The 144,179-nt window shown below is 40.6% G+C and overlaps 2 protein-coding genes and 1 long non-coding RNA gene across 6 annotated transcripts; 2 read left to right on the top strand and 1 right to left on the bottom strand.

The window, feature by feature from the left end:
* Window positions 1-8,057: 8,057 nt before the first annotated feature.
* Window positions 8,058-31,524, bottom strand: LOC120518014. The gene is made up of 2 exons (XR_005631161.1): window positions 31,483-31,524; window positions 8,058-8,563 (listed from the first exon to the last, which is right to left on the bottom strand). It is a non-coding gene; the product is annotated as an uncharacterized LOC120518014 (long non-coding RNA).
* An 11,707-nt stretch (window positions 31,525-43,231) lies between these two features.
* On the top strand, window positions 43,232-107,086 carry calcoco2 (calcium binding and coiled-coil domain 2). 4 transcript variants are annotated; one of them, XM_039740753.1, is made up of 14 exons: window positions 43,232-43,303; window positions 49,116-49,306; window positions 60,514-60,616; window positions 66,888-67,036; window positions 68,967-69,092; window positions 69,275-69,391; window positions 72,485-72,612; window positions 76,776-76,866; window positions 83,057-83,215; window positions 86,370-86,573; window positions 87,244-87,339; window positions 94,043-94,229; window positions 97,618-97,637; window positions 105,700-107,086. In XM_039740753.1, exons 1-14 carry the CDS (start codon window positions 43,267-43,269, stop codon window positions 105,847-105,849), a joined length of 1,758 nt encoding a protein of 585 aa, XP_039596687.1. In that variant the 5' UTR covers window positions 43,232-43,266; the 3' UTR covers window positions 105,850-107,086. The 4 variants fall into 4 exon arrangements, with proteins under 4 accessions (XP_039596687.1, XP_039596691.1, XP_039596689.1 ...); XM_039740757.1 differs by having other exon boundaries at window positions 43,234-43,303; window positions 94,043-94,115; XM_039740755.1 differs by lacking the exon at window positions 43,232-43,303 and adding an exon at window positions 48,457-48,799.
* A 20,482-nt stretch (window positions 107,087-127,568) lies between these two features.
* atp5mc1 (ATP synthase membrane subunit c locus 1) lies at window positions 127,569-133,899 on the top strand. The gene is made up of 5 exons (XM_039740219.1): window positions 127,569-127,681; window positions 129,862-129,910; window positions 130,015-130,092; window positions 132,391-132,578; window positions 133,555-133,899. Exons 2-5 carry the CDS (start codon window positions 129,872-129,874, stop codon window positions 133,667-133,669), a joined length of 420 nt encoding a protein of 139 aa, XP_039596153.1. The 5' UTR covers window positions 127,569-127,681; window positions 129,862-129,871; the 3' UTR covers window positions 133,670-133,899.
* Window positions 133,900-144,179: the final 10,280 nt, after the last annotated feature.

The raw sequence follows: 144,179 nt of genomic DNA, 5'->3' as shown, positions 1-144,179 counted from the left end.
AGTACCACCCAGCTCCAAATATGACTATTTAGATTAAAGATTAATTAGCTGCTTAAAGAAAATAGACCTCAAAAACTAGCTTCTCCAAAAGAGCATAAAGAACTTCTCGGTTATCAGAATATTAAGAACCTGGAGCTTGTCCTGGATGGGTAAAATCATAATTCTGGAACTATAGGCAGTATAATTAAAAGCAAGTTTCTATATTCTTCAATTATATGTTATTAACTCAGATGGACATGAAATTAATTATTAATTAATTCTTTAGAGCTATTTTGCATACAAATGAATGCAGTTTATATCTATACTTTCTTTCTTTCTTGTTATTCGACGTGTACAATCTTGGTACGGAATGCCAAGCACTTTACGACCTATAAAGAAAAGAAACTGCAGAAAACTCATGAAAACACCAATTTAAAACATTTTAAAACGGACCTCTGCAATGCAGATGGAAGATGAAAGCAGGTTTGTAAATTTACAAAGGACAGGGGTCTGAGTTATTCCTAAAAAGGAACTGCAATGGTCAAAGGGTATGAAATCTGGTCTCAGACCTACATCAAGATGCATGGTAATAATTGGAACTGGAGAGTCTCTCCATCATTCCATCATCCAGAGATCAGAAAAGAGAGATATCAGAGACCACACATTAGCTTAGGTGCTTGATTTAAACAAGCTTCCCTGGGCAACAACATATTTTGACACCGCTGCTACATTGCGTTATATATTTTTATATATCGCCACGCATGTGCGTCAGAGGGTCATCAATCAGGGGGGTTGTCTTATTTTGCCTCCACAGTACCGAAGAACCTGCCCAGTGATGGCACCTAACTCCGGTCTTTCCAGCACAGAACTATAAAAGCTCAGCCACCCGGAAGGAGACGTCACTTGTTGACGACCGAGCCTGAGGAACTGAATGTCTTTGAGCCGTAATCAGAAACCATACTAAAAAAGCCTTGTTTGGCAGCAGTTTTTTTTTAGAACGCCAGAGGGCAACCTTTCTGTTATACTGTATATGCAGCCTTTGCTACACATTTACATTTTCTATTATCCATCCCGCTATATCCTAACTGCAGGGTCACGGAGGTCGGCTGGAGCCAATCCCAGCCAACACAGGGTGCAAGGCAGGAAACAAACCCCAGGCAGGGCGCGCACACACACACTAGGGACAATATGGGATCACCAATGCACCTAACCTGCATGTTTTTGGCCTGTAAACCGGAGTACCCGGATCAAACCCACGCAGACACGGGGAGAACATGCAAACTCCAGGCAGGGAGGACCCGGGAAGCAAACCCAGGTCTCCTTACTGCGAGGCAGCAGTGCTACCCACATTTTCTATTATATTTTATTTTAATAAACACTACTTTGTTTTAAAAATGCTATACATTGTCTTTATAGATAGTGTGATTGAAGTCATAAAGTAAGTACAGGGCACCTGGTGTGGAGGAGATTGCCACTTTCTTTTCCTACAGGATTAGCAGGTCGAGGGGGATGCCTCATTAGGGTGCATTTCAGAGTGAAAGTAAAGTATTGTTGCTTGGTTAAACCAAGTGGTTTTAACCAAGGTATATTTGTCTCCATGTGTCTAGATTATTCTCCGTGTCAGTGGCAAGGGGTTCCTGTTTCAGGTGCTGTGTCGCGATTCGCCAAAACCGAGTGAGGTGCGTTGTCCGACTTAATCGTCGGTGTATTGCTGTGTTCCGCTATCCATCCATCCATTTTCTAACCCGCTGAATCCGAATACAGGGTCACGGGGTCTGCTGGAGCCAATCCCAGCCAACACAGGGCACAAGGCAGGGTGCCAACCCACCGCAGGACACACACAAACACACCAAGCACACACTAGGGCCAATTTAGAATCACCAATCCACCTAACCTGCATGTCTTTGGATTGTGGGAGGAAACCGGAGCGCCCGGAGGAAACCCACGCAGACACGGGAGAACATGTAAACTCCACGCAGGGAGGACCCGGGTCTCCTAACTGCGAGGCAGCAGCGCTACCACTGTGCCACCGTCTGTGTTCCGCTATTTTTAGGTAATTTATTAATGAGTACTCTTGTTCTAAGACTTAAAAAGAATCAAGCATTCAATTTTCACCTTCGAATGAGCCGTAGAAAAGCGCGTTTTCGCGGCTTCCTCGCTGCCGGTGGAGAGCTCGCAAAGGCAAATAACTTTTTGTAAGAGAATGGAATTTGGACTTTGCAATGATCTGTATAGAAGGGCAAGGTCTAGTGCTGATTTCTGTGCAAGCCCTGATCGTGAAAAGTCACTGATTGCGAGATTGGATTGACATTGTTTGCCGGGGGTGAGAGACAAAGGATCTGAAATGGAAGCAGCACGTGCTGCGTACATTCAGCCCCTCTCCCCTGCTGGAGGTCGTGGCCGTGTGCAGCAGTTTTCACAGTTGTGGCCCGTCTGTTTTTTTTTTGAACTGCAGTGCAAGTGTTTTGTGCAAAGCTCATCTATTGTGTTTCATTGCTTTGAGGCGTGCTGGCACCCATTACTTCACGGGAGTCTACAAACCCCCAGACCCCTTGATCGCTGATCATATGTTATTTTTTTAATGGTGCTTGATGCTTCATGGGATCCCCCAACACCCGGATCGTCAATCGATTGTCTAAGCTTCACACTTTTACAATATTACAGAGAATTATATTATATTAAGTTAAATTGGTCAATTTATATTTAAATATTATGCATTTTAAAGCATATTTTTGTAGTTCAATTTGTTCACCCACAGTATGTAGTTCAATCTATGATTCAAAAATTAGAAATTTGACTACGTCACCGTCAAATGTAATGTACTCCCTACTTAGGGTACAAACCTAAATCAAACATTTTCAAGGGGTGTGGTGTATAGAAAGCGTATTGGGGTTCCTGCTTATATCTAGTTGATATCCAGGAACATTTACAGTACGTGCCTAGATTATTATAGGGTGCGAAGGTATAGCCTTAGATCCAGGCTATGGTGGCACCCTTGTTTTGTAATGCCAGAGCTAATGAGTTCCTATACGTGGAGTACTGAGGAGTGATTGGGGTGCTGGCATCACTCATAATCAGAGCTTGTGTGGATAGGATGTGTGTGTGTGTGTCTTTCTGAATGTGTGAAGTTTAGGATACAAGAGTAGAGCAATTCAGTAATGAACTTCGCGAGTTCCTTCCACGATTTCAGAGCTGCATTGTAGATGTGCTGTACGTCATTTGTCCAAATCCAGTACACAGATTTTCGTGTAGGTACACATAGAACAGACGAAGTCGTTTTTAACTAGTATAAATAAGTTTGTAGTTGGGTCTGAAATGTGTACATCTGTCTGTAATCAGTAAATACTGGAAATAAATAGATAGGATTGAAAGGCTTATTGATCAGCAGATAGGCCGATTGATCATTAATGTTATCTCTATAATCATTATATCCACGTAGAGAACATGTAGAAAAGTCGATGCGCTATGTATATAAAAACGGCCATGATCGTCTGAGGACGCGCGATTTCTTTTGTGGTGTCTGCCTGCTTTACGGAAGTTCGAACTCCAGCCTGGCCTTATTTCCAGTCCCGGCTGGTATTTCAATATCTGTGGCATAAAAAGTCAGAGTCAGTCAATATACGAGGAAAAGCGCAAGCCTGCATGACGGAATCCATTGATTTACATGTATTTTTTTGGCCGACGCCTTTATCCAAAGCGACTTACAACATTTTGAGATAGTTCTGCTTACATTTCTTTTCCCGTTGGATCACATACAGGTGAAGTGACTTGCTCAGAGTCACATAGAGGCAGGATTTGAACCCACAACCTCAGGTTTTGAATCCCAAAGCGTTATGAAGGTGTCAGTTGATTGTTTTTAGTGAAATATGTCAAAATACCCAAACTGATGTGCGGAACGACTGAATCACCGGCGAGTTTCGGTTTACTTTGTCCATGCCTTTTTCTATAAGTGTTACAGGATTTTATTTTTACAGTTTATTTCAGAATAATATAATCTTATGCCTGCGGTGGGTTGGCACCCTGCCCAGGATTGGTTCCTGCCTTGTGCCCTGTGTTGGCTGGGATTGGCTCCAGCAGACCCCCGTGACCCTGTATTCGGATTCAGCGGGTTAGAAAATGGATGGATGGATGGATAATCTTATGCAGCTGCCTTTCTGAAAGACAGATTACACTGATGCATGGCGCCCCTTTCCACACTTGAGCCCAATGCTGCCGGGTTGAGCTTCACCCCATGCACCGCGACCCTGAACCTGAATCAAGTTTGTCTGAATTATTTGTTTGGTGGACGCAGATAGTGGCACATTATGACAGAAGCAAATCCGTACACAAATGCCGGGAATGTGTGCACTGATCCTTTGTTTAGCTGTATTTTTAACACCGGTTTTGATGCCCTTTCCCTGCCTCCCGTTAGCTCACTGACTACGATGCCCCGCTTATACATTACACGGCGCCATACCTGGATAACACGATTCTAATTTCGTCAATGTTTCTTCCCTCCAGAGGCGCACATTGAACATCGGGTTATGTCCTGTACAATTAGTTTTATGGATATTTTTTCATTAGTTTTCACGCCAGCCACAAAAATCAATGTCCCGTGGTTCAAAGTTGATCATGATAATCCATCACGCGTTCAGAACACGATCTCAAGGTGGCTGATAGCACAGGCTATAAATTTTAAAACAAATGTAGAATTCGTTCATACAAAAGAACAGAGAACGACATTGGATGTTTCTCCTAATTCTTATTAAGAAGAATTTTTTTTTCTCTCCCCAGTTTGGTGAGTGTAAAGGACTGTGGTGCGAGTTCAACTGCCAAGATATAAGAAACCTGGGAACTGCTTGATTAGAGAGGTGGTGGAGTCGGGGCTTGGGGGGTCTGGTAGGGTTTTTAATTTTCCAAGGGCGCATGTTTAATTAGTTTACTGCATCTCTTTAACAGACATTCAAAGGGGTTGTAGCTGCCGTCTGCTGTATCATTCTGCATTTCTTAACGGCATTCTCTTTGTTTTGCTCACCGTAGTACTCCAGCAAATTAGACCGGTGTCAAGTCCCCTGGCAGAGATTAAACGTTAGAGCTTCTTTGTTCCAGATTGATGAGGTGTTGGCAACAAGTACAGCACCAAGTGTGTTGCTTTTAAGCATGATCCATGGCAGCAGATAATTAAAATCCTGACAGACTAAACTGCTTCTACTACACAGAGAAAGAGAATCAAACGAGAGCTGACACATCTTCCTCATACAATTCCTCTCCTAGTGAATAAGCCCACACACTATTAGTGCCATTTTAGGTGCACACCAGGTAACTTGAATTACCACTGAAAAAAGTATAACCTCCATTCAACTTAAAATAATTAAGGTAATGATTCACACTTGATATTTTCAATCTGAATCAATATAATTCTTTTTAGCTTATTGATCCCACAATTTTTAAGTTGAGGCAAATCATTTTAGAGTGATTGTGTGCAATTCACTTGTTTTATACCGAAGTAAATCTATTTTTTAAGTTGTTACAATTTAAAATGGTTTATTGGTCGTAACCTGTTTTTATGCCATTAGAAATATTATGAACATAACAAGTTCCAATGCTGTACTTTTTACATTTATTTAAAAACTTTGTTCAAATACACAAGCATTTTGCAGTGTAAATCTTAAATATGCAACAAAAAATTCTTAAACGTTTCCATAGCTTTCTTGAAAGTATGTTTTATTACAACAGTTGGTTACTTATTAGAAATCCTCCGTTATAAAAGTCTGCTGCTGAAAATGACCAGACAGGAATATCCAAGTCCACTCCACTCAGGAAAGTGTTTTTCTTTTTTGGCAGTTGGAAAGCCATCACGCTGGAAAGTTCGACCAGAAGAAAATACAAATGGCCTCTCAAACACAGCACACGAACAACCGAAAATATTAAGTTAACTGAAATAGGATTTTTATGTTTATTCCCTCCACCATAACTTACTTTGGTACAAACAATTTTTTTTTTTACTTGGATTGAGATCTGAAACCAAATATTTCAAGCTACAGCACTAAATGACTAATCTTACGTTGCTTGAAAGAGAAAATTTACGTTGGATGAACAACATCCATGTTATACTTTCTTCAGTGCAGGTTTGTCATTTTTAGAAATAATCATGGAGATATTTTATTGTCACGTTTTCTTATTTTTTCTTAAATTAGCATTAAAAAAAACAATCCTAAAATAAACATTTCATATCAAATTCAGGTTTCATCTATGCTACTCACAATGTTCTCTCATAGTCCTAAAACTAATTGTGCAAATAAGCTGTCCCTGGTATCTGTCTGGGCGGCATGGTGGCACAGTGGGTAGCGCTGCTGCCAGGCAGTTAGGAGACCCGGATTCGCTTCCCGGGTCCTCCCTGCGTGGAGTTTGCATGTTCTCCCCGTGTCTACGTGGGCTTCCTCCCACAGTCCAAAGACACGCAGGTTAGGTGGATTGGCGGTTCTAAATTGTCTCTAGTGTGTGTGTGTTCACGCGCCCTGCCCAGGGTTTGTTTCCTGCCTTGCACCCTGTGTTGTCTGGGATTGGCTCCAGCAGACCTGTAGTTAGGATATAGCGGGTTGGATAATGGATGGATGGATGGATGGTATCTGTCTTGAATGTTGTTTTGAGATGAAGTCTCAGACATGGTCAGAAGGGGAGGTGAGGCCTCCAAAAGACCATAAAGCAGGCCAGAAAGGGTTTCATCCCAAAGTAGCAAGTCCCCAGTGTCATGATTTGGACATGGGAGGCCTCTAATATACAGTGGGAATGGAAAGTATTCAGACCCCCTTTAATTTTTCACTCTTTGTTATATTGCAGCCATTTGCTAAAATTATTTAAATAAATTTTTTTCCTCATTAATGTACACACAGCACCCCATATTGACAGACAAAAAAAGAATTTTTGAAATTATTGCAGATTTATTAAAAAAGAAAAACTGAAATATCACATGGTCCTAAGTTTTCAGACCCTTTGAACCCTCAGTATTTAGTAGAAGCCCCCTTTTGAGCTCATACAGCCAGGAGTCTTCTTGGCAAAAATGCAACAAGTTTTTCACACCTGGATTTGGGGATCCTCTGCCATTCCTCCTTGCAGATCCTCTCCAGTTCTGTCAGGTTGGATGGTAAACGTTGGTGGACAGCCATTTTTAGATCTCTCCAGAGATGCTCAATTGGGTTTAAGTCAGGGCTCTGGCTGGGCCATTCAAGAACAGTCACAGAGTTGTTGTGAAGCCACTCCTTCGTTATTTTAGCTGTGTGCTTAGGGTCATTGTCTTGTTGGAAGGTAAACCTTCGGCCCAGTCTGAGGTCCTTAGCACTCTGGAGAAGGTTTTTGTCCAGGATATCCCTGTACTTGGCCGCATTCATCTTTCCCTCGATTGCAACCAGTCGTCCTGTCCCTGCAGCTGAAAAACCACCCCCACAGCATGATGCTGCCACCGCCATGCTTCACTGTGGGGACTGTATTAGACAAGTGATGAGCAGTGCCTGGTTGTCTCCACACACTGAGGAGAGGCAAGACACATGACAGCCCGCATGGAGTTTGCTAAAAGACACCTGAAGGACTCTGAGATGGTGAGAAATAAGATTCTCTGGTCTGATGAGACCAAGATTGAACTTTTTGGCCTTAATTCTAATACTCAGCAAAGGGTCTGAATACTTAGGACCAGGTGATATTTCAGTTTTTCTTTTTTAATAAATCTGCAACAATTTCAACAATTCTTTTTTTTTTGTCTGTCAATATGGGGTGCTGTGTGTACATTAATGAGGGAAAAAAATAATTTAAATGATTTTAGCAAATGTCTGCAATATAACAAAGAGTGAAAAATTGAAGGGGGTCTGAATACTTTCCGTACCCACTGTAGACGTGTAAAGCTATAGCCAGGACCTTCACCTTTTCCATAGCCCCACTAACATACTTTAAAGTCCCAAACACTGTATCAAAAAAAAAAAAAAAATCCCACAAGAGGAAGGGTCCATGAACCTTCAGCTTGTATAACAAAAAAGGGACAAAAGAAGAATCTTTATAAAATAAAAGAGTGATTTCACAATATGCTTTGCAACAAAAGAAGCTCCAAGGACCACAAAAACAACAGCATTTATTCCTACAGCACATTTTTGTACACAGCATGTAGCTTAAAGTGTCAAATAAAAATTTACAAAAGAAGAAAAACAACTTAAATTAGGCAAGAATAATAATGGGTACATAATAAAAAAGATGAATCAATATGAAGTTACATAACATAGTTAATAGACAAGTAAGTCTAATACATAATATCGTATTCTAAATCTCTAAAGATGAGTGTGATGATAAGGTCAGATGGCAAAGAGGACAGAAAAAATAAACAAAAAAAAAATCTCCAGAGAAGATGGAGACAAAAACAAAACGTCAGGGGTTCTTAGGCCAAAAGACCACCCAGCCTCCCATGGACATTCTACCTAACATAGAGGTCCTTAAGTAATTCCTCATAATTTCCAGGCTATGTCCCAGAGTGGGTCACAGGGACAGCGGGAACACCCAAACCTCATTCGAGCATCACAGGTGGCTGCGCAGGGCTTTGATCAGCTGGTGGTGGACAGAGAAACTGGAAAAGAAAGCAGAGAAAAGCACAGATTAGTAAAGACTGCAAATCCCTGAAGAATATAACAATTCTATCCAAGTCTTATTCCTTTAGGAGTACAGTAGCTATGAAAAAAGTCAAATTAAAAAAATGTGGTATTTACAAGTTTTTTTAAAGTGATCCATGGTGCTAATCTGGTGTATCTCTACTGGTAAAGAATTCCAGGTTTGTGGTGCATAACTACAACAGGCTGCCTGACTACGTTTGTATGTTTAACTCTTGAAGACACAAAAGGAGTTGCCTTCAAAATTAGGCAATCCAGTGGCAAACAAGTTCCCACTACACGATTCCAAAGAGAGGTCCAAAAACAGAGCAAGTAGGTAAAACTCCATTAAACAGCAAAAAACACAGCAAAAACCCAAAGAGTACTCAGCAACACCCAGGGTATATGATGCGCCACAAAGAAGTGTGTGTCCCCTGACCCTTCCACTACCAAAGCTATAAAAACTTCGACCAGACAGGAAGATCTTCTCCATTGTGGACCCGACTTCTGAAGAAACTTTCTACAGCTTAAGGAAGTTTCAAGAAATTTTGGACCAGTTTCATCCTGATTTATTTTTCTCTTTCTTTCATATAACCATCTGGACATTAAACGGAGTATCCACTGGACACTAAAACTTTTCCTTGTTTGTTCTCTTCAATTTACAATACATATTTATATATTATCTCTAAATGTCTCAGACTCATATACAGTGTTTGTAGCAAGAATAAGAGAGAGCTTATTTTTTTCTTTAACTATCTCTAACCTGCTCATAGACAGACAGACAGACAAACAGACATCTCTGATATGTAAGGTAATATAATATTCTCCAAACCAAGTAAATCCAGTCCAAGGTCATGGGGAGCTAGAGCCTATCCCAGCAGCCTCAGATACCAGTCTATCACACAGCCCGTCCAAATAATTAGAGTTTTGTTCTAGATGTTATAAGCCTGTTCATAGACATTTCCTTTTAGATGTACAGTGTGTATATAATATATATATATATATATATATATATATATATATATATATATATATATATATATATATATATATATATATATATATATATATATATATGTATATAATGTGTGTGTTGTCGCAAGAACGAGACATGGACAAATAAAGAGTTGGGGCAGCCACCCGTATATTGTGGTATCCTGGCTGCAAAAGGTCGTTTTATCAAACAATCAGCACTGAAGTGCATTCAACTGAGTCCAGAACAAGACTGAGGAAACAAAGGAAAAGGGGCAGGTTTTAAAGGGGGAGGCAGGAAGTGAGGTCATATGGATCTGGCGCGTGGTCTTCCACCATTGGTTCATAGCCGGACGTGACATCAGAGGGACTGGAGCTGGTGTGGCCGACTTCCATTGGCTCAGTCCAGGAAGTGATGTCAGGAGGGCCAGGTGAAATCCCCCGGGGATGGTCTACAGGCAAGGGAGAAAAAGAGTCATTGCACTCTGCCACAGCCTGGCATGCCTCCGAACTGCCTTCACTCAAGCCCTTTAGCTGCCTCCCATGCGCACGTGTGTGACAATATGTATATATATATGTGTATATATATATGTATATAATGTATGTATACATATATATATATATATATATATATATATATATATATATATATATATATATATATATCCATCCATCTTCCAACCCGCTGAATCCAAACACAGGGTCACGGGGGTCTGCTGGAGCCAATCCCAGCCAACACAGGGCACAAGGCAGGAACCAATCCTGGGCAGGGTGCCAACCCACCACAGGACACACACAAACACACCCACAAACCAAGCACACACTAGGGCCAATTTAGAATCGCCAATCCACCTAACCGGCATGTCTTTGGACAGTGGGAGGAAACCGGAGTGCCCGGAGGAAACCCACGCAGACACGGGGAGAACATGCAAACTCCACGTAGGGAAGACCCGGGAAGCGAACCCAGGTCCCCTAACTGCGAGGCAGCAGCACTACCACTATATAGTGTATATATATATATATACACTAGCTGCGTAAGGCCGTGCTGTAAAAACCACAAGGTCTTAGAGACTATTGAAATCATCAGAAAAAAAAAAAAATGAAATGTGGAGATGTCAGTAAATTGAAAGGAGCTACTCTGGGTATCTCTCTCCTAGGAGGTTTCGTTTGCCGATCTGCTCGCCTCACTTCTCTATTAGTGGCTAAGCAACTTTGTCTTTCTTTGGCGGTTTCATTTTGCCGACACGCTCACCTTGCTTGTGTGTTAGCGGCAGGAGGAAAAGTAAAAAGGATACCGTTTTGCCGATGTGCTCCCTCGCTTCTGTTTTAGTGGCTAAGCAAGTGACACTTTGTTCAGAGGTTTCGTTTTAATGAAGTACTGGCCTCGCTTGTGCATCCTCTGAGGTGGAGCCCTTACCCCAACTGCACTTCTCACCTCCGCGCCAGACAGACAGACACACACACACTTCTACACTTAGATGTTTATATATGAGATATATATATAGATAGATAGCGAGAGAGAGATGGAGATAAATATTTCCTATAGTTGACCCCAACAAGTTCGATTGACAGATGTCTGCAATATTTTTACAGATATTCAAATAGTTTCTTTAGATGTTTTTAACTTGCTTACATATTAAAATAAAAACTTCCTTTACTTGTTTGTGATCTTCTTACAAATCAATAAATAAATATCAATTGTGATGGATGGCAGGGACACACTGGCATTCCGGCTGATTTGAACCCCATCCCCTTACCATGCAGGGATGCTGGAATAATGGATGGATCCCCCATAGATTGCAAACTCCAACAACATGCTGGGTGGTGACAGTCCCAGGGGGTTTCTGTGGGTGCCACCTTGGCGAGCTGCAAGGGAGTGTTACACCCTAATTTTGAGGCTCCCCTCTGCGACAGGAGTACTGCATGCTTGAAGTGCTCTGACTCTTGAAGTGCTGCATGATCTGGCATAAAAGACGCCACCGCCATTCATTCAGGGATTCTGAGTTGGGAGGAAGGAGACAAGACTTGCCTGGAGGAGTAAAAGAAGGAGTAGAAAAGGAAGGAAGGAAGGATTGTATTGCTGTGACTGGGGAAACAAAACCTGTGGAAAGGTACTTTGCTTAATACAAAATAAACCCAGACTGGCTGTTTGAACTTGTATCTGGGGTTTTGGGGCTCAGTGATGCCCTCTAGTGGCCACACTGTAATATGCAGAGACAATTCTAGGGATGTTGGGGGCCCTAGGCAAAAAACTCATTTGGGCCCACCAACTCACAATATAGTAAAATTATAACAAAAAGTCAAAACTCATAAGGTCAACAGGGCAAATTAAATAAAGGCAACTCCTTTATTTTATTTTTTTGAAAAACATATGAATTAAGCCGGACAATAAATACATTTTTACAGAAAAAATAAAAACAACAATAATAAAATGAAATAAAGTCAGACAGTCAGTCAGTCTAACCTGCTTAGTCCTGAACAGTGGTGCATGGTTGGCTGGGATGGGGGGTGCAGCCTATCTCAGCTAGCGTGGACAGGACGCCAGTCCATCAAACACACACACACACACACCAAACACACACTAGGGACATTTTAAAAGTAAAAATAAGTAAAAAAGCAAATAAAAGTGCTGAGTATCTCTTCTGGTCTCAACTGATGACCTGGATGCTTAGGGACTACATTTTTACTCCTTACAATACAATCTACGTAATTATTTTTGTGTAGCCCAAAATCACACAATGAGCTTTAACAGGCCTTATGTTGGGAGGAAGGAGACAACACTCGCCCCCTGAGACCCCCATCTCACTGTTGCCCACGTGCCTTGTAGATGAATTAGTGCCGCTGATACTGGCTGTGCACCGACTACAGTGGTGCCTGGTTAGATGGACCCCAAATCATAAATGGCCAGACTGTCTAAACAATCTGACTTAATACAATTTTTGGTTTGTCTAATTGCTCTCCGGTTCCTAATGTGGTCCTCCAAAGTGCGGATTTTCCAGACCAACTCTGTTAACTTGGGCATACTTAATTGAATCAACATTGTAGATTGTCCACTACTTACCACAGTCCTGCTTCTTTACTTCTTCCCGTTCGTCTTTTTCACTTTTTACTTCCTGGTATAGAAATCCTCTCATGAGTTATTGAAAAATGGCACTGATTACATTTAATGTTACTAAAAAAGTAACTGTTCATCACAAACGCTTTAGCAATGGAGATTGGGGGGTGTTTAGACTGTGCCATTGTAGTGTGTCCACAGAGGGGATATCCCTAGGGTTGTCGTTGCAATGAGCACCTATGCAAACAGACTGGGAGCCTCTTCCCAATTCATGGCCTGTCTTGCCTGTCCTGTCACTAAGCCTCTGGTAATATGTTTCTTGGTAGATACATCTCTCATGTCGAAGGGGCTACCCCTCTTATATTCTGTATTTATACTTTTTGCCTCTCTCTGAAGACATTGTTCCTTTGGATGCTGTGCTCTTCCATAGCACCATACATGCTGGACTGGAGAGACGCACTTAGGTGTCTGACCTCCCTTGTGTGAGACGGCAACAGAGAAAGAAGAGACAAACAACTCAGAGAGCAGCATTACGTCCGACAGCAAGTCTTCCCAAGCACTAACATCAGGTGTGTGGAGTTTCTTTTTATAACTAACTTCAATGTTGGATATTTCTCAGGACTACTCACTACAGTGCAACTCCCAACATATGCTAAAAGGTGACTAGCATGGGCAGATAGATAGATAGATAGATAGATAGATAGATAGATAGATAGATAGATAGATAGATAGATAGATAGATAGATAGATAGATAGATAGATAGATAGATAGATAGATAGATAGATATGAAAGGCACTATAAGATAGATAGATAGATAGATAAATACTTTATTAATCCCAAGGGGAAATTCACATAATCCAGCAGCAGTATACTGATACAAAGAAACAATATTAAATTAAATAGTAATAAAAATGAAAAAAATTAAAATAAAATTAATGTTAGCATTTACTCCCCCGGGTGGAATTGAATAGTGTGGGGTCTCCTCAGTCTGTCAGTGGAACTGGACGGTGACAAAAGTCTGTCACTGAAGCTACTCCTCTGCCTGGAGATGACACTGTTCAGTGGATGCAGTGGATTCTTCATGATTGACAGGAGTTTGCTTAATGCCCGTCGCTCTGCCACAGATGTTAAACTGTCCAACTTTAATCCTACAATAGAGCCTGCCTTCTTAACAAGTTTGTCCAGGCGTGAGGCGTCTCTCATCTTTATGCTGCCACCCCAGCACACCACCGCGTAGAAGAGGGCACTCGCCACAACCGTCTGGTAGAACATCTGCAGCATCTTACTGCAGATGTTGAAGGATGCCAACCTTCTCAGAAAGTATAGTCTGCTCTGACCTTTCTTACATAGAGCATCAGTATTGGCAGTCCAGTCCAATTTGTCATCCAGCTGCACTCCCAGATATTTAAAGGTCTGCACCCTCTGCACACAGTCACCTCTGATGATCACAGGGTCCATGAGGGGCCTGGGCCTCCTAAAATCCACCACCAGCTCCTTGGTCTTGCTGGTGTTAAGGTGTAAGTGGTTTGAGTCGCACCATTTAACAAAGTCTTTGATTAACTTTCTGTACTCCTCCTCCTGCCCACTCCTGATGCAGCCCACAATAGCAGTGTCATCAGCGAACCTTTGCACGTGGCAGGACTCCGAGTCATATTGGAAGTCTGATGTATATAGATTGAACAGGACCGGAGAAAGTACAGTCCCCTGGCGCCCTGTATTGCTGCACACAATGTCAGACCTGCAGTTCCCAAGACGCACATATTGAGGTCTGTCTGTAAGATAGTCCACAATCCATGCCACCAGGTGTGAGTCTACTCCCATCTCAGTCAGCTTGTCTCTAAGGAGCAGAGGTTGGATGGTGTTGTTGGGCAGGATGTCATTGGAGAAGAAGCTAGTTAAAAAGAAGTCTCAAGTCCAAAAATAATGATTTGCACTATTCCACTTTAACACGCTACCATGCTTATATTGCGAGGTGCCATTGGTCTCTACTCTATAGATCATGGGAAGAAACCCACAAGCAGTTCTGGGTAACGGTTCCTGTTGGTAGAAACAAAGGACTGCAGTATTGCCAGGGGCCCCTAGAGGGCACTGCTTCCTGATAACTCATTATCTGTCTGGCTCATGAGATGCAGTTGAGTTAAACCTCACAGGGGTTATAAATCGTCCTTTCCTCCTGTCTTTGTGCCGTGAGCTGTGAGCTGACTGGCAGAAGACAATGGGTTACTGTCAGGAAAAAAAAAAGGAAGGAAGGAAGGCTGGGAACTAAAAGGATGTGGAGACATCAGAAAACAATTGGGGATTTATTGCAGGCAGTTAGGTGAACTCAGAGGCATGGTGGCACAGTCGTTAGTTTGCCAGCTTCTGAATGAGGGTGTGGATTTTGTCTGTATGAATTCTGCACATTCTCCCCATGTCATTTTGGATTTCCATGACACACGATAGATACAAGTGGGTCTGAGAGTGTTATATTAACTTCTATTTTAAAACAGATTTTTTTTATTATTTATATTTTCTGAAAAAAATATATTATGCTGTATCAATAAAGAATATTGGTAAAACATTATAAATGATAATTATAATAACACCAAGACCATAAATGATGAATGTGCAGACTACTCGCTGACTGAGACTAGTTGTGGAATTCAAATCTATTCTCTGACTCACCCCATGGGCTTCACCTGCCATCATAACACGAAAAGTGTAGGAACTCACCTGACCTGCTTTGTTACACAACTTGGAGTTTCAAAACACATTCTTAAATCTTTCTTGTGGAACGGTGAATGAATCTGTCTGACTGGTTGATATGCAATTGGACTTGAATACCCATTAAGATTTGAAGCCTCTGCTCACCCCTACTTGGAAAAGGACTAAAAACATACAGTAGACAGCCTAATGTGCGTTTCTCCCCATACTGGTTTAAAATATCTAGCAAATTCACATCTTGGCTGAATTAAATAACAAAATCCTACACCACCTAGAAAACATCTACCCAACTCGAGACAAAGTCTGAGACTCTCAAACTGGCCTCATCAGACATCTTTGGACTCTCTGTAGAAGGAAGTCATTAATGTCTGTGAGGGCTAGCTAATGGTGAAGGTGGTGAAGAAGATGATGATTCATATTCATGGGGATGTAGTAGTTTGTTACAGCTCAAGACGGAACACTACAAAGAAATAGGTTTTCATTTTTAATTTGCTTCCCCCAAGCAAGCATTAAGAAAAATGATAATAAACTGTGACATTATTTCTTGAGTTCTGCCACTAACCTTAATTTGTCAGGGTGATCCTTGTCACCCACACATCTTCTACTGGGTGGACTCACTAAGCTTTTTAAGAAAAGGAGGTCCGGTGTCGCACACACTTAATACACTTTGCCAGCACATAAAGCTCCTAGAACTCTTTACATTTCCCTGACTCTTTCATATTTCAAACTATTTAATAGTCATTTTTCCTTCTATTGCTAAATGGATATATAAATCTGGCCTCCTCGCCTCCCATTAATCCTAATGATTCCTACAGAAAATTCAATAGACAAATCAATTTACCTGCAGCTTTCTTTGGGCCCCGATTCTACATTGAACTTTCCAATGGCCAAGCTGCCCCATCCGTCTTGTAAAAAAACGTTATTAATTGCCAAAATCACAAGCCATTCATCTTAATGGTTTCATGTGGTGCTCTATGTAGTACATTTTAGTTTAAACATCTGTCACCCCTAAATCCTTTTAAATAGTAAATTTGTCTCATCGGTGCCCAACATTACGTGCTTTAGTTAGCTGTCAGATTATTTACCATTAATAAAAGGAAAAGTGATGTTCTTGAAAGACTGAATCTAATTTGTAGACCCAAGTAGATCTAGACAGATAGCGAAATATATCAATGTGGAAACAGCTGCTGTGATATGTAGCAGAGCTTAAGCCGTAAATCCTGTCTTCACTTCATGCGCTCATTGCGCTCATTTAGCTAAGCCACTTCAAAAGAGTCCTTTCAGTGACTGCATTTAACTTCTTACTCCTTAATATTTTAAACAACCTTTTAATAACATGCTGCCGGAAATACCAATCGGCTTTTTGCTTTACTTTTCCACTTGTGATAACACTGACAGAGATAGATAGATAGATAGATAGATAGATAGATAGATAGATAGATAGATAGATAGATAGATAGATAGATAGATAGATAGATAGATAGATAGATAGATAGATAGATAGATAGCATCACAGAATATAATCCCAATATAGAAAATTGCAAAACCTTCTCTTCCCAAGTCAGACTTAATTAAAACATAAAGCCATGTTTGGAGAAAGCCGCTATTCCTGTGCATGGAGACGTTGTTAAATAAAACTTAACATACATAATATACTTAGACACTCCTACTTATGCTAATAAACAACACCTAAGGGCATTTCACCAGTACTGTCTGATCATCCTTTAGTCAAGCTCACTTTAACTTTCAATCATGTCTTCTTTTTATGTTGTCCATTTTCCTCTCATCTTTGGCATTGGCTTTCAGGATGTCAATTTTATATTGGTGGAGTAGTTACATATAAGACTCGTCATCTAAGTGCCTTTATGTGTTTTAACTATCTAAGGCTCAGTGCAATTCAGTGCTTAACAGTTCTTAAACAATATTGGTGGTTAGACTGCAATATACAGTACTTTAAAAAATAATAAACTCTAAAAAGGTGCGGAATCACATAGTAAATCAAGTGCTTGATTAAAATGAGTGCTTAATAATATTTTAAGTTCTCATTTCTGTACTTAATTATCTAGCAGGTGATTATATAAAAATATCCAGTAAATGATCTTATAGAGGTATTTCCATAATAGATAGATAGATAGATGATAGATATGAAAGGCACTATATGACAGATAGATAGATAGATAGATAGATAGATAGATAGATAGATAGATAGATAGATAGATAGATAGATAGATAGATAGATAGAAAGGCACTATCAATCTATCTATCTATCTATCTATCTATCATATAGTGCCTTTCATATCTATCTATCTATCACATAGTGCCTTTCAATTCTATCTATCTATCTATCTATGTGATAGATAGATAGAGAGAATTGAAAGGCATTATGTGATAGATAGATAGATAGATAGATAGATAGATAGATAGATAGATAGATAGATAGATAGATAGATAGATAGATAGATAGATAGATAGATAGATAGATAGATAGATATGAAAGGCACTCTATCTACTCTATCTATCATATAGTGCCTTTCATATCTATCTATCTATCACATAGCGCCTTTCAATTCTATCTATCTATCTATATGATAGATAGATAGATAGAATTGAAAGGCATTATGTCCCCATCCCACCTGAGCCCCCGATGAAGTGCTGTATGGACACTGACCACTGCGTGACCCCATCACACTGTTTCAACATATCAATAGCAGAAAAGTAAAAGGATACTTCGCTGATAATTTTGCTGTTACCAGAATGCATCCAACATACCGTATTCTTTTCTGTTTGGCTGTGTGATTGAGTTCTGCAAGTAGCAGCATACTTGTATACAGTATGTGCTTCTTGCCTTTCACCCAGTGCTACTGCGATATCACAGGTATTTACTACTTCATTAAAATGAACATTGTGTTAGGTTGCTTATTACTTTAAAAAGTAATGAAACCACGTAACACACATTACTTTTAAGTAACACATTACTGCTCCTAAGGCTGTGCTGCTGAACTTAGCACTGTACGATCAGTTCATCAACATAGATTTAGCAATTTCTGAATAATTAGATAGATAGATAGATAGATAGATAGATAGATAGATAGATAGATAGATAGATAGATAGATAGATAGATAGATAGATAGATAGATAGATAGAATTGAAAGGCATTATGTGATAGATAGATAGATAGATAGATAGATAGATAGATAGATAGATAGATAGATAGATAGATAGATAGATAGATAGATAGATAGATAGATAGATAGATAGATAGATAGATAGATAGATAGATAGATAGATAGATAGATAGATAGATAGAATTGAAAGGCACTATGTGATAGATAGGATGGTGGGTATGGAGGTTAACAGACAGGTACGGTGAGTTCAGCTGCAGTTTCAACCCCTTTTTCTTTTTTCCATAATGTCATGGTATGTAAAACATGAAATGTCAGATCGAAAGGCTTCTCCTTCATTTGTGAGGTCCAAAACACCAGTGTTCCTTATTACTCTTCACTGCATTCTTTGCATTGGTAGTCAATTGTCATTTACACTGATCCACCTCTATGACTAAAGAGGCAATCAAACATTTGTCGGGGTAAGTCATCGTCCCATTGGAGTGAGTCGCGGGGCATGCCACAGTTGGCGACTGAATTTACAGGAGTGCCTCCGACTTGCTAAGATGTGAATGAACAATACGAATGAAAAATCACAAGAAAAGCTGGCAAATGTGATATGGCCATAATACAACCCTGGAATTAGCCTTTAAGAAAAATCAGCATGGGCTTAAGATCCCAAGGATAAAGGGGACACTGCAAAGTTTTCCCCACTAGCTGTCGTACTCTTTCATTGCCACACACGACTTCAATTACATTTTTTGTAATTGGTCTTTTTCTGCCATGTTCAAATATAATATGAATTAAAAAAATACTGGTTTCTCTATGGCATCTCTCTGAAGAACCACTTTAGCACCATTATCTTTAAGAGTGCAGCTACAGTACACCACACACAAAGTCAATTAGCAATAGTAAAAATACCGGCACATGTACAGAGTATATTAAATTCATACCTCCATGACCAACCAACATGCAACACGTTTTTAATTCTCTGGCACCATTATATCATTATATCATTAAACTCCAGTAATTAATAGAAGATGCAAATCAGAAAGCTAACGTATGTGAATATGGGGGGAATACCTAAACTTCTCAGAGAAGGAACCTTAAGTGGGAAAAGACGAAGGCTCCAAGCATATATTGGGAAAAATGGAGAATTATTATGTGTAATTTACTTACATTGCATCTGGACTACGTTTAAACCTTTGTTGTGCGGGACAGTCAATAAACATAATTGACCACCATATATAATATGAACATAAGTATAAAATAACAACATAAGAAATTTGACAAATAAGAGGAGACAACTCAGTTTATCAAGCCTGTTTGTTTAGTTAATGGGATGAAATGGTATATAAATACATTTTCTGATAGAAAGCAAACACAAATCAAACAGTCCTCCCGTTAAATACTATACATTTTTTATTACAAAATGTATTTAAAAAGCTGTTAGCTTAATAAGTCAGTTTAATAAGAAAGACAGTAAATAGAAAGAGTTATCAGTTTATTACAGTGTAACATTAAGCCCCCCAAGGTAATCTTGGAGAAGATAATTTGAGAATGGAGTCATTCTGTTATTCCCTTAGATTAGCTAAATCGGCATCGAGGACGCTTTGCACAAGGCACTACAGTCCCCTTTAACTCTGCACCCACCCCCTCCTCAGTGTCCATATGTTTTCTCAAAGCAGCTGACAAGCCCGGCAGTAGCTTGCTGTGCAGTCAGCCCTCACACACTTCCCAAATGCTTTGAAATGCACCAGGGGGCTGTAAACAGCAAAAGGACGATGCATCAAAAGACACCAGCCCCGACCCGTGGCATTGTACTGTTTTTTTTTTTTTCTTATGGAAATCTGAATTGCCAACACATGTTACCGTCTACAGATTTTCCTCATGAGCAAATGGCTAGCTAACACAGGGGGCCATAATGCCGACTGTTAAAGCTATGTTTTATAATGGATTTGAGCTGTCATTTGCGTTTCTCAAACCAGGGTGGTGTGTCAGTGATTGCACATGTAGTGGCTGTAGTCCTTATATCCATGATATCACATTTTTCAGGCTGCTTAATCTACGTCAGGATCTGCAACATTGGCATCCTTTCCAGAGTTCATTCCTGAATGCTGTCTATGGCAAGACATCCTAAACCAGAAAAAGATGCATATAAACCAGCATCTGAAAAACAACATCCCCGAAACGTTAGAACATGAGAATAGGCCATCTGCCTCACAAAACTTGCCAGTCCTATAACTTAGTTCCTCCAAAATAACATCAAGTAGAGTTTTGAAAGTCCCTGTAGTCCTACCGTCTACCACACTACTTGGTCACTTATTCCACGTGTCTGTGGTCCTCTGTGTGAGGAAAAACTTCCTAATGTTTGTGTGAAGTGGACCCTTAAGTTTGCAACTGTGTCCTCATGTTCTTCATGAACTCTTTTTAAAGTCACTGTCTCAATCCACTGGACTAATTTCTTCAGCATTTTAAACACTTCAATCAGGTCTCCTCTTAATCTCGTTTTTACTTAAACTGTAAAGGCTCAGTTCATTTAATCTTTCTTCATAATTCATTCCCTGTAGTCCTGGAAACAGCCTAGTCGCTCTTCTCTGGACTTTTTCTAGCACCACTATGACCTTTTTGTAGACTAGAGACCTAAATTGCACACAGTACCCCAGATGAGGCCTCACCAGTGTGTTATAAAGCTTCCACATAACCTCCTTGGACTTGTGTTCTACACATCAGTGCTCTATATAACCGGAAACTGTTAGCCTTCTTAATGCCTTTTAAATCCTTTCTTTCAGCTGATAGTGTCTAGTCCACTGTGACTCCTAAATCCTTCCTTCCTAAAGCCTTCAATTTTCAGACCTCAAATAGTGCATTCAAGCCTAACATTTCTGCTTCTACATGTAATCCTTTATTACTTACAATAAATTGAATCTACCACAAATCTGTCCAAGTGTTAATACATGAATTTCTATTAACCATTTTGACCTGTAGGGGGGCACCACTGAAGCCCTAAGCCCCAAATGCACGGGCGCCACCACAAATCCCGGGTTCAATATCTTCACACAGGTTATTTTAAAGCACTTACACAAGCACAATTATTTTATCTTTCAAATCCTTCCTCTCCTTCTTCCTCTCCTTCTACTCTTCCAGGTGAGCTTTGTCCTCCACCTCCCAACTCTGACTCTTTGAATGGATGTGAGGTGACTCCTTTTATACAAGACCTGGAAGTATCTCCAGTACCAGGGCATATCCCATGGAAAGCACTTCTGGGTCAGGCAGAAGTTCTCCAAAGTAACAGCACCCTCTGGAGGCACAGACATCGACGAGGTTGCCCTTCAAGACTATTAGTCTCTGCTGGTGTCCAAATTAGGAGCAAACCAGAGAAGCACTGTCACCTCTTGTACTAGGCAATAAACTGTTCCAATTCATCCACTACACCTCAATTACATCAAATGAGATAGGAATCATTCTCCATCCTGATCGGGTTGCTTCTTCCATTACATTGTTCATCCAATATGGCCTCCTGTAAATGATCTTATATAGGTATTTCCATAATAGATAGATAGATAGATAGATAGATAGATAGATAGATAGATAGATAGATAGATAGATAGATAGATAGATAGATAGGCACTATATAATAGATAGATAGATAGATAGATAGATAGATAGATAGATAGATAGATAGATAGATAGATAGATAGATAGATAGATAGATAGATAGATAGATAGATAGATATGAAAGGCACTATATCACAGACAAAACCCTTTTCAAATACACAATCACTAAAAGTTGAGTAAAACTAAAATTGGAAAATTCTGACTTGCCTAAATATATAAAGAGTAGTGAGGTATAATGTGGGCTTATTCTTATTAGTATAAATGAGCCCCTGTAGCATTACTCGACACAGTTCTATTGAGTAATTCATTGGCTGAAATTCCTCATAGTTAGTATAGCAGAGAGAGGATGTGTAGCATTGTTCATAATAGCACTCAGTTTTGTCTTCATTCTGTCCTTAGCTACTACCTCCAGTGGGTCATAAGTGTGTCTCATAACCAAACCTGCCCTCTTGATCAGCTTATTGATTCGGTGGGCCTCTCTTGAAGTGACATTACTGGCCCAGCAGACCATAGCAAACAAAATCAAAGTGGCCAACACAGAATTGTAAAAAATTTAACAGATGTCACTACCCACATTAAATGAGTGCAGCCTTATAAAACAATGAGTTTGATCTGATCTTTCGTCTATAGACCCTCTGTGTTATTTGAACAGTTCTACCTTCCCTTGATGTGGACCCCCAAGTACCTGTAACAGTTCACCTCCTCCATTTTCCCTCCCTGAACAGTGACCTGGCATAGAGGATCATTGGTGTGGTGAAAGCCATTAACCAGGTCCTTGGTTTTGCTGATCTTAATGTTGTAGATGATTCTTTCTGCACCAAGAAACAAAGTTCTTCAACTGACTCTTTTTTATCATTAACTCCCATAAGTGCAGAATCATCTGAGAAATTCTGCAAGTGACATGACCTTGTTTTTTCAGTTATAGTCTGAGGTGTATGAGACAGGACTGTTCCTTGTGATGCTCCAATATGGCTCACATAATCCTTGAGCCTCCATATCCAGGGTAAATGACTTTTTTCCTTTTTATTCAACTATGAGAAGTCCAAATGTAAAATAAAAATCTTTAAGTAACCAACACATTTTAAACAAGATGCCTTCTTCTTCTTCTTAAGGCTACTCCTGTTAGGGGTTGCCACAGCGGATCATCTTCTTCCATATCTTTCTGTCCTCTGCATCTTGTTCTGTTACACCCGTCACCTGCATGTCCTCTCTCACCACATCCATAAACCTTTTCCTCTTGCCTGGCAGCTCCGTCCCTAGCATCCTTTTCCCAATATACCCCTCATCTCTCCTCTGCACATATCCAAACCAATGCAATCTCACCTCTCTGACTTTGTCTCCCAACCGTCCCACCTGAGCTGACCCTCTAATGTCCTCTTTCTTAATCCTGCCCATCTTCATCACACCCAATGCAAATCTTAGCATATTTAACTCTGCCACCTCCAGCTCTGTCTCCTGCTTTCTGGTCAGTGCCAATGTCTCCAGCCCATATAACACAGCTGGTCTCACTACCGTCTTGTGGACCTTCCCTTTCACTCTTGCTGATATCCGTCTGTCACAAATCACTCCTGACACTCTCCTCCACCCTGCCTGCACTCTCTTTTTCACTTCTCTTCCACACTCCCCATTACTCTGTACTGTTGATCCCAAGTATTGAAACTCACCCACCTTTGCCAACTCTACTCCCTGCATCCTCACCATTCCACTGACCTCCCTCTCATTTACACACATGTATTCTGTCTTCTTCCTACTGACCTTCATTGCTCTCCTCTCTAGAGCAGATCTAAAAATTAGATATTAAAATAGCAACATAAAAATAACAGTAGTTTAATAGTTAAATAACATTAAGAAGCATGCGTATATGTTAACATGTGCTAATAGCTTGCATTTCTTAATATGCCAATGTTTGTTGCCCTAAAGTGGGTTCTCCGCAGTTTTTTTGCTGACCCCATTTCCACAACTCACAGTCTAGCTACAGTGAGGCCATACGATCCAATAGAAGGAAACAGAGGAAAATGTCATATTTTAATTTCTGTATCACTGCATAACTTCACATCAGAACCTTATGTAATGTTTTCATACAACTTCTTCATAGCACATCTCTATTTAAGTAATTTTGTAATTTTGATTTAATCACATCCATTCAAAAGAAAACAACAGCCTGATGACGTTGGACTGAGTTTTAGATAGATAGATAGATAGATAGATAGATAGATAGATAGATAGATAGATAGATAGATAGATAGATAGATAGATAGAAATGAAAGGCACTATATGATAGATAGATAGATAGATAGATAGATAGATAGATAGATAGATAGATAGATAGATAGATAGATAGAAATGAAAGGCACTATATGATAGATAGATAGATAGATAGATAGATAGATAGATAGATAGATAGATAGATAGATAGATAGATAGATAGATATGAAAGGCACTATATGATAGATAGATAGATAGATAGATAGATAGATAGATAGATAGATAGATAGATAGATAGATAGATAGATAGATAGATAGATAGATAGATAGATAGATAGATAGATAGATAGATAGATAGATAGATAGATAGATAGATAGATAGATAGATAGATAGATAGATACTTTAAGCCACGTGGCTTCAGATGTTAAAAGTAGCCTTCTGGAAGGGTGGCGCAGTGGGTAGCACTGCTGCCTCGCACTTAGGAGACCTGGGTTCGCTTCCCGGGTCCTCCCTGCGTGAAGTTGGCATGTTCTCCACATGTCTGTGGTTGACATGCAGGTTAGGTGCATTGGCGATCCTAAATTGTCCTTGGTGTGTGTGCCCTGCGGTGGGCTGATACCCTGCCCGGGGTTTATTTCCTGCCTTGCGCCCAGTGTTGACTGGGATTGGCTCTAGCAGACCCCTGTAGTTAGGATATAGTGGGTTGGATAATGGATGGATGGATAGCCTTCTGGAGTTGTTAAAACATTCCAACATCCTAAAATTGCTCAGAAAACAGTTAAACATCATCATTGGCCACTGTGATTTGGAAAACCAGCATGTCATCATTTTTTTGTGCTTTATGAATGTGTTTTGTCCTTCATGTGCTGTAAAGTAAATAAAATCCATCCCACCTGAGCCCCCGATGAAGTGCTTTATGGACACTGACCACTGCGTGACCCCATCACACTGTTTCAACATATCAATAGCAGAAAAGTAAAAGGATACTTCGCTGATAATTTTGCTGTTACCAGAATGCATCCAACATACCGTATTCTTTTCTGTTTGGCTGTGTGATTGAGTTCTGCAAGTAGCGGCATACTTGTATACAGTATGTGCTTCTTGCCTTTCACCCAGTGCCACTGCGATATCACAGGTATTTTCTACTTCATTAAAATGAACATTGTGTTAGGTTGCTTATTACTTTAAAAAGTAATCAAACCACGTAACACACATTACTTTTAAGTAACACATTACTGCTCCTAAGGCTGTGCTGCTGAACTTAGCACTGTACGATCAGTTCATCAACATAGATTTAGCAATTTCTGAATAATTAGATAGATAGATAGATAGATAGATAGATAGATAGATAGATAGATAGATAGATAGATAGATAGATAGATAGATAGATAGATAGATAGATAGATAGATAGATAGATAGATAGATAGATAGATAGATAGAATGAAAGGCACTATATGATAGATAGATAGATAGATAGATAGATAGATAGATAGATAGATAGATAGATAGATAGATAGATAGATAGAATGAAAGGCACTATATGATAGATAGATAGATAGATAGATAGATAGATAGATATTTATTTTTTATTTTTAAAACCAAACTTTATTGAATAAACACAGGAATAAATACACAAAAAAACACAGTAAACTCAAAAACTTAAGTCTTACAAAAAACCACGTACACACATTCCTAATGATGATTATTCACTTTTAAACCATTACATATTCATATTGTTCTTGGAATATATATTTATTTAATCCCTCCCATTGTTTCCACCCTCCAATCCCACTTATTCTTAATTTATCAACCCAATTTATAAAGGAGTAAAACACCAAACTCAGAGCACAAATTGCAAATTATCTTCATCACATACACAAAGCACATTATTCACACACCACATTTCCTTAAACTTTGCTAAATTATTTGTGGACTTATAAAAATTAAAATCCACTAATATCCTACTTTCACATACTTTTCTAAAAAAGACAACAACATTTTCATTTCCTCTCCCAGTAATCTTGTTTTTACGGGTCTTCCATATTGACAGTTTTGCTTGCCCGATAATAAAATTAATTAAGTTCATATTTTCTCTGGTGTGTTTAGTAATTTTAACCCCAAACACAAACACCGTGCCATTATACGGGACCCCCAGCCCTTCTACTATTCTTTCAATTTTACTAAAAAAGGTCTGGAGCCTCTCACAATACATAAAAGCATGAAAGACACTTTCCCTCAGACCACAAAAAGGGCAGCAATCCGAGACCCCCGGACATATAATCGATAAGAAGGAGTTCACCGCTAGTATCCCATGTACCAACCTCCACTGCAGGTCTCCCACCCTACTGGCCAATGGCGGCTTGTACAACGACCTCCATGCAGGGTTCAGTCCCTGAGGGGCTCCAAGCTTGTCTCTCCAAGGTGTGTCGTGTCTTCGTGTCCTCAGCTGCTCCAGGTTGTTCACCTTCACACAAATCCTGTACAGCTGTTTCCCCGGCACTGTAGGTAGAGATAACGCCTCTAGAGAACTTAAGGCTAAAACATTAGTCTCACCATCCCTCAGTTCAACAGCCGGAGACACAGTAAGTGTTGGAAAAGGCGTTTCGTCAATTGGCTTCAGTTGTGATAAGAAAATTCCGTGCAGGAGTGTCATGGATTCCCTGTCCATTGATGATTGTACCTGCCACAGAAACTTCTCCATTAAGCGGACTGAGTGCACTCCTGTCTCCACTGCTACCACTTGTGCACTTTTCCAAGTGTAATTTTCCCAGTCAATTATGTCCTTTATCGTGGTTATTCCATGTATTATGAAATGATTAATAAAGTTTTCAGAAATTCCTGTAGCAGTGCCAACAGCAGGATTGTAGAACAGTGGTTCATGAAGGACCCAAAATGTGGAGAGGTCATCACAGTCCTTTTTTATCGCCAGTAGTTGCCATACTGCTAAAAGGCTTTTATAAAACTCTGGCACCTGTAAAGTCTTGATCTTATCCAAGTGGCACAGCAGTAAACTTTTCCCAAGTCCCATATGCCTGGCCTGTTTAAAGAAGAGTACGGCTAAGTTCATCCACTGGCTCTGCTCAACAGGATACAACAGTTTTGAATGGTCTGAAGGCGGAAAGCAGCAATCCTGCTGGTAATGTCAATAAGTCCTTGTCCGCCTTCATCCAATGGTAAAATAGAACGCCCTTCTGTATCCAATGGGTACCAGTCCAAAAGAAATCTATGCCGCCTTCTGTATCTGCTGAACAAGCAAAAGTGGAGGTTGCAAACAAATACATTTGTGCCACAGGCTGGAGGTCACCAGGTTATTAATGACCAGCATCCGTCCTCTATAGGATAACTGAGGGAGTATCCACTTCCATTTGGCAAGCCGAGCTGTAACCTTGTCCAACAGACCCTCCCAGTTCTTTTGGATGTAGTGGTCATCTCCAAGATGGACTCCCAGGTACAGGAAGCCTCCAGTTGTCCACTGCAGACCTCCTTCCAGTCGAGGAGGACTACATCCTGTCCAGTTCCCCACCAGCACTGCACTACTTTTGTTCCAATTCACTTTAGCCGAGGACGCTTTACTGTAATTCTGTAGACCTTCTGTTAATTTGCCCAAATCCTTCTGGCATGTGATGACTACAGCAAGATCATCTGCATAAGCAGTGACTTTCACAGGGTCCATGTTGCAGTTGGGGATGGAGAGACCAGTCAGCACCTTCCTCAGGTGCACCAGGAAAGGCTCCAGCGCCAGAGCATATAACATGCCGGACAAAGAGCAGCCCTGTCTGACTCCTCTTCTGACACTGAAAGGCGCGCACAAGCCACCATTGATCTTTATGATACCAGAAATGTCACTATAAAGTAAGCGAATATATTTAATAAAAGACCCCCCAAACCCAAACGCCTTCATGGCATTCCATAAAAATGAGTGACTGACCCTGTCAAAAGCTTTTTCCTGGTCAAGAAAAATAAGACCAGTCTGAAAACCAAACAGTTCTGCAGCAGCCAAAATGTCCCGAATTAAAAAAATGTTATTAAAGATGGACCTGCCAGCCACGCAGTAATTCTGATCAGGATGCACCACTCTCCCTAAAACTTGGACCATCCTGTTGGCTAAGGCTTTAGAGAGAACTTTATAATCAGCGCATAAGAGAGACACAGGCCGCCAGTTCTTAATGAGACACAAGTCTCCTTCTTCGCAGCAGCGTGATCACGGCTCTCGGCAGCTCTGTGGTAACAAGCCAGTCTTAAAACTCCACGGAACACCTCCAATAAGTCCAGGCCGATGACATCCCAGAACTCTTTATAAAACTCCACTGGTATTCCATCGATTCCAGGGACCTTCCCTGTTTTCAGCTGTCCCAGGGCTGTGGTGAGTTCTGCAAAGGTCACCTCTCTATTTAGCTCTGCCACATCTGCGTTGGGCAGCTGCGGTAAGTCCTGCAAAAAGGCCTGTTGGTGTTCACTGCCACCATCACCATCTGCAGCAAACAGAAGTTCATAAAATTCGCGGACCACCTGCCTTATTTCACTGGGCTCTTGTGTCTCTCTGCCATCGGGTGTTCTTATGCAATGTAAGATTTTACTCTGCGAGTTTTTTTTCTCTAAACCAAAAAAGTATTGAGTTGGTGCATCCATCTCAGTCAGTCGTTGAAAGCGGGCCCTCACTAAAGCCCCCTGAGCTCTGGTCTCAAGCAGGTGGGCCAACCCCAGTTTAGCAGAAGTCAGGCTCGCCTGAAGCTGCTCATTTGGACCCTTCTCTAGAAGCTGTTGAAATTCAGCTATTTTAATTTCTAAAGCTGCCATTTCTGACCGCAATACTGGGTGACATTTCTGGTATACTCCTGACACAAGGCCCGGATGTGACTCTTCCCAACCTCCCACCACTGTTGTAAGCTGGTGAACTCCTTCTTCATAGCCTTCCAGCCTCCCCAGAAATGAACAAATAACTCTTTAAAGTTCTGATCTTTAAGGAGGAGTGTGTTAAAATGCCAGTATGGACTACGGTTCTGTAAGTGTTACAAATAAGTGTACAACACACCAAACTGTGATCAGAGAATCCAGTAGGCACAATAGAGCACACCTTAAATAAGCCTAACAGGTGCTTAAAACTATAAAAATGATCGAGTCTCGCCATTGAGATCGTATTTCCACTCGTCCGCCCCCAGGTGTATTGCCGACAGGCCCCATTTTTTGCCCTCCACACATCTTCCAGCCCAAAGTCCTTAATTATTTTACCTAAAGCTCGTGCTGAGCAAGGGTGCGGTTCCAGTCCGTTATTTCTGTCCATTCTGGTATCAAGTGTACAATTAAAATCCCCTCCTAACACCACCACTTCTTCAGGGTCACACTTAGATAAAAGATCTCCTAACTTATTAAAGAAGTGGAGCCTCTCCTCACCCTCATTCGGTACACATTAATGAAAGTGACGACACTGCCATGAAATTTCACCGTTACTTTTAGGAGTCTCCCTTTCACCAGCTCCTCAGTACTACAGACTTCTACTTGAAGCCCCCCAAGAAATAAAACAGCCACTCCAGCACTAACATTTGTCCCATTACTAAAAAAAATGCCCCCCTTCCAATCCCTGCTCCACTCCCACTGATTGTGCTCATCAATGTGGGTTTCTTGTAGAAAGGTGACATTCAAGTCTTTTGTCTGATAAAATCAAACAATGCGACCCTCTTATCTGGACTTCTCCCACCGTTAATATTTAGGGTTCCTATGTGCACACTTGCCATGGTAACAGAATATATAGATAAACACACAATAAAACACAGGGACCACCACAAAGACTGTGGAGTGGATTTAACAGGGGACTTAGCCATTAGGTGGTGTTTAGATTGGACTGTTTTCTCAGTTTACTTGTTAAATTCTTTAGCCTCACTAGTTCTTTAACATCAAACATTGCGGAGGCTGCTTTGTCTCGTCGCAACCCGCGGACAGACGATAGAAAGAGGTCAATGTCAGGGAAAAATTCGGCCACGTCCACCCCCTTTTTTCCGGCGGTATTCACCAAAAACTCTTTAACACTTTGAGCGCTGTAACCCCCCCTGGCTTTTAACTCTGGGGGCTCCGAGGCAGCAGACCCATCGGAGATATTACCGTCGTCATGCTCTTCCCCGACACTTCCCGCATTTGAGACGTTATCGGCCGTCTCCGCGAAGACGGGAAAATCCTCCTGACAAGGACCATAGGCGGGATCCTCTCCAACGACCCCCGAGCCCTGACTTAAAACAATTTTCTTTCGTGCCCGATCTTCTCTTTCTCCTTGCCTTTTCTGAGCAGGACGTTTAAATTCACTTTTTTCCTCTGTCTCGTTGCTGCTTCCCTCGTCCATATCAATGTCTCCCCACACACTTTCTGCTGCAGCCGCTGTTTGATCTACCGTTTCACTACCGCCTTCATTCGGCTCATCTCTGGGAGGCACTTGATTCTCCTGCCCTTCAGCTCTAGTAGCATTTTTATTCTTATCACCTTGCGCCTCTGCGCCATCAGCCACAATTTCGTGATCTTCCACTTTCTGCCCCTCTATTTCTGTGTTTGTACGGCCAGTTTTCTTGCTCCCTTGCTGTCTCTCAGGACACTGTTTAATTAAATGAGCTTCACTCCCGCAGCCAAAACATTTCATTTCGTTAGAAGTGACGAAAATCACATAATCGAAACCGTCCACTCTAAACTTCATTGCCACATTTAATTCGTCATCCATTCTATTTAAAACCATAAAACTTGTCGTCTAAATGACAAGACATGTTTTAAATCTGGCGATTTACACCCTAAAGGAATGTGCCGAATTTTCGATACCAGACGCCCATGCCGCTCCAACTCTTTCGCTATAGTTTCATTTTTGAGAAAGGGCGGCGCATTGAAATTGTTACTCTACGGGACGGACGGCTAAAGGGGAAACCTGTACAAAGGAGCCATTAATAACCACCCCCTTCTCAACTACTGTGGGGACTAAATCCACAGAGCTCAAAAAAACCACGATATTCCCGCTCATTCGTGAAGCTGACTTAATATTGTCACATCCGACCACTTCGCCTACCGCCAAAACCCCCGCCTCTAAAGGAACAAACTCCTCTGAAATAAGTTTAATCCCATGGCGGCGGCTCAGACGTTCAAGATTTGCAGCCATTGCGGCTGCCGTGGCCTAAGCCACTCAGTATAAAACAAGTGTAGCTGTTTACACCAAAGAAAAGATAGAAATAAGAAACTAGAAAATTAGAAGAAAAAAAGAATCACCACACTCACCTCAGCGTCCACCACCAGTTCCACTCGCTCACACTCGAGACAACCACCCAGCATGCACAGCGACAGCAAGAACAGGAAGGAGATAGATAGATAGATAGATAGATAGATAGATAGATAGATAGAAATGAAAGGCACTATATGATAGATAGATAGATAGATAGATAGATAGATAGATAGATAGATAGATAGATAGATAGATAGATAGATAGATAGAAATGAAAGGCACTATATGATAGATAGATAGATAGATAGAAATGAAAGGCACTATATGATAGATAGATAGATAGATAGAAATGAAAGGGACTATATGATAGATAGATAGATAGATAGATAGATAGATACTTTAAGCCACGTGGCTTCAGATTCAGTCATCCCCTTTGATTCAATATGGTCCAGTAGTGAAACAAAATGCAAACAATTTTAGGGGTGATGTTCTGTTTTCAAAGATATTAGATAAGATTATTTACAGTAGTTACAGATTCACTAAGAGGCTTTATTGACTGAGCACAGACAACACCTGGCCAACGAAAGTAAGTTTAATGTTACCCAGCACTGTAATGTGGCAATTTTATTCAGAAATCTCTCTTTGTATAAGACGCAAACAGACCTCATGTGGTATTTGACACCTTTTATTTACTGTGACTTATTTATATGGCAAATGCATCCCGAGCTAGACGTATCTTTAACAGAGGTCAGAGTACCACCTTCCCACACCCACCCTTACTAACACTAGGGAAATAAATGTTTCATTAGTCCAACCAGATAAGCTCCTTGGCTTTCATCCAGGGTCCAGAGGCATTCTGAGTACTTTAGAGTTGGCTACATTTGAGACAGGAGTGGGAGCAATCTATACTTGTGGCTTTGAGTGATGGCTGTTTAAGGGTAAAGTGTGCAAACGTGGGCTTTATTCTGATACAACTAATGGTATATGAATCATTAAATAATCAAGTTCATTCATAGGTATTGGAGTTTCTGTCCCCCCCTACATTCCAAGTTGTAACCTTAGATCTTCTAATGGCGGTCTGCTTATCATTCTAAGAGCCAGGCATGAAAGAAGTGGTGAGGTGGCCTTTTGCTGTTATGCACCAAAAATCTGGAATACTTTGCCAACTGGGATATGACAGGCTAACGCTGTGGATCATTTAAAAACAAAAAAACTCCTAAAAACTCACTTTTTTCATTTAGCCACTTTTCAGTTCTACTCTTAAACTATAAATGCATAGAATTAGCATTTTCTTGAATTAATTTGCAGTCTGCGTCATTCTCTACTTTTCTCTGTTTTCTTTTCTGTTTTTTTTTTCTGTGGTGGTGAATTGCACCATCACCACCTGATCAAAGTCCTCAGAAAGCAGTGGTGATGTTTGAATGAAAGTGGATACCCCAACAACACAAAGCCAAAAAAAACAAAAATGAAAATGTCAATAAAAATGGACTTAAGATTATTTATGTTATATTGAATACCCAGTAGATGACTGGGGGGTCTTTTGACTTTGATTCTTTTTTTTTTTTTTCTCCAGCCTATCTGGAGTTTTGTTTGGTTTTTCTCTGTCCTCCCAACCATTTGACCTTATCATCAGTTTCATCTTCCAAGACTTGTAAAGACCTTATAAATATAATTGCTTTCTTTTTCTAATAATTATAAATCTATCTTATGTAAATGTTGTGGAGGACTGCCGGCTTCGTGCTCCGGCCCTCACCCCCAGGCCGCCAGGAGGAGCTCTCCCGACAGCAGGATCGTGCCCCGAGTTCCAGCAGGGCCTTATGGACTAAGTAGTGTTTTTACACAGCCCTGCTGGATACCTTGGGGACCACCGGGAGTCGCTGTAGGGGGGCTCATGGGCTCTTGTGTGCCCTATAACCCGGGAGTACGTCACGGTCATGTGACAGGAAGGAACGACATGCTCCCGGGTTGAAGAAAAGGACTGTTTACCCTGATCCAGAAGTAATAAAGAACTATGGGCTTAATTGGACAGGAACACCTCCGGGTCAGGGGCTATAAAGGGACGATGCCTCAGTCCAGACGTTGAGCTGTGCTGGGAGGGAGAGGAGCAAAGTGTCTGGGCGAGGAGGAGTGATTAGTGTGCTATATTGGTTTAATATTTATGAGTAGTGTGGAAGGTTGCTTGGTGCACTGTGAACCATAATAAAAAAGTCTTGGACTTGTACCTGAGGGTTCAAGGGAGCACTAGTGCCCCCTACTGCCACAATGTATATTATTTTCTTGTATTTTTCTTCTGCATTTTTGTTCTCATCTAATTTTAATTTGCATTTCTTGATTTATAACTGTTTCTTTGACATCTTGCAAAGCTCTTTGAGCTACAGCTGTATACTATAAATGTTTTATAGAAATAAATGTTGTTGTTGATGCAACACAATATGTATTATCAATCATTTATTCAAAAGGAATATTCAGATAACTCATCTGGGTGAATGACTTCTTCTTCTTCTTCCCATCCAACAACTTAGAGGTTAGGCAAACCAGAATGGGACTTCCATGCTAACATCTGTTTGGCCTGAAGAAGGGACCTGAGTTGCCTCGAAAGCTTGCATATTGTAATCTTTTTATTTAGCTAATAAAAGGTGTCATATTGCTTGACTTCTCACTACATCTGTAATGGCTAACATGGTACAACACCTTAGTACTGCAGGATGAAAGAAATTTTTGAGATTTGGTGGGCCCATTTTACCAATGTCCTGCTGTGCTAGTATGGATTGCAGTTCCATTATCCAACCTGCTATATCCCAACACAGGGTGCAAGGCATGAAACAAACCCTGGGCAGGGTGCCATCCCACCGCAGGGCACACACACACACACACACAAGGGACAATTTAGAATCACCAATGCACCTAACCTGCATGTCTTTGTCTATGGGAGGAAACCGGAGTATGGGGAGAACATGCAAACTCCACGCAGGGAGGACCCAGGAAGCGAACCTGGGTCTCCTAACTGTGAGGCAGCAGCGCTACCCACTGCACCACCGTGCCACCCCTCATCCATCCATTTCTCAAGCATATTCCTTCATATATAGCATTTCAGGATGTAATTCTTTCTGTTATGTGCTGCCACAGTTTGCCCCTATACTTTGTAATATCCAAGCTGGGAGAAGAGGCAAGGAATTCCAGATGCCTCCGAACTTTTTTTTTTTTTATCTCTTGTTTCAGAACATGACCACCAGGAATCGATTCATGGGAAATCAGAACAACCTGGAAACAAAGACCACCCAGTGAGGTCAAGATGGCTACATGAGTACAATTCCTTTGCAGTTACATGTCCTCAGGGACTCAGATATAAGCGGAATGAGGATGTATAGCCAGGAGTTCACGGCTGAAAGGAGGAACTTCACCTACTGCTATGGATTTCTTTGAAAAGAGGTTTCTATCATAAAATCGGAAGATTGCTATAATTGCAAACTGTAATGACTAGTTTTAAATGATGTATGTGATGGAAGCCGATTACAAAGAGCGCAAACAGGCTGTAAAGAGCCATGGAGTGCACCTCTAAGTGAGACAAGGACTTTGACAAACCTCAAGTCCAACAAGTATTTTTTCACACGTATTCAATGATTAATTCACCACAGTTTCTTTGCATTCCATTCACTATAACTAACTCGCCCCTTTTTTAACTATATAATGGCCCCTGGAGCTTTTGGTCATAGGCAGAGTTTAGGGGGGACCCTCTCAACGGATGAAGTGAGTTGTTAAAATAAATCGCCAGTAAAGGGTGATTTGCTTCCAGAAATGTTTACATTTTATTATGTATTTATTCTTGCCACTGGTAATGGAAATCTGTTGATAATCAACGAGCGCGATAATTAAATCCGTTTTTAGCAATGTTCGCTTGCACGTTGCCAAAACAATCAACATTCTGAACTACATAAATCAAGGATTACTTTAATATTTCAAATTTACATTGAGAGGGGTCACTTTAACCTGTATATTTTATATTCATTATTTTCCTCTATTGCACGTCACATAGCCGCTCCAGTCGGTAAAAAGGGTCCTCGAGCAGCGGTTTAAATCACCAAAAAGTCGAGCGCGCGTTTGTCTTTGTGTCCGCGTCTTATGACAAAACGTGCTGCCTGTGCAAACAGCGGTACGGCGATCAGAACAAACCACCGTGACAAAATATTTAATAAACTAAAATTTCTCTATGATGAAGTATACTGCAAACGTTCTTCAACTTTCCATCAATCTATCCATTTTCTAAAGGAAGGAAAACTCATCGGGTGCAAGACGCAGGGACAATCCCTGGACGGGACAAAAGCACACTCTTTAAATGTTGCTTTTTAATGTCATGTTATGGTGCTTTACTGGTTTGGGTGGTTCGAACTTTTGGTTAATGCGGATTTGATTCTGAGAAGGGTTCTTTGCAGATGAAGTTGGTTCTTCGTGCTTTGAAAAACTTCATAATGTGTAGAAAAAAGCTGAAATGTATGGCAGGCTAAGTAGCAGGACGCCAACAGATTAAGAAAACTTGGAATTAGCCTGTTATTATATGCAACAGGAGTCCTTTTAAAATCGGGAACCTTTTGGTATTTCACAAATCTGTTACAAACTATTCACGCATAAAAAGTAAAGTTTTTTTCTGAAACCTTCACGTACGGGTCTTATTGGTCTTTTGGTTCCTATATGGTATGCTTTATGGCACCTTAGGAGTGCAGGTAAAAACACACACGCAAACACACACATTCAAATCAAGGGCAAATTTAGCAACGCCATTCATTCATTTTCTAACTTGATTAAAAAACAAGAATGCTTTTTTTTGCCACAAATACAATAAGCAGACAAAAAAGGTTTTCTGTTATTTCAATATATATACTTTTCAGAATTTCAAACTTTACAACGTGTTATTTTAATTTTTATTGTAGCTTACGTTACGTTATATTATGTGATATTTTGCAAACATGCATCCGTGTGGACGTAACTCCAAACAAACGCATTTTTATGGTTTGCCTAGCCCACTCAAATCTAAATATCAAACTCTGTCCACGCGTGTAACTTGTTTATAGTAGCAAAGGAAGGGATTAAAACAAAACCGAGTGCCATTATGAACAATGCGGCACAGCCTCTCTCTGACACACCAACATTGAGGATTTTCAGTTAACGAATCATGCAGCAGAAGTGTGCATAATGCCTCACTGTGACTGTCAGCCAAGACAAACGTTTTCTTTCTTTTTAATATTCTTCTTTGCTCAGACCAAAGTGTGTGTGTGAATTAATTTCCTCTGGGCAAAAATAAAATTCTGTCTCTCTGATTTTCATGTCTTCTTTAGATTATCGACATACTCTGCCGGCCAATCTGGAGGTAGATTAGCGTTTCTCAACCTTTAAGTATTTGCGACCCGAGTTTTCATAACAGTTTTAATCGCGCACCCCTAACGTTTTTTGAAAGGCCCACTAATACCAATTTGTTCTTTTTAAATTAATAATATACCATAGATGCATATTTTATTATACTTTTATCGACATTTATCTAACTCTATTTTTCTAGTATCAGAATGTAGTTTAAGTTCATTTGCTTTGTTTCAATAGATGTATTTTTCATATTTTTGAGTTTTCTTTTTTTCACATCTTCGCGGCCCCCTTTTTGTTACTTAATGCCCCCTTAGGGGAGTCCGCCCCACAGTTTGAGAACCACTGAGGTAGATCCTGTAATACTCAACTTCTGGAAAAGTACCAAAAATCAAAGCTACATTTCAAAAGTCCTCGTAGCGCTCTGCTCTTCGGGCCGTTCGATTTAATAATCTAATGTTACATTACATTACATTTTCTCATTTAGCTCTTTCCACAAACATTAAATAATGTACAGCTAACCGCCTACCTTGGTGAACTGAATCCTTTTCCCTCGATTGTGTTCCCAAACGGAACTTTCAATTATGAAAGGAGCCCCCGTATCGCACAGTCATATATCTGCAGCCTCTGGACATTTTAATGTGTCGAGGCAAATCAGACCTGGGCGGGCAGCACAAGCACACTTCGCACGGACAATGGACGTCCCGGGAGTCGTACTCTGATATCGGGAACTGCCTGTGCAACAAACAACCTACCTCATCACGCCGTCATTAACGCCATTCAAGAGTTTAATCATTCAAACTAAAACCCATTTTCTTATTAATATATTAAAATATAGACACATATCTGCAGAATTCTACTAATAAAAAAAATATTTATTCCGAAGTTTTTTATTTGCATTCATGAATACAACAAAAAATTAGAATTTCCCTTCACGTCACACTTAGTAATTACAAAATTGAAAAGAAATGTAATTAAGATTGAACAAATTACACAGTCTATTCGCACAGTATTGTTTAAATATTGTTTTCTTTAACTTATTTAGGCAATCTAATATTTGTAAACACATGCAGTATATATGAGGGAAGTTCAAAACGTTTCCGCACTTTTTTCAACTCTGTTTATTAAGAATTTCAAATATAAAATTTATATTTTAATTATATCGTACATACCTTCGTTTACAATGCAATTTTCCCAGCGTCGTATCAACTTTTTAAAGTCCAATTACTACTTCTCCCACCTTTACTGTTTCCAACGAAAATATAAAAGTATAAGGAAACATTTTGAAAGAAAACAACATTCATTAAAATTTATTGACTCACATATCGATTTTGCCACTTCTTAATTTGTTTTCTTTTGCTGCCCCGTCATTTGTCTAGTTTTTGTGGTGCGTACCGAAGAATCATCCAGCACTATTTTGTCTGCCATAATACTGACATCCCAGTGTCCCAGGTACCTTTGTATCCATGTCCTGGATATATCCTGATGGAATCTTTCACGATGCTCTTCACTCACTGCTCCAAGTTTGTCAGGGGGAAATTCCCAAATGCAATTCCAAAAAGAGAACTTTGAAACCCGTGTTGCAAACCATGTACACTTTTAAAAATAATGGTGCCAGAATGGTTCATCAGAGAGATGCGATATATAGGGGAACCATATTTAGTTCCAACAGAACCATCCACATGAAAGTTCCTGAAAGAACCTTTATTTATTTAAATCCGTATCGGATCCATTCAGTAAATTGATAACAGACTTGTGGGTCATGATTTCAAAAGGGCTCCAGCGCAAGCCCTTGATTTATGTCTCTGTGTGTTTGTGAGTGTGTGTGTTCACCTTGCACTCTTAAAAATAAAGGTGCAGAGTGGCTCTTCAAAACGTGCCATAGAGGAATCATTTTTAATATTCAAGAGACTCAGTGAAGTTTCAGAAAGAATTTATTTAGATCAGTAACAGGTTATGTGTACAGATTATAACAGATTTGTGAAATACTAATGGGTTCCTATATTTAAAAGGACTCTTGTCGTGTATAATAACAGGCTAAGTGCAGGTTTTCTTAATCTGTAAATGTCCTTTTAAAATATCATAATTAAACATTTCCGTTTTTTGTTACTTCTTCTTCAAATTAGAAAGTTTTACAAAGCAGAAAGAACCAAAGAACCCTTCCCAGGATGAAACGACTCTTTGTCAAGCAATAGTTTTATGAGTAACCACACAATCCAGTAAAGAACCATAAAATGTCATTAAATAACTATTATTTTTAAGAGTGCAATTCCTGAATTCCTTAAATGCTTCACATTATAATTCGCATCTTTATTATTACTTAAAAACTTAGAAATGGCTTCTTTGAATGATCCAAGCCTCTCATTCCAGGTAGTTCATCGCACCATCAAATTCTTCATTTGAAATTAGATTGTTAATATCAAGTCCTTAGCGTTAGACAAATTCAAAAACATTCGGTACAAATACATTAAACCGGCTCCATCCCTTGCAGGCTTTGACGAACTGCGTCATTAAACCACCCTTAATATGAAGCAGAGCGCGCTATTTGGATCCCCCAAGTAGGTCTGATGATGGGTTTGGTACCAAGCTGTTTATTGTTCTATAGCTGACCATTCCTTCTGACTCCAATGCTAATACTTGGCTCTGCTGTCTGACACAGAGAAAATCTGGAAATTGTGTATTGGCCTGACTGCTATGACCCTTTATGATTGACAGAACTTTCAAGTCTCCATGTTAACGGTGCTTATTTACATTAAAATAAAATATTGATATTTGTCGTTACAGTGCCGAAAACAATAATTAATCTAAATCGGGATGTAAATTATGTGTTTTGTGAGAAAAAAAAAAAACGTAATGGAGAAATATGTTTTTTATTTTTTAATTCAGCGCCTAAAATATGTAAAACTCACATGAAATAATCAAGAATACGTTTTTTGTTTTTGTTTTTTTTGTTTTTTTTTTTCTCAATATAAATGCGCGACTGACAATATCCTCAAAAAGTCGGAAGATTTACGACATCCAGAATTACCTGACAGCATAAAACAATCCGCTTCGTCCCATCTAAGACGTGAAACGGCGACTCGTTTTACTGCGGTTGCATTTTTAATGCGGAGCGGGAGGTTACGCTGCCGGGAAAGAAACTCTTTGGCAACCCGCAGCCTGACAAGCGTCGAATAATAATAAAAAAAAAAGATAGCAGGATGGAATGCGGGGCTCGTCAGACATTCACATTCCTTCTTCAAGGGCTGTGTCTTTCGCAATTCTCTGAAGGAAACTTAAATTGCTGCAAATATTTACAAATTGCTGCCGTGGAAGACTTTTTCAGAAATGGGATGAAGAAATTATTTCGTTGCTTAATTCTTCGACTATAGAGGACAGCGAAGTAACGTTTTTTTATTTAATGTGTTGCACTTATGTTATCTGACAGTCTTACAGTTCACTAATTCTTATTTGTGTTTCGGTATTCTGCATGTGTCGAACGTTTTACAGAAATTAAAATTCGTCAATAAAAAAAAACTTAATGAACGATTTTGACATTTCTTTTCCCAGCTCAGAACTTGGTATATTTAGGCAAATTGTATCTACAAATTACAAACCATAACATGGCATTTTTCCATTTCTAATAATTAATTTCAGTGATACACGTGACAGAAGCCTATCCTGGCAGCATTGGAACGAACTGTAACGAACACAAGCGTGGATTTGGTCGTGACAAAGGAACGTAAATATTGTTAGACGAAAAATGGCTGGGTAATTATTTTAGTTATGCGTTTAACAGTCACAGTTAATTTGGGTACTTTCGTCTTGTTTTCAGAATGAATATTTTATAACTTATCCATCCATCCATTAACCAACCCGCTATATCCTAACTACAGGGTCACGGGGATGTTATCACTTATACAGAGCGCATAATTCAACAACTCACTTCACTTTTTTTATACATTTTGTTTAAGTCGGCAATGCAATAATGCAATAATTAAAACGCATTTCGTTATAATTTAACTCGTTTTGCCAAAGTTTAAAAACGTTTAAAGATTTACTGAGCCCGTTACAGAATCACTTAAGTTGCTTGCTTTCTGAGTAAAAGGGCAGAATATAAGGAAAACTTTGAACCAGCAAACAAACCGGAACATCATAAAGCGCGAATGAACACTAAGAGAGTGACAAGGGAACCAAAAAAAAGTTACTTAAGAACACATAAATACATAAATAAATAAATTAATAGAGTAAGGTAAAATGCCACTGGGGCTTTCTTAAACAATAACGTTTCAGGTCAACAAAACAAATTGCCTCATTGCATCAAGCTGTTCATGTTATGCCAACGTCTGTTTAAATTAAGCAGATGCAATACACTTCAGTGAGTAAGGAGATTTAGCTTTTCCTTTATATTTGAAACTGTTTTTAATTACCATGCATTATAAATCCAAGTTTTTTAATTGGCTACACACACACACAAAATATAATTGTTCTGAAGTATATTGTGAGCATCATCTACATTTTTAAAAACAAAGGTACCTGAGTGCTTCTTCAGAGAGATGCCATAAGGGAACTGTGTTTCTACGAGGAACTACAGAAACTACTAAAGAAACGTAAAATACCATTAAACAACAAGTATTTGTATATAAGAGTGTACCTCCGGGACACGAATCCTGGTCAACTAAGACACCTGCAGTGTCACCACCACGTCACTATGCCACCTCTTAGTGTGTCATGTACTGTACCTAATAAGCATAAATACTAATACTGTATACATTTCAAGACATTTCACACATTGTCTTACATATTTGTATCATTATACTGTATTTTTAGCATTTTCCGGTTAATTTTTGGCATTAACATTGGTTTAAGCATAAGAATGTGCTTGTAGGTAAAGTTTTTTTTATGCTGCAAACAAATTTCCCTTTGGGATTACAAAGTCTACTTAGCCTATCGATCTCAGCACTACAGACAGCTTTGGTTAGCGGGCAGGTCACGTGCCATGAACTTATCCAGTCGTGTTATGTGGGCGGAGACTTAGAAATCCCGTTTCAAATGAAGGTGGAGAGAAATCACGTCATCCAACCAACCAGAACACTTTTTTATTCTAGCGTATATCTCCGCAGCGCGTAACCTCCAACCTGGATATCCACATCAGTGGAGTTGGCTCCAAAAGGCACTCAAAGTAGGTGGAGGTTGACGCCTATATGGGCATCAGTAAAGTCTAGTTGCAGACCTCCAGCTCCGCATGCTTACACTGTGGTTAAGATTAGGGGAGGATAATGTCAAGTACTGTCGGGTAAGTCATCTTCACACTTGAAGCTCACGAGTAGACCCGTTTTTTTATTTTATTTTTTTCATCAGTGAATTATTTAAGTTGAGTTTAAATTACTTACAATGCTAAGTTGAAGTAATTGCTATTACCATTGTGTCAGCACAATGCATTAAGCAATGTTAATTCAAAAAGTTTAATAAAATCATTCAACTTGAATTTTCAATTTGCAGCCATGCATTCATTTAAATATTAGCTAAACGTCTCCTGAATTATTTTTTTTGTAATGTGTGGTCCCTTTGCCTGACAAACAACCATTTAATTCTGGGAAGGGTTCCTGGCATGTGAAGTTGGTTCTTGGGACTTTGAAAAGGACAGAACAGGAATCGTTAATGTCTACTGGGTAATACTGAAAGATCAAGAAAAGCTAAACTGAGCCTGGTATTATAGCGAGGGTCCGTTTAAAATTAGAAATCCATTATTATTTTATAAATCTGTTATCATCTGTTTGTAGTTATGGCACTTGGAACCTATCACTAAATATATCCATCCATCAATCATCCATGGGGGTCTGCTGGAGCCAATCCCAGGGCACAAGGCAGGAAACAAACCACAAGCAGGGTGCAATCCCACTGTAGGGTGCGCACACACACATACATCCACTACGGACAATTTAGAAGCACCAATGCACCTAACCTGCATGTCTTTGGACTGTGGGAGGAAACCGGAGTACCTGGAGGAGACCCACGCAGACACGGGGAGAACATGCAAACTCCATGCAGGGAGGACCCAGGAAGCAAACCCGGGTCTCCTTACTGAGAGACAGCAGCGCTACTCACTGCACCACCATCCACCCATCCATTTTCTAACCCGCTGAATCCGAATAGGGTCACGGGGGTCTGCTGGAGCCAATCCCAGCCAACACAGGGCACAAGGCAGGAACCAATCCCGGGCAGGGTGCCAACCCACCGCAGGACACACACAAACACACCCACACACCAAGCACACACTAGGGCCAATTTAGAATCGCCAATCCACCTAACCTGCATGTCTTTGGATTGTGGGAGGAAACCGGAGCTGCACCACCGTGCCACCACTAAATATATCAAGGATCTTTTTATATTCTTCATATGCATAGTTATTTTGGGAACCAAAAATGTTTCCCCTTTTACATCCTACTGAAGAACCACTTTGTCTCTTTTATTTAGATGTAAGTCCTGTCCAGTCTGGAAATCTTTGTCTGATGACTGTCATTACAAGCTACTGTATTATGTGTAACGGTGAGTCAGGAATCATACACTGTTTTTTGTATTATCTGTCTTCATTGTTCTTGGCGTTTCTCACTACCCAACTTACACTTTTGCATATTCTTCACCAACGTCTGCCTATTAGCAAGCACACAGTAATTCCAAAGTGTCAGATCGTCTGTTAATAAATCTTATAAGAGCACAGCTCAGGCAGTGATGTAGTGACCAATAGTAGTTGCCTTTGTAGATGCAGATGACAAAATGAAAAACTGAAAAATCATTTTTCAATAAATCACTATGTTTAATTTAAAAATGTGCCAAATTATTATGGGATGTTCCACCGCTGCCTCCATTAGATCACGGTGATGGGTGCTCCGAAGCGGTGGTACTGCCAGTGTTCTGTCAAAATGTGCTCCAATGCACACGTGCAGTATACATTTAGTCTTAAACAAGTCAATGAATAAGTTACTTAAATAAATAGATTAAATTAATTAAAACAGACCCTACTAACATTATTATTTGTCATTTAAGTCATTAGGAGCAAACGTATCCAATACCTTAAGACAATGCTTTTCCAATTTTTTTTTTTTTGTCCAGTAAAGTTGTGATTGTAAGCCTGATATGATTGGTTTGTGCAACCATAAAAAAAAAAAATTGCCGATGGTGAGTAAAAACATAAAAATCTTATGTTAATTTCGTTGTTTTGATTTTCACATGTATACATATTTGCAAGTATTGTATATTTTGACAAGGCAGCACAAATCGTCAGAAAAACGGCAACGCTGAACGGTATGAAGCGAACCTCACTCAACAACAGAACTGTGCAGGAGGAGACTGGACTTCAGAGAGGACACCCATGCAAATACAACAAGTGTTGCACCACAGCATATTACAGTTACATAAATGTTAAATACATCTTAAATAAATAAAATTATATAAATGTTAAATAAATAAATCAGGAACTTAAATACACTTAAATAATTCACGTATGACCCTTTGTTTCTTGTTTTAAAATATAATTTATATGTTCTCTTGATGTTCATATTATCAGTTCCTGTGACTTTGTGTCTGCGAAATTAAGGTTTCTAATAATATTTCACTCAGAGAAGAACGTAAAAAGGAAAACCGTAATGATCCTAACATTTCTGTTAGCTTTATTTATAAGTATGAGCGGAGTAACACAAGGACAGTGAGTGGGGTATTTCCAAGCCTTACTATCAAGCCTATTTAATGGAACTGATCTGCAGCCAAGAAAGAGACAGAGGTTGGAAGCATGCACTGATTAAATTAGCTACCCAGAACTTCTCAATAAATATGAAACCGCGTAGTATGCTTTCTCAAGGATAGTTAAAAAAGCTACAAATTAGTCTATAATTATTAATGATATTTGGGTGTACACTCTTAAAAATGAAGGTGCCAGAGTGGTTCCTCAGAGCAATGCCATATAGTTGGTTCCCAAGAGACCCAAAGGTCCCAGAAAGAAAGTTTTATTTATTTAGATCTTTGACAGGCTCCATACAGTAAGTAACTGGGAATAGATTGTAACAGATTTGTGAACTACCAATGGGGTCCAGATTTTAAATATAATAACAGACTAATAACAGGCTAATTCATTGTAATAATGTCAGGATATTAAAAGGACTCTTGCTGCCTACAATAACACAGGCCTATTTCAGGTTTTCTTAATCTTTAGATGTCCTCCGGTAGCTTATCATAAGTTAAATATTTATGAATTTTTATATTAGACAGTTTTTTAAAGCAGAAGGAGCCAGTTTCATATGCAAAGAACCCTTCTCAGAATGAAATGGTACTTTGTCAAGCAATAGTTCTGAGAAATGATACAGCCCAGTAAAGAACTATAAAGTGCCACTAAAGAACCGATATTTTTAAAAGTGTAGTTCTGATTTTTTTTCTTAATAGTGGCCTAACAATCAGCAATTTTAATATTGTATATTAGGAACTGTGCCAGTCAATAACATTCACACTGTTCAGAAGATTTGAAACTTTGCTGCTTTTTTCAGTTTTCTAATACACGAGCCCAACTGCTTTCATTAAGACGACTTTGTGCTCACTTTTTCAGATACCCATTAGGATTTTGTGTGGGTGAGAGTGAGAGGGAGAGAAAGTTGTGACAGATAGGGGGCGCAATCGCTCCCTTGAACCCTTGTCCAAAATGCCAGACACCAGATAAAAGTCCAAAGGATGACTTTATTCATATGCAACAGTGCACAAAGCACCCTCCTCTCCACTATACTCATCAAATAGCCAATCACAAATACAATAAACAGAATCCACCACTCCCAGATGCGTTGCCACCCTTCCACCCAGCTCAGCTCGCCGTCTGGGAGCTGTCACAGTCCTTTTATAGTCCCTGACCCGGAAGTGTTCCAATCCCCAGTTCATGTGATCCTTATCATTTCCGGGTCAGATAAAAAGTCCTTTTCTTCATCCCGGAAGTACGTCACTTCTGCTGTCGCTTTGCCTATGAAGCACTTCCGGGTTATAGGGCACAAATGACTCTCTATGCCTCCCTGCAGCTCCCTCTAGCGGCCCCTGTGGTATCCGGCAGGGCTGTGGATGAAAACTCCATTGTCCATGATTCCCTGCTGGTCTTCGGGGCACCTCCATGCTGCAGGGAGGGCTCCATCTGGCGATCTGGGGGTATCGGCTGGGATGACAAGCCGGCCATAGACCACAAAGGATATAACTTAAAATCCTGCAAATAAGAAAATGCTGTGAATTAGTGAGCTTCTGGAAATATTGAACTGCAATTCATGAACAAGAAGCCCTTTTTAGGACTCTCATTTATTTTAGGCAAGCTGGCAGTTACTTGTCTTTAGTACTTTCCAAGCATTTTGCGGGTAACTTTGCTTATCAAGGATGCCAGATTGGTCCTGTGACCCCGAGAAAATCACGATACCTGCACAGTATTTGTGAAAAAGAAGTGTGTGGATAATTCATCGTGATCTTACACCTCATATTAGGGGAAGCTGTATATACATTAATAATACTTGTAATATATTTTATATTGACACCGAGCTTTAAGCATATTCTTATTTGTAATTATTTGATTAATTCTGATTGATATATATATATATTTTTTGTAAAATGGCATTATAAAAAGAAACATCACATTTTAGATGCTGTCAGCAGCACATAATGCCAGAGGTTATATTTGATGTAAGCAACAGTGGCTCTTTTGGTCTGCATCTGTTAGTTACTAACAGTAATAAGAGCTTCACTTCTATTCTAGCCACATTATTTAGAGGACGTGAAAAGGAGTTTGAGTGGATTTTTTTTTTGTTTTGTTTATGAACAATCCATTCTAACAAGTATTATGACTGAAAGAGAGACCTAGGAAGCCCTTTGTGCAACACTAAACTTCTTTTTTCTTACTCTCAAGTACTCCTCAGGCCAAAGAAATCAAATTCCCATCTCAAAAATGCAGACCTACAGAGTTACAGCATTTGGCTGCATAATTGAACCCTGCAATTCAATTATGCCACAGTGCACATATATAACAGATCCTCAGGCTGCACATATTGTATTTTTCTATTGTCTTTTTATGTCTTTAAATACTTCACTATGTCATATCATTTACTAACCTGCTTAATATAGACCAGGGTCGTGTGGGGTGCTGGAGCCTACCCCAACTATAGGGTGCGAAGCAGGAGCAAACCCTGGACAGGTTGCCTATCCATCACAGGGCAAACACACACACATCCGGAGGAAACCCACACAGACATGGGGAGAACATGCAAACTCCATGCAGGGAAACCCAAAAAACGAACCTGACTGCAAGGCAGCAGCACTACCACTGCGCAACCATGCCTCCCTACCTCACCCTGTTTTCCATAAAATTGTCAATTAGAGATTAACCTTTCATTAACCCTTCATTTCAGTAGCTTTTATATAACAGATCTGATTTTGTTTAATAGTGGTTTATCCTATTTAACAAGCAAAATCTTACTCTAGATTTCAATAGTCACTCTGTGCACATTTTGTCGAAATGTTAGCTGAGGGAGAACCCAAACATATGCAATTTACTTTTTTTTTATTAAGTATAATTTTAGCAGTGTGAGTCACATAATTATAAGGTATGACAAAAATGTATTTTATGGAATTTAAAAAAATCAAGATATAAAAATGGGTGGCACGGTGGCGCAGTGGGTAGCACTGCTGCCTCGCAGTTAGGAGACCCGGGTTCGCTTCCCAGGTCCCCCCTGCGTGGAGTTTGCATGTTCTCCCTGTGTCTGCGTGGGTTTCCTCCGGGTGCTCCGGTTTCCTCCCACAGTCCAAAGACATGCAAGTTAGGTGGATTGGCGATTCTAAATTGGCCTTGGTGTGTTTGTGTGTGTCCTGCAGTGGGTTGGCACCCTGCCTGGGACTGGTTCCTGCCTTGTGCCCTGTGTTGGCTGGGATTGGCTCCAGCAGATCCCCGTGACCCTGTGTTCAGATTCGGATGGATAAAAAAACGTTTATAGCAGCTGCTTCAGGGGTCCACAGTCATGGATTTGAGTCCAATGTTGAGTGCTGGCTATGTGGAATGGGCACATTCTACCCTGCATTTTCTCACGCACCCTGTTGTACATGGACATCCCGGAAAAGTCCACAATATCTAAATCATCAACCAAAAATTTCTACACTGATATTCCCACATATATGGTTACACAAATAATGTTATTTGTTCATGGCTTTCCTTTAACAGTTGGTATTTTTTGCATATTTTATTACTCCAGATTTGTTTTTCATATTCTAATTCAGAACATTGTGTTTCATGTATTCATTTTTTATTTGACTTTTAATGTTTGATATTAGTTTGTATCCATTGTTATCTATCTGATCTTCTTCTTTGCTTTTATTATTTTTGTGTACCCTTCTGAATATTTGTGAAGCGCTTTGAGCATGGGAAAGGCGCTATTTAAATAACAAGCATTATTATTATAATTAGTAGTAGAAGTAGTAGTAGTAGTAGTAGTAGTAGAAGTATCCATGGCTATGTCATATACCATTAAATAATTAAGAGAATTTCGAGATGCAGTTTGCCCCGTTTACACAACTTTCTGAACACCTGCCAGCTTTAATGGACGCTTGTGATGGGATTTGTAGTTTTCTCACGGTTACGCGGCAAACCGAGGCCGAGCAAAACGACTACAATTCCCATTATGTATTGTGACAAGAACGAGTTGTTAGTTTAGCCAGTTTCATTTGAACATTTTTAAAAATGTTCCCACTGTTTAATTCCTTTTCACAACGGGTATTTTGATTAATTTATGTATGTATGTATGCATTTATTTTTTTGCCTGCGTTTTTCTTTAAGGTTCCGATAAACAAATCACGTCATAGGCTGTTTTGTAAGGATGCACTCTAGCTTTCACTTTCATTTTTTTTTCTTCACTTTTGTTTTCCTGGATCGGACGACAAGACACACGAACTGAGCAGCACTAGACGGTGCTTTCGTGGGACTTGGCAGAAGGTTAGTTGTTCTCCGTCCAAAATGCCCAGTTCTGATTTCTCGTATATCAGAAGGTATGGCTGACATTTCACTTTTCTGTCGAAGTTCGGTAGCTCCGACTTCCGCGAATCGCCCCGGCATTCGGATTCTCCAGTATTATACTGATTATCTTCATCTTTGATAGTTTATAGAAACATAGAAACAGCTCGGACCGTCTTCCCTTCTTGTAAACAACAAATTGTTTTAAAACATTTTAATGTAAAAATAAGAAACCTGCGCACAAAGGCGTAGTTTTAAAGGGGACCCTGCCCAGGAAACGATTTAGTTATGAGCTAGGAGTATAAATGGTGATGATTATTTGACAGTGCCTTTATTTATTTTTTCCTCCAGTCATACTCGTCAACATGTCAGTCGATACAGAGAGGCCCCCCACGTCCAACATTATGGAGATGTCCACTTATTCGCAGGTCATATTCGATCAAATGCAGAACAGCTATCCTCCCAGCTCCCCACTTTCTTGCAAGTACCGACTGACCAGTCAGGTGCAGCCACACCGAAAGGACTGGGTGGGCATCTTCAAGGTAAGCCTGTATTTAAATGTGAATGTATGGCTCTCTTTCTCTATTGTAGTGCCTTTCACATGTGGTGTATTTCCGCCAATGTTAGTAGTTATGGATGAGTTTAGAGAGCGCACTGTAAAATGAAAGTTGAGTAAATGTGGAACCAGATTGTTTTTGCCAGATGTGTGTACACCCCAAAGTAAAGGGCACCTTGAGATTTGCAATTCATTTTGAAAGTATTCAGACCCCTTAACTTTCTGCACACTTTATTGTGTTGTAAATAGAATTTTAAATGGATAGCCATTTCAGCCATCAATTTACATTCAGTAACCCATAATGACGAAGCAAAATCATGTTTTGCGAAAGGTTTGCACACTTATGAAAAATTTTAAAAGTGAAAACTCTCATTTATATAAGTATTCAGACCCTTAGTCCAGTACTTTGTAAAAGCTTCTTTGGCAGCAGTTCCTTCTTCCTGGTAAGACTCTACAAGTTTTACACACCTGGATTTGGGCAGTGTACAGTATACCTTTCTTCCTGGCGGGTCCTTTCAAGCTCCATTAGACTGGATGTAAACTACCATCTTCAGGTCTCTCCACATACTCTTAGCTCTATGGGATTGAAGTCTAGGCTTTGGTTGGGCCACTCAAGGGTGGCCATATAGACATGTCCCAAAGCTACTTGGCTGTATGCATTCCTGAAATCATGATAGAAAACAGGAGATGGAAACTGCTCCTGGCTGTAAATTGACACACAGTTCCAGAGAAGGGCTGCACTGCCGTGCTCCTCCTCACACGTGATGGAAAACCAGAAGCATTTCTTTACAAAAAAAAAAAATGTCCAGGGAATCTGGATCAAACTTCCAAATCGAATGGCTGAGATCCTGAAGATATTGCAACGGCTGCTCAAATTATCAAAGCAAGGAAGTTTGATGAACTGAGTGGTCTCACCACAGTGCTAACAGTTCAGATTGGGAGAGAGGCAAAGAAAGAAATAGCAGGATTTGGGGAATCAAAATCTGGAAGGGTGGACTGAGTGTACCCAGAACTCTAATAGAGCATCACTTGAGACTTGGGGTCTTGTTACGTTACACAACTTTTACAATGATGTTCAGTCACAGACTTAATTTACTGTACATGATCTCAACGTGCCAGGGGTAGTTACGGCATGAGGGCAATGACACAGTCCTAGTCTATGGGTGGGCAGCATCGGTCCTGGAGGGTCACAGTAGCTGCAGGTTTTTGTTCGAACCCAGTGTCTTAATTTGAAGTCAGTTATTGCTGAACTGTCATTCTGATGCTTCATCTGAGTGGTCTCACTTGTTAAAGTTCCCCGCCCTTAATTACTTATTTCAGTCTTAAACAGCTGCATTTCCTGTTTTTAATGACTCCTAATTAGCAATGAGATGCACAAGTCAAAGGAGCCAGCAGTTCCCCACCTAACTTGTTTCCACCTACACCTGTGTGGATTCTTCATGCACTTTTTTGGTTTAATAAAACACTTAAGAGACAAATGTGACAGAGTGAAAACAATTCGTTTTAGGCTTCAAATCATTTGGATCATATCATTGGAAAGGAAAAAAAAACCTACGACAGAAGAACCCAACATTGCAGGCTAGCAAGCCGTAAAAAATAAACAAGCTCTGAGATTGGCAAGGATTGAGTCCTAAACCAGCAACCGGGTTGGAAAGAAAACCTGCAGCCACTGCGGCCGTCCACCTCGATCTAATCTGTGACTCACCCCGACAAAATTGATTTGTGAGCATGTGAGAAGTGAAAACCTGGAAATACAAAACATGTAATGCAGCTGCAAGGAATAAGAATCACAAGTGTTTTGGACCTGACAAGCAGAAGAGAGATTTACGTGTCTTGGTGTCGAGTGTTTTACATACAAGGACACAATGGAAATAAAACAAAAGAAAAGGTGGAGTTTGCTGCTGAACTTTTCATATCTGTAAAGGCTTTCCTCAGACACCGGCTCTGTCAGGCATGACATGTCAAACACGCGACACTTAGTCCTTCATGGACCAGGTTTCTATGGTCTCTCAGTCTTTCAGACTCACAAGATCAGGTGGTGTCTGACAGAATATGCAGCACAACTCCTGGTCCAGGATTTGGTCTTGTCGCGTCTCGGCTACTGCAGGAGTACCAGCAAGTATCACCATGACGCTCTAGATCAGGGGTGTCGAACTCCGGTCCTGGAGGGCCGCAGTGGCTGCAGATTTTCATTCTAACCTTCTTCTTAATTAGTAACCAGTTTTGGTGCTAATTAACTTCTTCAGCCTTAGTTTTAATTAGCTTGACTCGGCCCCCCGTAGTTGTTTTTTTCCTTAATTAGCAGCCAAACAATAATGAGACACAAAACAAGACCAGCTCACCTGTGCCCATCACACAATATCTGAAAATAAAGAAAGGTGAAGGTCTCAGTAAGGCTGATCTCTCGGGTCACCAAGAAAATAATAGAACAGCAACAGTTTTGGAAATGTCTGCTGTGACAGAAGGAGAGCAGCAACAAGCCATGGAATTGAATAACGGGTTTAATTAACAGCAACCAGCAGCTTCTCATTAAGGAACTGGTTGGAGTGAAATTAGTTGGAGTTTGAAGCCCCAATTTAGCTGGTCATTTGTTGGCTTGTTTCATATCTCAGTTCTGTTTAGCTGTCATCTAATGAAGAAAAGAATCAATTCAGAAGACTTAATCATTTAAAAACAGGGCTATTAAAATAGAGGGAAAAGAAGTTAACTAGCAGTGAAAACCAGGCACTGAGTAGGGAAAGGGTTAGAAAGAAAACCTTCAGCCACTGCGGCCCTCCAGGCCTGGAGTTCGACACCCGTGCTCTAGATCAGTGGATCCCAAACTCGGTCCTGGGTACCCCTATGGCTGCAGGTTTTTGTTCCAACCAACTTGTGTCTTTCATTGGACACTTTGCCTTATTAAGTGAGTCATTATTTCCCAGTTTCTGTGTTTTGGAGTCAAAGTAGAAATTACAAACTAAGTTTGGTAGATTTTTGTTAAAATGTTATAAGCAGTTATATGGGGAATGTGTAGGTTTTTCTTTTTTAAGTCGTTAACAGTGTTTTCAAAGTAATTTTCATTCTCCTTGTCCAGTCAAGTTGGGGTGCATTCACGGGTACACCCACTACACAATGAAACAACTCGGGATCCCGGTTTGCAACCCCTCCAGGCAGACAATCAGTCCAGTCCCACCCTCCGGAAATGCCACAGCCAGGTGTTATGTGGGCGACCCCCTGGCCTGGTCCAGCCATTCGGGTCCCCAAAAATGAGGATCTTACGAGCCGGATCACCCTCGGAGAAACGCGCCACCCGGCCGTAGTACCGTAACTGACGCTGCCTCACAATGCAGGTCATGTGCCTTATTCGGGACTCCGTGAGCAACACAAAGTCAAACCAACGGTGCTTGTCCAGGAGTTCTCATTTTTTAATTGATTGTTTAATAATTAGTGGGTCTGGCACTGAAGTCATTGCTACTTTCATCATTCTGGGTGTCTGCTATGCTGGTTGTTAATTGTCACTATTAGGGTTAAATGAAGGGAGCAAATTACACAGGAAAAGAGGGAAAATAATAGGAAAACAACAAAAGAAAGTTAAAGCATTTATAGCTTTCGAAAAAAATAGAAATATTTCTAAATGCCTTACAAAAGTGTAAAAACCATATTGTTGTATTTTTCTGAAAGCAGAATAAGAGAAAAGTAAAAAACACCAGTTAATTAAAAGAGATCAGTTGTTATTGATATTATCACCGATTGTGAATCTGGTTGGAACCAAAACCGGCAGCCACAGGGGGTCCCCAGGACCGAGTTTGGGAACCACCGCTGTAGATGATTGACAATGCAGCAGCACATCTGGTGTTAAATCAGCCCAGGCGGGCTCTCCTCTCCTCAGATCGCTCCACGGGTTCCCTGTAGCAGCACATGTTAAGTTCAGATCATTGATTCTTGTGTAGGGAGTCGTAAATGAGTCGGCAACTATGTATGTGGAGACACTTTTGAGGTCCTATGTTCCTTCTTGACCACTCAGGTCTGCTGTTCCCAAGCATCTGGTGATCTTGCTACTGCATGTTAACAAACCTAAGTCGAGACTCTTTTTATGTGTAGGTAGGTCCTGTCTGGTGGAACGAGTTTCCCACCTCCACTTGAAATTCTTACTCCCTCAATGTGTTTAAGAAGCATTTGAAGACCCTCATGTTTGGTGAATTTCTGTCTGTCTGAGGTTGTTGTGATCTAGGAATCATAACTTGCTTATATTTTGTTCTGAGCTCTTCACTTGTGACAATCAAATTTGTCACCTTGCCCTGCAATACCTGCTCTCAAACAGTCCCCCAGACTGATGTTTACTCGATTATGTAGACCTCTTTTGTAAGTCGCATTCATTAAAAGCATCTGCTTAGCAAATTGTACATTTTAAAAACAGTGGAAGTATAAAACTGTGCTGGAAAGTCATTACGCAGTCTTCAAGTTGTGTAGTATGATGTCCTCAGGTGATGAGACCAGCAAATGGCCACGTGCAAAAGTTCGCTGACGACACTGCTACCATAGGCTGCATCAGGTGTGGGCAGGAGGAGGAGTATAGGAACCTATTTAAAAACTTTGTTAAATGGTGCGACTCAAACCACCTACAACTGAACACCAGCAAAACCAAGGAGCTGGTGGTGGATTTTTGGAGGCCCAGGCCCCTCATGGACCCCGTAATCGTCAGAGGTGACTGTGCAGAGGGTGCAGACCTATGAATACCTGGGAGTGCAGCTGGATGATAAACTGGACTGGACTGCCAACACTGATGCTCTGTGTAGGAGAGGACAGAGCCGACTATACTTCCTTAGAAGACTGTCGTCCTTCAACATCTGCAATAAGATGCAGCAGATGTTCTATCAGACGGTTGGGGCGAGCGCCCTCTTCTATGCGGTGGTGTGCTGGGGAGGCAGCATAAAGAAGAAGGACACCTCACGCCTGGACAAACTGGTGAGGAAGGCAGGCTCTATTGTAGGCACAGAGCTGGACAGTTTGACATCCGTGGCAGAGCGGCGGGCGCTGAGCAGACTCCTGCCAATCATGGAGAATCCACTGCATCCACTGAACAGGATCATCTCCAGACAGAGGAGTAGCTTCAGGGACAGACTGCTGTCACCGTCCTGCTCCACTGACAGACTGAGGAGACCCCACACTATGCGACTCCTCAATTCCACCCGGGGGGGTAAACGTTAACATTACACAAAGTTATTGTCTGTTATACCTGCATTGTTATCACTCTTTAATATTATCTATCTATCTGTCTATCCTTCAAGTCTGATGTACCCTCCAACTAGAAGTCAGAGTTTAGAGAGGAACAGAAGCTGCACAGAAATTCAGAGGCTAAGGACATGTCACACATCCTCAGGCTTTGAAATCGCAATGCTATAAAGCATGCAGGACGTTTAAAAATGAAAAGGTTGGAATGCAGCCTTCATCTTTGAGCAGCCTGCTTTCACAGAATCCCACATTCCTGCCTTAAAAGAAAACAGACCTTGTCTTGGATCACATTTCAAAAAAAAAAAAATCCTGACCTACTAGAAATACTCCAGGGTGGAGACAAATCCCAGGAGGAAATGATAAACATTAGATTGGCACCAATATGTCCAGATGTCATCCAGTATGAGCGAATATGCACGTTTGCACAGTACTGTGACGGAGAAAGTCATTTTATAATCAGGTGACAGAATGAAGACAATAGATGGACGTTAGACCATCACAACACACTTTACAAAGCAAAATAAACAGTACTGTAAATACAAAAACAATACTCTGCTTTTGTAGTAATTGTCTCTTTACATTTTTACCCTTATCTCTCCAATGTCATTTTGTCACCATTTTGTGCATTTGTTTACATGGGTAATGGCATTTTATATAACTGAGTGCTATAATGCTCAATGATAGGCTATTGCTGCATTCACATTCTCTCAATTGGAGTTTCCAAGTCAAAAATTCCACGTGAATCCCCTACCAAATCGGAAAGACTAATCAAAGAGTTTATAAAAAGCAAAGCTATTTTAATTATTAGAGGTGTGATGTAATGCTTACCTTTCACCTTAGTCAATTGTTTAAAATAAAACTTATAACCTGGTGTAATGGACACCCGGGCGGGCGTCAGCAAGCCCAAATCCCGACACGAACACAGAATCACAGTCCCGGGTTCAAATGAAGGGTGTTTATTAACCAAAAATACCTCCAATATGGTACAAAAAGCACAACCAACAAGTGTTCCTCTCCTCCCTAATAACTCTCTCACCACTGCACTGTGGGCAGCACGGTGGCGCAGTGGTAGTGCTGAAGCCTCGCAGTTAGGACGCCTGGGTTTGCTTCCCGGGTTCTCCCTGCGAGTTTGCATGCTCTTCCAGTGTCTTCGTGGGTTTCCTCCCATGGTCCAAAGACATGCAAGTTAGGTGTATTGGTGATCCTAAAATTGTTCCTAGTGTGTGTGTGTGTGTGTGTGTGACCTTGCAGTGGGCTGGCACCCTGCCCGGGGACTTCACTGAAAAACAAAAACGTGATGATTCACACTTAATATTTTCAATCTGAACCAATATAATTCTTTTTAGCTTGTTGATCCCACAATTTTTAAGTTGAGGCAAATCATTTAGAGTGATTGGGTGCAATTCACTTGTTTTTTTTTTACTGAAGTAAATCTATTTTTTTAATTGTTCTTCTTTTTTGGCAGTTGGAAAGCCATCAAACTGGAAAGAACATAAAAACGGCCCCTCAAACACAGCACATGAACAACCTAAAATATTAAGTTAAATGAAATAGGATTTTTACGTTTATTCCCTCCGCCATGACTTAATTTAGTACAAACAATTTTTTTTACTTTGATTGAGATCTGAAACCAAATATTTCAAGCTGCAACACTAAATGACTAATGTTAAGTTGCTTGAAAGAGAAAATTTACGTTGAATGAACAACATCAATGTTATACTATTTTTAAGTGCCTTTCCTGCCTTGCGCCCTGTGCCGGCTGGGATTGGCTCCAGCAGACCCCTATGATCCTGTGTTAGGATATAGCGGGTTGGACAATAAATGACTGACTGACTGACCGACCACCACACTGCCCTCCTCCAGTCAAGTGTTGCCTCTCTGCCACCCAGCTCCAACTCTCCTGAATAAGGGAGTGCGGTCCCTTTTATTACAGACCCGGGTCCCAGGGCGATTGCCTGATGAAAGCACTTCCGGGTCGTGTGGAAGTCCACAATAGGGAGCTTGTCTCCCTACAGCGCCCTCTAGTGGTACCCAGAGACCCCAGCAGGGCTACTCTGCCTGACTACATATCCCGGCATGCCCTGCTGGTTCCTTACAGTGCACTGAACTCTGTTTCTAGCATGTTGGGGGAATAAAAAACCTCCATCCACATTTGCTCTTTTTAATGGGCTGTCTGTCCACCTTTTCCACCTCTTCCTTCTAGGTCTATTCCCTTTCCTGGCCGAGATGTCTGTCCAGCCCGTGTGGCATCTACACCTGGTCAGCTCGAAAAATACCATCTTTGATTAAATTGTATTTGGTGCAAAGTGAACATATTTAATACGTTTATTTCCACATAAAATGCTTTTTATCTAATTGCCTTTTTTTTTTTTTGAAGACCAAGTAACAAATCAACAGCAACCTTGCCTTTTTTCGAAAAATTCACACAGACACACTAAAGTAAGAAGGTGAAATGTCACAACTCAAAAATAGTCCGAGAGAGTGTGAAAGCAAATTTTGGCCCCGTGTAGCTCTGAATTAGACAAAATTAATTTTAAAAATGGATGTGTTATAAGGGGTGGCATGGTGGCACAGTGGTAGCGCTGCTGCCTCTCAGTTAGGAGACCCGGGTCCTCCCCGTGTGGAGTTTGCATGTTCTCCCCGTGTCTGCGTGGGTTTCCTCCCACAGTCCAAAGACATGCCGGTTAGGTGGATTGGTAATTCTAAATTGTCCCTACTGTGTGCTTGGTGTGTGGGTGTGTGTGTCCTGCGGTGGGTTGGCACCCTGCCCGGGATTGGTTCCTGCCTTGCGCCCTGTGTTGGCTGGGATTGGCTCCAGCAGACCCCCGTGACCCTGTGTTCGGATTCAGCGGGTTGGAAAATGGATGGATGGATGTGTTACAAGTGTTGTATGGCGAGACCAGGATTCTACCTCCATAACTGACTTAATGACTGACTTTTTGGCTGCATCGATATGACAGCAAGCTAACGCACATTAAGACCTGTGTTTCTACATACGCATTTGAGAACGACATCCGTGTCTGAACCACTCTGCCCTGCAATGGAATCCCGTCGAGTTGCTCAACTTGACAAACCTGTTCCATTCAAATTCTGAAATGTGCTATGTTGTCCTGTTGCACCCTTGAGGTTATGTGATATTCGACTCTGACATACACTACCGGTCAAAAGTTTTAGAACACGGTTTAGTGTCTTAATGTTTCATAAAATCAAGGCATAGAACAAATAAACCGAGGCCAGTAAAAAAAAAAAAAAAATCATTTAAGTATACAAAATTTTATTCAAATTTTTTGATTCATCAAAGTAGCTACTTTTTGCTGATATAACAGCCAAACTGTAACCCTTTTGATTCAGAATGCCAGTCACTCTGTGCAAGCAAGAGAACCCAAGACTGTCAGACTTCCTCCTCCGTGTTTGACAGTTGGTGTCACACGCTGAGGAATTACCCTTTCACCGACTTGATGGCGTACAAACACCCTGTTATTCCAAATCTGGATTCCTCAGTCAGTAAGACTTTCTACCAGTCTGCTGTAGTCCACAGCTGGTATTTCTAGACTCTATTTTCTAATGTAAGGAATGGCTTTCTTACTGTCGCTCACCCTGTCAAACTTGCAACACAAAGTCTCCTCTTCGCAGTAGAAACTGACACTTGCTTTTTTTGACCTACACTGCAGTACTAAGGTGTTGTACCATGTTAGCCATTATAAATGTAGTGAGAAGTCAAGCAAAATGACCTACGCTGTTAAGCTGTAGTTGAAGCTCTTGTGCTGTGAGGCGCCGTTCACACAAGCTGGTGACATTCAGAAACTTGCCTTCTGATTGGCTTGTGACTTTGGGTCTGCCAGATCTCTTCCTATCAGAGTTTCTTCCAGTTTCCAATTCCCTTTGGATTGTATAGGACACCAATGTACTAACTGACATTTTGATTTTTTTTTCCATGATAGAAAGGCCTAATCTTCTAAGAGTAATAATGCTCTGTCTCATTTCATTTCTTAATTTCTGTTTTCTTACCATCATCCCTGGTTTATTGTCCAAGTAGTACTTCAGAGGGTGTAGTAACAAAGACTGTTCCATCTCTGCTTTAAGACAGACAGAGAGTTTTTAAATAATCAATAGAAGTTGGGACTCCTGTGCAAATTGTTTTGGTTCAACTTGCATGGCTTAATTTATTTGAATTGCTGCAGAACATCTGTAGGTTAAAGAAGGCCCATTTGTAATATTCTAAAATTTCCTTTTTTCGATTTTTGCTGAGTTTCCTCCCACAGTCCAAAGACATGCAGGTTAGGTCCATTGGCGATTCTAAAATTGTCCCTAGTGTGTGCTTGGTGTGTGGGCGTGTGTGTGTGTGCCCTGCACCAGCTGGCGCCCTGCCCGGGGTTTGTTTCCTGCCTTGTGCCCTGTGTTGGCTGGGATTGGCTCCAGCAGACCCCCATGACCCTGTAGTTAGGATATAGCGGGTTGTATAATGGATGGGTGGATTTTTGCTAACATAAACTTTACATTTAAACCTCTAGTAGTTTACTACTTACTTTTTCACCATTTTAGTTAATTCATTGTATTTCATCTAAATTAAATTTGATGAATAACTGAAAATAACTAAGGTGTTCTAAAACTTTTGACAGGTAGTGTAAGTGTTGTGCAAACAAAATGAAACCCTTCACCTCCCATTGGGGCAGCATTGTGGTGTAGTTTAGTGTGGTACTTGTTTTCAAACAGTCCCCCAGAATGATGCTTACTTGATTATGTTGACCCCTTTTGTAAGTCAGTTTGGATTAAAGCATCTGCTAAAGTCCACGTCACATTACAGTACATGACTTCTCCAGTGTCAGTTACATACTTTATTTACACAATCTTAGCAAGTCTAAGTCTTTTCCCACTTTGGCAACTTTGGTTTCAGGAACCAACGTCTTCCCATATGCAGTAGGAGGCCTACATTTTTGGTTTCCTGAAGTGTAAACTCTTATTGGGAGCCCCTTCACAATCAATCAATTAATCAATCAATCAATCAATCAACATTTATTTATATAGCACATTTTCATACAAAAAAATGTAGCTCAAAGTGCTTTACAAAATGAATAGAAAAATAGAAGACACAATAAAAAATAAACATAAGTCAACATTAATTAACATAGAATAAGTAAGGTCCGATGGCCAGGGTGGACAGAAAAAACAAAAAAAAAACTCCAAATGCTGGAGAAAAAAATAAAATCTGTAAAATCTTCACAACCAGCAATGAGGTCCGGGCAACCACTTTTATCTTCTTCATTGGGGTTGTTCTCCAACGGATCACCACAGCGTTTTTAAAAATGTAACTAATTCATCTCAGATTTTGATTAGAATTGCTGTGGTCGATTATCTCGCATGTCAACGTCACTGTGCCTTATAGCTTTTGAGTTATGGAGGGATGAAACTTAAAGTCACCTCTTAAGGGAGACAAAAATGTAAGTAGCTACTAAAAGTGGTCACTGATTACTGTAACTAAAGGGTTAGTATGAAAACCTGCAGTCACAGTAGTGCACCAGGGCTGGAGTTGGACACCTCAGCCTTTAAAAGTTAACAATTCTTGACATAAATGACAGCTTGTCGAAATATAATTACAGACATTTTGAATTGAACACTGTGAAATATACGGACAACGTAGATGATCCGCTGTGGCAACCCCTAACGGGAGCAGCCGAAAGAAGAAGAAGAAGAATTCTAGCTCATAATAGAAGAGTGTTCCTTAGTTATTATTTTATATATTATTGCAGTTGTTAAGATAGGCTTCGGGACCCCTGCAGCTCTGCATTAGAGTAAGTGGTCTTGAGCATGAGATGAGATAAAATGAGAGTATTGGAATGGCAGAGGTTAACGAGACGAGTCAGAAATGAAATCCAAAAGGCCCCACTTGGTGGAATTTGTGGAATCAGGAATTATGTATGTTTATAGCACTCTGTGGCTCCCTCCTATGATGATTGCTTAACTGTTGTTGCTGTGTTTTGGCAGGTTGGCTGGACCACTACTCGGGATTACTACACCTTTGTGTGGGCTGCATCTCCGAGCTTGTCTGACACCAACAGACCAGCAGTCCTCTATGTAGTTTTTGAGGGTGAGTACATCCGTTTCTATTTGTAGACTTCAGAGGCTTTTTCGTGGAAAACAAATATGTGTCTTGAGGATGGTCTTCAATTGCTGCGATCCAAAATATGGGGTTTCAAAGGTCTCAACCTCAGTGAGTGAGCACAGACTCCCCAGAAAAAGTTATTTGTGATAGCATGGGTGGGAGAGATTGATTCTTCTTTAAAATGTCAATTTTTAATATCTTAATTTTTTTCTTATAGACGTACATTTAAAAATAATGTATAATTCCAACTGAGTACTTTGGCACAACTTACTGTCGTGGGCAACGTTTCTGCTTCACTTATGCAGAGCCAGATTAAGACCTTTAGAGGCCCTAAGCACTTAAAAGATTTTTGTGTCCCCATGTATATGAGCTGCACTCACTCCCAGTGGGTAACTGAATGGGACAACCAATGTGACCAAGACAAGGACGATAACAAGAGCCTCAGTGGACCGTGTGGCAGTTGCCAGATTCTGATTTTGTTGTATTCCCAAGACTAACATATATCATTAACCTCTATTATTACTATTTTATTTTATATATATATATATATATATATATATATATATATATACAGTATATATAGACTTTTTAAAAAAATTAAAGGAACACTTTGAAAACACATCAGATCTCAATGGGAAAAAGAAATCCTCCTGGATATCTATACTGATATAGACTGGGTAATGTGTTAGGAGCGAAAGGATGCCACATCGTTTGATGGAAATGAAAATGATCAACCTACAGAGCCCTGAATTCAAAGATGCCCCAAAATCAGAGTGAAAAAATGATGTGGCAGGCTAGTCCATTTTGCCAAAATTAAATTGCAGCAACTCAAAATTGTACGCAGCACTTTGTATGGCCCCTGTGTTCTTGTATACATGCCTGACAACATCGGTGCATGCTTCTAATGAGACGACAGATGGTGTTGTGGGAGATTTCCCAGATCTGGACCAGGGCATCACTGAGCTCCTGGAAAGTCTAAGGTGCAACCTGGTGGCATTGGATGGACCAAAACATAATGTCCCAGAGGTGTTCTATTGGATTTAGGTCAGGAAAGTGTGGTGGCCAGTCAATGGTATCAATTCCTTCATCCTCCAGGAACTGCCTGCATACTCTCACCACATGAGGCCAGGAATTGTCGTGCACCAGGAGCCACTGTACCAGCATAGGGTCTGACAATGGGTCCAAGGATTTCATCCTGATACCTAATGGCAGCCAAGGTGCCTTTGTCAAGCCTGTAGCGGTCCGTGTGACCCTCCATGGATATGCCTCCCCAGACAATCATTAACCCACCACCAAACTGCTCATGCTGAATGATGTTACAGGCAGCATAATGTTCTCCATGGCTTCTCCAGACCCTTTCACTTCTGTCACGTGCTCAGGGTGAACCTGCTCTCATCTGTAAAAAGCACAGGGCACCAGTGGTGCATCTGCCAATTCTGGTATTCTATGGCGAATGCCAATCGAGCTGCATGCTGCTGGGCAGTGAGCTCAGGGCCCATTAGAGGACATGGGGCCCTTGGGTCACCCTCATGAAGTCTTTCTGGTTGTTTGGTCAGAGACATTCACACCAGTGGCCTGCTGGAGGTCATTTTGTAGGGCTCTGGCAGTGCTCATCCTGTTTTGCTTTTCCCAAAGGAGCAGATACTGGTCCTGCTGATGGGTTATGGACCTTCTATGGCCCTCTCCAGCTCTCCTAGAGTAACTGCTTGTCTCCTGGAATCTCCTCCATGCCCTTGAGACTATCCTAGAAGACACAGCAAACCTTCTGGCAATAGTACATATTGATGTGCCATTCTGGAGAAGTTGGACTACCTGTGCAACTTCTGTGGGGTCCAGGTATCACCTCATGGTACCAGTAGTGACACTGACTGTAGCCAAATGTGAAACTAGTGAAAAACAGTCAGAAAAGATGAGGAGGGAAAAATGTCAGTGGCCTCCACCTGTTAAAACTATTCCTGTTTTGGGGGTCATTTCATTGTTGCCCCTCTACTGCACCTGTTGTTAATGTCATTAACACCAAAGCAGCTGAAACTGATTAACAACCCCCTCTGCTACTTAACTGACCAGATCAGTATTCCAGAAATTTCATTGACTTGATGCTATACTCGCATTAAAAAGTGTTCCTTTAATTTTTTTGAGCAGTATATATATATATATATATAAACAAGGGATGTTCACAAGGTTTCCACACTTTTATATTTTCGTTGGAAACCGTGAAGGCTGGAGGAGTAGTAATTGGGCATTAAAAAGTTGGTACGACGCTGGGAAAACTGCATCACAAACGAAGGTGACCATGTAAAAAATGATGTCATTTGTTTTTGAAATCTTTAATAAATAGAGTTTATATACAATATGTACTAGGGGGCTTTGCCCCCTGCTCGCTTTGCTCGCCAACCCCCCTGCCTTTGCTATGCGTTAGCCTCTTTGCGGTTCTGTCGCTTGCGTATAGGGTTGCAGATGTACAATTTATTTTTATTTTCATGGGAATTGTTACATATGCATAATAGAACTATTTTAAATTACAGCAAGTAATTAGCCATATTAAAAAAGAGTAAAATGTAATAATTTGAAAGTAAATTGTTTCATGTTGCGTTAGAGTTATTCGTTGCGTAATATGATTTCATTCTGTTTGGCTTTGAAATTAACACGCAAATACTTTTTAAACTTGCACTTTTACTGTAAAACTTGATTAAAAACATTTCTTTTGAATAAAATTTTTGTCAGTATCTCATTGAATTTTGATTCTCTGTTTGGACTTTCATCGTGACAACGCAATGTATAACTGCCCGTGATTGAATTTCGTTTCTTTCTTTCTATTAAATAAAACGACTTTTTTGAGTGTTTGGTTCTGAGTTTTGTTAATTATCTTTGCAAAAGCTATTCTAACGGGAAACTGTTAATGTTTTAATATGAATGGAATATCGAGATATCCTTTGTTATATAATGTTATCCATGGAAGTTGTACTACATTACCTTTCTTGGATACATACTTCTTTCTACAGTAATTCATCTGTTGTAAGACCGGACGGTGTTAACGGTTGTAGATATGGGATATTGTAACTTGATGTTTTCGTCTTCTGCACGATCACCCTCAACTGTTTTAGCATAGTCTATTGATACGCATTTAACCAATTTGCCGTGTAACCGATCGTCATTTTTGGTGCTAATTCGTTTGACTTCATCATTTCTTGGTGCTAGGATTGCCCGTGTAATCATTTCTTCTGTTGATAACCCTTCATGATGAAATTCTTCAATAAGATTTGGACATAATACGTCTTCTTTAATTGGGAACTTAAAGTGAGGAAAACATTAAAATTAATGAGAGCTGAGACAGCAGAAAATGTGTCTGTCAAAAGCATTTACACGAATGAGAGCGAGAGGTCATGGCCAAGGTCTCAACTCGGGGGATCTTGAAATAATCTTCCAAAAAGTCTCGTCACACCCCTTTTTGGTTCAGTTTCACCATTTGTATTTTTTCACCATATGGTAAATCCGGCGATGGAAAATTTCTGTGGTGTTCCCCTTCCCTTAATGTCCTAAGCACATACATCTTTTGCGTTAATGGTTAATATAGCCATGCAATTACGCAATGCATGCATTGGCTATCAAGCAGCCCTCCCACAAACTGGAGCAAACCTTTTAGGCAAAAAAAGCATAAATATACAAGTGAAGTGCTTTTGTGTCGTGAATAACCCAATACGGGCGTTATATCTCAGTCAAGGTTTCTTCTGTGGCTGTGTCTCAAGTTCATGTTTAGTGTCTCTCTTTTGTTTTTGATTCTTTAATTTATCTACATAATGCTAATTCTTTATTTTTGTTTTTGTCAATGTTTTTATGTAGCCTGTGTTATGTACCATGTGTTTTAGGGGGTGGTTCCCCAAGAGGCGGGACCACCTGCCAATCACCACCAGGACTGCCCTCTGCCCTACACATTGGAGGGCCTTCCATAATTCCTGGCGGTTCTTTTTGAATTTGCTAGGGAGCTTTTGGTGAGTTCTTAGTTTTTTTGCTGGACCTTGACTCTGCGTTGAGATTCTGTATTGCAGCTGTGTTTGCTTTGGATTGCTGTACCTTCTCGGGCAACTCCTTTTTGTGCTCGGTGGAGCTTCTTGTGCTACAGAACATTGTTGTTAAAAATAAATCTTTTATCTTCCAATGATTCTTCAAGACTGTTTTTGTTTCTAGTCTGAATTTGGACTGTTCTTTCATTTTGACTTTAAACATATTTATGTTTCCTCTCCTGCGGTGGGCTGGCGCCCTGCCCGGGGTTTGTTTCCTGCCTTGTGCCCTGTGTTGGCTGGGATTGGCTCCAGCAGACCCCCGTGACCCTGTAGTTAGGATATAGCAGATTCGATGATGGATGGATGGATGTTTCTTGTCCTGGTCATCCCTTTAAACTTGGTAGCCTCTCCTTCATAAGGCTGTAAGGCCAACACCTATTTCAATCCTAACAAAAATTGCAAAGTCACCTGTGCTGTTCATTACTATCTCTTTTTCGTCGGTGAAAATGAAAACACCGAGCCTCACTTGCTAATTTGGGGATTGCACCCCAAATTGAGTAATTTGTCATTCACTGTTAACATTACACCAGCCAATGCTATTGACTGTGATCTGCGGAGTGGCCAGTCTAACAAAATATATTTTAATGACCTGGGGATGGTGGCTGTGAGAAAAGGAAGAATGAATTCAGCCACCTTACGTCAGACCACTCGTATGCCCCTGAAGATTAGACTAGATTAGATTAATTATTTTTAAAAGCGCATTTAAAACAACAGAGGTTATGCCAAAGTGCTGTACAAAGAAGCATTAAAATAAGCACAATGCAGACAATCATGTAGAAGCAGATTAATAAAACAACCAAATATAACATTCACCACAATCCCATTATACATAGCGAAGGGGGAAACCTTGGGTTTCTTCAGGGTGCCACCACCATATCGCCAGGTCTTTGGTGACGCCATCCACTTCCAGCTGTTTCATCCCCTCGACCTGTACATAAACACACTCTAACTGGTGCTGCCCCACTGTCACAGGCAACTGGACTACCACACTCTTCCCCTGGTTCCTTCAGCCAAACTAATGCCAGGGGCTGTCTTAGGCTCTGCAGCAGTCAGACTCACAGGCCAATAGTCCTCTGAAGCACAGAGATGTGTAATAAAGTGCTCAGTGCTGGATGGGCCTACAAGAAGTGCTGTTCATAGGCTTCTTATATAGCCACTTTCTCCAGGCTTTCATGCCCCCCCTACAGTCTGTAGCCTTCTGGAGAACATATTCCTCTCAGGTCCATTACCAGGGTCACTGCAACATGTACAACAAGTACTGCACTGAAGTACCAGTTCAAGCCATCGTTTTATGGGGGATGTAAGTGGAAGGTGCCTTAATCGGTGGTCCTCATTACAAATGGACTGTCTGAAGAGAGCAGAAGGAGTAAATAGCCATGCACTGAAAATGCTGTAGGAAAAAACTACAGTATAAGAACCACAACAGTATATTAAGTTAAAAAAGGCAAATGAGGTTATGTAGGTAAAGTAAAAGGAGTTTCTCCAAACGCAAGAGGTTGAAATGAACATTTGTTCCAGAAATTGAAGTTGTTTTCTGACCTGCCCTACATCTTTTTGTGAACAGAATACCCATCCTTATCTTGTCCCACTCTCAAAATTATCTGAGGTGAGCTCCCCTAAATGCTGGTGCATAATCTGCAGTCTGATGATTGTGACCAGAGTGGGTTCATTGAAGGCCAAAATGTATACAGTATCTTTTTTTTTAGGACATTAGAACAATCCAGATGACAACAGGTCATTCAGCTCAACAAAGCTTGCCAGTCCTATCCACTTAATTAGTCGAACATAACATCAAGTCGAGTTTTGAAGGCCCCTAAAGTCCTCCTGTCTACCACACTACTCAGTCGCTTATTCCATGTGTCTATGATTCTCTGTGTGAAGAAACACTTACTAATGTTTGTGCAAAATTTCCCCTTAACAACTTTCCAACTGTGTCCCCGTGTCCTTGATGAACTCATTTTAAAATCACAGTCTCAAATCCACCGTACTAATTCCCTTCATAATTTTAAACACTTCAGTCGTGTACCCGCTTAATTTTCTTTTTCTTAAACTGAAAAAGCTGTGCTCCTTTAATCTTTCAGTATAATTTGGCCCTGCTTCTGCCATGTCTTGATCCACAAGGCATTGGGAAAAGTTTTGGTCCTCTGAGAATTGCCTTTTGAACCCGGTCTTCTCATTGTTCCCTTTTTTTGCAGCTTACTATCTGCCCAAAGAAGATGGCGAATTTTATCAATTCTGTTATGTTGACAGCAGTGGGCAGGTGCGTGGAGCGAGCACTCCCTTCTGCTTCCAGACTGAAGCTGCCATCAGTCCAGAAGATGACATTCTAGTGGTCACTACAAAGGTGGGTAGGTGTTGTGATCAGTCTAGAAGATGGAGTGAAAGGATCTGGACTTGTTCACCATGGAATTCTGGCCTGTTAGTTACTTTTCAACTGAAATACTGATTTGCTGACTTATTTGTCACCAGTAGTAACCATAGTAATAGTAGTAGTAAAGTCACGTGTATGGAGTACAGTGAAATTCTTATTTTCATTTCCAACTGACATGCAATGCGTCATCACTCTGCAGAACAATGGATTTCAGTATGTAACTTAATTTTATTCAGAAGAAAACACAAATTTGCCCTCCTTACCCCCATTTCCATACCAGTTGTCCAGTGACAGTAGGATCATGTGATCAAGGAGGTGTACTAAGGGTGGCAGTGTGAGCCAATCACGTGTCTCTTTCTAATATTAATGCACATATATATATTTTGGATATACTTTGTTAATCCCTAAGGGGAAATTGTCTTTTCACACTACCTTTTTGCGGGGAATCAGAGTACAGGCATTGTACGGTGCCTCTGGATCAATTTTTGGGTTAAGAGGCCCAACAGGGTAGGATCCCTGTTCGGATCCATTTATGTTAATCATTGCTTTGTTTTACTCTGTGTGTCAAAAAAAATCTGAGTTTTTTAAAAGCATTTTTATTGAAGTACAACAGCCAACATTTTAAAGAGAAAGCATAAAGCATTTAAGCAAGAATTAAGATAATAACCCATTGCTTGCACAAGCACCTCAGACCACTGCAAAGTGAAGCTTTGTTTATAGGTCCCATAGCAGAGTTGAAGAAACACTTTACTGATGCTTTGTAAGTGTTATGAAGACCAAAAAGAAATGTTTATAAAAGTCTTGGTACATAATAGTAAATAATAGACACATTTTTGCAGTACCTAACCTGAAGTATTACCGGCTTTTTATTTGTACAGTATATTGCAGTCATACCACATGCACTTCAGAACATGTTAACCACATGAAGCTCAGCATATTCAGGCCCGGCCAGTACTTGGATGGGAGACCAACCAGGTAAAGCTTGGGTTGCTGCTGGAAAAAGGTGTTGGTGAGGCCAGCAGGGGGTGTTTATCCTTTGTGTGGGTCCCAATGCCCCAGTGAAGTGACGGCGACACTGTGCTGTGAAAATGGCGCCGTCCTTCGGATGAAACTTAAAACCGAGGTCCTGACTGTCTGTGCTCATTAAAGATCCCTGGGTATCCTTTGCAAAGATTAGGGTGTATCTCGATTTCCTGGCCAAACTGCCCACCAGTGCCTGGAAATTTTAGCCCCCTAATCATCCCCTCTCTCTAATTGAATAACTATCACTCGCTTCTTCAACACCTAACAGGAATACATGGGGAGTTTACTGGTACAAAATGGCTGCCTTCATATCATCCAGGTTGATGCTGCACATTAGTTGTGATTTTAGTGGCTCCCTCTATGTAAAGTGATTTGTAGTGGTGAGGAAAGCACTATATACATGTAAATAAAATAATAATAATAATAATAGTGGGCGGCATGGTGGCGCAGTGGGTAGCGCTGCTGCCTTGGAGTTAGGAGGCCTGGGTTCACTTCCTGGGTCCTCTCTGCATGGAGTTTGCATGTTCTCCCCGTGTCCAGTTTCTTCCCACAGTCCAAAGACATGCAGGTTAGGTGTATTGGCGATTCTAAATTGTCCCCAGTGTGTGCTTGGTGGGTGTGTGTGTGTGTGTTTGTGCACCCTGCGGTGGGCTGGTGCCCTGCCCAGGGTTTGTTTCCTGACTTGCGCCCTGTGTTGGCTGGGATTGGCTCCAGCAGACCCCCGTGACCCTGTAGTTAGGATATAGCGGGTTGGATAATGGATGGATGGATAATACTAGTAATAATAGTAATAATATAAATATGATTAATAGTTAGAGAAAGACTATTTAGTCAAAAGCTGCGTTTCATCTCACATTTTTCTCTCTCCTGGGCGATTTAGGATCAGGTAGAGGAGATTGAGAAGGAGAAGGTGGCTTTAATACAGGAAAACAGCCAGCAAAAGGTGATGATCGAAGGCCTGAAGAAGGAGATTGAGGAAATTCTTCTGGAACTGAGGAAGACACGGGTAAGATCTGCTTGAAGGTCACTGCTTGGCTCAGCTGTGTCCTTGTTTTTATTTTCTTGCCATCTGTGTGTCACAAGATCTAAGAAGCAGAATGGATGCATCCTGACTAAACCCTTCCAAGGCTTTGCATTGTGTGCTGTTGTGATCCTTTGCTATTTAGTTATAATTGGCTTCTTTTACAGGAATCTATTGAAGAGCTGAAAAGGGAAAAGTCTGAAGTTAGTGTGAACTCAAAGAAGACTATTGAGGAGTATGAGCAAAAGCTAAGAGCTAAAGAGGATTGTTACAAGGAAAAAACGGTAACAGTGTTGGATTTAATATGTTAAAACATGAAGAGTGATGCATTGTGAAAGAGTTTAAAGATTTATCATTATGTTTTGGTCCTGGGGTACCACTGTGGCTTTTGAGCCTCATTTGTAGCCTTTTTGTCAAGTGAAGGCAAACTGAAGTTTGAACAGAGCTGCTGTTTTTATAAGGCTAAGGACATATCACACTATTAATTGTCAGCTGACTGAAAAGGTAACCGTTGCCAAAGTCTTTTTAATTGATTTGTTTTTCTTGTTATATCTTTTCCTCCAAAATGTTATAATGTTAGTCACATCAGCACAGTTGAGCTTACTTTTTACGCTTATTTGCTTAGCAGAAGCTTTTTTCCAAAGCAACTCATGAAACAGTTCAACATAACTGAGTAAGCTTTAGCCTTCAGACTGTTTTGAAAGAAGTGTTTCAGGACAAGGTTACAAAATTGATCATCATACGCGAAGAAGAACGCTAAACCAAATTGAACACCACAAGACTAGTTAATCTTTCCTTAGTTACAAGAACATATGAAAGTCATTATCAATTAGACAGATATTCATGGAGCCTGAGAGTCTTCAAATGCTCCTTAAACACGGTGGAGAACTCAGCAGTTCAGATGGTGGTGGGCATATAAAGACAACTATCTCTATATATTGTGAGCTGGGGGACTGATCGCACCCTCAGAGAATACAGACGTTCCTGGGAAAACCCCTGAAAAACGTTGACAGACTACCTTCACATTGCTCCTTACCTTACTGGCGGCTCTGTCGCGTGATAAGCGTCTTGCGCGGTACTCCAACTACTTAAAAACCTGTACGGGCACCTGTCAGATTTGGAATGGATTGTTTGCTTTTCTCTCTCTCTCTGACATTCTCTGCTCCTGGCGGAAAATTCTTTTTGTTATCGATAGATGGCAGCACCTGCCCTGCATTCCAAAATGGCGGGGAGATGGTTGTCAGTTGAACAGCGGGTGCGATGTGTTCACCTTTTCATAATTGCATAATTGATTTGGACCACCCTGTGCATGTGTGTGTTTATATATATATATATATATATATATATATATATATATATATAATGTCCAACATCTGTCTGTACGTCTGTCCACTTTTCACGATTGGATAGTTTTTTCTTTCTATAATTTACTTGAACATTCCAGTTGATTTTGTGACTTCTGTCATTGTCTTAAGTATCATAGTTCGCTTGCGGTACTGATTTATTTGCACGAATCTGAGAGAGATGCAGCGGGGCCCTCCTCACTCATGCACCAGCTTCGGGGTGTATCTTACATTCGCTTAGCTAGCAAACGAGAGAACTACTTAACGGATCTAGATCGGGCTTTTTTCTAGTATTGAACATTTCGGTTGATTTTGTGACTTCTATCATTGTGGTAAAAGTCATAGTTCGTTTGCAGCAGCGGTATATATTCGCCCTAATCCGAAACAGAGGCTGCGGGCTGAAGGGAGAGAGAAATGTGATGTCAGGAGTGGAGAGCCAGGCAAGGCCTGCGTCGCTGTCCTGTTTCAATTCTACGTGGGCGAAGCCACAGGGAACGGCTTGTCAAGTACTTAAATCCTAAAAGTAATTTGTTTCATAACCATTGTCCTGAAAACGTTATGTTTATTATACCTACTTACTTGCTTATGGCAGTGTATCGATCATGCAATAATGATGATGTTTATTATGACATTTATTTTGCTGTTGTTTTTGCTTTATTATTATTATTTTGTTTGTTTATTTTTGGACAGTTTCAATTTTGTGAGCACTGTTTCATGGTCACTACCATATTGCTGATGATTGCTGAGCCTATTGCTACCATGGGACATGATGCTGGTGCTGCATTTTGGCGCTTTTCCACTGCATAGTACGGCACGAAACGGTTCAGTTCAGCTCACTTTTGGGGGGTTTTCCACTGGGAACAGTACCTGGTACCTGGTCCTTTTTTTAGTACCACCTCAGCCGAGGTTCCAAGCGCGTCGAACCGTTACCAAAACGTGACGTGTAAACTCTGCTGGTCACTGATTGGCCGGAGAAAATCGTCATTACTGCGTCACTGAACTTGCGACATGAGACACAACAGACACGCTAGATTTTTAGCACAGCCAGCGAAGGTTCGGACGCACTATTTTGTTTTAACCAAAAATGGCTGTTTCGTGGTCTATTAAGGAAGTACAGACGTTCCTCTCGTTGGTAGCCGAGGAGTGGATGCAACGAGAGCTGGATGGGGCGACGCGGAATGAAAAAGTTTTTCAGGAGGTCGGCGCAACTATAACGACACGTGAATAATCCCGTCCACTCTAAAGCGGTACTAAACTGCAGTCGAAACGCAAACCGAGCCGAACTGAGCCGAACCAAGGTGAGCTGTACTGAACCGTGCTGTGCCATACTATGCAGTGGAAAAGCACCTTTTGTCTTCAACACACTGCAGCTTCTTAAAAGGGAACACATTTTTCTGTGTTTTAGTAGCCACGATTTTACGGTTGTTGCAACAGTGCAAATCTGCAAGCTGAGATGGCTCATGGTGTGCATGAGTCCAGGACAAAACAGAAGGCCATTGTTATCCAAATGTCATAGGTTTACTGTTAACCACCAGCAGTTACCACTTTGCAAATGTTGGAAGTGGAACTGATTATGGTGTGATTCCATGACAAGACACCAGGACAGATTCCAGTCCAGTGTGTTGTAGGTGTGAGGCACTAGCATTATGTCACTGAAAATCCTGTAGTTCTTTTAATACTTGCTTAAAGTATTCAAATTCATCCAGGAGTAGGAATTCCAGTCCAGTGAACAACAAAGGGGCTCAGACCTACAGAACATTTCATCCACAGATTTTGTGGCACCCACTTTCTAATTCGATTCAGACTACAAGACATGTTGTATCTGGGATCTCACATAATGGCACATTGGTGCCAACATTCTCAAGTGAAAACTTGGTGACTAAAGTCAGGACCAATGTGTAATACTCCCCGGTAATGGGTTGACTGTTGTAAGACTGGCATCGAGTGATTGGTAATTCTCCCTGCTCCTGGTCCACTGTGGTGATGTGAATAGAAGTGGAGTGAACCCTGTTCTGATGCTTTAAATTCTCTTAGGAGCTCCTTCAAAGTGTGGATACCCTCAATAACAAGAATGCAGTGTTGGTGGCAGAGATCAAGCAGCTGAGAGAGGAAGTTGAGGAGCTGAAGAAAGAGGCTGACATAAAGACAACAGAGGTGGAGAAGTAAGTGTTGGTTCAGTTGGTTAGCTTTCCTCTAAGCTCATCCTATACATAACATCATATTTATACAGGACTAGCTTCCTCAGGGGTGCAGTGGAGGTTGTGTAGTCTAAAACTATTTATTTCAGAGTCATTTGGCATTTTGTAGGAATTCCTTGTTGCTAAATGTTTGGGTTCTGCACACTGAACTTCAGAGAATTTAGCATGGTGAGTCCAGGAGTAAGTGTTACAAATGAAAGCCTACCGGCTTCAGTACTAGAATACACAGTCACCACTAATGAGTATGAGGTGGTGTGGTAACACCTGTGAAGGTCACACTAGGAATGGATGGATTCAAGGTGTAAACTCCTGAACGGCAAATCCTTTATTGAAGGAAGGAAGGAAGGTGTTGTGGTGATAAATGTGGTGATCACTCTTGCAGTCAGAGACTACAGTAGAAGCTTCATTTATTAGACTACATTACTGTCTGTGAAGGACAAAATATGATAGAGGGAATGGTCTTATGGTCATAAAGGAAGTAAATAAGGTGCAGTTGTGACAAGTGTCAAAGTCAGACAGCAAGTAAGTGGCTGATTTGGGAGTATCTCAGTTCTGGACCATTCACAGTCTACCAGAGGATTTAAGGTGTTCTGGGAAGTAATGCACACATCACTAAGCCAGTGACTGAAACCCAGATGGATTCAAGTTCTAGATTTTAATGGCACGAAGGACATGAGGTGCTCTAATGACTAATGGGAAGGTCACACACAATCAATTATTGAATTAGATGATTCAGGACGTCAACTTTTTCAAGTCCTAGACAACACAGCCTCCACTTAGGGACATATAGTGATAACACTTAAGGTTCCACAGTGAGTCACTTGATCAAGTGTAGCCTCCAAGCTAAATTTTTTTTATACTGTGCAGCCTCCATTAAATATCATTTCAGTGCATATGATGAAGGCCAGACTAGTGAGTGTCTGGGAGAGAATGTCTGAACAAGGAGCCTCTTGGTGTTAGACCTTAAACTACTTGTAAACTTTCCTGATAGACAAGAGACACCATAGTGACTAATGTGCAGTTAACACAGTTACTTACTGGCTAAACTGGAATTAAATCCTACAGGAAGAATTTAAACTGTGCGGGTCATAAAATGAGTTTGGTTCATACCTTAAACTCTGGACCAAACAGCTTTCTTTGAAAGACATTATGTAGTAGTGGAACCGGACTAGTATAAAGGACATGCAGAGCGTTCGTTCTCGTATGAGAGGTCTGAGCTTAACTGAAGGAGATCAGGTGATGATAAAGTGACTAATCTTGATTTCATGACATAAGACCGTGACTGGACAGTGACCCTCTAGGTTTGAAAGCTAAATTCTAGACCAATAAAGGGTGTAAGTTGGAAAGATAACAAAACTAAAAGTCACACAGTGAGGCAATGGCTTCCCAGTTCATTTCTTAATATCAAGACCGCACAGCCTCCACTGAGGGACATATGGTGATAACTCTTAAGTGATACTAACAGTGAGTTAGTAGCATCCAAGCTAATTTTTTTTTATACTGTGCAGCCTCCATTAAATATCATTTCAGTACATATGATGGAGGCCAAACTAATGAGTATCTGGGAGAGAATGTCTGGACAAGGAGCCTCGTGGTATCAGACTTTGAACTACTTGCATCATGCTAACTTTCCTGAAAGACAAGAGACACCATAATGGCTAATCTGCTATTAACACAGTTACTTACTAGCTAAACTGGAATTAAATCCTAGAGAAAGAACATGACTTGTGCTGTCCAGATGAGTATTATGTTCAGAGGACATTCAGAGTGTTTGTTCTCATATCAGAGGTATGAGCTTAACTGAAGGAGACCGGTGATGATGAAGTGATTAATCTTGATTTCATGACATAAGACCGTGACTGGACAGTGACCGTCTAGGCATGAAAGCTAAATTCTGGACCAGTAAAAGGCGTAAGTTGGGAAGGTGACAAAACTAAAAGTCACACAGTGACACAATGGCTTCCCAGTTCATTTCTTAATATCAAGACCACATAGTCTCCACTGAGGGACACTATTTAAAAAACATCAGTGTGGAGACTAATATCAAGTTTATGAAGAGAGTGATTGAACTAGTAGGCTGTTGGCACCACACCTTAAAATTAGTTGCGCCACATGAGTATCTCTAAAGGACACAAAGTACTATTGTAATTGGTGTGTAGGCCACAAAGGTTATTGGCTCAGCCTGGAGCCTTTGGCTTACCTGAAGGATATAAAACGGTGAAGCAATGGTGAGTCAAAAGGTAATAGACTGTGTTTCTGAAGGAACTGAGCCTCTCTGTTTCAAGTCATAAATCAATGAAGCGCCAATACTTTTACGATGATGCAACTCATGTTGATTTCATGTAGTCAGTCGATAATAAAGCTACCTGGCTCAAGGTCCCACATCCTTAACTCTTGACCACACAGCCTGAACTGAAAGACATCATGTGTAGAGTGGAACAGTCTAAAAGTCATGACGAAAGTCTGTGCTTGTACTTGAAGAGCATGATGTGATGAAGAAGTAACTAAGGTTGATGTGATGACATAATATTTACACCACTGGAATGCCTAGGCTGTACTGGCAGGCATCACTAATGAAGATGTGACTTGTCTTGTGATTACGGCACTAGCTGATAACTAAATTAGTAGCCCCTTCGCTTCATAACGTTAACTCTGGACCACACAGTCTTTACTGATAATGTGCTATTTGACTAGCATGGAGATCATGAGGAATTGTACCTGTAGTCTAGGCTCAATTAAAGATCATACGACGATTCTGAATTTAGTAGTTATTTTTTTAAATTACTTAATTTAAATTAGTACTGTAATTTAAAAGATCACCCAGGCTCTATAAGATGATAATGATGTGATAAGTTTTGGGTTAAGCCAGCAAGTCCTCAGCTTAATTGGTAGCCTCCCTGCTAAAACTGTGTATGATGGTGGAGTATTCAGCCTTCTGAATAAATTTATTTTAAAAACATCAGTGTGGAGACTAATATCAAGTTTATGAAGAGAGTGATTGAACTAGTAGGCTGTTGGCACCACACCTTAAAATTAGTTGCACCACATGAGTATCTCTAAAGGACACAAAGTACTATTGTAACTGGCATGCAGGCCACAAAGGTTAGTGGCTCAGCCCAGAGCCTTTAGCTTACCTGAAGGACATAAAATGGTGAGGCAATGGTGAGTCAAAAGGTAATAGACTGAGTTTCTGAAGGAACTGAGCTTCTCTGTTTCAAGTCATAAATCAATGAAGCGCCAATACTTTTACGATGATGCGACTCATGTTGATTTCTTGTTGACTCAAGATCCCACATCCTTAACTCTAGACCTCACAGCCTGAACTGAAAGACATCATGTTAGATAGATAGATAGATAGATAGATAGATAGATAGATACTTTATTAATCCCAAGGGGAAAGACATCATGTTTAGAGTGGAACAGTCTAAAAGATCATAAGACAATCTTGAATTTAGTAATTATTTTTTTTAATTACTCAATTTAAATTAGTACTGTAATTTAATGATAAGTTTTGGGTTAAGCCAGCAAGTCCTCAGCTTAGTTGGTAGCCTCCCTGCTAAAACTGTGTATGATGAATATTATTCTGAATAAAGCACAACAAAGACTTGTGATTTGACATAGAAACATGATGGTGGGTTTGTGGTTGGTCTGGAAGATCATTCTAACAGCCTCATCCCTGCCTCATAGAGATCTATTAGCCAGGGGGCAAGAATTCTAGCTTTGAGAGAAAACAAAGCAATCAGTCTCTCAGAGCCTGTTTAAGGGAAGTCGTTTCAAACTTGTATCCCGGAGAAAGTTGGCAGCATGTGGGGTTTTATTGGAAGAGAAAACACGTTTTTTTATATAGGCAGTAAATATTCAGAATACCAGAAAACAGCAAAGTAAAACTCGGTCAAAGAAAAAAGAAAATCTTAAGCTTTCAAGAAAGCTCGCCTGCCAAGCCTGAACCCTGGAATTTGGGTGTCTCAGAAAAATCCACAATATTCACTCCTACACTTGGCTGTTTTATGTTTTGTTTTTTAATTTTTTTTTGTGAATACAGATTATACTTGGCGTATTTGTAATATAAAAATAGAAATGCCAAGTGGCTGGTGGTATGTGGGTAACAGCTGTCTTTTCCCTTTCAGGATGCAGAAAAAACTTTCAGCAGCTGAAGAGCAGAAGAAGGAGGTAGAGGCCAAGCTGGAGAAGCAAGTGGACCAAATAAAGCTGCTGCAGGTACTGAAGCACATCACTCATTCAAACACAGTGCCATCCATCCCATTTGCTATTTCTGAACAGAGCAACCTTAGCAGCAACCTTTATTGGAACTTTCATTGGCATTGGGGCCTACTTTAAAGCTGTTTTGACCTATTTTCCAATATTTTCACATATGGTTGTTACCTAAGGGCTGTGTCTTAGCAATATGACCATAACAGGACCAGGTTAATTGATGAATGACTGAAGCCGTGCCAAATTTCCTGCCATGAAAATCATGTCATGGCCTGTGAAATTTGACCTTTATTATGAAATCGACCCTCCTCTGTAAATTATTGCCAACATTCAGGATAACGCATTGATGTTGCACAGGACGCACCGTTTACGAGATGTAAATGTTGTTTTATATTGTGCGTGGCAGTGCATTGTGGGTGATTATAACATTTCAAATTGCCCATCGTGCAGGTAAAGATGCCCTTGTTGTACAAACCTTTGCTTTTTAAATTCTTTCTCATTCTAACATTTTAGGGCATTCATTCCTCCTGGAGGAAGCAAACCATCATAAAGTCAGGACTATTTACTCACCTCAGGGACAGAAACATAATGGGAAAAAGAATTGAAAAGGAATAAAAATAGAAAGAGAAATGTGAAACGTATACTAAACATAACAAAAGTCAAAAATAAGAAAGGGCAAAATAAGTGCAAAACTAGAATCACCAAATAACCAAGCCTATTCAAAGTCCTATTCAAAGCCTAAATTAAGAATTAAAAGTGGAAATCTAAAATCCAAACACTAAATGGTCAAAAAACAAAAACAAATTAGGTTTAGATGGGGCACAAAGACACTGCGAAATAACAGCTATGTAATTATTAGTGATGAGCGAGCACTAAAGTGTTCGGGTGTTCGGTCCGAACACAATGCGATGTAAGTCAGTGGGGTCAGTTTGAGACAACCAGGCACCCCCTGCTCTGAAGAGGGGAGGGTGCCTGGTCCATTGGAAAAGGTCAGAAAGTGACAGAAACACCACCCAAATGGACCGGGACCAGCATGGGGACGATGTCTGGATGCATCTTGGACTCCCAAGTCGCTACTGGGAACCAGTATGTCCTTTTACAGACTGACAAAAACACACCCAAAACCCCCCAAAAAATCAATTTTACAGGAAAAATGACACACTAAAACATTATATGACAGTGCCTGCATATATAGCACCCAATGACATGTTCCGGCCAGCCAATCACTGTAATGCCAGCACCTGACATGGCTACTGGCATTACAATGAGGGCAGTACTTACCTGCCCCTTGATTGGCTGTCTCCAACCCGTGAAACATGCGGGGCAGAGACTCGAGCATGGTGCACGAGCACATGTGGTGCTCGTTCGAGTAGTGCCATGCTCCGAGCATACCAATGCTCGAGCCGAACACATGTTCGGCTGAGCATGCTCGCTCATCACTAGTAATTATGCTTCTCTGTTTAAAGAATGGCAGGCCATATTATTTATCGTCCTCAGATGCTATAGCTTGATCTAATGACAACACCTGAGAGCAATCTTCTAATGTGGAGATTCAGTGCAAAGCTCATTACATTATTAAGAGACGTGGAATAATACTTAAAACACTATATGAAAACAATAAAATAAAACTTAAATGAGGAATTATAGATGAGATAAGAAATTACAAGGAAGGAATGAAAAACAAAATGCAAAGGAATAAAAAGACAAAATCCAATGAAAGTATTTAGTTCAAGTGCATTTGGTAAAATGTGCGGACTGAAGGAACTGGGGGCGAGTGTTTTATGAAGAAGCCTAGAATATGTAGCTTATGCAAGTGCAGGATTTCGCTGCTGTTCGTTACACACGTTTTAACATGTTGTCTCCAGCCATGTGTCTAATTTGCTTTGTAATTTTTCATTCTTTATTTTGCACAATACCATTTGAAGGTTACGTGACCACATTGGTCATGCTGATGACATAACAGAAGCTGCCATGTAAATATGGTGATATTTTTACTTTACTTTATTCCTTTGTGGATGGAAAAAACATTTTGAATCGTCATAGTGATAGTTAGCTTTATTTCCTTGCAGGCCCTATAGCGTTAGAGTTTTGTGATTTGGTTACAACCCTCTTCTGAATCTGATTTTTCTGTTTTGCTTTATGATTTGTCCTTTTCTTTGTCTTGTTCTGAGCCCTTGTTGTCTTTTTAACCACAATTTCTTGTTTCTCAGTCATCTTGTAGTTGATCTATGCCAGGGGTGGGCAAAATCAATCCTGGAGGGCCACGGTGGCTGCAGGTTTTTGTTCCAACCCAATTGCTTAATAAGAAGCATTTGTTGCTCAAGTAACACTTCTGCTTCATTTTAGTTGTCTCGCTCGTTAAGATTTGGAACACCTACTGCTTATTTTTTTCTTAAATAGCTGTACTGTATTCTCAGTTTTTAATTGCTCCCTATCTATACTAATAAAAGGCAAAGCACTCACTCACTCATTCACTTATCACTAATTCTCCAACTTCCCATGTAGATAGAAGGCTGAAATTTGGCAGGCTTATTCCTTACAGCTTACTTACAACAGTTAAGCAGGTTTCATTTCGAAATTCTACGCGTAACAGTCATAACGATTGACAACGTTTGCCATGTTGAACTTTCTTATTTACGGCCCCATCTTCACGAAATTTGGTAGGTGGCTTCCCTGCGCTAACCAAAACTGATGTACATACTTATTTCGATGGTATGACACCACTGTCGGCCGCGATATTGAACTTTCCAACGTCACTAATTCACCAACTTCCTGTGTAGGTAGAAGGCTGAGCCCATCTTCACGAAATTTGGTAGGCGGCTTCCCTGCGCTAACCGAAACCGATGTAGGTACTTATTTCGGTGGTATGACGCCACTGTCAGCCGCCATATTGAACTTTCCAACATCACTAATTCTCCAACTTCCCATGTAGATAGAAGGCTGAAATTTGGCAGGCTTATTCCTTACAGCTTACTTACAAAAGTTAAGCAGGTTTAATTTCGAAATTCTACACATAACGGTCGATAAAGGTCGACAACAACCGCCATGTTGAACTTTCTTATTTACGGCCCCATCTTCACGAAATTTGGTAGGTGGCTTCCCTGCGCTAACCAAAACTGATGTACATACTTATTTCGATGGTATGACACCACTGTCGGCCGCCATATTGAACTTTCCAACGGCACTAATTCTCCAACTTCCCGTGTAGGTAGAAGGCTGAAATTTGGCAGGCTCATTCCTTACAGCTTACTTACAACAGTTAAGCAGGTTTCATTTCGAAATTCTACGCGTAACAGTCATAACGATTGACGTTTGCCATGTTGAACTTTCTTATTTATGGCCCCATCTTCACGAAATTTGGTAGGTGGCTTCCCTGTGCTAACCAAAACCGAAGTACGTACTTATTTCAGTGGTATGATGCCACTGTCGGCCGCCATATTGAACTTTCCAATGTCACTAATTCTCCAACTTCCCATGTAGGTAGAAGGCTGAAATTTGGCAGGCTCATTCCTTACAGCTTACTTACAACAGTTAAGCAGGTTTCATTTTGAAATTCTATGCGTAACGGTCATAACAGTCAACAACGTCCGCCATGTTGAACTTTCTTATTTATGGCCCCATCTTCACGAAATTTGGTAGGCTGCTTCCCTGCGCTAACTGAAACCAATGTACGTACTTATTTCGGTGGTATGATGCCACTGTCAGCCGCCTTATTGAACTTTTCAACGGTATTTGTTACTTATGTGCCCATCTTCAAGAAACTTGGTACGCGGGTTCCCAATGCTAACTGAATCCTACTTACGTACATATGAACGTCCATAGCCTGCAGCTCGGTCACCGTGTGAGGCAGCGTTGGGTCCCCCATCCCAATCCCTCCCACGTTGTTGGCTGCCTGCCTATATAAGGCTGTCCGTCGCTCCAGTCTCTTCATTACCTTCCTTGCTTCGCCACAGGATTCACGTCTCCCTGCTGATAACTGCAGCCTTTTTATTTAATCCACAGCTTCTCCGCTGTTTTATTGTTCGTTTATTATGATTATATTTATTGTTTAGGTATTTTAGATTTACTTTATATTGTTCAGGTACCCATTTCCTTTATCGTTCCAACCGTACCCCCATTAACATGTCTATCGAGGTGATCACCATCGATCAAAGAACTGTCACTTAACGAGTGGTTTCCATGCCCGGAGATGGCACCTACCTTTTCCATTCTCTTAGTTACATATTGCACGGCCATATCAGGCTCACTCTTGATATCTGGAGGAACATTGTGTCTTATGTATTGAATGACTGGGACAGGTTCAAGGTGTGGACTGATGACGGTACAGGAGATAATTATACTACACAGGAGCACTAGAAGAGTGAAATGCTTAAGCCCTTCACCTATGGTTCTGCATGTGAGTTGATGGCTGCCTTTGAATTGTTCGGTAGTTGCTTTCAAGTGTACCGAAATGGCCAAATATTTTACATGTTTCAATAACTGCCAGTGCCTCTTAAACATCTTAGACTCACAGGTGACGATTTCAGTAGTGGACACTTTGATGTTTATGAATGTTTAAACTCTTAAAAGCTGGATGTGAAGTTATCGATGAAACCGGTTGTATGCTTACAATGCTTGACAGATGCCGAATGTCACTTCAACACAAGTCCTACAAATACTGTCGTAATTGAAACAAACCATGAAACTCAAACCAATTATGACAGCAGCAATCCAAGCTGTGAGATTTGAAACAAGATTACTGTTCACATGGCCAACTGTACGTTGCATGCTCAAGAGTAAGCTCAGCGCACAGTTTGGTCATATTACAACCGGAGGGCCGAACTCACAATGTGGTATACAAAGAGATCCTTAACAAATAATTATTGGTATATTTTCCCTCAGTTTAAAAATGTTTAATTTTCTTCTTAATAAAAATTTTAAGGCAGTACTTCACTGCTGTGAAGCGCGGGTATTTTGCTAGTTAGAAATAAGATGCTAATGACAAAAGAAACCACCAGCTCTCCATTTAGCTTGTTACCATTTACACCTGTGTATTCATCATGCACTGCTGAGTTTAATTAAATACTTGGAAGAAAGTGAAGAGAAAAAGTGAGGGATTGAGAATAACTCATCCAGTTAAGGCCACAAATCATTTAGTTGAAATCCTTAGAAAGGAAAAAAAAAATCCAGGATATGAGAATGACATGACATGGCAGAGTTAAAGAACTAACTAAGCAATTAAAGTAAATTATTGGCAAGGATCATTCTCTAATTAAGCAACTGGGTCGGAACAAAAACCTGCAGCCACTGCAGCCCTCCAGGACTGACTTTGTCCACCCCTGATCTATGTTGTCAATACTCCTTGTCACTCTGGATGTCATAACAATATCTAACTTGGCTCTGAGGCTAAGGATCTGCGCTGGCATCCCGAAGGTTGCTGGTTTGAATCCCTGTCACTGCCAAAAGAGGTGCTACTCTGCTGGGCCCTTGAGCAAGCCCTTAACCTTCAATTGCTCCAGGGGTGCTGTACAATGGCTGACCCTGCACTCTGACCCCAAGGGGTATGCAAAAAGATGCATTTCACTGCGTGTTGTCCTGTATAACTATGTATGTGACAAATAAAAAAAGAATTATTATTATTAATTATTATTAACTTGCCCCAGTATCTCATCCAGATACTTCTAAAAAGTTTTCTAGTCTTCCAACTTCAACTACATGGTTCTGTAATTTGTTCTAGATTTCCTTGGCTCATTGCATGAAGAAGGGTAGCTGGCTTCAGTCAGAAATCCCACAAGGGTTCATTGTGTATGGGCCTCACTATTAAACTTTTGTAAGTCACTTTGGATAAAACTATCTGCCAAGCAAATAAATTTAAATGTAAATGTAAACCGAAATACCTGGATTAGCTCTCCGTGCAGAGCAAACACTGTACCACCATGCCTAATCAGAGAAAAATAAGGCTAATCTGATAGGCTTCCATAATGCTTCAGTGTTCTTTACATAATCAAGTAATACTCTGACATTGTAAATAATTGCAGAAAAATTGTTCAAAATTTTAAAAAGCAAAAAAAAAAAAAAAACATTTTTCCTGGCACTCCTATCATATCTTCTAGAGCCACAGGGGATCCACAGGACCGCGTTTGGGAACCCCTATCCTAGACTGTCGCATGGAGGCTTTCAAAGCATAAGTACTTCTTTTTGCTCCTTCACTTTGTAGTTTGACCTTACCAGCACGCAGAGGGACAATGAACAATTGAAGGAGAAGTTGTGTGGAGCTCTGGCAAATGTGGACAACATCAATGACTTGCGCAAGGAGAACCAAGATCTAAAAAAGTCACTTAAGGAGATACAAGAGCGCCAGGACCCTGAACCACAGGTACACTGCCGTCTGATAAGGGCTTGTCTCTTTTTATTTTTGAAGTGGGAGTGGAGTAGGGCTGGATTTCTTTATCATAAAATGGATTCTGTCAAGTGGTACCTCACCCTTTAAACATGGGAGAACAATATATTCAAACCATTACAGTCAAAGGTCTGGACCTAAGTATCTGGCTCGAAAAGAAAAGGACTGCTTCTGGAGGGTTCACTTCAGTGTTATTATGCCAGAGATGAGTACTCAGCAGCGTCTGGCCTTCAAAGAGTCAGGGAGAAGTCAAGCAAAATGACAACTTTTATTGGCTAACTAGAAAGATTACAATACGTAAGCTTTTGAGGCATCTCAGGCCAGCTTACATATTGTAATCTTTTTAGTTAGCCAATACAAGGTCTCATTTTGCTTGACTTCTCACTACATTTATAATGGCTAAAATGGTACAACACCATACTACTAAACAGTCAGGGAGTAATGGAGAATGTTTAGGGAGCAGTGAACCTGAACCATTTTGGCATCAAAGGGCAATGATATCTCCTCAGTAAACCACCATGATTGTATAATTATGACATTGCACCTTGTTGTAAAGGTCCACACTTGACTAGGAATAGGTAGAACCATCCCCTGATAAAAAGGTGATTAGGTGAGAGTTTTGGGGCTGTGAGAGGACATTAGATTATCCGGTGCATGTAAGGAAGTGGGTTAGTTGCCATCACTCACAGAATGGAAAAACCTGCATAGTGAGGCTTAAGTTGTGCAGCCAGATTTTTACCATGAAGCTTCACCACTAGCCCTTCCTTTTCCTCCTAGTTCTCCCAGACCCCTTCTATCTTCTTCTGGAGTTCTACCCCTTCCCCTTTCTTTACCTTGCTATTTGTCCCACCAACCCTTATCTGTATCTTGAGCTGTGCCCCTACCCCTCTCTTTTTGCCCCAAACCCCTTCATACTGTACGGTTACATCCCTACCACTTTGTTTTGCCTACTATGTTCCACCTGGATTCTCCTATCTGTGTCTAGGGTCCATTTCTCCCCCTTCCCTTCCTTGATTTTGCTCTGTCAACTCTATACTATATCTTGTGTTCCACCACCACCTCGCTCTTTATGGTGCTGTCTATTCCAGGGTCCATCCCTACCATTTCCTTTTGCCTACTATTGTTTTCCCGGCTCCTCTTATTAATTTCAGAGTTTTTACACTACTGTTTCCTATTCCTCCAGTTTGCCCTTGGTCCCTGCTCTCTCTCACTAGAGCTCTAATCCTGTCCCTTGCTTTTCTTCCTTTTTTTCCACAACAACAACTCCTATCTGTATCTCAAGATCTGCTTCGGCCCTTCCAATCTCTATGTGAGTTTCGGTCCCTAACACGTTCTTTTGTCTATTACTTCTCTTTGCCTTTCCTATCTGTGTTTGGGGTTCTGCCCCACCACTGCCTTTCCCTGCTGTTTGCCCCGGGTCACTGCTCTCTGTCACTACTGCTCCACATCTACGCATTCCTTTTCTCTACGCTGTTTGCTTCTTACCCCACCGATCTGCATGTGTTGCTGTACACCATTTACTAGGAGAGGCAGGGGAAATGAAAAGGTGAAGCTTGGATGATGGCATGTGCTTTTACCTGCTCTTGCCCGTGTTGCAGTTCTGCTTTTGTCTAATAAATTTTTCGAAATGTCCAGTTGCATATTTTGTCAAATTTGTGTATGAGCATCTGCCATTTTTACTTACTATTCTTTGAAGTAGGGGCTTGCTGATAAACAACCGTTTCAAATATTCACAATGTCTCTTTTGAAGTTGGCTCATCACAACCCACACTCTAATGAAGTGGCGCACAGTCAATCATGCTTTGAAGGGGAGCAGGCAGCATTGCAATTCTATAGCTTGCCTTTCCTCCAGAGATGCCATGATCTTGGAGTTTCGCTATGAATATTCCTACCTCAGTGAGCCCAACAAGCCATGGCATGACTAACAGAATGCAAGAGACATGGTGAATGAGTAAAACTTTCTTTTTTTGAGCATGGGACAGGCATCATATAAATAAAATGTATTATTTTATTAATATCTCTGCTTGGTAATTTGTTCAAGAAGACCAATACCCACTTTTCACGTTCTCATCCTCCATGACACAGCAGCATCACAACTTGGCCTTCAGGTTATACAGGGTGGTCCAGATCTAATTATGCAATTTTCATTACGCTGTAACTTATTAAGTTTATTACATAGAGAATTCACAACTGAATGGAGGACAAGTGGGACATTACATGGAAAATCAGTGAATTCATTCAATGTAAGTCCATTTTCGTTTATTACAAGATATTTCAAACAATTCTTTTGTCTTGCATTGTTTTCCTGCATTGCATTAAAAGTTGCGTAATTAGATCTGGACCACTCTATACAATAGTCCTTTCATTCAATTTAGCTAAAGTAGGACTTCCTTTGGTATAGCAGCAGATCAGATATTTAACTTACAAGGGTGTTTCTTGTCTGGCAACAAACTTGGATCTGTCTCAGCCTTTCTTCATTCACCCTTCCCATTACATTGCCTCCTGCCCTGAACAAATTTCGGTTGTGGCACCTTGTATCTCTACTCATGAATTTGCTCATCTCATTACTCATCCTTCCTGAGATGTCAGTAGCAGGACTCAAACTCAGGCCCCTGGGATTATAGAACAGCCTTGTTTGTCAGCTGTGCTCAAGGAGAATTTCCTTTGATACATTGGCAAATCAAGCCTCTAACGTTGAGGGTGTCTATCGTGTGGCAACAAGCTTTTTATGTCTCAGCCTTGCTTCATCTATCTTTTCCGTTACTCTGACCCCTTCCCTGAACAAATCTGGGGTACGGTATCTTTCGTCACTACTTAGTAATTTTCTCAAGGCAATGCCACCCTCTTTCTGCTCAGTTTCCCTGAGATGGCAGTAATTTGTCATATTTATTTTGGAACTAGCAAAACTCTCTTTAGTATCCAAGGTGCCACCGAAGTGACAGCAGATAAACAGCAAAGTCGTGTCTCGTTTGATGATAATTGAAGTGAGCTGCAGCTGCTTTGGATAAATGATAATTAATTAACTTCTGCCATAGTTTTTATTCTGTTATAAAGTTCGTCCATTCCGCTCTCACTAATGCCTCCTCAGGGTCTCCTTTCTGCCTAAACTTTATCTAATCTTTTCATGCAGGCGGAACTCCTGAACCAGCAGATGGAACACGCTAAGATTCAGCTCATCCAAATAAAACAGCAAGCAGAAACACTGGAGGCAAAATTGAGTGAGGAGAAACATTTCCGAATGGTTGCCCAAAACACACTGCATGAAATGGAGACGAACATGTACTCCATGACTTGTCAACTTGATTCTGAAAAGAAGAAGAGCTCAAAGATTGAGGTATCTGAGTCCACAGTAAATAGAGTTCAGTCATGTTGGGATTTGGGTCAATACAATGGTGGCTTCCCAAGATGTCCAGAATTCTTTGTGGTGAATGGCCAACCTTGTCCATTTCTAATGATGCTGCTCATGTCTCTTAAATCTGTTCACCACCCTAAGTGAGATATGTAGTGTATCTGGTGCGGCTGCTGCCCCCTAGTGGTAGGAGGTTAGTGCATTGCCTATTGATTTCACATTGTGTCAGTTTTTGTCACACATGTGTTTTCTGCCCAGTACCTTATCCTCTCTTGGCACCATTTTTTCATACAGGGAGCTCTGTTACAATATGTTACTGAATGTCACATTTATAGCCAGTTAGGTACCAGCAGATGGAGTGTGACGAGCCAGTGGACCTCACAGAATCACATGCAGCTTTTGGCCTGCTGCATTTAGTAATTTAATCCAGCAGATGCCATATAACTGTGAAGTGTTGGGATTTACCAAATGGGAATACTGAGTGAAAATGTTCTTGAAGTCCTCTGTTTGTCTTTCTCATGTCTTTTTGTTTGGATATGCATGGTCAGGCAGACTCGATGTTGTGCCTCATCCTCAGGCTCTTCGGATTTACTTACAAACTGGCATTCAGGCTTCCTTTTCATTAACTGAGACATTCAAATCTTTGCATTTCCAGATGTTGCTGACTGAGAAAGAAAGCCAGCTGGATGAAGAAGCCAACAAAGTGCAAATTAAGGAGGTGCAGTTGGAGGATCTGAAGCGTGTGAATGAGGTGAGTGCACTACAGTCTTTGGCTGCCAACTCTTTGAAAGAGTCTGTGAGTGTAATCCGGGCTGGGCCTCAGTGGGCTTGTCTCCAGATGCCACTTAAAAAGAATACAGCTGCAGAATTGATCCATGAAGGACCCCTCTTTGGACATAATCTAATTCAAAAAAACAGTTTGTGCTATTAAAAAAACAAATTGTTTTGATGTATTTAGGCCAAGTTTGCTACGTGGACACAATTATGCCTGGTGAAGCATATCAGCTCAATTGCTAGCTGAGTTGCTTATAAACTACTTCTTTTTCTTTTGGGTGCTCCCATTAGGGGTCGCCACAGTGGATCATCTGTTTCCATATCTTCCTATCCTCTGCACCTTGTTCTGTCACATCCACCACCTGCATGTCATCTCTCACCACGTCCATTAACCTTCTCTTAGGCCAGCATTTCTCAACCTATAAGTATTTGCAACCCGAGCTTTCATAACAGTTTTAATTGTGCTCCCCTTTTGAAAGGAGCCCACTAAAATCATTTTGTTCTTTTTTAATTAATGATATATCATAGATGCATATTTTATTATACCTACTTAACTTTTATCGACATTTATCTAACTCTATATTTATTTTTCTAGTATCAGAATGTAGTTTAAGTTAATTTGTTTTGGTTTCAATAGATGTATTTTTCATGTTTTCGATTCTTGTTTTCTTTTTTTCACATCTTTGCGCCCCACCCCGTTAGGGGGGCCTGCCCAACAGTTTGAGAACCACGGCCTTAGGCCTTCCTCTTCATCTCTTGTCTGGCAGCTCCATCCCCAACATTCTTCTCCCAATACACCCAGAATCTCGCACCTTCACATTTCCAAACCAACGCAATCTCGCCTCTCTGGTTTTGTCTCCAAATCGTCCAACCTGAGCTTACCCTCTAATGTACATGTTCCCAATCCTGCCCATCCTCGTCACAAGCAATGCAAATCTTAACATCTTTATCTCTTTCACCTCCAACTCTGTCTATCACAAATCACTCTTGGCACTCTTCTCCACTCACTCCACCCTGCCTGCACTCTCCTCTTCCCCTCTCTTCCACACTCCCCATTTCTCTGTACTGTTTATCCTAAGTATTTAAAGTCATCCATTTTTGCCAACTCTACTCCCTGCAACTTCACCATTCCTCTGACTTACCTCTCATTCACACATATGCATTCTATCTTGGTCCTACTGACCTTCATTCCTCTGGAGCATATCTCCACCTTAGCAGGGTCTCCTCAACCTGCTCCCTACTCTCGATGCAGGTCATAATGTCATCCGCAAACCTTATAGTCAATGGGAAGTCCTGACTAATCTACTCTGTCAACTTGTCCATCACAATTGCAAATAAGAAAGGGCTCAGAGCCGATCCCTGATGTAATCCAACACTCCTACCACATACCTCACCACTGCCTCACTTCCCTTGTACATATCTTGTACTGCTCTTACATACTTCTCTGCCACTCCCGACTTCCTCATACAGTACCACAACTCCTCTCTAGGCACCCTGTCATGTGCTTTCTCCAGGTCCACAAAGACACAATGCATCTTCTTCTGTCCTTCTCTATACTTCTTCATCAACACCCTCAGAGCAAGCATCACATCTATAGTGATCCTTCCTGGCATGAAACCATACTTCTGCTCACTAATCATCACCTTCCTTCTTAACCTAGCTTCCACTATTCTTTCCCGTAACTTCATGCTGTGGCTCATCAATTTTATGCCTCTGTAGTTACGACAGTTCTGCACATCACACGTATACTTAAAAATCTGTGCCAGTATAGTTCTTCTCCATTCATCAGACATCCTCTGAGCTGCTCATAAACTAAAACATTTTTTATGACAGTAGGAATATCAAGGTAGACAGTACAAATATTCACGACATTGTTATGTTTCCCCACATCATTTATTTTAACCATCTGTACAATTTAATGTTCAACTTAGTGCTGCAGAGGTTATTACTGTTCCTGAACTTGGATGCTCTGACTGGTTATTGTCAAAATGGAGTTTGCATGTTCTCTTGATGTCTTCGAATTTTCTCTGTATTGTCCAGTTTTTTCTTACACCTCAAAAGAATACAAATTAAGGACTAACACCCTCATCCTTATTTGTGTCCATTACTGAACTTAATTGAGGAGGTTTATTAATGATTGGATGGACATATTCCACTTAGTCTTGTTATGAGCTGGTTGCCTGTGTGCCACTTGATGCTGCTAAGATACGAGGTGAGACACAAAAATAACCGGACTGGGCTAGGAGCTTTCATGGAAAACTGTATGGAGGTCGGCCAGACGTGAATCCTAGAACTATATCCCCTGCTACATGCCCTCTCAAACAGCCAGCCGGCTAGGTATATCCTGCAAGTAGCCCAGTCAGTATATGCACAACAAGCGCTACACAAGTTGCCGCGATAATGTCGATTGATAAAATCGAACAGCGAATCAACATCAAATTTCTCATGAAATTGAACAAAATGGCCACAGAAACTTATGAAAAGATAAAAACAGTCTATGGTGATAACAATTTGTCTCACATAGTGTCTCACATAGTGTCTCACAAGTGTTTGAGTGACACAAACTCCCTGTGATTTTTACTTGTTCCCAAAAATCAAAAATGACCTGAAGGGAACACATTTTTCTTCAATGGATGAAGTGAAGACAAAAATGGCAAGCCTATTGAAGAGTCTCAAGCAAGAAGACTTCCAGCACTGTTTCAATCAATGGAAGATATGTATGTAGCAATGTAGAGATCAGGAGGGGGAGTATATAGAAGGTGACAATGTTTAGAATGCTGTAATTCATCAATAAATATTTTTACCAATCCAGTTATTTTTGTGTCTCACCTCGTAGGTCTCAATTTCCAACTAAATTGTATTTAGACAAATGGGTGCTGAGAAATGAATGAATGAACTCAATGCAGATAACAGACACCAGCAGCCTTTCCAGGCAACATTCTCAAAGTCCACCTCAGTTTGCAAACATGGGTCAATTAAGAGGCATATTTTAAGTAGTACTAAGGATGTATTTAGTGATATGGAAATTGCAGAGGGTGAAATACTACTTAGATTAAATAAGCTGAAACATAACAAATTAGCAGGGCCAGATGCCATTTATTTGCAATTGCTTAAGGAGGTTAGTGATTATATATATATCTATATATCTTGTAAAAAAAAAAAGACAAAACCAACTACTGTATAAAGGTTTGGGGTTTCCGGCCCCGTATACTGTAAAACAGTTTTGCAGAAGTAAATTGCACATTGAAGGTTAGTACACATTCGTGCTATACAGTTGACCGCCCAAAGATGGAGGAGTGGGAGCATTTATGAGGCGGGACCGGAAGTAGAGGTGCATGCTGGGTAGGAGCCGAGTTTGGATTGGTGACGTCATCAGGGACTGACAGAGGAAGGGCGGAAGTAGTGGTGCGTGGATGCTGATTCAGACCGCTTCATGGCGGCGGTGCGTCTTTCTTTCTGCGGAAACAAAGAGAGGAAAGTTAGTACCCCGTCACACCCTTCTGGCATACGAACTCATGATACTGTTTTAGGTCCATCTGCGGCCTCCTATTCGCACGTGCGTGACAATCTATATATATATATATATATATATATATATATATATATAAACACACTTGAAACATATTTAAGAAAAAGAAGATTAAGAGGACACATGATTGAAGTGATTCAAATCATGGAGGGAATTAGTGCAGTGGATTGAGATTGTGACTTTAAAATTAGTTCATCAAGAACTTGTTATGGGTGAATTTCGCACAAACATTAAAAAGTTTTTCTTTACGTAAAGAACCACAGACATGTGGAATAAGTGACCTAGTAGTGTGGTAGACAGTAGGACTTTAGGGACTTTGAAAACACTTGTTATTTTAGAAGAATTAAGTGGATAGGAATGACAAGCTTTGTTGACCAGAATGGCCTATTCTCATCTATTCTAATGTTCTAACATTAGAATATTAATTCGAAAGTCACTGTGCACTGGCGAATTCCTAAGGAAATCTGAAGGACTGGAAAATAGCAAATATTATCCCATTATATAAAAAGGCCAGTCGGACAGATCCAAGTAACACTAGACCAGTAAGCTTAACTTGCATCACAGGTAAATTAATGGAAGGAGCTATTAAGGAAAAGATCAAGCATCTCATACCAAGAGCAGAAGTGTTAGTAAACAGTAAGAATTTCAAATGGAGAAAGTTGTGTTTCACTGATATGCTTTGTGAGGAAACAGCAAAACCAGACAGCCAGGGGTGTGTATATGATATTATTTATGTTGATTTTCAGAAGGTATTTGATGAAGTTCCACATGAGAGGTCGGGAATCAAACTAAAAGATGGGGGAATTCAGAAGTGTATTTGTAGATGGGTGCAAAATTGGGTCAAAAACAAAGGGTTATGGTGTAAGGAGCCTCGTCAGAATTAGGTGATGTTAAAATTTGCGTCCCTCAGGGATCATTGTTGGATTTGCTGCTGTTTGTAATGTATATAAATGATATGGATAGAAACATAAAAAAAACAAGCTGGTTAATTCAAGCAAAAATGTTAGATATGAATACACAAGAGGAGGTCTAAAACTTCAAAAATGCATATTATGAAAAGAATCGGAGTGTCATGGTGGACTTATCACTTTCTTCATCTAAATAGTATACAGAACCCATTAAGACAGCTAACAGAATGTTAAGTTATTTAGCATGATGTGTAGATAATAAGTCAAAGGAGGTTGTGCTTAAGGTTTATAACACGTTATGTGAGGCCTGCTTGAAGTACTGTGTTCAGTTTTGGTCTCTGGGCTAGAAGGAGGACATAGTGGCGCTAGAAAATGTCAAGGGAAGAGCAATTAGGCTGATTCCAGGACCTTTTCCATTTACGCAAACAGAGATTAAGAGGCGATTAGTGCCATGACTCCGCCAGGGCTGCCCTTTGTCACCGATTCTGTTCATAACTTTTATGGACAGAATTTCTAGGCGCAGCCAGGGTGTTGAAGGGGTCCGGTTTGGTGGACTCAGGATTGGGTCACTGCTTTTTGCAGATGATGTTGTCCTGTTTGCTTCATCAGGCCGTGATCTTCAGCTCTCTGGATCGGTTCGCAGCTGAGTGTGAAGCGGCTGGGATGAGAATCAGCACCTCCAAATCCGAGAGCATGGTCCTCAGCCGGAAAAGGGTGGAGTGCCCTCTCAGGGTTGGGGGAGAGATCCTGCCCTAAGTGGAGGAGTTCAAGTATCTCGGGGTCTTGTTCACGAGTGAGGGAAGAATGGAGCGTGAGATCGACAGGCGGATCGGTGCGGCATCCGCAGTGATGCGGGCTCTGCATCGGTCTGTCGTGGTGAAAAAGGAGCTGAGCCGTAAGGCAAAACTCTCAATTTACCAGTCGATCTACGCTCCTACCCTCACCTATGGTCATGAGCTATGGGTAGTGACCGAAAGAACGAGATCGCGAATACAAGCGGCTGAAATGAGTTTCCTCCGCAGGGTGTCTGGGCTTTCCCTTAAAGATAGGGTGAGAAGCTCAGTCATCCGGGAGGGGCTCAGAGTAGAGCCGCTGCTCCTCCGCATCGAGAGGAGTCAGATGAGGTGGCTCGGGCATCTGATCAGGATGCCTCCTGGACGCCTCCCTGGTGAGGTGTTCGGCACGCCCAACCGGGAGGAGGCCCGGGGAAGACCCAGGACACGCTGGAGGGACTATGTCTCCCGGCTGGCCTGGGAACACCTTGGGATTCTCCCGGAAGAGCTGGAAGAAGTGGCCGGGGAGAGGGAAGTCTGGGCCTCTCTGCTTAAGCTGCTGCCCCCGCGACCCGACCTCGGATAAGCGGAAGAGGATGGATGGATGGATAGTGCCATGGATCCGCACTGTTACTTTAAATTCAAGAACATGGGGGTACAGCTAGAAACTTGTTAAAGGTAAATTTGGCACCTGCATTAAAAATTTTTTCTTCACACAGAGACACATAGAATAAATTACCAAGTAGTGCGGTAGAGACTAGGACTTTAGGAACATTCACAACTTGTTGCTATTTTGGAGAAATTAGGAAAACTAGGATTGGCGAGCATTGTTTGGGTGAACGGCATGTTCTCGTCAAAATCTTTCTAATGTTCGTCTTAGACAGAATGCTTTTGATTGAGTAAAGGAACTTGGTGCCTAGAGCAAACCTATACGAGCAGATAGAGGACATGGAAACTCTACACAGGTGGCAGCCCAAACATAAAACTATACTCAAGATTGGTGAGGCAGTTATGTGGCTTATTATACCATGGTGAGGATGAAAATCTTTATACAACAACTGCCTTATCATAAATGTTTCAAAGGACATCAAAAAACAAACAGCACTAAACTTCAAAAGTATGAAATGCTCCAAGTAAAAAAGTAAGTACCAGAAGCTCACATACCAACATACCCAAAGTAAAGAAAACAGCAAATAAAAATTTTTAGTTACTGAGTAACCAGAGAATGACATTAATGTAATTGTGTAATATGATAGATGATTACCCTGTAATTAGAAGGCAATTTTGTAAACAAAGTTAATACATGAAATTGGCCTTCAGCTTACTTTTTGATCATGCAGAACAATGGAGGCTTGTCAGTGGAAAAAAAAAGAATAGACTTCCAAAAGATTTTCCATCCAACTACATAGCCAGAGCCTGATGTCTTAACTGCTTAACTAATATGCATCCCTTAACTTTTTTCCTCCTCAGGAGCTAACAAGGAAAGTGGAGAGACTACGTGAAGAGCTAGAACGTATTCATTCACCTGTGGCTGACCACCAAGGTACCTCTGCCATCCAGTTGCAGTACCGTAGTCCTTACACCCCAACAACGGAACTTACTTGTTCCGTCACCAACAGCGATCTGCTCTTTGGTAACCCTTTCCAGTCCCGTGGTGGTGGGTCACATTCTTTTTCTAGACTTCCTACATTTCTTTAAATTGTTTGAGGGCTTGACCTCATCCCCTTTTGGATTTGTGGCTATTTTCCCTATTTGTAGAATTTAACTTTACCATGCATTTACATGCAACATAACAGATAATTTAGAATCTCTTAAGAAGAAAATAACATCCAATTAGGATAATAAGATCAGTTAAGAAGTTAAAAACACCACTTTCTGAGGTGCTAAGCCTACCCTCACTGATACATAGTCCTTAAACCAAGATGATTTTGGAATGTAAGGATTTTTTTTCTGTCAAAGATTCAATTGTTCAATCGTCCTTGACTATCTAAACAATCCCATTGGAATATTCAGAGATGTGAAGGAGATTTTTCCCTAAATTCAGTGATCATGATATTAAGATCAAGGAAAAAAAGAACACTTTGCAAAAATGTCAGCCCAGGACACTGGGTAGAAGCATATCTGTGACATTTCACCAGTCTGGACTCCAGCAGGGAAATGTAGTTTGAAGTAGTCATTGACCCCTTTAGGGAGAGCTCTTGAGTGGCTTGTTCCCTGACCCCATGAGAATCAGTCTGACCCAGAAGTAGTTCTGGGTTGTGCTATTGAAGTGCAGGAAAAGCCCTGGATCTGGCTATAAAATAACCCTCTCCTCCTCCAGCAGAGAGCTTAAAGTCAGGAGAGAGAAAAAGAGAAAAGCTCACCTGGAATAGAGCAGGAGGAGGAAGAGTCCTCAGGGTAAATAATCCGTGTAATTTAAAAATTAAAGATTGTTTTTTCCACCTGACATTTAGTCTTTTCAGTTGTGTCCTGGGCCAGGGTTGCAAGGAGCCATCACAATATCATGCCATCACTGAAAAAAATGTGGATTTGTCACAGTACAAGAAGATTCTACAAAAAGTTAGCCCATCATTGTGTTAGTCAAAACTGAACGACTTTAGATTCATACAACAAAACAGGGACCGCATGTAATCATAGAAATCTAAAAGATATTGGCCAAATGAGAAGTGAACCTCCATGGAATGGAAAGGCGAAGTCAAGGTCCAGATTGCATGTTATTAAACACTTATGTCAAGACTAGAAGATGGGCATGTCATTGAGGAATGGGTCAAAATTCCTCCAAAGAGACTCTTCAGTTATTTTGTGCAAGTGTATGGTTTGTTTAAAACTGACAAAGATGGAGCTACCCATGGCCAGATTTTATACTGCACACACCAAACTGGTGCCCTGGTTCTCCTTAGTGTACCCAAAAGCTTTTCACATCCATGTTTAATTCATTTTTAAAATATCCCTAATGAAATCAAAAAGTACTCAAACAAGATCAAAGCAGAACCCATTGTCCCATGTGATGGTGATTATGGAGAGCCCATACTATGTTCTTCGGTAGTGTTTCTCGTATTAATGATTTATTGGTCAATGGAGTAAAGGATTTTTTTGGGCTTTTTGGTTTGAATAAATGGAAATAATTCTAAAACTATTAAAAAAAATTAAAGGTTTTGGCAACTGTATGACCTTGCTGACAGGAGCCTTGAAGGATAAGTTCAGTATTTTTCAAGTCAAAGTTATTTCTTCACAAATGTGGTATATATGTATTTACCATACAAAATTTTGTTCCAAAGTTAAGTGCTTTCTAAAAATTTAAGAAAATATCTTGCCCACTCTGGTGCTTTACAATGGAAGGTATGGGAAGAAAAAGCTTACAAACTTACCAAATACACCCATTTTTCAAGTCATTTATCAAGTATTGATCTGCGCATTCTGTGTTTCTAATGCATGTTTGTAACAACAAAAGAGATTGGAAAATAATCGTTTTGTTACATATTTATGGTACTATGTTTCACATATTAACAATAGGGTTTCTATTTCCTTTTACAATTTCTCATGTAATCAAAAAAAAAACAGCCATAGTGCACAAAAAATTTACTGTGATGTGGTCTTTCAAGAGGAAGCCATCCCTAAATTGGGGAGTTGTTGCACAGGAAGACTAAGTGCAGAGTTATCCAATAGACTCCAGCTATGGACCTCCACACCTCCACTCTATTGCTGAGGTTGTCGCTTTATATTATACGTCAGTGACGACACCTGGTTACACTTCGGTTAAGCTTGAGGTAGGGGGAGGAGTCATTTGATAAAAGTCAAGTAAACCAGGTGACTAAAACCTGCACTTCAATTGGCCGTCCAGCTGAGCTACTCAATCACGGAACTGCGGAAGTCTGCAGCTGGACCAATCACGAGCTATCACACACAGCTAGTCTTCTTTTAAAATGGTGGAATCTCATCATATTGATGTGTTTTGTTCATGTATTAACTGTTTTACAATGTTTGTGTAATCGCAAGACGCAGATCAATATTCAACAGCTGTCTTAGCTTGAGAAATGGATGTATTTGATAAGTTTTTCCTCCTAGCCTTATAGACTACAATGTAAAGTGCCAGTGCGGGCAAGATATATATTTTTTTAATTTAAAGAAAGCAATTAACTTTAGAACACAATTGACTTGACATTTTTGTGAATAAACAAATTTGACTTGAAAAATACCATATCATCCTTTGAGACGACTGGGTTCAAGGGCGCACTGGGGGCAAGATCCAGCAATGGAGTTACCAATTACTTAAGTCTGTGGGATGACTTTATTTAGTAAATAATGTTCTAAATATGATTTTTTTTTTTTGAGAGTTTCCTTTTTATTGATTTTTTTTTTTTCATGATTAGAATGAAGATCTACTACTATATTCATATAGTCTCAAAAGGGTTAGATACATTTCATTTTCACAGTATTGTATATGCTGCAGCAGGGGACACTTAGTCTGGGAGTAAAACATTGGGGAACAGCTCTGTTAAACAATCAACTGAAGAGCACAACATTGAGCATGTTCAAGTGAACATGCAATACTAACCCCACCATGAGCCCATGGTACACACAATAACTGCATGTCTCAAATTTTAAAGTCCCACTTGTGACTAATTGCAGTAAAGCTCGTTTCATCTTTTATAGCAGTCCGCATTCATCATCCCATTCCAGTCGTTTTCTTTTGCAGATTGCACCTATTGCTCTGCGTGCTTTTTTTACCCATCCACCTTCGTTCGAGGTGGCAGTGTGCCAGAGCCAACCCCAGCCAGCAGCAATTCTGCAAACAAACTTTAAAGGCAGTTTCTATAAAGAGCCATGTTGCTAAGCAATCTGTTTTAATGTGACACATAGTGCGACGTTTTGTTTGTAGTGTTGCCGTTCTTGAAACCACTGCCTGACCTGACCCAAACTTAACGAGTATTCACGCCAACCGGGGGGGTGGAAGTAGGGCAGGGGGGAGAGTGGGGGTGAACTTGACCATTGTGCTGAGCCGAAAAAAAAATTAAAAAGATTTTTTTTTCCCTCTTTTCTTGTAGGGCCAGTCACCACTGATCAGGTATGTATAGCTTATCACTTATTTTTTTAAATGCCCACGTTAAACTGCATTACTCTGGGATGGGACAGTGGTTCGATAGCACTGTTGCCTCAATTCTGCAAAGACATGGGTTCAAATTTTAACCTAATCGTTATATGTGTGGAGTCATTATCTCTGGCTTTGTCACACATCCCAAAATGTGCAGGTTAGAATCATTTGGGCTTTAAACTGACCTGACAGGAGTAGGATTGTGAGTGTGTGTATGAATGTGCCAAGTAAAGGGCTGGGGTCCCGTCCAAGGTACTTTTATTTTAAATCCTCTCAAAATGAATTTAGATGGCTTAAAATGTTTCACAGGAATCCTGCAATTGAGATGTTGGAAATGCATGTGAAGATCTATAAAATATATTTTGTGGTAAAATGGATGAGTTACAAGGGGTGGCATGGTGGCACAGTGGTAGGCTACTCCAGTGTGTCCATGTGGTTATATATTTGTGTCATTCATCTGCTGAATCTTTTCCACAACATTGTGTTTTTGACAGACTGCTGGAAATTGATTCCAGAATTTCCTTGTAGTTTGCTGCATCCATTTTTTTTTTTTTTCTGCATCATCTTAGAAGGTAAGGGCAGCACGGTGGTGCAGTGGTAGCGCTGCTGCCTCACAGTTAGGAGACCCGGGTTCACTTCCCGGGTCCTCCCTGCGTGGAGTTTGCATGTTCTCCTCGTGTCTGCGTGGGTTTCCTCCCACAGTCCAAAGACATGCAAGTTAGGTGGATTGGCGATTCTAAATTGGCCCTCGTGTGTGCTTGGTGTTTGTGTGTGTCCTGCGGTGGGTTGGCTCCCTGCCCAGGATTGGTTCCTGCCTTGTGCCCTGTGTTGGCTGGGATTGGCTCCAGCAGACCCCCGTGACCCTGTGTTCGGATTCAGTGGGTTGGAAAATGGATGGATGGATAATAAAGCACATTTATATAACACTTTTCTAGCCTACTCAAAGTGCTTTACATAGACAGTGGAGAGCTACTTGAACCACTTCCAATGTATAACATCTACCTGGATGGTGTAGCAGCAGCCATTTATTCAATATGGTGTTCACCACATATTGATTATCATGCTGGCGGCACGGTGGCGCAGTGGTAGCGTTGCTGCCTCGCAGTTAGGAGACCCAGATTCACCTCCCAGGTCCTCCCTGCGTGGAGCTTGCATGTTCTTCCCGTGTCTGCGTGGGTTTCCGCCGGGCGCTCCGGTTTCCTCCCACAGCCCAAAGACATGCAGGTTAGGTGGATTGGCGATTCTAAATTGGCCCTAGTGTGTGTTTGTGTGTGTCCTGCGGTGGGTTGGCACCCTGCCTGAGATTGGTTCCTGCCTTGTGCCCTGTGTTGGCTGGGATTGGCTCCAGTAAACCCCCGTGACCCTGTGTTTGGATTCAGCGGGTTGGAAAATGGATGGATGGATAGATTTTATAGTAAATTCTTGTCTATTTGAAGCCTTGGTAGAATCATTAGCTGTCAAAGTCCCATCTTGATTAAATTGGACCTCATATCTAACTGAAATCTACAGTGTTTTGAAGTTTCAGGAAATCCCATTCCAAAGATATGACTGATTATTTACACAGAGCATCTGTCCATCTGGATCCTTGTTAGTGTTTTGTACTGAATAATTTCAATTCATTTTGTGGAGTATTTTTTACCAACATTAAGGTTTCTGTTTCTGTTTACACCGTCATCACATCGCCACTTTGTTACATGTTTTTCATTGGCGCCACCACATTATTGATGGCACATGAGCTGACACCAATCTGACATCACCATGATAGAAGAGGTGCCAATCAGAATGACGTCTGAACCTTTGGGCCTCAGTGCGACACATGGCGTGATCACACTACCATTGCAGAAGAGGTAGCAATAAGAATGGTGCATAAACCATTGAGCCACAGTGCACCACGTGACACCATCTGCACTCTCAGTGGTGTCTGAACCTTTTGAGACTCAGTATGACACATGGCACAATCACACTACCGTTATAGAAGACGTGGATCTCGTCTAAATGGCGTCTAAACCTCAATGTGACGCTAATGACATAATCACACCTCCAGCATTGCCAAAGAGGTGAACCTCAGAATGGCATCTGAACCTTTCAGCCTCAGTGCGATGCATGGCATAATCACAGCACCATTACAGAAGAGATGGCACTCAGAGCAGCATCTGAATCAGGGAGCCTCAGACATTCAAGATGTAATCACATCACCATTACAGAAGAGACAGCACTCAGAGCAGCATCTGAATCCGTGAGCCTCAGACGTTCAAGATGTAATCACATCACCATTACAGGAAAGGCGCCACTCAGAGTGGTGTCTGAACCTTTGAGCCTCAATGTGACACTCAAGACATAATCACACCACCAACATTACAGAAGAGTTGGCACTCAGAATGGTGTCTGAACCGCTTAGCCTCATTGCAACACATGATGCTATTGCACCACCGTTACAGAAGAGGTGCCTCTCAGAATGACGTTTGAACCATTGAGCCTCAGTGAGACAATCAAGATGCAATCACACTACCATTACAGAAGAGGAGCTGCTCAGAATGGCGCTTGAACTATTAAGCCATTACAGAAGAGGTGTCTGAAGCATTCGGCCTCAGTACGACGCATGACACAATCACACTACTGTTAAAGAAGAAATAGCTCTCAAAATGGCGTCTAAACCTCAATGTGACACTAATGACGTAATCATACCTCCAACATTACAAAAGAAGTGCAACTCAGAGTAGTTGTCTGAACCATTCAGCCTCAGTGTGATGCACGGCACAGTCACACCACCCTTATAGAAGAGGCGACACTTAGACTGGCATCTGAACCACTGAGCCTCAATGCAATACTCAAGGCATAATCACACCGCCAACATTACAGAAGAGGTGGCACTCAGCTTGGCATCTGAACCACTTAGCCTCATTGCAACACATGATGCAATTGCACCACTGTTACAGAAGAGGTGCCTCTCAGAATGGCATTGAGCCTCAGCGAGACAATCAAGATGCAATCACACTACCATTACAGAAGAGGAGCTGCTCAGAATGGCGCTTGAGCCATTAAGCCATTACAGAAGAGGTGTCTGACGCTTTGGGCCTCAGTACGATGCATGACACAATGACACTACTGTTAAAGAAGAAGTGACTCTCTGAATGGCACTAAAATGTTTTTAGCCTCATTGTGACACTAACAATGTAATCAAACCCCCAACATTACAAAAGAGGCACTGCTGCGAATGGCATCCGAACCTTTCAGCCTCAGTTCAACACATGAACTAATCACACCACCATTACAGAAAAGGCACTGCTCAGAGTGACATCTGAACCTTTTGAGCCTCGATGTGCAGGATGTGAGGGAATGTTCTTGCGTCAGGGCTGAATCGTATGTTTTGTCCAGTACAGCCCAGTGGGGCTCCCCTGTGCTGGAAAATCCGGTTCAGAAGAATGGATAGATGGATGGAAGGAACATCCTTTGAGATTTCTTTAAATATCTTTAAATAACTCCTGATGAAGCTGTCCTAACTTTTAAAAATAATCTCCTATCTACATACACACACTGAGCCCATTCTTAGTCTCGTGTCCTAATACTGTATTCAGCCTCATTTGATTGTCCAAACAGCTTCAATTCTTCATGGCATGGATGTCAGAAGATGTTGGAAATATTCCTTTAAGATTCTGGTCCATGCTGAACTGATAACATCACAATTTCTGCAGAATTGTCAGCTGCTACAAATTTCCTGTTCTACCACATCCCAATGTTGTTCTGTTAGATTCAGATCCAGTGACTAGGAAGGTCACTGAACTCATTGTCATGTTCAGAACACCAGTTGGAGATGAATTATGCTTTGTGACATGGTGCATTATAATTCTGAAATTAGCTTTTAGAAGATGGATGAATAAGGAGATTCACATGGTCATGGCATTTAAGTGATAATTCAGGTGATAATTGGTTGGTATTAATGGGTCCAAAGTGTGCCAAGAAAACATTTCCCACATCATTACACCATTCCCTCCAGCCTGGACTGTTGACACAAGGCAGATTGGATGCAAGAGTGGCATTTGAGGTCCGCGTGTTCTGTTTGAGCGGATTTGTCAAGTTATGTTCTCCGGTATAGATCAACCATGTCTCAAGACATGCTTTGCGGTCTGGAGATCCTATCAATAGAAAAAGGCACTGCATCCAGATTAGACTATGAAGACGTCATCAACGACTTTTCCAATCAGAAGGCAAGAAAAGTGGATTTTCGTCTCTAAATCTGGAAACCAGTAAGAGATTTCACGATGATACCTCTACGTTAATTTCACACTTCCTGTCGAAAAACACTGACATTCACATTTTATTTGTAGGCCATAAACATGTCTGAATAGTAATACACAAAAACATGTATCGCTAGTAATAACCGGCTGACGCAACATCAACGTGATTTATGACTATGACGTCCTGCATATCGAGACTCGGAGTATTTGGGTCCTTTTCTAGAAGAGGCCCTGCTAATTTCTGCATGACACCGCATCGCATTTCACACTGTCGTGGTATTGTCATGAATTATAAATTGCACTTTTTAATAGATTATATTGTTATATTTTAATAAAGTCCACGTGTTATCTTGCAAAACATTTAACTGAATACTGTAATGAGAAAATCCAGTGTATATTAACATTATTTTTATTAAATTTGCGTGCAAGTTTATACAGTCCACACATACCGGTAACAACGTTTGACTTAACTGGCCCCGCGTGGGGTTGGTCATCCCTAGGCCCCCTCACACACCTAAGGCCGCCTCTGGTTGGATACATGGATTCATGCTGTCTTGAATCTACCATCTGTGTGTCTTCTCAAAAGGTGAGATTTGTCCGACCAGGCCACATTTTTTCCAGCTTTCAGCTGTCCACTTTTGGTGAGCCTGTGCCCCCTGCAACCTAAACTTTCTGTTCTTGGCTGAAAGAAGTGGAACCTGACATGATCTTCTGCTGTTATAGTCATACCTCCTCAGTGTTTGACGCGTTGTGCATTCTGAGATTGTTTTCTGCCTTTCTGCTCACCAAAGTTGTACATCGGAGTCACCATAGCCTTTCTATCAGCTCATATCAGTCTGGCCATTCTAGAAGGTTGATTCTGTTCATCTGGACATAGTTTTTTTTTCCGATACGTTTCATCACTCATCCAAGTGCCTTCCTCAGTCTCAGTTGACTGCAGGTTCCTCCAACCTTATAAACAGTACCTTGGCGTAATAACCGAACTAGCACCATTGACTAACAATGGGCCATGTGATCAATGATATGCAAAATGTCCATTGATCAATGGCCATGAGTACCATTCACAGAGAGCTGGGGAATGGCTGCAGTCACCGCATACTCTTACATCTTAATCGTGCATCTTTCACCATCTTACAATGCGGTTGGAGAAACCTGCAGTCAACTGAGACTGAGGAAGTCACTTGGATGAGTGATGAAACGTATCGGGGAAGAAAACTATGCCCAGATGAACAGAATCATCCATCCATCCATTATCCATCCATCCATTTTCTAACCCGCTGAATCCAAATACAGGGTCACGGGGGTCTGCCGGAGCCAATCCCAGCCAAAACAGGGCGCAAGGCAGGAAACAAGAATCAACTTTCTAGAATTTCCGTACCTGGATTACTGAGCATGCATCGAGACAATCTGGCCATTCTTCTCTGACTTCTGTCCTCAACATGCCGCATCCTGGATGATTTTTTTTTTGTTTGTTTGTTATTTTTCATACCGTTCTGATTTTTGTGCTTGAAAATCCCAGGAGATTAGCTGACACGGATACTCAAACCAGCCTGTCTGGCACCAACAGTCATGCCACAGTCGAAACCACATAAGATCACATTTTTATTTCCCCTTTCTGCTGTTTGATGTGAACATGAACTGGAGCTTCTGACCTGCCGCTGCAGGATTTCATGCATTGTGCTGCTGCCACAGGATTGGCTGGTTAGATGATTGCATGTATGACATATGTTCCTAATAATTTGTTCAGCGAGTGTACTTTAAGATATTATAAAAATTCAGTTTTCTTTCATTGTTTTAAGTAGACTGAAATCCCAGCTTAAATGATAGGAGATGATCATATTTAATGAATTGCAGATCTTATCTAGTAAGGACAGGGTTATTTCAAGACATCTTCTAGGTAATTACTGTAACATGAGAGTCATTTGACGTTTTAATCGGTTTCTATCATTAAAAACTCTTGTTCTCATCAGCCAGTTCGTTTCTGTCCTCAAAGGAAGGCTGGTTGTATCCAAACTTCATCTCCCTCTTATAATTTTGTTTCCAAGTTGGCAGCGTCCTTTTCAGTTTACTGATGTAGCCTGACCTGAACTGTGAGGTCCTGCAGGTGACATCTAGGGGATGGTTAGTGTGCCAGTGACACAGCAGGCTATAAAATGAAATGGCATACTAGGGTACCCTTCCTTCAGACTGGGGGCATGGCAGATTGGATCGCTTTGGAGCCTCACTGGAGACTCGAGACAGCTGATGAGATTTAGTGGTTGACACATGAGATCAGGCAGCTGCTGTGAAGAGGTGGCCTGCCTATTATTATTATTATTATTATTTCTCACCATTTGTGTGATTGGACCGGGTCCGTGTACTTTTTGGTATTTGAAATTTCATTTTAGAAGCAAAAACGAAAATACGAAAATGAAAGGAATTTTCAGATTTTGATTTTTGATTAAAGAATAAAATGAGAGAAGATAAGGTATTTTGTAATTCTGTGATAACAAATAGCAGTCATAAAGTTAAAATTACACACACTTTTCTGGATGTATTTGTGATTCAAATAATGAAAGTGTAATAGCTCAAAAACAACAAAACAGACGCATTTTCGTTGTCTGAAAACGGAGGTACTTTTTCTTCTTGCGCGATTTTTGAAGACACGTGCGAACCTCCCAACGTCCTCCTCACGAGAAGTTACACTGCATGGCATCAGCAGAGGATGGACCATCACGTTGTTTTTCAGAACAGTAAAAGAGTGACACTCTGGGACGAGGACATGACTGCAGAAAAACGGAGTCGCATCTTTCCGGTAAAAATACAAACTTTGCTTCATTGATGTAGCAGTTGTTTTATGAACTTTATTGTTATTACTTACTGTGAAACAGCGAACATTTGGTGATTTCATTTACTAACACTAAGTCTGGCGATTTATAGAGTGCTAGCATTTTGAATGTGTGTAAATGTGTGAATGGTTCCTTATTGACAAATGTAACACATGTTAAGAAAACTTTCTGTAAATCACGTCGCTCTACTAACGTGTTACACTTTTGCGCACTGTTAATACTCGAAACGTTTACAAGCTATAGTAGCGGGTAAAAGTCAATGAGCAACCATTCAAAATGCTAGCACTCTAAAACTTGCCAGACTTAGTGTTAGTAAATGAAATCACCAAATGTTGGCTGTTTCACAGTAAGTAACAACAATAATGTTCATATAAGAGCTGTTACATCAATGAAGCAAAGTTTGCAAAGCTTGTATTTTTACCTGAAAGATGCGACTCAGTGTCCTGGTCCTGGAGTGTCACTCTTTTACTGTTCTGAAAAACAACGTAACGGTCCATCCTCTGCTGATGCCATGCAGTGTAACTTCAAGGCCGTAGATCGATGTGTTGTGAGGAAGATGTTGGGAGGTTCGCACGTGTCGTCAAAAATCGCGCAGAAGAAGTACTTCCGGTTTCAGACAAAGAAAATGCGTCTGTTTTGTTGTTTTTGAGCTATTACACTTTCATTATTTGAATCACAAATAAATCCAGAAAAATATGTGCAATTTAATGTTTTTTGACTGCTGTTACCACAGAATTACAAAATACCTTATTTTCCCTCATTTTATTCTTTAATCAAAATCTGAAAATTCCTTTCATTTTTGTTTTTTTCGTGTTAGCTTGTGTCCGTATTTCTTTTCCGTTTTCTCACACTAAATTTTTTTTTTTTCTTCTTCTTCTTTTAAACCCGATCTCCTGCTTTTCTCAATATCCCCATCCCTCACCCCACCTTCTCTTTCTTCCATTTTCCTTGACTTTCGATCTCCTCTTCTAGTGCCCGGTTTGCTTAATTTCTTTCCCACACTTGACCCGTGGACAGCTTTGTGAACACATCGAGAGCCACGATCGCCGATGCCCCTTCTGCAGCTTGTCCTGTGGTGGCATGTCCCAAGATGAATTTGAGGACCACGTGTACAGCCATTAAAGTCACCAGGACTCAGAAGCAGCAATGGAAGTTGGCCCGTTCTGTTTCTGCCTATTAATCCTACTGAAGACGTTCATGTATAGGTATATTACTATTGTAACAGTGCTGCTGCCGGCAAGTAGGCAAATTTGCCTTTGTGCTCTTTCTTTGTGTGATTGTATCATTTATGTATTGGTCCTACTGCTTTAACTTTACATGAGGGCAGCATTTTCTCACGAGAGGACATGGAGACAAGTTCTTAAGCTCATCCCATCATGTTTCTGTGAAAATAATAAGGTGACATCATATAGCATAAAAGAACATAAATGTCTCGGACTTGTTTAATCCAGTTCAGAATTGTAGGGGATAAAACAAAAAAAAAAAGATACTAAATACTTCAGTCAGACATTCAGGGCAGCCATGTGATGATCATTTAATTAACTCTCTATACAAAGCTGGTAAGACATGTTGTATCACAGCACTTAGGTGTAGGGTTCAGATATGGTCTGGTGTGGATTTGTGGCAAGTTTTCCTCCTGTCTTTGTGAGTTTTCTTGGTTATCTTCCCATACCCACATTAAAAACGAGCAGGTATGGCCCAATGATGACTCTGAATCATCCAGCCGTAAATGAGGGTGGCTGCAAAGCAATGACGTCCCATCCAGGATTTGGTTCCCCACAGCTCTGGATTAGAAAACAAGTGTTTGAAGTATACAAAGTGTGGGGGTGACATGCAGCTTTCTAAGAAGAATTTTTGCATATACTAAAGATTTAATTAAAATATTTAACCTGTTAATAATGCCTTTGAATTAATTAAGCCATTAACTTTGTGTCTGGGAAAGTGTATTCTTGATATAATCGGGAACTGTGGAAGTAAATCTTCATATCTTATGAAAACCTTTCTTCTCCAATTATTGTTCTACTTAAAGTATGGACCTCAATTAAAAAGCAATGAAAAGTTAATAATCTAGTCAGTCTTTTCAGGATAAACGATAACAAAATTTTAGCAAACTTTGAAATAAGCCATTGACTGGTTGAATAGTCTTCAAGTACACTTAAAAATAGCAACAACATCATTTATTTATATCGCACATTTTCAAATATTGCTCAAAATGAGAAAGCAAGAAGAAAATAATACGAAATGAAAAACAAATAGGATTAGGAAATAACATTAAAGAAAAAGTAACCAAGACAAAAGGTAAAAAGGTTGGGTGGCTGGGAGGACAGGAAAAAATAAATAAAACTACAATTAGGCAGGAGGAAAAAATAAAATCTGCAGGGATTCCAATGCCAAAAAGACTGCCAAGCCCTCACTGGGCATACCTATAACTTAAATTTTTGTAAATCAGTCCTCTTTGTTTTCAGGTGCCAAAATAGTTTCTTCATATCGATGACAAACGGGAAATGTGAAGGCCCCAGAAAGACACTTTATTTAGTTAGATCCGTAACAAGCTCAATAAATAGACGTGAATGGATGATAACAGATTGATGAAACTCCATTGGCTTCCTGGTTTTAAAAGGACTCTTGCTGACTCCAATAACTCAGACAGAAAGTTCAGGTTTTCTTCATCTGTTGTATCCTGCTAGTAGCCTACTAGACATTAAAAGATTTCTGTTTTGTGGGGTGGGGGTTGATTTGATTTTACATTTGTTAAGTTTGACTTGATTGTATGGAATGTTATATGCTTTTAATAAACTCGATTAAAAAAAGAATTTCTGTTTTGTCGTTTTCAAAGCTCATACGAACCAATTTGATATGCATAGGACTAACCCCAAAATGAAGCAATGGCTCCATCAGGAACCCCAGTACCGAACCAGTTTGTACTTGTTTGATTGGCTGAAACTCTCTTGCGTGTGCATGAAGGTAAGCGCAGCCGTAGATCGACTGGCATCCCGGCCGAGGAGTGGACGCTGCCGAGAACGCAGTTGGGAGAGTGCGTTTAGAGAATCGGAGGCTGGATAAATGTCTCTATAAAACGAAGGCATTCATCGGTCTGATTAATTATTTTGTAATATCTTAACATTATGATATCGTGTGTTTATAAATGTATCACGAATACACATCTTTAGTTACATTCTATTGAACATAAAAAAGATCACAGACTTGAGCGTCCGTGGTTGCTGCTAGTGCGAGCAAATCAAAGTGCAATTGTGCCCTCTACTGGCCGTTCTGTATGCGCAGCAATTTTCATCAGGAAATATAACGAGGTAGAGGGGCTCGAGTATTTTGATGTTGTTTTGTTGCTTTTGCTTACACTAATTACATTCATTTGCTGTGTTAAAATCCGTTTTTCTCCTGCAATGGTTTGCCGTCAAGATTTTTCTTTTATGTTCAATATTCAGGCTCAAATCCAGGAAGTCTTGATCTGGGCCAGTAACCACTAATCCCTCCAAATGATCACGTCGAGACACTGCAGAGTATACTTTTACTAGTTGGAATTTTAGGACTTTATTACACCACATCCCCCCCAACCCCTACATTTCACCGTCCATATATGGTAAAGACTGCCAGTTGCAGTCTCTTTACTGTCGCTCGAGTACAGAAAACGTTTTCTATAAATCCTGACAAGTCTGACTGCCACATCTCAGCCACTCTTGTCCGTCCTGTGTCATTATAGACAAGAGCAGATAGTGCAAGGAAACTAGAGTTCTACATAGCACACTTGGTTTTAAAATTCAGCTCAGTGATTTCTGTGTCACATTTGCAAGTTCTCCTTGTGTGCCTCATGACCATATGAAGTGAAATTCAGCCAAATACCTCATAATTAAACCTTCACAATAAGAAACCATTCCGAAATTCACTCTTGGTAAATTTTGAAAACGCCATTCTTTGAAACAATAATATCAATGGAAACATAAATATTTCTAAATGGATAAGGAATGCACTATGTGAGATATTAAAATGGAGATAGATAGATAGATAGATAGATAGATAATAACATAAGAAATCTGACAAACAAGACCGTTCAGTCCATCAAACCTAGTTTGTTCCATGTTGCCACAACTCTTTACATAAAGAAGTGCTTCCTGGCTTCAGTCCTAATTTCCACTGGTGTTCTGGAGTGTGTGACTTACCATAAAGTTCTGCTGGATCTACTTTATCAATGCCTTTGAGGATTCTGAAGTACTCGATGAAGTCTCCTCTGCTCGAGACTAAACAGATTTAATTCTCTGTGCCTGTCACTGTAGGACATAACCTTTGGTCCTGGGACGCACCTGGTGGGTCTCCTCTTCACCTCTTCAAGTGCTGCTCTGTTTTTCTTGTAGTGGGGTGATCAGAACTACACAAAGTACTCCAGATACAGTATGGTCTCACCAGTGCATTATATAGTCTGAGCATAACATACCTCAATTTACTTTAAACAGTTTTTTTACAAAGTAACCTAAATTTGTTTTGCCTTCTTGATCATTTCAGTTTATTGCTTAGATGATGAGAACATTGTGACGACGTAAACCCCTAATTCTTTTTCAGATTTGCTACCTGTATGACAGTGTCTGCCATCTTGTATTTATAACTGATGTCTCTTTTACTCATTTGTAGCACTTTACACTTCACTACATTAAACTGCATTTTCCAAGTGCTCACCCAATTTGGAAGCTTGTCCATGTCTTGCCTCCTCTCCTCAGTGTCTACCATTCCTCCACTATAGTATCATCTGCAAATTTCACAAATTTACTTAACTATACCAGAATTAATGTCATTAATATAAAAAGATATATAGAAAAAGTAATATACCCAGGACAGACCCATGATGGACTCCAAAGATGACTTCATTACACATGGAGCATTCTCCTTTTATCTGTACTCTTTGTTTTCTCCTGATTAACCAACTTGAGATCCAGTTCTGTAGGTTTTCAGATGCCTGCAGCTCCTACTTTTAGAATTACCCATCGGTGTGGGACTGGGTCCAAGGCTTTTGAATAGTGTTAGTAAATTATGTCATATGCTTTGCGATAGATAGATAGATATGAAAGGCACTATATAATAGATAGATAGATAGATAGATAGAAAAGGCACTATATAATAGATAGATAGATAGATAGATATGAAAGGCACTCTATGATAGATAGATAGATATGAAAGGCACTATATAATAGATAGATAGGAAAGACACTATAGATAGATAGATAGATATGAAAGGCACTATATAATAGATAGATAGATATGAAAGGCACTCTAAGATAGATAGATAGATAGATAGATAGATAGATATGAAAGGCACTCTAACAATGACAGTTTATTTCTTGTATAACCCAAAATCACACAAGATATCCCTCAGGCAGCTTCGATGGGTCCTATTTTTTGACAGCCTCGACTTTCTAAAAACACAAGGAAAACTTCCCCAAAAAACATCTCAGAAGAAAAAGAAAAATGGAAGAAATCTTGGGAAAGGCAATTCAGACAGAGTCTCCTTTCTATGTAGGTTGGGCATGCAATGGGTGTCAAAAATGGGGTAAATAAAACACACAAAACAGAACATGAAATCCTCTTCGTAGTGCTTGATGGCAAATCTGTCATCGCCACCTCAGAAATAAAATATAATACAGTTAGATAGATAAATATGAAAGACACTAAGTAACAAAAAGATAGATCATTTCTTCTCAGGAGGAAAGTTGGCTTTTTAATTTAAGTTCAGTACATAAATAAATACATACATACAGGGTGGTCCAGTTCGTCTGGATGACTTTGATTTATGTGGGGACGATTCCAGTTCGGCGTGAAGGCGATTCTTCAAGTCCTCAGTTCACACACTTCTCAAAGGTCTGGGATTTTTTGGGTGATTTTCAATGTAATAAACTTAATAAGTTATAGCGTAATGAAAATTGCATAATTAGATTTGGACCACCCTATACATACATACATACATACATGCATGCATACGTACACAAAACCACCTTAATAAAAAGACAAGTGTCTGAGTGCATGTCTGTATACATGTGTGTCCATCTGATTGCTGTGTCCCTGTTATTTGCCATTTGATACAGGATTCAAAATAGCAGTGCTAATGTTTGTGATGCACCATCTGTTGGAATGAAAAATGCAACAGACAAAATATGCCACCTAATATTGGTAAATAAAGTGCACTCTTAAAAATAATAGGTGCCAGAGTGGTTCTTCTGAGCAATGCTGTGGGGAACCATTTTTAGTTTACAAAAAGTAACATCCACATGAAGATTCCAGAAAGGACTTTAATTTATTTAGACCTGTTAAAGCTCTCCATAAATAACCACGAATGCACAATAACACATTTGTGAAATACCACTAGATTAATAATTTTAAAAGTATTCTTACTGGATATAAAGACACAGGCTCAGTTCAACATTTTTTCATCTGTTAGTATTGTCTTAGGATGCCTACTGCACATTAGAGACTACAGCTTTTCCACTTATTAGGAACATTTTCAAAACCCAAAGAACTGATGTGTTATTTAATTCAGTTCAATTCAGTTTATTTTTGTATAACACTCTTCCCTGAGTTCATGTGCAGAGCACTGTTACATGTTCTCAGGTAAAATGCAGTTCCAAAGTTTTCTAATTACATGATGAGTACATAAAGACACATAAAGAAACTGATGAATATGAATTGAGCCCATTGCAACCAATCCATTAATTAATTGCTGAACTATGGACAGTTTTATATGCAAAGAACTTTTTCCAGGACGAAGTAGTTCTTTGACAAGCAATGGTTCAATAAGGAATCAAACAACCCAGTAGAGTGGCATTTTAGAACTAGGATTTTTATGAGTGTGCCATCCATCCATTTTCCAAACCTCTATATCCTAACTACAGGGTCACAGGATCCAATCCCAGCCATCACAGGGTGCAAAGCAGGAAACAAACCCCAGGCAGGGCGCCAACCCACCACAGGGCACACACACACACACCAAGGACAACTTAGGATCGCCACTGCATCTAACCTGCATGTCTTTGGACTGTGGGAGGAAACCAACGCAGACACGGGGAGAACATGCAAAGTCCACACAGGGAGGACCCAGGAAGTTGCGAGGCAGCAACTCTACCCACTGCGCCACCGTGACGCCCACATGTGTGCCATAAATTCTTATTTGGAATCCTAATTATGAAATCAATTATGGGTGAGTGACAACAAATTGTATGCTTAGTGAACAGGGATATTCTGTAATGGGTGATGAAGCACATATATGTTACTATGCATAAAATTTTTGTTTTTAATGTAATGCAAAATTTTAAAATATTTTGATGGAATCACCAAATAACACTTTTCTGGATAGTTGGTTGCACGGCATCTGTGGGCAGTGAATCTTTTGTTTTTTCAAGATTTAAGACCAAGAAGAAAGGCGAGATGTTGAAAAAAAATCCCAAGGATCCATGCTCATATAAAAACAGATGCAATTTCTGTGGTCTTTCTTTCATTATTTTTTTTTTTTTAAGTTCTAAAAAATCACCACCCTGTGCCAGCCTGGGCCTTTTTTCTTTCCGTTCAAAGTAATAAAAGGTTATTGCCCAAACTTAGAGAGGCATTAAAGGGCTGTTTGTTGTCATTTGATAAATTTTATTGGACTGTTGGAGGCATCTTTAGGGGGCGAGAGTTGGGGTCTGTGGGGAGAGAAAGAGAGAGAGAGACGATGGTGGCTTGAGATTTTAAAGACGGTTGGCGGTGAACTTCAAACGAGCCCCCGTCGTATCTGTTAATAAATCCTTTGAAGGGCGAAGGTATTGTCAGCCCTAAGTGCCTCTCCAGACATCTTTGGAGAGATAAGATGAAGCAGCCAAGCAGGTTTCAAAGTTGGGAAACATTAACTCTCTTTACGAATCTGGAGTGTTGGGGGGTGGCATTTCCATGGCAGTTGCTGCTCAAGAGTGCTGCCAGCCAACTTGTTGAGTTTGCATCTTCCTGGATAATCACTGCATCCTACTGCATTACGTCCCAGTCCAATAAGTTGTGGCAAATAGACTAGGTAGTCAAGTGAACTTGTTCCACGCATACTTAATCAAATTGATCAGATAAAATACCTGTTCTAGTCACCATAGGGGCAGAAGATTCACTACATGTTATAAATAATGGCCAGCTTATAGTATCATTTTTGACTCTCAAATGAATACACCACAGACCTAAGTTTGCAATTAAAAAGATGTTAAATTGGCTCAACTGTGTGTGTGTGTGTGTGTGTTCACCATGCAATGGACTAGCACCCCTTCCAATAATTGTTCCTGCCTTGTGCCTCATGCTTCCTGAGATAGCCTCTGGCTTCCTCGCACCCCTGCTCAGAATTAAGAAGATGAATGGATGGACTTGACCACTATGATTTATTGCCCACCATGGGTGTTTGGGAGCACATTCTTCTTCGTGATGACGCAGTTTCACTACCAAAGAATTACTGTTGGTCAAAACTGTGCGCAAGTCAATGTACCCGGATCATGGACATTAAACTTCGGCCTGTATATCATTACAGAGAGTTTACTTCATCATTAGTCTAAAGACTGGTATGGACTGGAAATGAGACAAAGGCTGACCCAGGGACAGATCTACTATGAAATTAATGAAGCTTGAGCTTGTGGAAGGGTTCCAGAAACAAATTTAGTCCCCATTGCTCAAAACGTTTGGGAGTCTACTGTATCAGAAGGGGTTTTTAAAAATAATAACAGTAATATCCATCCATCTATTCATCCTCTTCCGCTTATTCGAGATTGGGTCACGGGGGCAGCAGCTTGAGCAGAGATACCCCCTCTCCTCGGCCACTTCTTCTAGCTCTTCTGGGGGAATCCTGAGGCGTTCCCAGGCCAGACAAGAGACATAGTCCCTCCAGCATGTCCTGGGTCTTCCCTGGGGCCTCCTCCCATGTTAGACGTGCCCGGAACACCTCACCAGGGAGGCGTCCAGGAGGCATCCTGATCAGATGCCCGAGCCACCTCATCTGACTGCTCTCGATGCGGAGGAGCAGCGGCTCTACTCTGAGCTCCTCCTGGATGACTGAGCTTCTCACCCTATCTTTAAGGGAAAGTCCAGACACCCTGCGGAGGAAACTCATTTCAGCCGCTTGTATTCGCGATCTCGTTCTTTCGGTCACTACCCATAGCTCATTACCATAGGTGAGGGTAGGAGCGTAGATCGACTGGTAAATTGAGGACTTTACCTTAAGGCTCAGCTCCTTTTTCACCACGACAGACCGATGCAGAGCCCGCATCACTGCAGATGCCGCACCGATCCGCCTGTCGATCTTCCGCTCCATTCTTCCCTCACTCATGAACAAGACCCCGAGATACTTGAACTCCTCCACTTGGGGCAGGATCTCTCCTCCAACCCTGAGAGGGCACTCCACCCTTTTCCTGCTGAGGACCATGGTCTTGGATTTGGAGGTGCTGATTCTCATCCCAGCCGCTTCACACTCAGCTGCGAACCGATCCAGAGAGAGCTGAAGATCACGGCCTGAAGAAGCAAACAGGACAACATCAACTGCAAAAAGCAGTGACCCAATCCTGAGTCCACCAAACCGGACCCCCTCAACACCCTTGCTGTGCCTAGAAATTCTGTTCATAAAAGTTATGAACAGAATCGGTGACAAAGGGCAGCCCTGGCGGAGTCCAACTCTCACTGGAAACGGGCTCGACTTACTGCAATGCGGACCAAGCTCTGACACCGGTTGTACAGAGACCGAACAGCTCTTATCAGGGGGTCCGGTACCCCATACTCTCAGAGTACCCCCCACAGGATTCCCTGAGGGACACGGTCGAATGCCTTTTCCAAGTCCAGAAAACACATGTAGACTGGTAATACATAACCTAATGACATAACAATAATAATACAGTGTAATTAAATACAGCAAATCTAAACAAAATTTGAGATGTAGTGGTTACATTTTTTTTTTAATTTGTGGTAATCTGTTGTGGAAACATCTCATTGAAGAAGATAACAGTTTTTACCAAGATCTTGGTGCTTGTTGTGAAGGGGCCCCAAAACAGTCCAAGCTTCAGGGCCCCAAACATGCAAGTCCTTCACTGGACGTTCCTCACTCTAACAATTCATGAGTGAACTCTGTGGTCCTTGTCAAAAAGATTGTCTCCATCATCAAAGTTATACAGACCTCAACATGGAAATAACTCATCGACATGGATTCCTTGTTTCCGACAACATTTTTGCATTCATTTTCTTCATGTACAGTAAATGACATGATGACAAAGTGCCATGAAAGCAGTCTTGTAACATCCTGTCAGTTTAACAGTCATAACTAATAACTAATTTTAACTTAGTGGTTGGGAGCTTAGATAGATAGATAGATAGATAGATAGATAGATAGATAGATAGATAGATAGATAGATAGATAGATAGATAGATAGATAGATAGATAGGAAAGGCACTATATGATAGATAGATAGATAGATAGATAGATAGATAGATAGATAGATATGAAAGGCACTATATGATAGATAGATAGATAGATAGATAGATAGATAGATAGATAGATATGAAAGGCACTGTATGATAGATAGATAGATAGATAGATAGATAGATAGATAGATAGATAGATAGATAGATAGATAGATAGATAGATAGATAGATAGATTACACTGATATAGTGCGTTGCAGCGCTCACCACACAATGAACCACCTCAGGATCTCAGATTAGGATTATGACCACATTAGTTCAAATGGAATGGATCAGAGTGAGGTTTTTTTTTTACAGTGGCTGGAGTGCCAATTCTGCCACCAACACCCCAGGTCTCCCTGCTTGCAGAGCATAATGCAGGTTAATGTCATACCCTGGATGGAGCAATTGCTGGTTAAGGGCGTTGAACAATTGGTGCCACGGCCCACCTGCCAAGTTGTTTGCCTGCCTATGGTAAATTCATCCCTGATGGAGGATTGCAGGAATCATGGGAAATAGGGGTCCTTTCATCGGATTGGCTGGCCCAGCACTGTTTCAGCCATGGAATGGCCAAATGGTGGAGGCAGCTTTATGGATGAGGTCTCCAGGACTCTAAAAATATCCAAATCATATTATGTAATATCATCTACTGTTAAATTCTGCTCCGTACTTCTAAATTTTTATTTTTATGCTGTATTGAGGATTTGTTCTGTGTATTGTATTGACCCCCTTCTTTTGACACCCACTGCACCCCCAAACTACCTGGAAAGGAGTTTCTCTTTGAGCTGCCTTTCCCGAGGTTTCTACAAGGTTTTTTTGGGGACGTTTTCCTTGTCTTCTTAGAGAGTCAAGGCTGGGGGGCTGTCAAGAGGCAGGGCCTGTTAAAGCCCATTGCGGCACTTCCTGTGTGATTTTGGGCTATACAAAAATAAACTGTATTGTATTGTATGGTATTGTTGATCAAGGGCCCAACGGAGTGGAATCACTACTGGCATTTACGCACATTCCTAGCCTCAGAGCCACCTCTCCGTTTTTTTTTTTTTTTTTTTTTTTTTTGCTTAGCGCCATGCTCATTAATGGCACTTGGGACGTCAGAAGTTATAATTGTTACGGGTGGCGGCCATCTTTAGTGCTGGCATTTTATTCTTTATATCCAACGGAAGAAAATTGAAGACCGGGTGGTTGCTCAACTGTATCGCCGTCTTTCCTCTTTGCCTTGCATGCTGTTTTTCTCTTCGGTTGATTTTTTTGTTTCTCTCAAGCAAACAAAAATCATTTGTAACTTATAATTCTGGAAAGACAATGATACAATGCAGCGTTTCTTACGCTTACGATTAAGGTAATACTGTAAACCATCAGAAAAAAAGAAATCATCTCGGTATCAGGTAATTCCTTAAAAGATCTAATGCAAAATTTCCTGTCCCTGTGTTTTTTGAATTTCTGAATTTGCCCTTTCATTTTATTGTTGTTGGAAGCCTCACCTCCGCCGGCATCAATGGGCTCAAAGCAGCAATCAATCCAAACTGAGGCGCCAAGTCTTCACAGGGTACCTCAAGGCACCAGCACCCTGTGCTGCGTCAATTTAGAGTCCAGGATGCATCTAAAGGAAGGCGATCATGTGATAAGTTGCAAACTTCTGTGACAGTCTGAGGAAATGCGGCAGTGCACATTTCATCCACTGTTCTATGAACCATCTATCCCTCCATTATTAAAGCACTTTGAGCTACATTTTTTTGTATGAATATGTGCTATATAAATAAATGTTGATTGATTGATTGATTAAGACTGCTGTTCAGGGCTGATGTTACCGGAGCCCCTGGCAGCACTGATAGGAGCCAATCTTGGTGTGACGCTAGTCTGTCACAGCACATATGTATCAGTTATTAAATATGAATGTAGTATAATTGTTATACGTTAGGGTATATTGTCATATTTTTATATAGAAAAATGTACGTTTTTTTAAAAAAATCAACAAATAATTATATAATCTCGTGTATCTGAGAATAAAGACAATCACATCCATTTCGTGATTTGGCTAAAGTTGAAATGCATGGATTAAAGATCTGAAAAACACCATTTAGCAAAACTTGATAGATGGTCAGTCCTGGGCCATTTCCTGCTTTGAACGCAGGGTTGCCGAAATAGACTCCACCTCCACCCTATTTATTTATCACGTGACCTCAATTATGCACGTTTAAGCACAACGGTATTCTTAAAAATGTTTGGCCTTTAATGGTCTGAGAAATATACCAACATTATTATCCGTCCATCCATCCATTATTCCATTATCCAACCCACTATAGGGTCACGGGGGTCTGCTGGAGCCAACACAGGGCGCAAGGCAGGAAACAAACCCTGGACAGGGCGCCACACCGCAGGAACATTATTATTATTATTATTATTATTATTATTATTATTATTATTATTATTATTATTATTATTATTATTATTGTCGTTGTTGTTGCTGTTGCTGTTGTTATTACTATAAGCATTCTGGGTATGCATGTCCTACACTCTTAGACATACTGGTTCTAATGGTTCTAAAATTGCTCTCTACTGGGTTGTCTGGTTCCACATACTGCAGATCCACTGCTTAACAAAGACCGATTTCATACTTGGAAGGCTTTTCATGTACGAAGCTGGCTCGTTACGCTTTGAATAGGTTCCTAATATGTGGACAAAACGGAACTTTTTAACGTATAATAAGCGATCTATCAGGAGACAACAGATCAAGAAAACCTGAAGTTAGTCTGCGTTACTGTATAAAAGAAGAGTCGTTTTAAAATCAGTAACCCGTCTGGGATTTCACAAATCTGTTACCATCTATTCATGACTGTATTATGGAACCTGTTACTGATTTAAAGAAATAAAGGGTCTTTCTGGAACCTTTAGTTAACAAAAACTAGGTCCCCTATATGGCATAGGCTGTGAAGAACCAGACAGACAGACACCCTTATTTTCAAGAGCGTGTTATACTCTACAAAACATACACATTTAGGACTGTAGAACATATTTGTAACAATATATCGCAACTTCATTGGGTATTTTATTGTTATTGTATTTCATTTGCTTTATACATTCAGCTACCTGCTTCATCTTTCGCTCTCATCATATTATTTTATCATGTGTAACTGATTCTTCCATTTCAGTGTAACCTTTTTTTTTTATTTATTGTAATCATTCCATACAAATAAATCAATTTTTACAAAAAAAAAAAATAGAATTAAAACAACTTAACCCCCACCCCTGAGAAAGAGAGCATGGCCAACAAAATAAAACTTAAAGCTTGTAAACATACCTAAATTGATTAGTTTAAAAGGGCAATAGAGATGAATGGAGAAGAAAAAAAGAAATGCAGAAAGAATTGCTTCCTCGGTGCTTTAAGAGCTTATTTTAAAATATTATTGATTAGATCCTGCCAGGTTTTGAAAAAATTCTGTACCGATCCTCTAAATGAGAATTTGATTTTTTTCCAACTTCAAATAGTATAAAACATCGGTTTTCCACTGACTTAAAAGAGGAGAGTTAGGATTTTTCCAGTCAGTGTAACCTTTATTTATTTTATAACAAACATTTTACAATAACGCCCTCTGCTGTCCACTGAGAATTAACTCCGACTACATTGGAAAACGTGTGATTGGCTGGAAATTTAAATGGTAATTCTAACACAACCATGGAGAAAGGTTCCCTTAATTTATTTTTAACCTACCAACACAACAACAGCGTCAACAAAAACATGATGCTGGTTTTGCTTCTTCTTTTGATTTGTTGGTTCTTCCTGTTTCTTGTAGCCACATGCTCATCACGTCAGTATTTGTGTTTTATTTACTTTCATTTAGTATGTATTTCATTCTGCAAGTTATTATTATTATTATTATTATTATTATTATTTATACATCCCCAAATACACGTCGTGGCAGGCTAGAGCCTTTCTCAGCTACACTGAGCACAACGCAGCTGAGGCTCATGGACAGGGCACCAGTCCATTGTACACTCAATTAAAAAATGCAATAGAGAGAAGGATATGTAAAATATGCCATAAAATATAAATAGAGCACACTTTTTAAAAATGAAGGTACCAGAGTAATTCTTCCCAAAAGAACCATCCACCATTTTCCAACCCGCTGAATCCGAACACAGGGTCACGGGAGCCAATATCAGGGCACAAGGCAGGAACTAATCCCGGGCAGGGTGCCAACCCACACACTAGGGCCAATTTAGAATCGCCAATCCACCTAGCCTGCATGTCTTTGGACTGTGGGAAACCGGAGCACCCGGAGGAAACCCACGCAGACAACATGCAAACTCCACGCAGGGAGGACCCGGGAAGTGAACTCAGGTCTCCTAACTGCGAGGAAGCAGCGGTACCACTGCGCCACCGTGCCACCCATCCACATGAAACATCTAGACAGAATATTTTATTAATTTAGATCTGTAGCTGGTTCCCTAAATAACCATGAGTAGATGTTAACAGATTTGTGAAATACCAATGGGCTCCTGATTTTAAAGGCATACAATAACACAGACTAAGTTCAGGTTTTCTTGATCTTTATTGCGTATACCGTTGAGATTTCTGTATTGTCCACATATTAGAAAGTTTTTCAAAGCACAAAAAACCAACTTCATATGCAAAGAACCCTTCCGAGAATGAAATGGTTCTTTGTCAAGCAGTGAATCTATACGTAGAACCACACGACCCATAAGAGCATTTTAATGCACGCAAACCCATAATACTTACAGCAATAACAACGCACTAGGCGGGAAAATGTGTGAAAATGGTATACCAGAACATGCTGGAGGCTGTTGTTAACAGTGGAGACACTATGAGGTTGAACTTCGCAGTACAAACTGATTGTACCATGTCATCTAACCTATTGAAATGGTCCATCACAAGAAGGACAAGCAATGTGTGCTGACCAACATAGACAAAAACATCGTAGTCAAAAAAGCAAGATAAGATAAGCCGAGATAAGCAGGATGTGTGGCACCACAGGTACCTATACACTCTTAAAAATAAAAGTGCCAGAGTGGTTCTTCAGAGCGATGCCATAGGAAAAAACATTTTTTGCTCTCAAAAGACCCATTCACGTGAAAATTTCTAGAAAGAACTTTTATTTATTAAGATCCGTAACAACAACAACATTTATTTATATAGCTCAAAGTGCTTTACATAATGACGAATAGAAAAATAAAAGATACAGTAAGAAAATAAAATAAGTCAACATTAATTAACATAGAATAAGAGTAAGGTCCGATGGCCAGGGTGGACAGAAAAAAAAAAACTCCAGACGGCTGGAGAAAAAAATAAAATCTGCAGGGATTCCAGACCATTAGACCGCCCAGTCCCCTCTGGGCAAAAAGGCTCCATACAGTAAATAACCATAAATAGATGATACCCACTGGCTCACGATCTTAAAGGGACTCCGCAGCTGCATAATACAGGTTACGTTTATATGGTTTCATAATCTGTTATGTACTGCAGCCCCCCATACATTGAATACTTTTTTTCCCTACATATTAAACAAAGAACAAATGTATATAAAGTATCCGTGGTGCTTGCTAAAGCGAAGGTTCAAATAGGAAACACACAATCCAGTAAGTGCCATTAAAGAACTATAGAGTGTGTGGTGTTGTGGGCTGAAGGCACCATCAAGAAAAGATTTAATCTGCAGGAGCTTCCAGGACACCAAACAGCCCAAGATGCACGCAAGATCACACTCATGGGAACCGCCGTCTTCGTAAAATGGACACGGACAAGCGGCCGCCGTCAGAATGCGTGATGAACAAATGTAATTATAATAATAAATCTTGTGTGTATACTTTTATTTTATTTAGTTTTATACATCGTCGCACATGCGAACCCCTCGGCACTTTAATGGCGGATGGACACGGCATATAAAGATTCTCTCGCTACTTTTATTTCGTGCAAATATTCGGTGATGAATTACAAAGAACCTCCCTAAAGCGCTTAACCTTCTGGTAAAAAGGCTTACTATAATCCCACAGTCTATCACCAAGGGGCTTGATGCAAGATCTTATAAATTGGACGGGACGCTTTTCCATCGCTTTACGATTTAAATGACGTCGTCAAGTTAAAATTATTTTCTCTGCCTTTTAAACACATTTAAAATGTGTTTACGTTAGACAGTTCCTCCATGTCCTTCCTGAATTGTAGTCAAACGCCATGCGTGGTGCAGAAGTAAACGTTTTGCGCAGGACAGAGGGATCGGGTATCAGAAACTAACGAAACTTAGCTGCCCTCAATGGAGTAACGAATTAAAAGAAACGCGCCACTGGTTTTAATATTTCAGCAGAGAGATGACTCCAGAGAGCAGATATATTGATTCAAACCATCCAAGTTTGCAATATATATTAGAATTACTGCGGTGGGCAGGCGCCCTGCCCGGGGTTTGTTTCCTGCCTTGCGCCCTGTGTTGGCTGGTATTGGCTCCAGCAGATCCCCGTGACCCTGTAGTTAGGATATAGCGAGTTGGATAAGGGATGGATGGATAGAATCAAAGGCAATATATAGCAAATGAGGGAATGGTGGTGATTGTACGGGGGGGTGGAGTTTTCGCCATAAAGTTTTTTTTTTATTATTTGAATGTTCTCCCCGTGTCTGCGGTTTCCTCCGGGCGCTCCGGTTTCCTCCCACAATCATGCAGGTTGTGTGTCCTGCGGTGGGTTGGCAACCTGCCCTGGATTGGTTCCTGCCTTGTGCCCTGTGTTGGCTGGGATTGGCTCCAGCAGACCCCCGTGACCCTGTATTCGGATTCAGCGGGTTAGAAAATGGATGGATGGATGTTCTTTCTCAGTCTGAATTTGCTGGGTTAATGTCCAAGTGTCGGTTAATGGCGTTTTCGTATAGCCACTATTCCGACAGCTCACTAGCACTTTTAGTATTAGCCCTGCATATTACTTGCACAATGTCTCTAAACTTGTGTCCGGTTGAATTGGTGTGTGCGTAAATCAGAGACCGTGAGTCCTTCCTTCTGACAGCATTGCGGTGTTCTTATGCGTGTGGCGAGTGTTTCATGCGTTTGTTCCACGCGTTCCGTGTCTCTGCTGCAAATGTCTTGCTTTTGACATTGAAAATGACTGTCCGCAAAGTGTTTGCACAGTCTTCCTTGTACCTGAAAGTAAAGTACGCATCAAACTCTGAAAGCATAGATGACAAGTAAACCCCATTTTTACTCGAAGATCGTTGGAGGGGTTATGGGTATCGGCGTCTCGTTCAGTTCAGTACCCTTTTTAATTTAGCGCATAGACATAATCTTAAAAACATAAAAGTGCCAAGCTAATTCACAGCGATTTTAGTTTTCAAAAGAAATACAGTATCGCCAATCTCTATCCAGACCTATCATAAACCCGTCCCCCTCATTCCAGTCCTACTATATTCTTTCTTTCAGCTTCTCGTAACAGATGGCAACGCTGAAAACGTCTCCGTGAAAGTAAAACTAGCGGCAACCTTCCTTCAGTGAACTACTGCAAGACCGCATCTCACCACGGTATCAAGAAAGACATTGCAGCAGTTGAAGCTGTACAAAGGCGAGCAACCAGGTGCACCCCATAGGACTTAAGGGCATGTCCTAAAGAATTAAACTAGTCAGAGCTGAGGAGAGTGCGTGGGGACCTATCAAAATCTTCAAAGGCATTGATAACAGCAGATCCAGCAACATTCTTTCGACTTCAGGGTGAATCCCATACTCGAGGACATCAGTGGAAATTAAAAAGAAGTGCATTTAAAACTGAAGCCATGTAAGTGCACGAGGTGTGGGACCCAGGAACAAACTAAAGAGATATGGAATTGAAGGTAAACTTACAGACTTTAAGAAGGATCTGATTAGATATTGGAACAGCTATTAGCTCAAAAAAAGAGCTTGATGGACTAAATCACAGGTGTCGAACTCCAGGCCTGGAGGGCCACAGCGGCTACAGGTTTTCATTCTAACCCTTTTCCTGATCAGTGACCTATTTTCACTGCTAATTCACATTTTAATAGCCCTGTCCTCTGAATTGATTCATTTCCTCATTAAAATGCAGCCAAACATAAATGAGACGTGAAACGAGCCATCAGATGACCGGCTAAACTGGGGCTTCAAACTCAACCAGTTTCTTAATGAGAAGCCAATTCTTGCACTTAATTAAACTCGTTATTTAATTCCACAGCTTGTTGTTGCTCTCATTCTGCCACAGCTGACATTTCTAAAACTGTTGATTTTCTGTTTTTCATAACAACATCGTCAAAGTGTTTTGGTGAGATATCAGCCTTACTGAGACCTTCACCTTTGTTTATTTTCAGATATTGTGTGATGTGGCAGCTTGTTTTGTGTCTCATTATTATTTGGTTGCTAATGAAGGAAAAAGAAACAACTAAAAGGCCTGAGTCAAGTTAATTGAAAGAAGTAATCAGCAGCAACAACTGGTCACTAATTAAGAAGATGGTTAGAATGAAAACCACTGCCGCCCTCCAGGACTGAAGTTTGACACCACTGGACTAAATAGTCTCCTCTCGTTTGTCAACTGTGGCGTGGTTTAAGTCCCGGCTGCTTCTCTATCTGGAGTTTCCATGTTTTCCACGTGAACACATTGGTTTCCTCTCGGTCCTCAGGTTTCCTCCCACAATCTGAAGGCAGGCTGCTTAATTGGAATGGCAATGCTAAATTGGCACGTGTGTGTATGTGTTTAGCATGCGATGTACTGCTGCCCTGTTCAGAGATTGTACCTGCCTTGCGTCCAATGCTTGCTGAGCTACAATCCAACTTCACCGCGACCGACCCTAAACTGGACAAGTAGATTTAGAAAATTGATGGATATAAATGTTTATTTATCAATTATATACATTACCTTAACAGCTTATATATAAAATGTAGTAACACGGCCGGTTGTCTGGAGGGTCTAACTTGGGCTGAGCTGCAGGAGCCCCAAAATAAAAGATGTGTAAAAAAAAATATGTTTTTTTTATTGTTTCAAAGAAATATTCCTGCCATAAAACTGGCCTGATCACCAATAGATGTAAGCATATCGTCAATTGAACTGAGCGCATGCAGAAGGAAGCGATTTGTCATCTTAGTGTAAATTCTTAGGAAATAACCAGTTGACAGCATCATAGATTCTAGTTCTAGTGATACTGAAGAAGACGAAGGTGATGATTTTGCATAAACAGTAAACTGTGACATCACTTCTGAATGTGAGTGATGTAACAAAAGTGCTGGGCTAATTTCAAAGCTGTAGTTCACTTATCTCCAGGGTGCAAAACAGATTTATTAGAGATTATTCCTTACTGAATTTCAATCTGTTCGTAAGTGACTTATTATGAAACTAGGCTGACCCGCCTTTTAAGGCGACTGACTTTTAAGTTGACCACTTCTAAAGGCAATTCAATATGTAGATCAATTTGATATTTTATACAAACTCATTAATTTGGTTATACAGTATTGCATTTGAGCGGTATTACTTTAATACTCGTAGTTTCTGTTATTTTTGTGATGAAATTTAAACTTTTTTTCTATATTGAGGTTGCCCTTTTGAACCCCCCTGATATTTACTACGTGGTGAGGCATTTGTACTCCATCAACATTAATTATTTCCAGAGACATAATTTTGTCTATTTTTCCAGCGCATCGTGCACAAAAGCAAGGGAATGATGGCAACACCAGAACTCTGCTCACATCATGTCGCTTCGTACCGCAAGCTGCAAGTAGTAAGTCTGTGATAAGCGGAATACCGCTACGCTTTCCACTCACGGGACGGAAGGACAATCCCGACCGCTTTTATATAGTAAGAAAGAAGAAGAAGATATCGCACAGTCTGGAGTAGAAAATCATCTTTTACCTTGAAAAACGAAACTACAAATCCCATTGTGCATTGCAAAATGGACCGTGAGTGTGAAACTCCGTGCCTGCGTAGCACTCACGGGACAGAAGGACAATCCCGACCGCTTATAGAAGGATGCTAGTATACAGCAGACACCATCATTATGACTCGTTCTTCAAGCCACTTGTAGGGTTGTGTCGTTTCTCGTAAAGCCATTGCTTGAAAAGAACCATTTAATTCTAAGAAGGCTTCTTTATGGAATTTGATCTTTTTTTTAAAGGTTATTCTTCAGCACTGGTAGCTAAATTTTCGGTTAATTCAATCCTAGTCGTGAATGTCTCCTTGAGATCCTCCAATTGATCAGTAAGCGTTTCAATTTTACCCAGCACCTGTCGCATCTCCACTTGCAATTCTTGTCGCAGCCTTTCCATTGGCTGTTGCAGCATCAGCCGTTGCGTTTCGTTTGCTTGTTGCCATTCCTGTTTCAATTCCTGTTGCAGTCTCTCATGTGTCTTTGCCTTTGCTTTCTCATTTGTCTTCTCGGTTTTCTTTATATCTTGTATGAGCTCGGCGAGCATCATCTCTAGTTTAGACATTTCAATTGTGCTTTCTTGTACCGTAGGTGAAGCTTCAGGCTCTACTGTAGCCGGTGTCCCCGCTATTCCCGGTTCGCGTGGAGTAATTGAGATCGCGGACTGTAACCTTTTCCACCTTCAGGTGTTCTTCTCCGATCAGAGAGCTATCAAGATCTGCACTCACGATCGTACATTCGCTCCTCTTTTCACTCTCAGCCGGCGACGATGTGGTCCCGAAGAGTCTGTACTTTCGCCCAGCTGATCCAGGTCTCTCTCTGAAAGGCCGTATCTTGAGCTAGGGCTTGCTGATGTTAGCTTGGGTGCATCTTTAGTTTTCGATTCTTTCGGACCCCCTTTCTTGCTGGCCATGTTTATATGTGCTTACATATATACTGTAGCAGTCTCCTTGGGTTGAATAGATACAGGATATCTCAGGATAATAAGCAAATAATATGAAAAATAACACCGCTGCTAGCGGAGCTCCACTTCAGACGTCCATCTCTCGCACCGGACGAGACCAAATCCAGGTTATTAATATATGGAGAAAGCAGAGATCTGCAAAGTACAGTGGCAGGATACTAACAGATAAAGAAAACCTGAGCTTAGTCTGTGTTATTGTATTCAGTGCGAATCCTTTTAAAACCAGGTACCCATAATTGATAAATCTATTCTCATCTGTTACTGGCTATTTACGGAGCCCGTTACAGATCTAAATGCTGTAAATAAAGGTTCTTTTTGGAATTCATGTGGGTGTTTCTTTTGAGAACCAAACATTGTTCCCCTATCGCTCTAAAGAATCAACTTTACGTTTAAGAGTTTAGTGGTACTAGGGTGTTGTACAGTGTTAGCCATTATGGATGTAATAAGAAGTCAAACAAAATGAAAGCTTTCATCGGCTAACTTAAAAGATTACAATATGCATGCTTTTGAGGAAACTCTGGCCCCTTTGCAGAGTTTAGTGGTGAAAGTGTCACACACTTTTTACTCCAGTCTTCCCAACTACTGTATGATTCCACATGACGTGCTTGATTAAATCCAACGATTTGCCTTGATTTGTTTGCATGAAATCTTTATAATTTAAGACTTGACTTGAAACTTAAAGCTTTCTCAAGACTTGTACATGTAGGATGTAAGCCCGTTTCTGATTTCCACTTAAATATTGTCACCAATGTTGATGTCACATTGTAAGCGCTCATGTCAGGTCGCAGTTAACAGTCTGTCCACAAGGTGGAGCAAGTACGCCTCAAATCGGAGTTGCTCAAGTTCATCCAAGAAGAGCAGCGGCAGCTGCAGGATTTTGCTCAATCCTAATTTCTTAACTAGAAACTAGTGCTTTCTGTATAATCAAATATTTGTATTTAATTTGAGTTGATTTGGTAAGATTCCCAACTCTAAATTTCTTCTTTTAGATTTAAACTTCTGCATTTAGTTTTAAAGCTATTTGCTTTCTTAACAAGCCGCCAAAAATATGATGTAAATGACAAAAAAACTGCAGTTCACTATCAAGCTTGGTTTCATTTACATGCGTACATGTGTGTTCGTCATGAAGGATCTGTTTTAATAATGTGTTTCTACCTGACATGGCAGAATAAAATCATTGACAAGCCCATGAACACATTATGCTGTCAGCAAGGATAGGCTTCTAAATAAAATGTTTGGTTGGACTTAAATCGTAAAGCCGCTTACGTCCCTGTATAATACAGGTATTCACATTAGACGCGTGAAGTTGTCTACTACGATTCCATTTTGAATGAAAGGCAAGACTTCCCGAAGAGAAGCTGCAATTGTACCCAATAGAACCAGAGGGCATGAAGAATCATATCCGGGATATTGGGCGCATTGACGTTTCACCAATAGAGTTGCATGTTAAATGTGATCGGCAGGCATTGTCACCAGTAACGAAGTGCAATATGCGCGTTTGCCCCTCGCTGTGCGTTGAATTCAAGGGATGTAGAGAGCGGAACGTTTTCATTGGTTGTACTCCTGGGAGTCTGCTATCATCACGAACCAATGGCGACCGAGGACAGTACGGGGAGGTTATAAAAAAAGAAGGTGACGGCAGCTGAAGGCTACTCGCTGTGTAAAAGAAGCCGGGATTAGGTTGTTGCTTGTGAATCAGGTGGGTCGGTTTGTGGTTAGCATGTTTCTTTAATTTTTAGGAGTTTGTGTGGCTGTTAATACATTTTCTAGGCAATGCTTTTTTATTTTTAATTTAGTATGCTCCCTTTACGGATTGTAAGAATCGAGCACCTTCTGGGCCTGTCGTGCAGGGCGTCTTGCCTTTGAGATGATTCGGTGACCTTCCCGGGAAGGGCGGGCTAACTGTCGTAGGCAGAGGCCCCACGTACATCTGAGTAAATTAAGTGTTTTTTTTTAACTTAATCTTTTCACACTTCCCACGTTTTTGCTGCAGTTTGGGTTTCGACTGCAGTCCCCACTTTGCCGACTGTTTGGCGGTCAGCTGTTGCGGCCTGCCTGAGCTGACGTGGATGGCTTCATTTATCAAAATCAGATTAAGCCAATACATTAAACGTTTGTCGTGCACACTGATTTTGAGACGCGCATCCCGCACCGGTGTTGGTTTTAATATTATTTGAAAATGGATTTGACCTTCATCTGCGTATAGATACTGTGAGGTTATTACTCATATTTCCAATAACCGAATCGTAAAACTAATTGTTCCAAGTCTTTTTTTTTCTGTGTAATGTGGCTATTTAGCTAAGGTGTTTTTTTTTGTTTTGTTTTTTTTTTTTGTGTGTGTTCTATTTCTCAAAGTGCAAGCTTTATTCAATTGGATTCAGAAGGTTAGGTCGCCACCTGACATCTGCAACAAGACACATCCGTACGCAAGTTTGGTTAGGTAGACTTTACTATTGAACGGATTTTAACTGATTAGTGAATTTTCTGACTTCCTTAAGTGGTGTGTTAGTAGAGTATTCCAGGCTGGAGTGCAGTATCCCATCTCGGGCAGAAGTGACCATCAAAGAGAATGGCGATCCTAGGTCGTCACCTGTTGCAGTTTAGGGTACTGTATTGCTGAAATCCCCCCCAGCCCACATGAACTGACCTTTCAAGATTTGTATCCCGATTATTCTGCCCTTCATTCGGCTTCACTCCCCTACATGCCAGTTTACATTAATCTACAGTGCAGTAGTGAGACGCATGACTTTGAAGGATTAGTCAAGGGCTTGCAGGTTAAGTGTGATAAAACTGGTGCCTAAAGCAGGTAGAGGTATAGTTAGGATCATAGTAAGGTATCACTGGGGGGGTCTAGATTTTCTGACTTAAGATGAATTATTGTGTTAACAGAGTGTACCATTTATCAAACTTTTAAACTGAGTAAAGAATGTGTACTGTTTCAGTGGTATGTGTGTTTAGTTTGTCTGATGTAACTTTATCCAAATGCATCCATTCAGATATTTACTGATTCATTTAAAAAGTTATGAGCATGGACCTAATTGTTTTAATAACATGCTTTACTGAAAATTGAGGTTACATAGAATGTTAGTTACACCGATATGTTTTACAGGGCCACTGGCTTTTTATTCTACAGTTGACTGGTTATGTGCAGGCAGGCAGTGTTGCATGATTCTTAAGGCTTTGGACTTCAAACCCTGAGGTTATGGGTTCAGATCCTGCTACTGACTGACCATGCACATATCACTTCATCTGTCTGTTTCAATTGGATAAATGAAATAAATGTGACCAGTTGTGTCAAATGTAAGTACCCTTGGATAAAGGCATCACACATATATATTGATGGTAAACTACAGTGAACTTGAATTCTAGTTTGTTTAGCAGCCACTGTGGCTTAGTGGTTAAGGCTGTGAGTTGAAATCCCACTACTACTATGTGGCCATGTGCATGTCACTTCACCAGTCTGTTCCAATTGGAAAAATAAGCAGTTGTATCTTAAGTGCAATTCTTCCTGAATAAAGGTTTCGGCCAAATAAGCAAATGTAAATTGGTATTCAGCTTGTAACCTTTTGATTTGCAGTCCCTCAACCAATATGGCAGTCTACTGGTTAAACCATGTAATGCATGTGTGCCAGTTTTGTTACTGTTAAATGCTGCTAAATTTAGTGACATATTCATGACGTAGAGTCATTGGTTAGAAAGGAACCTGCGGTGACTTAATTACAACAAATCTGTTTATCTTCAGTGCCTTTACTGATTTATTTTTTTGTAGCCAAACGCTTAGAACTGAGCCAGGAATGCATTTGGTCTGCCATTTGCTTTAATTTGTGCCGTTTGAAATATTGATGTAATTAACAATTGATCTTCTTTTTTTTTTTTTAGGTTAATCAAAATGTACGCGTGTGTGAAATTTGTCTCCTCTCCTGCTGTGGTAAGTGACACCATTTTTTATTAAACTTAAGTTTTTAAAATCCCAAAACCAACTAGTCTGTTTAATTCACATCTGGCTAATTTATTTTTTTCCCCCCGCCTCAGCTCCGCAGTGGGTCCAGAGCCTTGGCCCGGCCGATGTCGGTGTCCGTATTCACCAGACCAGAGTCCAAGAATGAGCAAGTGAGTATATGTGGCTCGAAGGGGTGAAGAGAGCAGGTGCCTCAAGAGCACTTGTGTCTTGTTTCTCATGTCTTTAATGAAAAGTCAAGCAAAATGACACCTTTTATTGGCTAACTAAAAAGATTACAATATGCAAGATGTAACCTGAAGGGGCCTGAGTTGCCTCGAAAGCTTGCATATTGTAATCTTTTTAGTTCGCCATTATGAATGTGGTGAAAAGTCAAGCCAAATGACCCCTTTTATTGGCTAACACGGTACAACACCCTAGTACTCGCGTCTAAGAAATGGTGCTTTCTTTGTCCTTGTGATTTTTTCTACCTAATTTTTTTTCTCTTGTCCTATGCCTTTAAACTTTGACGCTGCTTTTCACATTTTGTCTATAAAATCCACACCCAAAGGTTTCAAAATTTATTGGAGATACTTTAAGGGTTCACCCGTTGACAAAGCTATATGTTTGGAAATTGTTTAACATTTTGCATTAAAATGAAGTGTTTAATTTGAGGTTATTTTGTGACCCAAATGGTCCTTCAATACTCACTAGCAGAGAACACCGTAGAAATAACTCCCAGCAACAAAACCATTTATGCAGAAATTTAAGTAGAGCAGAAATTATGCAGTGTGGCATAGTGGTTAGTGGCCTTGGACTTTACACCTTGAAATTGTGGGTTAAATCCTGCTGCAGACGGTGACCATGAGTGACTTGATCTGCTTATGCTTTAATTGGAAAAGCCAAAAGAAATGTAATGAGTTTTATCTCAAATGTTGCAAGTCTCCTTGTATAAGATGTCTGGGGACAATAAGTAATGATGCTGGTATTCGAGGTATAATATCCTGCTTTAAGAGGTTTTTGAAATGTCCTATAGATGGAGCATAACTTTTTCAAAGTGCAGTTTATTGTCTGCTTGCACTTATAAATCCAGTAGCACTGTACATTTGCAAAAATATAAAATGCAAAACATGCTGTTTAAACATAAATATCATACAGTGTATACAAAATTAAGTCTGCTTTTCAGAATGATTCTCACCCAGGAGGAGTGCTGAAGAGTCCTAATGTAGGCAAACACTTTTTAGTTTGGAATGCTGCCTGAAAACCGATCCATCTTTAACACCCATTCCAACTTGGACCGATTACTACCGTAGAGTGGAGAGTCGATGGCTTAGTAATAGTGCTACTAAAGAAACTGGACAGTTGATTTTCTGTTAGTCTCTTGTTTAAAGAATACTGCTGTCAGTGCAAAATGTCACAAAGCATTTTTTTTTTCCTTAAAAGAAAGCTTTGCCTTTATTGTGACTTCTAGATATAGCTGCAGAATTGACAGTACTTTGGAAGTTGGTATATGGTAAACTTATTTGGCAGATGTATAACTTTTAAAATCTGCCTTTTTCATTTCAGTTGCATGTTGAAGAATAAGTTTTGTGGCAGCAAAGGTCGTCTAGTATTTTAACAAGCTGTGAAAGTCTGCTGCTACTTAGCTGAATTACAAATCCAATTTTGACCGTTGTACTTGATGTCTCGGCTACTTTTGCTTCTGCCTCACACCTGAATCCTGGTCTAATTGTTTGAGTCGAATATCTTGGTGTAGGTTAGATTAATTGACAACTCTAAATTGGGTCCATGCAAGTATGTGTGCCTTGCAAAGTTTTGTTGCTCCTTCCAGGGTTGGTTGCTCTTTTCTGCCCAGTGCTGCTGGGGTAGGTTCTGGATTGGAGAGGATGAAAAAATAAATAGGTAGCTGCAGGATGTTAGGCAGACAAGGTTGATGTGAATCCCCCAAATTACATTTGATTTACTCTGGAAGTAATCTTGCTTACACTCCTGACTATTTGATTTCTTTTTTCCCCACAACCTATACATGCACTGGGAAGAAGTGGGAATAAAATGGGTTGAAGCTTGTAATTGCTATAAATAACTAAACCCCGAGTAGTTTAATGTGACGAGCCTGTTTAAGCTACGTTATCAATTACAGGTGCACACAGGTTGCCACAGCCAATCCTGGCAGCTTTAAATTCAAGGCAGGACACCAGTTATTGCGTTATGACCCAGCAAACATTTATCAATACTGGAATTTGAGTGTAGTTTTGTTCCATGAAATTAAACAATTTTAGATGCTGTTGAAAATAACACTAACTTCCAGTTGGTAGTAATTGGTGATCAATGTAGCTTGTCTATCTCTGGTGTCTTGTAACCCTGTACAGTAAATGAGTGTACTGTGCATGTGACTTTTTTTTTTCTGGCAGATGTATATTGAGTTTATGTAGTATGGGCATTTGACACTAACTTGAGTCTTTCCTTCGCAGTCCACGTTGGTGTGCAGCAATGGTGCTGCTATGCCTCTCCTCCAGCGTAGCTTTCACACCAGCACTATGTCCAGGGACATCGACACAGCAGCTAAGTTCATTGGTGCTGGAGCAGCCACAGTTGGAGTAGCTGGATCTGGAGCTGGAATTGGGACAGTCTTTGGCAGCTTAATCATCGGTTATGCTAGGTGCGTGGTACAAATGTTTATTTTGGGAAAGTCTTCCTTTGGTATACTGTTTGGTATAGGATGCTTGGCTACCAGTTTATTGTATAATTTAAATTACTGATTTTTTTTTTTTTTTTTTGCATTTTAGTACCCTCTAAGAACAGGTTGTTTTTTTTTTTCCATTAAGTTGTAGGTGTTCTCTTAATGGGGACTTTAGGCCTTGAGTAATTGCAAGTTTCTTGCCCATTACATTGTTTACTGGGCTTTTGTAACGGCCAACAGGCGAGTCTAAAGATTCACACTGTGCAATGCCTAGCTTGGATTTTCATTGGCTCAAGTGCACTTCTGTTTTGTGTAGAACTGTTTGCTGCTGTTGGGAATTAAGTTAATCTTTCTCTGGCTTGTGGCCTCCAAACACTGCACCTCTGAATTCGTAGTATCAATTTATATGGCTTTGATGGAGCCATTCAGAGTTTTCAAACAAATCTAATGCAAGCATCCCAGTATGAGTGGGCTCTTATGCATTGCTTAAATAGGTAAATTTTAATGACCCTCAAAAGAAAATAGAAAAAAATTGTACTTTAGCATAATGCAGTATGTTGTCAATGAAAGACCCAGTGCTACATGCAGTAAGTTACTGTTCTTTTCCCAGTTTAACTGGCTTGAGTGAAGATAGACACGAAGGAGGCATTATGGGTTTATACCTGCAGGCCTGAACTATGCCTCTTAACACACTGGTGTAGTGAGCCAGCTATTGAAGGTACTGCAGGGTGGCATTTCCTGGAGTGGATTGGCAGCAGTAGCCTTGACAGCCTTAGATTTTGCCACCTCTTCCAATGAGTCCATAGCCATACTGTAGGTATTCCTGATAAGTTTGTTCAGACCTTTTTGTCATCTATTAATCTGGTGATAATTCGGACTTCATTATAATAGGGTGGGTATTGTTTAGAAGTTCTACATGTAAAGAAGCATTTTTTTTTTTCTTTCCCTGTCCTAGGAACCCATCTTTGAAGCAGCAACTTTTCTCATATGCTATTTTAGGTTTTGCACTGTCTGAAGCCATGGGTCTTTTCTGTTTGATGGTTGCTTTCCTCATTTTATTTGCAATGTAATGTAACCTTGACCTTCAGTAGTGCAGCACCTTGAGCGGGTGGGCCCAATAACCCTTGGTGGATCACAAAGGGTCACAGAACATGAACGAAGCATATCAGAGGACACCATGGTTTCACCATTCCATTTGATTTCTTCTCAAATGAAGGCTTTTTTAAAATTGATTCCCTCCAATGAAAAATGTTGACCTCTTGCAAGAACTAGACAATGGGTACTTGTCTATATAAATGAGGTAAACAAATCTAATTGTTTCTGTGTGTTCTTTTTTCCCCCACCATGATTATATGCATATCTGAGGTGAAGTTTTGATAAGTGTTTAATTTCAGTTAATGTAGGAAATGGTGTCAATCTGTGTCTGTAAAATGGTTGCAATCATGTATTTAGACACATGTTCTGTCAAAAGTCATATTGGCGAGTATGCATTACCTAAGCAACGTTGACACTGGTTTTGATACTAGAATGTCCAACAAATTTTCAGGCATGGTGTGTTAAACTGAAAACGGTTAAGGGTTTGGTCAAAATCTTTTTTTTTTTTATAATGAGGGATGTTGGAGTAGAAGGTCCAGACACAAAGGCTACAACTCAACAGCTTTTTACAACAGTGGTTTGCAGAACAGCCTCTTGGAATGTGCAGTATGGTGGTGGTTGTTGTACAAACTGCAGCAGCAGATGGGCTGGGTTCCTGTAAGGTCATGAAGATGAGGGCACAGTGCACCAAAAGTTACCTAAAACTAGGTTAGTGAAGGTTTGAAAAAATGTGAATGGCCATAGTACCGTCGACTGCTTACCAGTGGTTTCACTTTCTTAATTTCTTAGTTTGGGAGACATGATCCTGAAAAGTTCCAAATGCTGCAGTTTTCTATAATTTTTTTTTTATATATAGCACGTTTCCCATACTTGAGGTGCTTCAGAGTCTCAGAACAGCAGGGTGTATGCGACATTGGATACAAGTTATTTTCTGCATAGGACAGAAACAGATAAATACAGAATATAAAAAGCATTAAATTAAAATAGGACAATAAATCGGAGTAAAATTACTAAATTCAATACTAAAAAAGAGCCTGAAGAAATAACAATTTGTGATATAACACACACCAATCTTCCTAAGCATCTGGACAGAGAAGTAAAATGAAAAGGCGCAGAATGTCAGGTCAAGTCAAACACCTTCCTCAACAGACAAGTTTTAAGTTGTTAGTACTACACTTATTTTAATCTGTTGTCTGGTACAAATCTTGTAATCAATGTTTAACCCACTTCCTGTTGTCCAAATGAATTGAAATTTTGCACACTTACTCACTTCTGATTTACAATACATGAATCAATCAGTTTCACTAATTGGTCAATTCATGTTAAGAAATTTTCATATGATGAATAGTTCAAGATTTCACTAATAGATGGTGCTAGTAACGGATAGAATATTATCCACTTTTTGCATCTTGTATGAAGATGTGTGCATATAAACGTCAAAGGAGGTGTTAAAATATTGATTACAAAATTATACTAAAACCCAGGACTAAAGTTGAAAACAATATATAAAAAATACTTTTTAAAAACCACTCGAGTTAAAGCATACTAAAAACATAAAATAAGTCTCTCATACATCACTCATTAAAAAAAAGTGTGGGCGCATTTCATCAATCAACATTCAAAACAGCACCAGCACTTATTTTACTAGGCTGACCTGCCTTTTAAGGTGACCACTTAAGGCAATTCAATATGTAGATCAATTTGATATTTTGTACAAACATTAATTTGGTTATATTGCATTTGAGCGGGATTACTTTAATACTCATAGTTTCTGTTATTTTTGTGATGAAATTTAAACTTTTTTTCTATATTGAGGTTGCCCTTTTGAACCCCCCTGATATTTACTACGTGGTGAGGCATTTGTACTCCAACATTAATTATTTCCAGAGACATAATTTTGTCTATTTTTCCAGCGCGTCGCGCCCAAAAGCAAGTGAACAATGGGAGCACCAGAACTCTGCTCACATGTCGCTTCGTACTGCAAGCTGCAAGTAGTAAGTCTGTGATAAGCGGAATATCGCTACGCTTTCCACTCACGGGACGGAAGGACAATCCCAACCACTTTTATATAGTAAGAAAGAAGATATCGCACAGTCTGGAGTAGAAAATCCTCTTTTACCTGGGGAAAAAAACAAAACTACAAATCCCATCATGCATTGCAAAATGGACGGAGCATGTGTGAAACTCCATGCCTGCATAGCACTCACGGGACGGAAGGACAATCTCGACCGCTTTTATATAGAAGGATGAGCGGTGTATGAGAGACTTATTTTTTACTTTTGAGTACACTTTTTAACTTTAATATAAGCCTTCCATCCATTATCCAACATGTTATATCCTAACTACAAGGTCATGTGGGTCTGCTGGAGCCAATCCCAGCCAACACAGGGCACAAGGCAGGAAACAAACCAGCCCACCGCAGGGTGCACACCAAGCACACTACGGACAATCTAGGATCACCAATCTACCCAACCTGCATGTCTTTGGACTGTGGGAGGAAACCCATGCAGACAAAGGGGAAAACATCTTAATACAAGTGTTTTTTTTTTAAAGTGTGTGTGTATATAAATAAAAAGATTGACTTGAGTCAACTAATCGCATTAATTTCAGGAGGCCATTCCAAAGCCTGTAGAGCTGAAGGCCCTGCTGGCACCCACAGAAGTGCAGGTTAGTGTGGGGCATAACAAGATGGCCAGAAATCGGAGGACCTTAATGGGCAAATGGGAGCATAGCAATGGAGAAGGTTACTGATGCAGTCTGTTGAAAGGCCACTTAAAGCTTTGTAGGTTATTAATAGAATTTTATATTCACTTCTATAAGACCCGAGACAGGATGGGTGTTATGGCCTCACTGTTGCTGGTTCTTGCAAGGACTCTTGCAGCAGAGTTTTGGAGCAACATTGTCCATGAGAAGAGCATATTTGATCAGATTAGTTATGCTCATCAGTTATTTTTGGATTCTTCAGTTAGAATCTTTTTAACAAAGCAAACTTATGATGGGTAAGCACCAGTGTTACAAAGGATTATTTAATACACCCCGTGCCACTGTCTCCAGCCACTAATAAGCGTCACACTGTTCCATTCTTTTCAAACTAGTGGCGTGCTGAGGTGTCTTCCTTTGCATGGCTGCACATGGGTTCTAATTTGGGATCCTGAGGTGTTTTTTTTCGAGTGGTCTGTGCAGCAACACACTATCAGTGCAGGCTTCCGGCCTCTTCCTCCTCCACTGTCTGATCACTGCAGTTGGTGTTCCTGAAACTGAATCAAGTCCTCCCAGTCTTTTGATGTGAAATGCAATACATAGCTGTGTGGATATTCGTGAAAAGGACAGGATTTTTCCTACGTGGAATCCTTTCAATCCTTCCTGAATCCACTGTTATGTTGATACCATTTCATAGGCGTGGTGGTTTAGGATTTTCTGTTTGTCTTTATTGAAAGGTGGAACTAGAGCATTTAGGTACCATTAGCTAATTCTTGAAAATAGGTAGTAGTGAGACCAGCTATGTTATATGGGTTGGAGAATGTGGCACTGACCAAAAACCAGGAGATAGAGCTGGAGGTTGGCAGAGGTAAAGATGCTAAGATTTGCATTGGGTGTGACGAGGATGGACAAGATTAGAAATTAGGACATTAGAGGGCCAGCTCAAGTTGGATGGTTGGGGGACAAAGTCAGAGAGGTGAGATTGTGTGGGTTTGGACATGTGGAGAGGAGAGATGCTAAGGATAGAGCTGCCAGGGAAGAGGAAAAGAGGAAGGCCTAAGAGAAGGTTTATGGATGTGGTGAGAGAGGACATGCAGGTGATGGGGGTGACAGAACAAGATGACGAGGACAGGAAGATATTAAGGAAGATGTGGCAACCCCTAACAGGAGCAGCCGAAAGAAGAAGGTATTTAAAGAACTGACAAATGCTAGTATTATCAATATTTACTGACCAGCTGTTAACTTAAGCCTCAAATCAGATTTGAGTGGGATGGTAAACTTCAAAATATCGAAGAGCTAACCCCCTTGGTGCAACAAGCACTTTGCTAACGCAATACAACAGAGAAAAGCGGTGGAACGAGCGCAATGGTAAAAGTAGAATATGGAGCACACAGAAACAGACTGGGTTGGACTGCATTGTGAGAAGTTTACTGAACTTGAAACTGGTGACCCATCGACAGTGACTCACGACCCGGTGTTTGAGAGACACTGCTCTAAGTGGTCATTTGCATTTTACTCAAGAGTGGCTTCTGTCTAGCCACTCTACCACAAACGTCTGTTGGATGGAATGCTGTTGAGATGGTTTGTTGTCCTTCCAAAAAGTTCCCTCGCCTCAGCAGAGGTCTTCTAAAACTCTGCCCGTAGTTCTTCACACCCAGTTACTCAGTTTGACCAGACAGCCAACTTGAGGAAACCTCCTGGTAGTTCCAAACTTCCTCCATTTCACAATTAGCAAAGCCAGTGTTCCAGGGACCATACTAAACTTTAGAAAAGCTTATATGCCCCTTACCCTGATCTATGCCTCACCACAAGCAGGTCTAGATAGATAGATAGATACTTTATTAATCCCAAGGTCTACAGAGTGTTCTTTGGACTTAATGGTTTGGTTTTTGCCCTGACATGCAGTTTGAATTGTGGGACCTTCTATACACAGGTAACTTTCTAAACACATCTGGACACAATTTGGAGCACCACAGCAAAGGGCCTGAATATATATATATATAGGAATTACACAATTCAGGTTTTTAATATTTGAATAAGTTTGCAAACCTTTCTAAAGACCTGTTTTCACTTTATCATTTGGTATTGCAGAAAATAGATTAATGGGTAAAAATGGCAAATGAATCCATTTAATATTAAATCCAAACTCCAGACGTTTGTGATTGTAGGTGAGAAAAGTCTTTTTCCTTGCATGTCTCCCAAACGGCTTGTTGGCATGGAGATAGCATCTTATGTTTGTCATGGAGACTTTGTGACCCCCCAAGATACCACTCTTTGGTGCAGTCCTCTAACAGTGAGCTTTGGAGAATTCTTTACTTCTCTTACCATCCTCCTCACCGTGCGTGGTGGCAAGATAAACTTGGGTCCTCGTCCAGCCTTGTTTGTCACTGTGCCTGTTGTTTTACACTTCTTTTATTATTCCTCTGACTGTAGATACAGGCAGGTTTAGGCAAGGAGCTGCAGCGCCCTCCACAATTATTGGCACCCCTGGTTAAGATGTGTTCTTCAGCTTCTAATAAATTCTTTTTTTTCCCCAAAAAAATATAGGCTCACAACACTAAAAAGAGAAAAATCCAACCTTTAATTGAAGTACATTTATTCATTGGGAAAAAAATCCCAGTGATTTTTCCTGTTATTTAAATGAGTAATTTAAAAAAAAAAGTTTTTTTTTTTTATCTATAAGAATGTCAGTTAAAACGAATGGATTGTTTATTTGGTGTCTTATAAATATTCATCAAGCATAGTGGACCTTTTAGTTTAACAGAAATACTCCAATCGGTAAGAGAGTAAATATTTTATTCTCATTTCATGACTTTTTACTCTGTTAAGTTATAATTAATATTTGTTTTACATATTTATATTTCCTGTGGTGGGCTGGCGCTGTGCCCAAGTTTGTTTCCTGCCTTGCACCCTGTGTTGGCTGGGATTGGCTCCAGCAGACCCTCGTGACCCAGTAGTTAGGATATAGAGGGCTGGATAATGGATGGATGGATATTTATATTTCGTGATTTTGGCCACAAGTGGGGCGGCCTACCAGGCTGCAACTGCGGTTTGGGTGTTGAAGGCGCCAGGGATCTTGGCCCCCCTAGTACTGTATGTATATATATATATATATATATATATATATATATATATATATATATATATATATATATATATATATATATACTGTGTGTGTGTGTGTAGTAACAGTGCCTACAAGGGATGGGTCATCCATAGTATGAACCTGCATTTCATACTGCAAATAAATAGCTTGGCAAGTCTGCCAGGCCGCCAAAATAAAAAACTCCCATCTGGTGAAATAACAGTGAGGTGTGCTTTTAGGGATGGCAACCACCTAAACAAGCCATGTAAGCAGCAAAAGGATCCATTCTGGCACTCGGCACAGGTGCTACATTGGTGTCAAGAGCAAGATGAGGTTAAACTCAACCATCCATTTTAGCAAAGCTCCTAGTGCCGCAGAGACTGCAATGCTCCTGTAGGGCTCTTCAGAGGAGTTGCTGCAGAGTTTTGAGGCTGAGGTCCAGGATCTGGAATGCCATTTGCAGCATCAATATTCTGTAGGTGGGAAGACAGCTGAGAGACTACCACCTCCATTGGTCTGGGTGCATGGATGCTGGTGGAGCTTTTGGCTCAGGGAGGTGGGTAAAAGTTTGGCAAACGGAGCTGTCACTGCCCCCAGGTGAGCCTGTTGAAACTGTACAGGCAAAGGAAGGAGGCAGACGGTAGAGATGTTACAGAGCAGCAGTGGATGAAGAGTCTCAAAGCTGGGATCCAGACCTGGAATGATGTTTGCAGCATCATGTTACTGAAGGAAGACAGCCAAGGGACAGGAACGACTGCAGCTTCATGCAAGAAAGTTTTCCTTCTCACTGTGGCCACATAACCACATCGGAATCGAAGACCACTGTGTGGCTTTGAGAGTTGTGTGCTATTTCAAGAAGTTGAAAGTGGTCACTGTGGGCAGCGACTGTGTAGGGAGGGCTACATAACGCAGCTAAGAAGTTGTATCAGTCATCCATAGTATGAGCTGTGATTCCATCATGCAAATGAGCAACTTCAGTGCCACAGGCAGGGGGGGGGAAAGGGGGGTTATAAAAAAGGCAAGCCTGCAAATTCACAAAAAGAACTCCATCTAGTGTGACAATGGTACTCTTAAGAGCCGCAGAGCCAATTAATCTGTGAGGCGATATAAGCCGGCACCCACGCCGAGGGGCATTATACAGTATATGAAAGCTAAGGAGTGTGTGCGTTGGAAGGTGTGGTGCACCATTTATGTAATTGAAGTGGTGTATGCTCTGTATTTTTCTGTTATGTCCATGTTATGGATAGTGAGGGGCGCTGTTTAGGTGAGTTAAGTGGGGGGTGGGTTATGGACACAGAGGGGGACACCCCTCCCCAGTTCTCGAAGTCTAATAATACTGAAAGCCATAGACACCGATTGGTACAGTTCATGTATCATTATGGTAACCTTGCCCACTTAAGGTTCCATAAGGGCTTCGACTGGCACTGAAGAGTATAGAATCCATCTTGCACTCAATGCTGCAATTATATATATATATATATATATATATATATATATATACAGTAATCCCTCCTAGATGAAAATCCGCGAAGTAGAAACCATATGTTTGTATGCTTATTTTTATATATTTTAAGCCCTTATAAACTCGCCCACACTGTTAACATTATTAGAGCCCTCTAGACATGAAATAACACCCTTTAGTCAAAAGTTTAAACTGTGCTCCATGACAAGACAGAGATGACAGTTCTTTCTCACAATTAAAAGAATGCAAATATATCTTATCTTCAAAGGACTGCACGCGTCAGGAGCAGAGAATTTCATAGAGAGAGAGCGAGCGCTTGCTAAGAAAAGCAAACAATCAAAAAATCAATACGTGCTTTTGGGCTTTTAAGTATGCTAAAGCAGCATTTTTTAGAGGAGCATCCGTATCCTCTAGGCAAACAGCCTCTGTGCAAACGGCCCCTCTGCTCACACCCCCTCCGTCAGGCAGAGACAGTGAGAGAGACATAGAAAAGCAAACAATCAAACACCGCGCGGGAAGCATATCGTATATCATTGAGGAGTTTTAGTTAATATGTAATACGTGCTCCGATTGGGTAGCTTCTCAGCCATCTGCCAATAGCGTCCCTTGTATGAAATCAACTGGGCAAACCAACTGAGGAAGCATGTGGCATAAATTAAAAGACCCATTGTCCGCAGAAATCCGCGAACCAGCGAAAAATCCGTGATATATATTTAGATATGCTTACATTTAAAATCCACAATGGAGTGAAGCCGTGAAAGTCAAAGCGCGATATAGCGAGGGATTACTATATATATATATATATATATATATATATATATATATAGATAGATAGATAGAGAGTACCTTTCTGCCCCACGTCCATTATATGGACATCAGGGGAAATCGTTTTAGTAATATTTTGGTAACCCTGGCCACCTAAGGCTCCATTTGGTCTTTGACCAGCACTGAAGACCAAAGAATCCATTCTGGCACTACTAATATATATATACTCAGCAAAAAAAGAAATGTCCTCTGACTTTCAACTGTTTTTACTTTCAGTAAACTTAATGTGTAAATATTTGTATGAACGCTAAAAGAGTCAACACCATAAGACATAAACTAAAAATGTTTCACAATGTGTCCCTGAATGAAGGGAGGCTCAAAATCAAAAGTACCAGTCAGTATGTGGTGTGGCCACCAGCTGCTTGAAGTACTGCAGTGCATCTCCTCCTCATGGACTGGACCAGATTTGTCAGTTCTTGCTGTGAGATGTTACCCCACTCTTCCACCAAGGCACCTGCAAGTTCCTGGACATTTCTGGGGGGAATAGCCCTAGCCCTCACCCTGCGATCCAACAGGTCCCAGACGTGCTCAATGGGATTGAGATCCGGGCTCTTCCACTGCGAGGATGATCAGCTGTCCTTCCTGTCTCCCTGTAGCGCTGTCTTAGGCGTCTCACAGTGCGGACATGGCAATTTATTGCCCTAGCCACATCAGCAGTCCTCATGCCTCCCTGCAGCATGCCTAATGCACGTTCACGCAGATGAGCAGGGACCCTGGGCATCTTTCTTTGGGTGTTTTTCACAGTCGGTAGACAAGTCTCTTTAGTGTCCTGCGTTTTTACAACTGTGACCTTAAATGCCTACTTTCTGTAAGCTGTTAAGGTCTTAACGACCATTCTACAGGTGCATGTTAATTAATTGATTAGGGTTAATTGAACATGCATGGAAAACATTGTTTAAACGCTTTACAATGAAGATCTGGAAAGTTATTTGGATTTTTAAAACATTATTGTTGAAATACACAGTCCTGAAAAAGGGACGTTTCTTTTTTTGCTGAGTATATATATATATATATATATATATATATATATATATATATATATATACACAGTGGGTACAGAAAGTATTCAGACCCCCTTCAATTTTTCACTCTTTGTTATATTGCAGCCATTTGCTAAAATCATTTAAATTAATTTATTCCCCTCGTTAATGTACACACAGCACCCCATATTGACAGACAAAAAAAAGAATTTTTGAAATTGTTGCAGATTTATTAAAAAAGAAAAACTGAAATATCACCTGGTCCTAAGTATTCAGACCCTTTGAACCCTCAGTATTTAGTAGAAGCCCCCTTTTGAGCTCATACAGCTCAGGAGTCTTCTTGGGAAAGATGCAACAAGTTTTTCACACCTGGATTTGGGGATCCTCTGCCATTCCTCCTTGCAGATCCTCTCCAGTTCTGTCAGGTTGGATGGTAAACGTTGGTGGACAGCCTTTTTAGGTCTCTCCAGAGATGCTCAGTTGGGTTTAAGTCAGGGCTCTGGCTGGGCCATTCAAGAACAGTCACAGAGTTGTTGTGAAGCCACTCCTTCGTTATTTTAGCTGTGTGCTTAGGGTCATTGTCTTGTTGGAAGGTAAACCTTCGGCCCAGTCTGAGGTCCTTAGCACTCTGGAGAAGGTTTTTGTCCAGGATATCCCTGTACTTGGCCGCATTCATCTTTCCCTCGATTGCAACCAGTCGTCCTGTCCATGCAGCTGAAAAACACCCCACAGCATGATGCTGCCACCGCCATGCTTCACTGTGGGGACCGTATTGGACAAGTGATGAGCAGTGCCTGGTTGTCTCCACACACTGAGGAGAGGCAAGACACATGACAGCCCGCATGGAGTTTGCTAAAAGACACCTGAAGGACTCTGAGATGGTGAGAAATAAGATTCTCTGGTCTGATGAGACCAAGATAGAACTTTTTGGTCTTAATTCTAAGTGGTATGTGTGGAGACAACCAGGCACTGCTCATCACTTGTCCAATACAGTCCCCACAGTGAAGCATGGCGGTGGCAGCATCATGCTGTGGGGGTGTTTTTCAGCTGCAGGGACAGGACGACTGGTTGCATTAGAGGGAAAGATGAATGCGGCCAAGTACAGGGATATCCTGGACAAAAACCTTCTCCAGAGTGCTAAGGACCTCAGACTGGGCCGAAGGTTTACCTTCCAACAAGACAATGACCCTAAGCACACAGCTAAAATAATGAAGGAGTGGCTTCACAACAACTCTGTGACTGTTCTTGAATGGCCCAGCCAGAGCCCTGACTTAAACCCAACTGAGCATCTCTGGAGAGACCTAAAAATGGCTGTCCACCAACGTTTACCATCCAACCTGACAGAACTGGAGAGGATCTGCAAGGAGGAATGGCAGAGGATCCCCAAATCCAGGTGTGAAAAACTTGTTGCATCTTTCCCAAGAAGACTCATG

The sequence above is a fragment of the Polypterus senegalus genome, chromosome 17, assembly GCF_016835505.1.
Source record: "Polypterus senegalus isolate Bchr_013 chromosome 17, ASM1683550v1, whole genome shotgun sequence".
Taxonomy (NCBI): domain Eukaryota; kingdom Metazoa; phylum Chordata; class Cladistia; order Polypteriformes; family Polypteridae; genus Polypterus; species Polypterus senegalus.
The sequence above is the reverse complement of the archived record's forward strand: the minus strand, read 5'-3'. Positions and strand labels throughout refer to the sequence as shown.

What these genes read in the sequence shown, in the direction of transcription:
- calcoco2 (XM_039740753.1), top strand. Translation starts at nt 43,267, where the DNA reads ATGACTGTCATTACAAGCTACTGTATTATGTGTAACG. An exon ending in GCCAGGACCCTGAACCACAG is followed by an intron (nt 83,216 to 86,369) that starts GTACACTGCCGT and finishes CTTTTCATGCAG; the next exon opens with GCGGAACTCCTGAACCAGCA. An exon ending in GGCCAGTCACCACTGATCAG is followed by an intron (nt 97,638 to 105,699) that starts GTATGTATAGCT and finishes CTCCTCTTCTAG; the next exon opens with TGCCCGGTTTGCTTAATTTC.
- atp5mc1 (XM_039740219.1), top strand. Translation starts at nt 129,872, where the DNA reads ATGTACGCGTGTGTGAAATTTGTCTCCTCTCCTGCTGTG. An exon ending in CAGAGTCCAAGAATGAGCAA is followed by an intron (nt 130,093 to 132,390) that starts GTGAGTATATGT and finishes TTTCCTTCGCAG; the next exon opens with TCCACGTTGGTGTGCAGCAA. An exon ending in TTAATCATCGGTTATGCTAG is followed by an intron (nt 132,579 to 133,554) that starts GTGCGTGGTACA and finishes TCCCTGTCCTAG; the next exon opens with GAACCCATCTTTGAAGCAGC.